The sequence below is a fragment of the Eutrigla gurnardus genome (genome assembly GCF_963514095.1).
Source record: "Eutrigla gurnardus genome assembly, chromosome: 13".
Lineage (NCBI taxonomy): Eukaryota > Metazoa > Chordata > Actinopteri > Perciformes > Triglidae > Eutrigla > Eutrigla gurnardus.
This window is the reverse complement of record NC_139936.1, coordinates 24,256,873-24,366,394: the sequence shown is the minus strand read 5'-3', so window position 1 is coordinate 24,366,394 and position 109,522 is coordinate 24,256,873. Positions and strand designations below refer to the sequence as shown.

The 109,522-nt window shown below is 44.0% G+C and overlaps 1 protein-coding gene and 1 long non-coding RNA gene across 3 annotated transcripts; both read right to left on the bottom strand.

Moving 5' to 3' along the window:
- Positions 1–13,960: 13,960 nt before the first annotated feature.
- LOC311022688 lies at positions 13,961–15,114 on the bottom strand. Of its 2 annotated transcripts, XR_014598136.1 has the most exons (4): positions 14,930–15,114; positions 14,773–14,850; positions 14,624–14,695; positions 13,961–14,163 (listed from the first exon to the last, which is right to left on the bottom strand). It is a non-coding gene; the product is annotated as an uncharacterized lncRNA (long non-coding RNA). The 2 variants fall into 2 exon arrangements; XR_014598135.1 differs by having other exon boundaries at positions 13,961–14,695.
- Positions 15,115–36,877: 21,763 nt separating this feature from the next.
- hk2 (hexokinase 2) lies at positions 36,878–109,143 on the bottom strand. The gene is made up of 18 exons (XM_084024131.1): positions 108,873–109,143; positions 96,989–97,151; positions 87,689–87,837; positions 86,534–86,653; positions 81,482–81,577; positions 79,011–79,110; positions 78,710–78,893; positions 76,848–77,009; positions 75,270–75,503; positions 65,814–66,118; positions 65,550–65,698; positions 65,110–65,229; positions 64,349–64,444; positions 45,313–45,412; positions 44,919–45,102; positions 41,026–41,181; positions 40,463–40,699; positions 36,878–37,497 (listed from the first exon to the last, which is right to left on the bottom strand). Exons 1-18 carry the CDS (start codon positions 108,933–108,935, stop codon positions 37,353–37,355), a joined length of 2,763 nt encoding a protein of 920 aa, XP_083880257.1. The 5' UTR covers positions 108,936–109,143; the 3' UTR covers positions 36,878–37,352.
- Positions 109,144–109,522: the final 379 nt, after the last annotated feature.

Here is a 109,522-nt window from a genome sequence, read left to right as displayed (position 1 = left end):
CAGAGATGTCCTCAACAAAAATATATCAGTGTTATTCTGGAATTATTGACAAAGGTGTTTTTATAGCACCCCAGACATTGATAAATCAACGTATTCTGTAAAAATGTAGGACATTTACTTTGTAATATACCTTAATTGGTACGGTAAAAATGCTTGATTTCCAGTATATGCAGTAGCTGTGCAAGCGCTTTAAATTTGTCCAAACATAGAATCTATTGGACTGTAAACACATGGATCAGCGCATGAAAAGAGGAGCGAGGGAGTTGGACACCCTAATAAAAATGTTTTCCTCTTTCTCTCTGACAGTATATACGGAGTCTGAGATGTCCTGAATACAAATCTATCAGGCATTTTCTGAAAAAAATGTAAATTATCTTTTCAGCAACACACATAATGAAGAATTTCCTCACAATGAAGTGCCAATTTCCTGTGAATTTATAAGAGACATAGACTTTGTAGTTAATGTTAATGTGACCCTAACCCTAACCCTTCTCTAAAATATTGGCAAAATGCTGTTTTTTCCCATGCATTTCCTTTTTGTTTTTGTTTTTTTTGTTTTGTCATAATCATGGATCATGTGTAAAATTAGGCTTTTTTTAATGTATGATTTGCGCATGAGGGTGATTGATCACTATTTTACTTTAATAAAGATACCGGCCTGCATGCAATTCTTGTCCTCACCATTGAAGCGTGGGGGCGCTATGTCTTAAACGTCGTAATGCGGACTTGATTCCTTGTAACCAGACTGGCATGTTTTGGTTTTGATGCGTGTGGAGGTTGGATGTGATATGTGCTTATGTGCTGGCATACAGGCTTGTAATAATGGATGTGGTTTGAGTAAGTCCTCACTCTGAGGCACGCGCAAAAGCGGTTTATTGACTGAAAGTTTCAGGCAACAGAGACAGAGAGGGTGCACATAACCATAGTAACTCACTGTCATAGATGCTGCAACGTTATCATTTATTAATATGTATTTGTCACTGTGACAGAAAATGTATTTGCATGATTTTTTCCACTTCAGATTATACATTGTATTTATTTGTAAGCAGAAGTTGTAACGGGTGCGGGAGAGGACCCACATACAGCACATGTAGGGAGGCAGACAGTCAGTAATTACTTATTACAAACTTGAGTACTGGACAGTTACACCGTAGACAGAACTCCAGTAAAAGTTGGCAAACCCCAGGAACTGTTGAAGCTGTTTATGGGAGTCCGGGATGGGCCAGGCAGTGACGGCGGAGACCTTGGTGGAGTCCATCTGCATGGTCCCCCCTCCCTAAGATGTACCCCAGGAAGGAGACAGATGGGGCGTGGAACTTGCACTTCTCCACCTTTAGGAAAAGGCAGTTCGGTAGGAGGCGCTGCAGGACCGCTTGGACCTGGTGGACGTGTTCTTCTCTGGACCGGGAGAAGATCAGGATGTCGCCATGGTAGACAAAGACAAATTTGTGCAGCATGGCATTTAGCACGTCATTAACCAGGGCTTGGAAGATAGCCGGGGCATTGGTGAGGCCGAAGGGCCAGATGCAAGAAGGGGTGTTAAACGCCGTCTTCCATTTTCCCCCTCGCGGATCCGGACCAGATGATAGAAGTTACGTAGGTCGAGCTTAGTGAAGATAGGAGCTCGAAGGCAGATACAATGAGAGGCAGAGGTCTTATCTTTCTTGGACACAAAGTAGAACCCAGCTCCTGCTGGGGACGATGAGGGGCAGATGATGCTCCCACCATATAATAATTAATATAATTGTCAATCGCCTCTCTTTCAGGGGCGGCCAGGGAATACAGGCGGCCTTGCTGAACACCTCCCTGAAGTCCAGGTATTCCACAGGGACCCCCAACACGTCGGATGTGGTCTGACTTGCCATTGTAGAAATGGTTGTTGCAAATAATGCAATAAAACTGTATGAAATTCAAACTAGAATTTTGGAGGGCCATGAGATATTTGACAATATCGATAGCAGCCTCACAACCATTACGCGAACATTGTCTTAACACAGAGTTCGGATGGAGCAGCTCTTCACTGTTCCCTTTGAGAGGAACAGTGAGAGAGTTAAGGCGACAATGTGGCTTTCCATCATTCGCAAGCAATAACATCATGGTTTGAAGTCCACCCCAGACTGGTACGTCTCTACCTTCCCTATTCACCTTTCCTCAACCCCATAGAGGAGGTGGCTGATTCAGAGCACAGACGGGTTCGTGCAGATAATTTTCATCTTATTTGTGAAGTCGGAAGTCGGAAGTCGGAAGAGTTGTCGGTGCGGACTACAGCTGTTGGTGCGTGTGCGGTTGGAGGACTCCCCGTCCCGTGTTTACTGCCTGGCTATCGGTTGCCCCCTCTACCTGCCCCCCCTTTTACAGCCTAGTCCAGCTGTGACTTCGTAGTTGCAGTTGGGCTAAACGGTATCTGGATGCTGGCTTGCCGAGGCGGTCTAACAGCCGTCTCGACACAGCCGGCGGCGTAAACGCCGGGGGAGATCCGCTCTGGCCAGGTAAGTGAGCAGGGGCGGGCGATGTCCTGCCGGCGGTACCACACTTGTTTTAGCTGTTTTTACTGTTTTATCCGGCTGTTTTAAAACTCTTGTTCTGTTTTAAAACTCTTCTACTCACCACTTTTACCGACGGACCCCTGTTGTTGTTTTTAAGTATGACGCCGCACAGCTCTCCGGCTGGTCCGGAGAGGGACAATCCTAAAGTTATGAAGTGCGATCTGTGCGACATGTTTTTAGTGGTTCCCGAGGAGGATTTTACCGACAGTGCTTTTATCTGCCCAAAATGCAGTAAAATCAACCACCTACAAGATCTCCTCATTGAATTAAAAGGACAAATTAAACTGTTAACAGAGCGAAATGCTATTTTAAAGGAACAATCCAAACTGCAGGATAATTTTAATAGTACGGTTTTAGTTGGTTCCCCTGGACTCGGACCTCTCCACTCTGGGCTTTTAGCAGCTACCCTCCCTCTCCAAGACCCTCCTGTGACCAACACCATGCATGGAGCTCCCCGGACCCCCCTGCTATCACACCTGCTCCCCCACATCTCTCCTGTTCACCGACCCGTCCCAGTCCCACCAACTCCACCCCCCGGCTTCCCTGGAAGCAGGTACCTCGACGCCAGGGAAGGAGATCAGGACAGTCTTCATCACTTCATGCCTCCCTCCAGCTGTCAAACCGCTTTCTTCCCTTGGCCCCAGATGAGGATTGTTCTCACCCCACCCACCCCCCCACTCTCACCCAGCCCCCCCCTCCCCACCACTCCTCCCTACCTCATCCCACTCGGCATCAGCCTGCTCAACCCCAAGCCCCCAGGCTCTCCAGATCACCTAAGCTCCTTCACCCATCACAGTCCTCTCCTCCTCCCAGACCCACCGACCCCCCCACTCCCCTCCCCTCCCCTGTGGACTCAAACACCTCCACCCTGGTCATCGGCAGCTCCATAGTACGTGACATTCGCCTCCACCCCTCATCCGGACCCTCCAAAACCCTCTGCTTCCCTGGTGCCCGCATCCTGGATATTAAGCATAGACTCCCCACCATCCTAACCAAATACTCTAACATCACCACCATCATCATCCACATTGGGACAAATGACATCAGAGCTGGACAATCAGAGTTATTAAAACAGGACTTTCAATCACTCCTCATCTCACTTCTGGACACTGGTAACAAGATCGTCATCTCAGGCCCCATCCCCACCCACAACAGAGGAATAGAAAGATGGTCCAGACTGTTTTCACTCCACTCCTGGCTGAAAGACTACTGTGCCGCCACTGGGATCCCCTTCATCAACAACTTCGACCTGTTCTGGGCGAGGCCCATCCTCCTGAGACGGGATGGCCTCCACCCAAATTGGAGGGGATCCCAGATGTTGTCAGAAAACATGGACTCCACTTTGAGAGATTGACATGGCGGCACGGTAGGATCTATTAATTCACTATCACCAAAAGCTATCGTTTCACCTCCCAGGACTGGTTTTATATCTACCATCATTTCCTACCGTAGACCCACAGCAGCGAGCTCAATATCACATCCATCTGCTGCCAACCAGAACAATCTAATTCATATCCCATTACTACCTCTGTTACCTGCTACTCCTGTCTGTAAACCTGTACATTTTGGTCTTTTAAATATCCGATCCCTCAACAACAAATCCTTTTTATGTCATGACTTTATTACTTTTAATGATCTGGACTTTTTTATTATCACAGAGACATGGTTAACCCAGGCAGACTGCAGCCCTCTCATTGAGGCAACCCCCCCCCCAATTTTACACACCTCCATCATCCCCGTCTGTCAGGTAGAGGCGGGGGGGTTGCCGTCATTTACAGAAATGATTTTAAATGTACCAATATTTCATTTAACAGTTTTACGTCTTTTGAATATCTTGCTTTTACAGTACACTCTGAGATCCCGGTACTAATTTTAATAATCTACAGACCTCCTAAACCAAACAGTGTTTTTATCCAAGAGTTTGCTGAAATCTTGTCCCATTTTGTGTCTAAATACGACAAGATCCTCATTTTAGGTGATTTTAACATACACGTCTGCTGCTCCACTCAACCGTTTGTTACAGATTTTATAGACACTTTCGAATCTTTTAGCCTCACTCAGGCAATACAAGGTCCAACGCATTCAAAAGGTCACACCCTAGACCTGGTTTTATACAGCGGTCTCAGCCCAGAACATTTTGAGACAAAGGATATCTGTGTGTCTGATCACATAGGAATTTTATTCAGTGTGGTTTTATCACAGCTAACTATTGAACACACTACAGCAGCCCGACGTCAAGTTTTTAATTCCAGGTCTGCTAGCAAGTTTTCTGAGCTTTTTAATTCTGCTTTTTTAACTGCTTTTAATCCAAATTTTAACACCGAAGAGCTCGTCTCTCTTTTTAACCACACCTCCCAGACTGTCCTTGACCCTGTTGCCCCTTACAAGAACAAGAAAGTGAAAAGCGCTCCACAGCGCACAGAGTTAAAGAGAGATTGTAGGAGGAAAGAGCGGAAATGGAAGAAAACAGGTCTGCAAGTATTTTATGAAATCTGGAAAGAATCTATGAAAGTCTATCAAAAAGCAGTTAAAAAAGCTAGAACTTCCTTCTTCTCAAGCCTTATTTTAGCCAATCACTCAAACCCCAAAATGTTATTCCAGGTAATAGATTCCATCATTACTCCCTCCACGAGCCATTTCAATGACGCCTCAGATGAGACATGTGAGATGTTTTTAAACTTCTTTATCAACAAGGTCAATGAGATAAAGCAGAACATAACCTCTCCAGACTCCAAGATGAATTCAACTAGGTGCAGTCTTGATATTGTTCCAACAAAGTTTCTAAAAGATGTTACTGACACAGTTGGGCCTAGTATTTTATTGATTATTAACAGCTCCTTGGAAAATGGCGTCTTCCCCTCCAGTTTTAAACATGCTGTGGTCCAACCTCTTTTAAAGAAACCAAACTTTGATCCGTCTGTGCTGAACAATTTTAGATCAATTTCCAAACTCCAGTTTTTATCCAAGGTTTTAGAAAAGGTTGTTTCCACTCAGCTTTTATCATTTTTGTGTCATAATAACATTTTTGAGAAGTTTCAGTCAGGTTTTAGAGCTCTACATAGCACAGAAACTGCCCTCTTAAAAGTAACAAATTACCTGCTTTTAACAGTCGACAGAGGGGAGAGTGCAATTTTAATTCTTTTAGACCTCAGTGCGGCGTTCGATACAATTGATCACGCCATTTTGATTGACCGCCTGGAATCCTGGGTTGGCGTCAAGGACACTGCACTTAGCTGGTTTTATTCTTACCTTTTAGAAAGAACCTTTGCGGTCACCATAGGTAATCATACCTCTTCCACAGCCCAAATTACCTGTGGTGTACCGCAAGGCTCAATTTTAGGCCCGATTTTATTTTCTATTTATATGCTCCCGCTGGGTCAGATCATCCAGCACAACGTCTCTTTTCCCTGCTACGCAGACGACACACAGTTGTACCTTCCGCTGAGACCGCACGACCCAAGAAGCCTAGCTGCTGTTTTAGACTGTCTGGATGATATTAACTGTTGGATGGCACAACATTTTCTACTGCTTAACAAATCAAAATCAGAAATAATCTTGTTCAGTCCCCCAAACACAGACACCACCCCCATTACTCATACCCTTGGACCACTTGCCACCAATATTAAGCTCTCTGCCAGAAACCTGGGTGTCATTTTTGACTCAAGCCTCACTTTTGACCAACATATTAAATCAGTAATCCAGTCCTGCTACTTCCAATTCAGAACTATTTCCAAAATCAAACCCATCCTTTCTCAATCTGATCTGGAAACAGTTATTCATGCATTAATTTTCTCTAGACTCGATTATTGTAACTCCCTCCTTTCTGGCACAAAACAAAAGTCCGTCTCCCGCCTCCAACTGGTCCAAAACGCAGCAGCTAGGCTTCTCACTGGTTTTAACAGACGAGATCACATGACCCCAGTCTTAGCTTCCCTTCATTGGCTCCCTGTCTGTTTTAGAATTGATTTTAAGATTTTACTGATCACTTTTAAAGCTCGTCTTGGTCTGGGCCCAGCCTATATAACAGAAATGCTGACACCATACGAGCCAGTCCGCAGCCTTAGATCCTCGGGTGGGGGCCTCCTGGCTGTTCCAAAGTCGAGACTAAAATCTAAGGGTGACCAGGCCTTTTCCATCAGAGCCCCTCGACTTTGGAACGACCTACCAGAGGAGATAAGGCTTGCGGACTCTGTGACTTCTTTTAAATCACTTCTTAAAACTCACTTTTACAGACTTGCCTTCTTGTGATGTCGTCTCCTCCCTTGTTTATTCTCCTCCTTTTTTATTTTCCTTTTTTTATCTGTACGTTCTAGTTTGCACATTATTTTATTTATCTATTTTACCGTATTTTATCTGTGTTTTCTTTTTATTTTTATGACTTCTTTTTATTGCTTTTATTTATCTTAATGAACTATTTCCATGTCTTTTTGTTGATTATCATCGTTTTTGATCGTCTCTGTCTGACATGACCTCAAATGCTAATCGTCTCTGCTGGTCTGTCTCTGTCTGACATGACCTTAAATGTTAATCGTCTCTGCTCTGCTTGTCAAAGCACTTTGTAAACCCTGTTTTTAAAGGTGCTATATAAATAAAGTTATTATTATTATTATTATTATTATTTTCTGCATGGAGGTGGAAGGTTTATGACCATCAGCCACATGACCAGATGTCCCTCCTTGGATCCGACATACCAAGCGGTTTTATCCCAGGTGCATCGCCTTGGATAATATCAGATGCTATGATGATGAAAACATGTGGCCTAACCCTGAAGATCGCAGAGAAGAGATACAGTAATTTTGTGCTTTTTTTAGTCCCCCCCCTTTTTATCTGGGCTTGTTCTGCCCTTCGGGCATTTCATTTAAATTGTGATGCTTTTCATCTGTAAATTTCAGTTCTTCCAGACTTTTATTTTGACATTTGTATTGTTTGAGCTGTACAGGAAATAGGCAGGAAAATGTCTAGATTTACGTTCTAATTTGCGTGTAAAAACGCTAGAAACAGCAGGCTCATTACAGTTTTTCTTGATTGCTTTGACCTGCTTAAAGAAACTGGGATCCACTTGGTTTTCATCATCACTGTCTCAGCAGAGCACAAGACACCTCTTGCAAATGTGTTAACCCTTTCTCATTGGATTGACACATTTTCCCCACCCTTTTGTTTTAGCTATGGTAACCAAACAGAAACCATCTGTTCTAGGAACTACTTACATCAGTATGAAATCACTGAAGCACCTGTGTGACACTCCTTCACACAAATCTTCCATTAGCAATCAGTCTGCAGGCCTTAAAAGGTGCAGCATCTGTGTTGTTCTTTGCCAACATGGATGGAAGAGGTCTAAGGCAGATGAGAGTGAGAGTAAGAGGTAGAGCAGTTGTGTTTGTCTGTGGACCCGGACTGAGAGACCTGAGGCTGAGCGGCAGGTTTAAAGTGTTTATTTACAACAGGTAATAGTGCGGCGAGCTGGTGCGGGTGACGTAGCCGTGCGGGCAGGTCGGCAGTAGACAGCCGAGGAGACGAGCAGGCAGGTAGGCAGGCAGGCAGGCAGGAGTCCAGAGGAGAGGTGCTTGGGATTTCCTGGAGAGCGAAGCCACAAGACAGGCGTTAGCAGAAACAGCTACGGTACACGGAAGTACGTTCAGGTTTACAAAAGAGAACGATACGGAGCACGTCAACATCACCGTAGGGACTGAATCATCTGGGCCCAGTATTTCAAAACTTGTAATCCGGATCAGAATAATCCGGATAATGAAATCCTCCTTTTCTCAGTCATGGATCAAGGTGATCCTGCTGACTTTATCTGAGTATTTAAAAACACTGGCCGGGTGGATCACCGTGATCCCGACCTGGCTGGATAGGATTGCCAAATCTCAAGTCTCCGCCTCTGAAACATGGCGGACTACTTCACGGCAGGAGCAGCTGGGAGCACGACTTTCACGTAAAAAATGTAAGTTTACCGTCGTCTAATGTTTAGCGGTTTAAGGACCATATAAACGCCAACCAACATATCGTGCTAGCTATATATATGAATTGTCACGTACTTAAAACCAGGCTGTAGCGATCTCTAATTGAGCCGCGGCCGTGCTAACGGTAGCTAACTCGGCTGCATTGACTTGCGTGGTAAGCAGCTAGCAGGCTAGCGGTCGCTGGCTTTGTTTACGAATTTTGCGGTCCATGGTTTGATTTACAAGGTAATTAATCTGACGTACATTATACCATAACTGTTTAAACTAACATCAACCTGTTAGGAGTTTATTAGCGTTACGTCATTGGCAACACAGCAGACTTAAAATAGGCTTCATGTGTACAGACCACACACACTGTATATGTGTGTTGTGTATGAACTATGCAGTTCATTCAGAAGTGTCAGAATGCTACAGTAATGCTGGGAAAATCATGCTGTTGGATGACAACAGCATGATGACTATTGCCATGTTAGTCATTCTGGCGTTATACTGCACCAGGCTCAACGCAAGCACAAGTTGAAACGGTTCTCATTGTGGTTTGAATTGCTGTAGCTTCAAAAGGAATAATGGGATACAATAGTGGAGAAGGCACATCTCCAAATCATGCTGTTATCATGCACACAATTTCTGTGACTATTGTGGATTCCCAATGAAGACAAAGATATTACTCATACTCCTTCCCTTTCTTCTATTTCAGAGCCCACTCAGCTATTAAGGACAGGGTCTGTATGAGTGCTGGAAATCCTTGGAAATGCTTCAATTGCAGTGATAAATTGTAGGATTTTGAATAAAGTGCTGGAAAGTGTTGAAATTGTAGTTGCATTATTTTCATGTATTATTGCTTGATCAGTGACACAATTAGATAAAAAATGTTCCATCCTAATTTGTCTCCCTTTATGTAGAAGGCTCTCACTAAACATAATTGTGGTCATTTAAAGCAAAATAGCATCTGATTTGGTTAAGTAAAATAATCAGTTTGTACACAAACAAAGCCAAACACTTGCTACACCTTAAATGTTCTTAATTTACTTCAATTTGTTTCAAGTAATGCACTGACAATTTAGATTAAGTGTAATGAACATCTTGAGTAACAATATCTAGGAGAAGCGGAGCTGAGACATTGTCAATCCAAGTCAAATCCACCTCTGAGGTGGGATCCAAATGATCCTGAAATTTTGGTATCAAGCTGATCCAGATCTCGGCCTTACGTTTTGAAATACCCAAATCCAGCCCTTTATCTGGATTTAAGGGAGGATTGGATTACCAAAGCTGACATGTACATCGATAGTCCGACGTTATAATACATTTGTCTCGGGTGTTCTGCGGAGCAGTTAAAGCTGGTATTAGTGACAGGCTGGATGTTACCGTTGACGTGCGCTAGCTCAACACCAGTTAGCAACGGTGACTTGTGCAAATATAAGGACTGGACCAATTGTGCTGAAAACGGTCTCCACCGACCTATATCACCTCGGGTAAGTTGGAAATGAGGACCTATGTCCAAAATTCCGAACTTTTCCTTTAAGGAAACCTAAGACTGGCTCATTTCAGTGGCACATAATTAGGAGTTTTCTTTGGCCAGAGCATGTAGTTCACAGAAGAGGCCACTAGATGCCACTGTAGTCAGGTTTCATATTCGTTTCAAGGCTTCAACACATACTGAAACATCGCTTCGAACTGTTTCGAAGCTTCCCTTTGCCCATCACTATGAAATACCCAGTTTTCAGATCAGATCACGATTTAATCCAATCCGACCAGGATAATCCAGTCTGATCACTTTTGAAATACTGGGCCCTGGCGATGAAGTGGTGGAGAGACCAGGGTTAAGTAGGCTGGAGCTGATGAGCTGAATGGGAACAGGTGAGCCTACTCTGTCTCGGCTGCCGGCACGCCCACCGGACACACCCCGAGGAGGGGCTGGTGAGGGAGAGGAAAGGAGGGGGAAGACAGACAGGGAAAAACACAAACAGGCACAAAACCCCAGACTGTCCTGGCAGAACCGTGACAAGAGGGCTCCGAGGAAGAGGAGTCCGAGGAAGAGGTGGAGGTATAGTTGGAAGGGCTCAGGTTTCAGATGAAATTCGGGCAAATTTCTTCACGGCTGGATTACTGTAATTCTCTGTATGTTGGTGTCGACCAGTCGTTGCTCCGTCGCCTGCAGCTTGTGCAAAATGCTGCCGCTCGTCTCCTGACTGAAAAAAGAACGCGCGACCACATTACACCAGTCTTGGCCTCGCTACACTGGCTCCCTGTCCGCTTCAGGATTGATTTTAAACTTTTATTTGTTTTTAAAGCTTTAAATGGACTGGCACCACTATACTTATCTGAACTTTTACACTGTCACACTCCAGCCAGAGAGCTGAGGTCAGCAGATCAACTGCTCCTGAAAGTCCCCAGGACCAGACTAAAAGCCAGAGGGGACCGAGCCTTTGCGGCGGCTGCCCCGAGGCTCTGGAATAGCTTGCCTTGGCATATTAGATCAGCCCAGACCCTAGAGGTTTTTAAGTCCCTATTGAAGACCCACCTGTTCTCCATGGCTTTTACAGTTTTTTTCAATCGCTAACAAGCGCTTACCCATACTTCAGATACTTTTTCTAATCTCTTAACACAGACTCACACCTACAAAACACAATTGGCCAAATGGATCATTTTCTTCTCAAAAACACATTTTGTTAAATATATACTTACTCTTCATTTCAAAATAGAACACATCTTTCTCTGCACACACTAACTTTACCAAAACACTGGAAATCTGACTCAAAATGAAATTATTCTGTCAAAGAATAACACTTGTTTTCACTTCACAAGATACATGCAGTCAGTACACCAGGTTTCAAAATACTGGCTATTGTTGACATTACAAAAACTGCATTGACTTTTATGTTTCAGTTTTACAGGTATTTGCATGCAAAACATGTAATCCATCGTTTTTACACTAAATTTCTTGGTTGGGAACTTTATGTCATGTAACGTTCACATTCAAAAGCATTCCAGTAAAAATCAAATCAGTTTTTTTCCCTTTACTGTTTACTACAGGAGGTACAGTATAAATACTGTTTACAGTATGATAGATCATACAGTATTGCTTATATTGAACAAAATATCCATGAAACAGACAAGAGCATTCTGAACAAAACAACAACAGCAAAAACCCCAGATAAAAAGTTTGTCTTTTTCTGTTTCTGTTTCCAAAAACATCACTCCTCAAAGTCCACCTTTTACTGTATAAGTGTCAATGTAATAGAAAAAATAACCCCTGCCACTGAGTCTAAGCCACACTGAATCAGCTGTGGTTGGCCCAATTTAGCCAACATAAATCAGCTGTGTGTCAATTATTCAATTGTTTATTATCAGCTGAGAAATATTGTTTTTGAACTGATATCATTGCAGAAGCATATGTTTTTATACTGTATTTAAGGTTTGGAATATTGTTTTTTCTATTGTGGGATGTTGTGTGTTTACATTTGTAAATAATCCAAAAACAATCCATAATTTTGTTGGGAGGTATAGCTTGTCTGTTTAGAAAATGTAAGCATTGTAGAAATGTGTTCACTGACTGCATATTGTGTGAAAACGACATGAAATGTGTGAATGGTATGGCCACAAAAGACCGATGGTGTGCTAATTGTGTTTAGAGTTTTGAAAATGTGACAACTGGTTGGTCAAACGCTTGTTAGCGACTGAAAAAAACTGTAATTCAGGCTGAGCATGACACCCGCCTACTGTATTTTATGTATATTTTTATTTATTTATTTATATTATTCTCATTGTATTGTATTGTATTGTTTTACTGAACTGTACAGCACTTTGGTCGACCATTGGTCGTGTAAAATGTGCTCTATAAATAAAGTTTGAGTTGAGTTGAGAACTGTTATTGATCACGTTATCAATCATGGCCTTTAAGAAGCAGCAGGCTCATTAAGAGTGCAGACCGCAGAAATCACTTCATGTTGTTTCCAAGCAGAGGCATCACTTGTATGTATCTCACCTTTCTAACTACACTCAACAAAAATATAAACACAACTTTTTTCATGAGATGGACTTAAAGATCTAAAATTCATTCCAGATACACAATATTACCATTTCTCTCAAACATTGTTCACAAATCTGTCTAAATGTGTGATAGTGAGCACTTCTGCTTTGCTGAGATAATCCATCCCACCTCACAGGTGTGCCACATCAAGATGCTGATCTGACATCATGATTAGTGCACAGGTGTACCTTATACTGCCCACAATAAAAGGCCACTCTGAAATGTGCAGTTTTGTCTCACAGCAAAATGCCACAGATGCCACAAGCATTGAGGGAGCGTGCAATTGGCATGCTGACAGCAGGAATGTCAACCAGATCTGTTGCTCGTGCATTGAATGTTCATTTCTCCACCATAAGCCGTCTCCAAAGGCGTTTCAGAGAATATGGCAGTACATCCAACCGGCCTCACAACCGCAGACCACGTGTAACCACACCAGCCCAGGACCTCTTCATCCAGCAGGTTCACCTCCAAGATCGTCTGAGACCAGCCACTCAGACAGCTGCTGAAACAATTGGTTTGCATAACCAAACAATTTCTGCACAAACTGTCAGAAACCGTCTCAGGGAAGCTCAACTGCGTGCTCGTCGTCCTCATCGGGGTCTTGACCTGACTCCAGCTCGTCGCCGTAACAGACTTGAGTGGGCAAATGCTCACATTCGATGGCGTCTGGCACGTTGGAGAGGTGTTCTCTTCACGGATGAATCTCGGTTTACATTGTTCAGGGCAGATGGCAGACAGTGTGTGTGGCGTCGTGTGGGTGAGCGCTTTGCTGATGTCAATGTTGTGGATCGAGTGGCCCATGGTGGTGGTGGGGTTATGGTATGGGCAGGCATCTGTTATGGACGAAGAACACAGGTGCATTTTATTGATGGCATTTTGAATGCACAGAGATACCGTGATGAGATCCTGAGGCCCATTGTTGTGCCATACATCCATGAACATCACCTCGTGTTTCAGCAAGATAATGCACGGCCCCATGTTGCAAGGATCTGTACACAATTCTTGGAAGCTGAAAATGTCCCAGTTCTTGCATGGCCAGCATACTCATCGGACATGTCACCCATTGAGCATGTTTGGGATGTGCTTGACCGGCGTATACGACAGCGTGTACCAGTTCCCACTAATATCCAGCAACTTCGCACAGCCATTGAAGAGGAGTGGACCAACATTCCACAGGCCACAATTGACAATCTGATAAACTCTATGCGAAGAAGATGTGTTGCACTGTGTGGCATGATGGTTAAGGAGTTAAAGTTGCAGGGGCAAGAGACGGTTTTCAAATTAAAAAAACACTTTATTTAACATATGTCAATCAGCAAAATAATCAAAACTTCACTCCCTCACCCACACACACACACACACACACACACACTACACACACGCACACACACACGCACACACACACGCACACACCACACACGCACGCACACACCAGTTGCATAACATTACACCCTACAATAACAGATCAAAAAGCAGGACGGTAGTCTACTGGCGGCAGGACCAAACCAAAAATATGGAGGTCTGTAAATTAAACACCTGTGCAACAACACTCACACACACACACTGGACACTCGTGAAGGGGGACCACCACCAGGGACGGAACTGCCGCCTTGGACCACAGCACCTAACCAAAACACACAAAACAAGTTAAAACATGCAACCGGGTGCAACACAAGGCTGGTGCGACAAAACAATGAAAACAAAAACACAGAAATACACCAACATGAACTCACAAAAATGGAAACTAATTACTAAAGCACAAATCAATGAACACAGTGGAGTGCCCCTTTAAATGTGGGCAGCTTTGTAGTGACCACGCCAAAAGCGCTCAACTGACCAGCTCGTTAGGACACATTCATGGGACAGCCACACAGCTGATTAACAAACGGAAAATCAGCAGTGAAAAAAAAGGAACGTCCGTCAATGTAATAGAGCCAAAACAGCAGCGTGGATCTTCAGGAGGGGTGGCTGGACACAGACCAACCATTCACCACGGCCTCTACAAGAAGGCACACCACTATAATTTAGCAAACACATTAAAACACATTAAAATCGACATCTCTAGAAAATGAATTTGTACATACCACGACGCGACGCTACAGTGACGCCCAGAGCGACGGAGGGACAACGGCTCGTGCTGCGGGTCAATCACTCAGCTACACCAGAACACAACGAATATTAAGCTGGGAACTGAGCGACAGAGCCGCTGGATGGCAGACAATTGCTAACTTACTGAGAGGAACAGGTGAGCGCATCCCGGGAGGGCCTCCGGCGGAGCGCCTCGTCTCCCACAGCCCCAGCGGCCGCTTGGCTGCAAAGAGCGGAGATCGCGTCATCACAATGCCCATTTACACACAAATGCACAACAGAGGACTGGCAAAGAGCATTACCTAGATGAGGAGGAATGTAAGCCCGCAACAGCCACGCCGAACCACAGCGAAGGACAGGCTGCAGCCACAGAAGGAAACGAGAGACAGGTGTGTCTGCACCTCTATATGTAGGGGTGTGTCGTACCGCCCCTCATTCAGGGTGCCCAACTAGTTGGCACAGTGCCATATAGTGGCAGGAAAGGAAACGACCTGTCACATCTACCCCCCTTTTTTTCGCATCGTCGGCCCGACGATGGACAGAGAACCTAAAGGAAACTAACTCCAAGGCCGGAAAATGGCAACCTGGGCGTTAGACACAAGGTCTGGGCCTCTGCCAGCAGTGTTTTGATGGCTAACCGGCTGAGGGAGATGATTGACATTAGAGTGCTGGCCAGCAGTAGAGCGAGCTGTTCTACGCAATGCCTGCTGACCAGTACTTGGCTGGTTAGTTGGGGACAACAATAAGGCCGGTGGTGCGGCCCGCTCAGGTGCTGAAGATGTTGTCGGAAGAAAACTGACCAGCCTAGGGGTCACAATGGGAAGGCCTGTAGGACAAGCGGCACCCGGGGCAGCTGCAGGTGGCGGGCAGGGTGATTTAGAAACCAAGAACCACAGTTCGCTGTCACTGGAAGACTCGCCATCCGTTGCTGCCAGGGCCGGTGGAGGGGATCTGTCTGGTGGGGGGTCGGCAACTTCAGGCTGAATTGCAGCCTTCAGCATTCCCCGATGCACATTCCGAACCTTATGCAGGTCATTTACCGGAGCAACAGTATAAACTGCTCCTTCACCAGCAGGGGCTTTCACAACCTGATGGATCACCGAGCTCCAGAGATCTTGTATTTTCTGGCGCCCCCTAACACTGTGGTCCTTCAAGTAGATTAGCTGGCCCACCACCAAAGGTGCCTCCCGGACCTGCTGATCATGGCGCTCTTTCCGTCGGCCAGCAGCAACCAACATCCTTTCACGGGCACCCTCAAAAGCAACGTGGAGTCTCGCTTGGTGCTCAGCCACCCAGTCCTGCACCTGGCCTGGTATTGGATCCTGGACGCGTCCCAGGAGAAAGTCAACTGGAAGACGAGGCTCCTGTCCGAATAGGAGGAAGAAAGGGGACTTGCCTGTGCCCTGATGAGGGGTCGTATTATAACAGTACAGCACCTGTGGCAAACAGGCGGCCCAATCCCGTTTCCGGGAGACTGGAAGGGTACGGAGGAGGTTATGCAAAGTGCGGTTAAACCGCTCGCATTGGCCATTACCCGCCGGGTGGTATGGGGTAGTACGGGATTTTGCAACACCGTACAAGAGACAGAGCTGGTGAATCAGTGAACTCTCGAAGCTCCTGCCTTGGTCCGAGTGCAGACGGCTCGGAACACCAAACTTGTAAAACCACTCCGAGATCAAGACCTGGGCCACAGTGGAGGCCCGTTGATCCCGAGTAGGAACTGCTACCGTAAATTTACTGAACACGTCTGTCATGACCAGGACATTCTCGTACCCATTCCGAGAAGGCTCCAACAGCGTGAAATCGATGGCCAAGATCTCATTAGGTCGGGAGGCAAGCAGGTGGCCCATGAAACTATGTGACCCCTGTCCAGAGTCCTTGGCGACTTGGCAACGCTGGCACCCCAGGACCCACTGCTTTATGTCCGAAGACATTCCTGGCCAATAGCAGCGTTGCCGAACCAATTCAGTGGTTCGCTCTATGCCCTGGTGGCCATGTTCGTGATGCAGCTGACTCAAAGTCTCCTGCTTAAGGGCAGCAGGCAAAATGAGCTGGAGAAACTCTTCCCCTCCATCTGAGCGGAAAACCTTGCGGAAAAGAACACCGTCTTGCTCCACTAGACGGCCCCATTGCCGAAAAAGTGCCAAGGCTGACTTGGGAAGCTGTTGCCTCTCCACAGAGGTAGGAGGACTCTGCCGTTGCCAAAACACAAGTACATGCTTCAGAAGGGGGTCAACCTCCTGCAAGGACCGAAGATCAGCAACAGAGTGGGAGGGAAGAACTGAGACCACGGACTGGATGGCTGATGTCAAAGGAGCTGGAGGTGGATCTTGATGGAGGCGGATGGGGACCGAGGTGCCCAGTAAGGACTCGGAAAGTTGGTGGGACCCAGGTGCATGCTGACGTGAAAGTGCATCCGCATTTATGTTGCTGCGGCCGGACCGGTACTTAATATCGAAATCAAAACTGGCAAGTTGGGCAGCCCACCGATGTTCAGTGGCTCCTAGTTTGGAAGACTGGAGATAGCTCAGAGGGTTATTGTCGGTGAAGACAATGCACTTATGCCCCAATAAATACTCCCTGAACTTCTCGGTCATGGCCCACTTGAGCCCAAGGAATTCCAGCTTCATAGAGCTGTAATTTGCCATATTGCGCTCAGTAGGCCGAAGACCTCGACTGGCGTAGGCCACAGGTCTAACACCGCTGTCCGTCTCCTGAGAGAGGACAGCCCCTAGGCCACTATAGCTGGCGTCGATCTCCAGAATAAATGGACGCGAAAAGTCAGCGTAAGCTAGCACTGGGGATGAGACCAACTTTGATTTCAAGGCCTGGAAGCTCTCCTCACACTGAGGTGTCCATGCAGCACCCAGAGCCTGACCTGACCCCTTCCTTGGCTTGGTGCCTGCCAGCTCAGCCACTAACCGATGCAGAGGACCTGCAAGTTTGGCAAAGCCACTTACAAAGCGCCGGTAGTAGCTGGCAAAGCCCAGAAAGGAACGCAACTCTGAAACCTGACTGGGGCGCCGCCAGTTAGCCACAGCCTCAATTTTCTTGGGGTCCGTGGAAACTCCCTGGCTTGAAATGACATGCCCCAAATAGCCGACCTCCTGTTGGAAAAATGCGCACTTCTCAAGTTTTGCCTTGAGGTTCTCCTTTTGGAGGCGGCCAAGCACCATTTCCAGCCGCTGGAGATGTTGCTCGACAGAGGAGGAGTAGATGACAATGTCGTCCAGATAGAGTAATAAGGACTGACCCTGCTGATCACCAAACATCCTCTGCATGAGCCGCTGGAAGGTGCTTGGGGCATTACACAAGCCAAAAGGCATGCGATTAAACTCAAAAAGGCCAAATGGTGTACAGAAGGCGGTTTTCGGCCGGTCCTTCTCCAACACCGGAACTTGATTGTAGCCACTGGCCAGATCGATCGTGGAGAACCAACGGGCCCCAGAAAGTGCATCCAAACTCTCCTCGATACGAGGCAGAGGAAAGGCGTCCTTCCTGGTCTTGCCATTTAGGGGGCGATAGTCCACGCACAGACGCAAACTCCCACCCTTTTTCCGCACCAAGACGATGGGAGATGCGTAGGGGCTGCTGCTCTCCCTAATGACCTGAGACTCAAGGAGCTGATTGATATGTGCCTTCACGGCCTCGTACTCTGACGGAGGGATACGTCGATACCTCTGCCTGACCGGGGCATCATCGAGCAGTGGTATGTCATGCGAGATGAGGTTAGTACAGCCCAGGTCACCATCGTGGGCTGAAAAGACTGACTGGTACTTGTACAGCAGCGACCTTACGCCTGGCTGCTCCTGATCAGGCAACGCGGACAAGTCAATGGATCCTATCCTATCCGATATTGAGGGGACAGCGGCTTGGGACGAGATGGTCACCAAAGTGGGCTCCACCTCAGTCACACCAGCAGGCAGGCTGACGATCTGGGCAACACCCAGGATGCCAAGGCTGGTCTGTGGGTAAAGAAGAACCTCTGTTGTCCCGACATTGACTACAGGGACATACACCGTACCCCGGATGACCTGTATCAGGCAAGGAGAGGCTAGCAGCCCAGCTGGTAGACCGGATTCAGGGGGCTCAAAAAGTACACTCCGATCGGAAAACTGCTGGGAGCAGGTGCTAGCAACCAGCTTCATCACCCCCCCGGGAATGCGTACCACCCGCTTTCCCCGGACCCTGACAGTGCCAGTGGGGCCCCCAGGAGCTTGGGCGAAAGACTGGTGGCACCTCTGTAGGGCTGTAACAACTGGGCCAGGGGCCTGTGACACAAAAGAGGAATCAACAAAAGAAGGACCGTATGCACCGAAAAGTTCACGGTAGCAGCGACGAATCACATTCATCCCCAGGATCCCAGGGACTGAAGACGCGATGCCAGGAGGGTCCTTAACCACATGGAATCCCACAGTGAGGCATCACCTTACCACAGAGTTCCACATCAAGCTCCAAATAGCCGATGTATGGAATCGCTAGGCCGTTAGCCGCTCGCAGCTGTAGCCAGTGACAAGATTGGAGGCGATCATGACCCCAAGGTGCAAACTGCTCCAGGAAGAAACTTTCTGTAATGGTGGACACCATGGAACCAGTGTCCACCAAGCATGACACAGAGACCCCTCCAATGGAGGCATCAATGTTTGGACAAGGAGCAATTAAGTCAGCTGCTGCACCTTCCTTTGAGCCTATAGACTCCCCAACTGAACTGTGGCTCGGCAGCGCAGTGGGCTTCAGTTTTCCGACGGGTGAGGAGAAGGAGTGAACCCTGCGGCGTTAGAGCTCAAGCCAGCCACCGAATTAACACGCCGTCTATGGGGAGCCCGTACGCCATCACACTCTCGGGCAAAATGGCCAGGCTGCTGACACCTTCTGCAGATTAAAGGGCCATTGTGAGAAATTTGACCTTGGGAACGAGGGGCCTGCAGGGAGGCAACGGTCTGGGTCAACTGGTCAAGCTGCTCCTGCTGGCGCTTCAAAAGATCCATCAGTTCACTGAACCCTGGTCCAGGAGGGGCGATGTTAGGGGGAGGCTGGGTGTGGCCCTGTACTCTGTACTGCAGGCCATAAGCTGCTGGCAAAGAAGCACTACGCCCCCTAGCGGCCCCGGGAAGACCCTCCCTCTCCCAGCGAATTGCCTCACTGCGTAGCTCCAACAGGGTGACAGTTGGCTGACGGCGAACAAGTTGTTTGAGCTCTCGCCGGAGAGAACAATCAAGCACATGCTCAATAAATTGGTCCCGAAGGAGAACATCAGCATTTGGTACCCCATCAGGAGCACACTGTTGGACCTGTGCCATTAAAGCCATAAGCCATAAACTCATGCAGCATCTCCCCCTCAAGTTGGTGCCGGGAAAAGAACGCCTGCTGCAAGGTTACATAAGGCTGGGCACAGCCATAAAGTTCCTTTAAAATGGTGAAAACCTTACCAGTGTCTCCTCGCTCTGCAGCAGAGCGAAACTTGATCTCTGCCTTGGCTTCTCCTTCAAGATGATCAAAAACGAAAAGAGCTTGGTCAGCAGCGCCCAGATGGCGGGCACGCACACATGCCTGTACCTCCTCTACCCACTCAGCTATCCCAATGCCAGTCCTACCATTGAACACTGGGCACTTACGATCCCTTGGCACGACAACCAACCGCTCTGTGACAGCAGCGGTCACCCCTGCAGGTGGGGCTCGACTCGGTGGAGCAGAGGAAGCAGCCCCACCAGAGCCCCCCAGAGAAGCGGCCTGCTCCTGACGAAGCTGCTCATTGTCCGCCTTAAGCTGCGACACGAGCTCCACGAGCCGCTGCACCTCGTCCTCCATACTAGCTAAGGGGAACTGCACCAAAGCCTTACGTCCCTAGAACGAACGGTGCTGTTTTGGCTCAACAATCTACACATACAACACAACAAGAAACCTATATTAATAAGCACAGAAAAAAACACGTCTCTGCACCCTTTTTTTCTCTTTTTTTTATTTTTTATGTGGTATCCTGTCAACAACGCAGAATGTGGCATGATGGTTAAGGAGTTAAAGTTGCAACAACGCCACCTGGGGTAATTTCACCCCCAGGAAATTCTAAGGTAACCTTTTATGAAGGAGGTCACACGGGTTCGATATACCACAGGGGCAAGAGACGGTTTTCAAATTAAAAAAACACTTTATTTAACATATGTCAATCAGCAAAATAATCAAAACTTCACTCACTCACCCACACACACACACACTACACACACACACACGCACACACACACGCACACACACGCACACTACACACACGCACGCACACACCAGTTGCATAACATTACACCCTACAATAACAGATCAAAAAGCAGGACGGTAGTCTACTGGCGGCAGGACCAAACCAAAAATATGGAGGTCTGTAAATTAAACACCTGTGCAACAACACTCACACACACACACTGGACACTCGTGAAGGGGGACCACCACCAGGGACGGAACTGCCGCCTTGGACCACAGCACCTAACCAAAACACACAAAACAAGTTAAAACATGCAACCGGGTGCAACACAAGGCTGGTGCGACAAAACAATGAAAACAAAAACACAGAAATACACCAACATGAACTCACAAAAATGGAAACTAATTACTAAAGCACAAATCAATGAACACAGTGGAGTGCCCCTTTAAATGTGGGCAGCTTTGTAGTGACCACGCCAAAAGCGCTCAACTGACCAGCTCGTTAGGACACATTCATGGGACAGCCACACAGCTGATTAACAAACGGAAAATCAGCAGTGAAAAAAAAGGAACGTCCGTCAATGTAATAGAGCCAAAACAGCAGCGTGGATCTTCAGGAGGGGTGGCTGGACACAGACCAACCATTCACCACGGCCTCTACAAGAAGGCACACCACTATAATTTAGCAAACACATTAAAACACATTAAAATCGACATCTCTAGAAAATGAATTTGTACATACCACGACGCGACGCTACAGTGACGCCCAGAGCGACGGAGGGACAACGGCTCGTGCTGCGGGTCAATCACTCAGCTACACCAGAACACAACGAATATTAAGCTGGGAACTGAGCGACAGAGCCGCTGGATGGCAGACAATTGCTAACTTACTGAGAGGAACAGGTGAGCGCATCCCGGGAGGGCCTCCGGCGGAGCGCCTCGTCTCCCACAGCCCCAGCGGCCGCTTGGCCGCAAAGAGCGGAGATCGCCTCATCACAATGCCCATTTACGCACAAATGCACAACAGAGGACTGGCAAAGAGCATTACCTAGATGAGGAGGAATGTAAGCCCGCAACAGCCACGCCGAACCACAGCGAAGGACAGGCTGCAGCCACAGAAGGAAACGAGAGACAGGTGTGTCTGCACCTCTATATGTAGGGGTGTGTCGTACCGCCCCTCATTCAGGGTTATGTAGGGGTGTGTCGTACCGCCCCTCATTCAGGGTGCCCAACTAGTTGGCACAGTGCCATATAGTGGCAGGAAAGGAAACGACCTGTCACAACTGCATGAGGCAAATGGTGGTCACACCAGATACTGACTGGTTCTGAGTCCCCAGACCCCAATAAAGCAAAAAAATGCACATTTCAGGGTGGCCTTTTATTGTGGACAGTCTAAAGCACACCTGTGCACTAATCATGATGTCAGATAAGCATCTTGATGTGGCACACCTGTGAGGTGGGATGGATTATCTCAGCAAAGCAGAAGTGCTCACTATCACACATTTAGACTGATTTGTGAACAATGTTTGAGAGAAATGGTAATATTGTGTATCTGGAATGAGTTTTAGATCTTTAAGTCCATCTCATGAAAAATGGGAGCAAAAACAAAAGTGTTGTGTTTATATTTTTGTTGAGTGTAAGTTAACTTATAAATAGTATTCAGTTTATGATGTAAAAACGAAGTTATAAAGCTAAAATCTAGGTGGCAATGTTAGAAACTATGGAAGCTAATTTGAACATGTGGATGGTAACATAGATTCAGGAGATAAGCTGAACATGTAATTCTAGGCTAAAAGTATTGTTCATGGAAATTAGCTGACTTAAATGCAATATTTTGCTGTTTTCTAGTTTCACTCTCTTCCTTTTTCATCTGTGAGTCAGTACAATGTGAAGATTGAAAATAAATCTACTGAAATGTTCATGATTGAAAGAGAGTTTACCTCACTGTCTAGTTGGAGTTAGGACACCTCAGCGAGGACAGTACAAGGGTTTATGTTGTTGTTTTTCTGTTCAGAATGTTCTTGTGTGTTTCATTAATATTTTGTTCACTGTAAGCAATACTGTAAAACTTTTTCTGTTCTATCATACTGTTAACAGTATTTCTACTCTACCTCCTGTACTAAACAGTAAAGGAAAAAAACTGATTTGCTTTTTACTGGAATGCTTTTGAATGTGAACATGACATGTGGACATACAGTTCCCAACCAAGAAATTTAGTGTAAAAACGGTGGATTGCATGTTTTGCATGCAAATACATGTAAAACTGAAACATAAACGTCTATGCAGTTTTTGTAATGTCAACAATAGCCAGTATTTTGAAACCTGGTGTACTTTGATTGACTGCATGTACCTTGTGAACAGTGTTGGGCAAGTTACTTCAAAAGCGTAATGTATTATTTATTACTTGTTACTGTCATTTCAAAGTAATTAGTTACATTACAATATTACTGTCTTTGAATTGTAAGGCATTACACTACTTTTACATTACTTTTGCATTACTTTTCGCCAAAATAAAAGGAAATATGGATTTTTTGTTCTCAATAGATCTTCTTGTGTTCAATGCAGCTCATTACACAGCAGGATGTGATGTTTTTCGCTTCAAAATAAAAGAACGAAAAACGGAAAATGACTCGTATCCCGTTATTCGTTTAAAAAACGGAAAACGACTCGTTAACTGATATTAGATATTGTGTTCATGAATGGGATTCGGGGATGAAATAACAGTGCCATTTTTCATTCCAGATTTGCCGTTCGTCTTTTTTAATGACCTTGATGCGCTGTATGCTGTGAAATTACCTGAAAGCTATGGGGTTATATTTGTGCCACATTCATGAAGGAGCAATGTGAGATTTTGAGCGCAGAAAAATATATTTTGCGAGCACAGAAATGATATTTTGAAGAGAAATGATAGGCGAGCAAAACATAATGTAATTTGAGCAGGCAAAAATATATTACTCTCACTCAATTTTACTCATGCCCTCTCTCAAACTCTTGCTCGCTGCGCTGCAGACCGCTGCACGCGCGCTCTCAATCTGTCCCTTCTGTGCGCGCTCAACTTTAGGCTCGTTCGACTTGATGTAGCCGCCTGCAGCGCGCCACCTAACGTGATGTATTGTGGGTTGAAAGCGATGCATGATGGCTAGAATTTGTGTCCGACTTAGCAGCCGACTGCATAGACGTCACAGGGTCGCGACCATATCACGTGACCCAAAACATCGCGAGAACAAGTTTTTAAGAGCCGCTTCTTGCGGCGCTTGGCAGCGCGGTGAACGGTGGCTGCAACTGGCTTGTCCACACCTCCGCTACAGCGGAATGGTTCTCATTGGTTAAAAGTTCAATGACATGTGTTCAGGTCCGTACTCGGCGGCCACCTTGTGGTGAAATGATACTTTTTATTTTGGTCGCATTGATCTCATGGCTTGATCTAAAGTTCCGTGCATTGTGTTGTGAGTCGGCCTATTATATGTGAGGTCTGGTTAATAGAAACATAGAATGATAATACAAATATACTGGAAAAAATAATGCCTTCCACATGTTGCCTTGCGTGTGTGTGTGTGTGTGTGTATGTATGTATTTATGTATATATGTATGTGTGTGTGTGTGTGTGTGTGTAATATATATGTTTTATATATATATAAAACATATCCTCTTTGGTTTGCTGCTGTGTTCTATCGCTTGAGCACCATAGTCACGTTGACTTTGTTGTCCGACTTGACGGCGTTTGCCTGCCGTCTCTTTTAGAGCCCGCCCCCTCAGACACCTGCAGCTCTCGTCGGCGTGATAAGTCAAGTCAAGTCAAGCCAAGACCATCCCGAACGAGCCTTTTGTCTTTACGCTCGCTCAACCTGGCACAGCGTTACAAATGTGCCACAGCAACCAATCAGAGACTTGGAGAAGCTCAATTCTGATTCGCTGTTAAGTATCCAATCACAACGCTTCCATAACACGCCGAACGAGTGGGATTTTATACTGTGTCCGAAATAATTCCCTACTCCCTAGGGGAGTTCTATGGAGGGCACTATATAATGGACTCAAAGGCAAAATGAAAAAACACTTTCGGACACTACTCGGGGGATTTCTTTCGGCGCCGTTGATGACGTTGTCCTGACGCATAATTAATACGTGTCAGATTCCGCCAACGGCTTTTAAGTCTCATGCAGAGAAATTACCAGGATAATTATTTTTTAATACATAGGCCTATTCGTTGCGAAAATTTACAAAACCAACGAGTCCTCCAGCAAGAGGGGGATTCCGTGGCCGTCTAATTTCTTGAGAAAAAAATAATTTTCAATAATGAGACGATCACTAGGCCTACCGGCGACAGGCAGCAGTGGCCGGCGACAGTTGGCTGGTGGCCGGCGGCGGTGGTGGCCGGCGATAGGCGGCGATGGGCGGCGACAGTTGGCGGTGGCCGTGGCGGCCGTCCGGCCGGCGATAAGTTGCAGTGGCCGGCGACAGGCGGCGGTGGCCGGCCGGCCGACGAGAGGCAGCGGTGGGGTCTTCGTCCGTCAAAAACCGTCACTCAAAGCAAAGCGCCGTATGACAGTCTGAAAACTATAAAGATGCGGAGATGAGGGACAGATTGTGGCGAGCGATCGCCGAGGAGTTTGGGATCGGGGACGGACTGTAGCCTGTTCAGGTCTGGTGGATCGCGGAGATGTGGGGTGCCGGTAGTGCTGCAACCTGGTCCTGAAGTCCACCTGGATCCGATCGGGATCGTTGAAAATAAAAATAGCAGTGAGGACGATGTAGTGATCGTCTCATTATTGAAAATTATTTTTTTCTCAAGAAATGAGTCGGCCACGGAATCCCCCTCTTGCTGGAGGACTCGTTGGTTTTGTAAATTTTCGCAACGAATATGTATTAAAAAATAATTATCCTGGTAATTTCTCTGCGTGAGATTTAAAAGCCGTTGGCGGAATCTGACACGTATTAATTATGCGTCAGGACAACGTCATCAACGGCGCCGAAAGAAATCCCCCGAGTAGTGTCCGAAAGTGTTTTTTAATTTTGCCTTTGAGTCCACTATATAGTGCCCTCCATAGAACTCCCCTATATAGGGAGTAGGGAGTAGGGAATTATTTTGGACACAGTATAAAATCCCACTCGTTCGGCGTGTTATGGAAGCGTTGTGATTGGATACTTAACAGCGAATCAGAATTGAGCTTCTCCAAGTCTCTGATTGGTTGCTGTGGCACATTTGTAACGCTGTGCCAGGTTGAGCGAGCGTAAAGACAAAAGGCTCGTTCGGGATGGTCTTGGCTTGACTTGACTTGACTTATCACGCCGACGAGAGCTGCAGGTGTCTGAGGGGGCGGGCTCTAAAAGAGACGGCAGGCAAGCGCCGTCAAGTCGGACAACAAAGTCAACGTGACTATGGTGCTCAAGCGATAGAACACAGCAGCAAACCAAAGAGGATATGTTTTATATATATATAAAACATATATATTACACACACACACACACACATACATATATATATACATAAATACATACATACACACACACACACACACACACGCAAGGCAACATGTGGAAGGCATTATTTTTTCCAGTTTATTTGTATTATCATTCTATGTTTCTATTAACCAGACCTCACATATAATAGGCCGACTCACAACACAATGCACGGAACTTTAGATCAAGCCATGAGATCAATGCGACCAAAATAAAAAGTATCATTTCACCACAAGGTGGCCGCCGAGTACGGACCTGAACACACGTCATTGAACTTTTAACCAATGAGAACCATTCCGCTGTAGCGGAGGTGTGGACAAGCCAGTTGCAGCCACCGTTCACCGCGCTGCCAAGCGCCGCAAGAAGCGGCTCTTAAAAACTTGTTCTCGTGATGTTTTGGGTCACGTGATATGGTCGCGACCCTGTGACGTCTATGCAGTCGGCTGCTAAGTCGGACACAAATTCTAGCCATCATGCATCGCTTTCAACCCACAATACATCACGTTAGGTGGCGCGCTGCAGGCGGCTACATCAAGTCGAACGAGCCTAAAGTTGAGCGCGCACAGAAGGGACAGATTGAGAGCGCGCGTGCAGCGGTCTGCAGCGCAGCGAGCAAGAGTTTGAGAGAGGGCATGAGTAAAACTGAGTGAGAGTAATATATTTTTGCCTGCTCAAATTACATTATGTTTTGCTCGCCTATCATTTCTCTTCAAAATATCATTTCTGTGCTCACAAAATATATTTTTCTGCGCTCAAAGTCTCACATTGCTCCTTCATGAATGTGACACAAATATAACGCCATAAAAGCCTACCTGAGACATTTAGGGGAGCTCTAAAACACTGTTCATTAACGCTCTGACAGCGTCTGACGATCGCGATTCACTGTTTTAAACTCGCACCAAAAGCGTTATGATGCGGACATAAAAGCGGTTCAAAACCGACAGGGAGAACCGGAGCCGCCGCCCCTCAGCTGTTGATCCTCGGTGTGCTGGGTCGGCTGCGCTCTGACCCGCTCCGTGAGTCGGTGTCCAGCTCATGGAGCCTGCTAACAACAGCGCTTAATTAACATAGTGTAGAGTTACACGGACCGGCTTTCACACTTTTCCCAAAGTGGAGCTATGCCCATCTCGCGATCGCGAATGTAGAGTCAATTGATTTCGGGTTTAAAATGCATTGTAACGCGCGTTACTGAGATTTGTACAGAGTAAAATATTACCAGTTTTTTTTTGTAATGCCTTACATTACCGCGTTACAGCAAAACGTAATGCATTACAGTAATGCATTACTTTTGTAACGCGTTACTCCCAACACTGCTTGTGAAGTGAAAACAATTTCATTTTGAGTCAGATTTCCAGTGTTTTGGTAAAGTTAGTGTATACAGAGAAAGATGTGTTCTATTTTGAAAAGAAGAGTTAGTATATATTTGACAAAATGTGTTTTTGAGAAGAAAATTGTCCTTTTGGCCAATTGTGTTTTGTAGGTGTGAGTCTGTGTTAAGAGTTTAGAAAAAGTATCTGAAGTATGGGTAAGCACTTGTTAGCGATTGAAAAAAACTGTAACCCGTCCACTGCTCACTTCTCAGCTGTTTTCAGTCAGAACTGTGCCATTCCTGATTTTGTGTGTGAGGATACAGAGGCTATTACCTCATGGTTTCTGGACACCTGTCCAACTGCCATAGACATTGCGGCTCCATTTAAGACCAGGCAGCATAAAACTAAACCAGAGTCTTGCTGAATGAAACAACCCACACTGCCAGACAGGAGTGTCGTAGAGCTGAGCGAAAGTGGAAAAGGAACAAACTGCAAGTGTCTTTTCAAATGTTGAGGGATTGCTGGCGTCATTAGCAATCCACTTTGAAAGAGGCTAAAAGAAAATATTTTTCTGATATTATTCTGTTTAACTCTCACAAGCCTCGTGTGGTGTTTAAAGTGATCAACTCTGCTCTGAACGCACCACAGACTGTCGGACTAGAGCCCTCCCTGCTGTGTGTGAAAGTTCTTCATCGATAAAGCTACTTCTACCAGAGCACTTATTTCACCTCCCGCTTTTGACCCTTCAGTGTCTGTCCACTGCTCTGCTGTTTTGGACACTGTTCCATCTCTCATGTGGGGTCCCACAGGGCTCTGTGCTTGGTCCTCTTATTTTCTCTCTATTTACTCCCACTGGGTTCCATTCTCAGGAAACATGGCATTTCTTTTCATTGCTATGTGGATGACAGTCAGATCTATTAAAAGGTCTGACTCCTACTCTGTTCAGCCACTGCTTAAAGGCTGAATTATGCTTCCGCGTCGACACAACGCAAGGGGGCTTGCGGACCCCTTACGTCCTTGCGGACCCCCTTACGTCCAACGCAAGGGCCTGACGTGTGCCTCCCAAAAATCCTAGACGCGCGTCGAGGCGACGCAACGCCAACGCAACACCAACGCAGCGGCTTTGGCTGTGATTGGTCCGCTAACGACATACGCTGGAGACCGCTATCCGGTTTCCACTCATAAACACCGCCATTTAAACTTTTAAAAGGCTACTTTTATTGTTTTCACCTTGTTTTATTGTTTGCACCTTCTCGCTTTTGCACAAAGAAATAAAACACCAAGTTCTGAAAAATTGTGGACGTTTAAAGCCGGAAAGTAAACAAATACGCTATAACGAAGCTTACGATGATATACGTCAAGAGTCTCGGTCGGTCGGTCAGTCTTTACAAAAACCATAGCGCCCTTTACCGGTGTGGCTTTGAATTGCATTTCGACACGTAAACCCAACGCAGAACCATCACGGTCTCCAAGCAACTGCGTGGCCGTTGCGTTGCCGTTGCGTTATCACTACGCGGAAGCATAATCAGGGCTTTAGTGTTTACATGACCTTAAAGCGTGAATGACAGAAGTCATGGTCTTTGGTGGCACATCTGTGACCCACCTAGTTGATCTGGGTTCTTTGGCACAGTATCACAAGCCAATTGTGAATAACCTGGGGTGAAGTCAAGCTCTGACCACTCGGCTGGATTACTGTAATGCACTTTATATGGGGGTTAGTGGGTCCTCCATTGCTCTCATCTTTGGCTTCTATCACCATGTAGGGTGTTGGTTTTATGATTTTACGTGTAGCATTACATTACGTAGCAGTGCATTTTATTTTATTACTTTTATGTACTTCATCTTTTTATTGTGCTTCATCTTGTTGTGCAGCACTTTGGCAACCTCGTGTTTGTTAAAATCGTGGATTGGATTGGATATGGTGGATACACCTTACCATGCAGCACTACGGTTCATTACCAACTGTAAGCCTCTGACTCATTGTGAGTTGTACTCCCGGATAGGATGTTCTTCTCTGGCAGCCCGTAGACTCATACATTGGTACACCTTTATATATAAGACAATTCTTGGACTGCTGCCACACTACCTATGTGTATTGTCTATGTATATGGACAATATGCATTGTGCTCCCAGGACTTTTTCATGCTCTCTGTCCCAAATGCTCGAACAGAAATTTGGAAAAGAGCTTTTGAACTTTCTGCTCACAGAACAGAACCTCTTTCCCAGGAGAATACAACCTTCCATAACTCTACTGATAGCATGTCTGCTACGAGCACAATAATCTGTAATTTGTGTCTGCGCAGACTTTAGCCAATCCTTCTTTGATAGTACGATTAACCCTTTCTACAAGTCCCTGAAATGCTGGATGGAATGAACTGGAAAACGTCTTAGTCCTGCCTTGAGTGAAACCTTTAGATTAAACTTGTAGTATTTGGGCATAGTTACGAGTCCACTAATTGATGACGTAAGCAAGGTGCCCCACAGTCATGTATACAAAAATAAAGGTTGGTGGCACACGCACGCCGGAGTGAGACCGAAGCACATTGTGTGTATTTATTATATCCGAGCTTTGAATACTACATGGTGTCAGAGTTAAGTGCTCATCGACCTGCCGATGGAAGATGGACAGCACAGGTATCCCCACGCCACGGATGGACTGGGATTCGTCTAACCTGCCTGATGCTTGGAGAAAGTTTCGCCAGCATGTAGAGCTAATGTTTTCGGGTTTGCTACGCTCTAAAGACGAAGAGGAGCGATGTAGCTACCTGCTACTTTGGGTCGGCGAGAAAGGCTGCGACGTATTTAACACATGGACTCTTACGGCGGATGAAAGAAAACTACTAAATACACTACGACAGGTTTGGAGCTTATGTAACGCCAAAAGCAAACCCCATTTTTGCCCGCTATAAGTTTCACGAGAAGAAACGGGGATAGTGAGAGTTTTGACCAGTTTGTGACTGAGCTAAAGCTACTCATAAAAGACTGCGACTACCCCAATAGCGATGAAATGGTCCGATACCGAATTGTTTTCGGCATAAGCTCGCCAAGAGTGCGCGAAAAGTTACTCTGCTAAGGCCCAAACCTCACGCTTGAAAATGCTATTGACATTGCACGTTCACATGAGCTGTCGCAGCAGCAGCTAAAGACGATGGTTTTTCCCGCTGCTAACCCAGCTAGCCAGTCCGTGCATGCAGTGAACAGAGCGACCAATAAAACGGAACACACGCACCATGGACGCAAAATGGCCAGCGGTGCAGATGGTGATGGTACTGCTAGGAGCAGAGAGTGTGGTGCATGCGGGCGAGGGCACAGCCGCACAGAGGACTGTCCAGCAAAAGGACGTCAATGCAAGAAATGTAACCATTTTGCTAAGGTTTGTAGGACAAATACACAGCAGAAACAGGCAACATTTAAGTCCAGGAAAGTACACACTGTTTCTGACTGCACAGAGCAGTCACCACCTGAGCTGTTTATTGACAGTATAGCAAAATTACATGCAAACACAGACAGGGAACAGGCATTTGCAGAGATAGAAATAGGCAAAGCGGAGCGCAAATTAAAGCTTAAAGTTGACACAGGCGCCCAGGCTAATGTGATACCAGCAGACACATTTCACAGAATATTTGGAGATGTGGTATTAAGCTCACCAGACAGTTACATATCAGGATACGGGGGGCAGAGGCTTAAAGTTAAAGGAGCATGCAGGCTGACATGCAGATACAAAGAGAAAACAGTCATGTTAGACTTTGATATTGTTGATGTTGAAAACGCTCCTGCTGTCTTGGGCATGAGAGCATGTCTAGATTTGGACATAATTAAGCTGGTACACATAATCCAAGCACAGCCAGAAACACACACAAGCATCACTGAAGAGTTTGCAGATGTGTTCAAGGGCATTGGGCTATTTCCTGGTGAATGCGTCCTCCACCTCAAACCTTCAGCCACACCAGTGGTGTACCAACCTCGCCGTATCCCATACGCTCTTCGTGGCAGGCTCAAAGGTGAACTGGATGAAATGGAAAAAATGGACATTATCCAAAAGGTGACAGAACCAACTGAGTGGGTAAATGCTTTAGTGGCAGTAGAAAAGCCAAAGACTGGAAAACTCAGGGTGTGCCTTGATCCTCGTCCCCTGAACAAAGCCATCCAGAGACCACACTATCCACTCCCAAATCTGGATGACATCACACTGAGATTAGCTGGAGCACAATATTTCAGTGTATTGGATGCCAGATCCGGCTACTGGACAATTAAACTAAGCCATGAATCATCCATGCTCACTAATGGCTTAGTTTAATTGGATGCCAGATCCGGCTACTGGACAATTAAACTAAGCCATGAATCATCCATGCTCACTACCTTCAACACTGTCTTCGGCAGATACAGGTTCAAAAGACTTCCATTCGGAATCATATCTGCACAGGATGAGTTTCAAAGAAGGGTGGATGAAGCCTATGAAGGGCTCCAGGGTGTCGCAGCCATCGTAGACGACATCCTGTTATATGGCCGCACCAAGGAGGAGCATGATGCAAACTTGTGCGCCATGTTGGAAAGAACGAGAGAGAGAGGAATAAAGCTGAATGAAGACAAAAGCATCATATGTGTGCCGGAGGTGAGCTATTTTGGTCACAGGCTGACACGAGAAGGCATCCGGCCTGACCCCAGCAAGGTCAAGGCCATCAGAGAAATGGCTCCCCCACACAACAAAGCAGAGCAGGAGACCATATTGGGCATGGTCACTTACCTCGAACGAGACTGAAGGAAACTATGTTCAGATAGAAAAAGAGCTTTATGCAGTGCTTTTTGGATGCAAACGGTTTCATCAGTACCTGTATGGTCGTCAAGTGGATGTTGAATCAGACCACAAACCGCTGGAGTCAATCATGCGGAAGCCTCTGGCAGCAGCTCCCCCACGACTCCAACGCATGATACTGCAACTACAGCGATACGACATCATCATCACACACAAGCCTGGAAAACAGATACCAGTTGCAGACACGCTTTCCAGGAAGCCGATTGAATGCAATGACAGTTCACTGAGTGAAGGTATGGACTTACAGATACACTCCGTGGTTAGTAATGCGCCAGTAAGCGACAACAAAATGGCAGAGATCAGAGCTGCCACAGCCCAAGATGTGCAACTCTCAACGTTGAGGCGGGTCATCACCTCAGGGTGGCCTGAGTCACACAAGAAATGTCCACCTGCTATTGCAGCATACTGGAACCACAGGGACGAGATCTCAGAGACAAGCGGTAGCCTGCTAAAAGGAGAGAAAATCATCGTGCCCCATTCACTCAGAGCAGAAATGCTTTCACGCATCCACATAGGACACTTAGGGATGGAAAAATGTAAGCAGCGAGCGAGAGATGTACTGTTCTGGCCCGGGATGGGTAAGGAGATAGAGGTGCTGGTAGAATCTTGCAGCATCTGCCAGGAGCGACGCAACTCCAACCAAAAGGAGCCGATGATTTCACATCCTATTCCGGAGCGACCATGGCAAGTGATCGCCACAGATTTTTTCACATGGAACAACAATGATTACATTGTTGTGGTCGACTATGTGGAAGAAAACTCTTCAGGTCCAATTCTGTGGCTGGTTCAAATGAGGTTTAATCACTGACAGTGGAGAAAAGACAATGTCCCGTTGCCACACAGTCCATTCTAAATTATGTGAGGTGAGGGACAACTTTATAGACAGAACCAAAGGGGCAGGTCTAAACAGTGGATTTACATAGATTCAATACGCATCTCTCCAAAGTCAGAAGAGACGTCCTGAGACAACATAAAGGTGTGACTTCCCTCGGAACAGCTGGGTTCTTTCTACATAGTGTCACAACAGGGGCCATTCATGAAGGCCTTGATCAAGTATGTGAGATGAAGGTGTTTCGGAGACGGTCCAGGAAGGGGGACAGATCAAAGGGTCTTTTCATCAAGACGGCAAGGGTTAACACAATGGAAAACAGCTCAGCAGGACATTTGATGTTTAGAGAGAAAGGAACATTATACCAAAACCAAATAAGAATTGTAAGGTAACACAATTTCTTCTACAACTACTACAGCAGATATTTTGAAGTTGAAATCACCAGCCTCACATCCAACACAGTTTGCTAGGTTTGGTATACCACAGACACTAATCAGTGACAATGGACCTTGTTATAGCTCAAGGGAGTTCAAAGACTTTGCTTGTGTGTGGGACTTTGAGCACATCACAAGCAGCCCACTGTACCCACAGAGCAATGGGTTGGCTGAAAAGACTGTCCAGACAGCCAAAACCCTAATGGACAAAGCGCATGCACAGCGGACAGACCCCTTACTTAGCCTATTAGAGTACAGGAACACTCCGGTCGATGGACTGAAATCGCCAGCGCAGCTGTTGATGAGCAGGCGTCTGCGCTCAATCCTCCCGTCCACAGAGAAACAACTTCAACCGGAGCTCGTCTGTAGCAGCACAGTTCACATTCAGAGAGAGGTTTGTCAGACAAGGCAAAAACTGTACTATGACAAGACTGCAAAAGCACAACCTGCCCTGCGTGCAGGAGCCGCAGTCCGTTTCCAACTGCCAAATGGAAGATGGGAGCCTGCAACAGCTCCAGCAGGCACCCAGAGATCATACAACAACCTCACAGAAGAAGGTCAGGTGCTGAGACGCAACAGGCGCCACCTCCTAAATACTGAGAACAGCACCAACAAAGAAACACCAGCTTGTGACCCTGATAATAATAATAATGCATAGTAAAGGTTGAGTAGCTGGATCAAATGTTCAACCGGGGTGCCAGATGAGGTCACAAACCTTTCCTTCTCCAGTGACACATGTCATGTATTATGTGCGCTTCTCTTGTCTCTAAGCCATTGTGTGTTTCTTCTACCACAGCATATGATGTTACTAATGCGCCAGTCGGTGAGTAATGACTATGTCCATCACAATAGAGATTCATTTGAGTGTCTTTGATTGGTTTTGTTGTAGTGTTGAGTGTAGTAGCATTTCTTTGTTGGTTTCTGCTACACAGTGTAGAAGAAAATGCGTTACCTTTTAGTTCTTGTTTTATCTCATACTAATATTCCTTTCTCTTGTACTCATCAAATGTCCTGCTGCTCCTATTTGATTGTGGTTAACTTGTTATTCTGATAAGAAGATCTATTTCCCCCTTCCTAGACTATATCCGAAATTTTTTTATCTCACATTGATTGATCAAGGCCTGATGAAGGCCCCTGTGACCTTGTGTAAAAGAAAACCCAGTGAAGTCGAGAAATGCGTTTACTCCATGAGTGGTATGTACAATGGTTTAGTTGCTCATTGAAATGTGGGAGGTTTTTGTATTGCTTTGGCTATAGCTGCTACATGTCTTACACACGTAGGATGTCCTATTTCTACATTGTCCCATTTTGAGCTGTAGTACATTAACACGTTTGTGTCTGTTGTACTCCTATTCCTCCCCTTTTGAAAAAGAACGGCTTTTACAATGCCGTCCTTTTCATCAACATCCAGATGAAATGGTTCACAGTAGTTGGGATTGTGTAGGCTGCATGCTCATGCTGTTTTAACCCCTATGATTGCTTTTTCCACTGTTCCTGTCCATTGCAGAGGAGAGTTGTTGTTTTCCTCATAGGAGGTGAGCTCTGGGTTGTGTGTGTTGTGTCACTCTACGCCACACACAGTTACTTATTCAACATGAAACATTTTGTAGTATCTCGCCTTCTCGCAACATCGTACAGAATCTAGCATCCTTGTTAAAAGTTTAGAAGACAACCCTCAGTGGTTATTCATTCATACCATGAATTTGACATCTTTTGTTTCCAGATTCAAATTACAAGAACACTCATCTTCTATCCCTCACGTGAGTCTATGTCTTTTATACTTTACATGTGACCATTCAGTTGAATAAACAAACAGTTATTTATGGATAGAAATGTAACATGCTTTTAATGATCAGAGGATACCATTAATCAGACAATTTAGTTTTAGTATGTCCAATGTGCAGAAATGTCAGACAGGAAAGAGTTTTTTTCTGCTCACCTTTGATTTTAGGTAATTAGAATAGGCAGAGTCAACCACAGCACCAAATTATTAACCCCCAGTTCTTTTGTTGGAAGCCCAAGGATAAACCCGGAGAACTCTTCAGTTCACAGATATAGTATTTATTCTGGTCACAGGTAAAGTATGGCAGGCCTGGGCTCGGAATGGCAGAGCTCCTACAGGATCTCAGTCTGAGCGAGCCCCGTTTCCAGGTGCTTGTTACATTTTATCTTCTTGGGCTGAGGCTGCCCCGTACAGAGGTTGGACTCTCACACAACCGAGTCTGACTGTTCAGTTATCTCTGACGTGAACTTACAGAAATATAGCATGAAACATGTATGGGTGTTGTCCTTCAGGCGTGTATAGCAAACCTAACTGTCAGATCAAAGTGGGCCTTGAAGATTCAACGGGTTCCTGCTTATCAGGTTAAATGTCACACTGTTCTAATAGCAACAACCAGTGATTTATATGAGTTCAGTGAAAAAGTACAAGTCTAAAGTGAACAAAGGAGAAGCCAATTCTAACAACAACAACACTGGAGAATGATCATGATGTTGCTTGTATCTAACAAAACAAACAATCTGTTGTTGAACTCGTTTTCTGTCATTGTCTTTAAGTAGCAAAAAGCAAAACCTTAGTTTAAATTATTTCATGTCAAGGTAATCAAAACAGTATCTAAGTGCAAAAAGGACATTGGATACAGCAATCACTAACAGCATGAACCTTTGTTACCTAAACAGAGACAGATTGTAGTGATGATAAAACATGACGTTGGTAGTCACACAACATGAATTCATGGAAAACAACTGACTGAACTGAAATCTCTCTACAGACACAGTTTGTCATGCGTTTCTTTCTTTGGACAATGTACCCTCCACATTTGATAGACTAGATAAATAAACAAAATAAAATAAGTGTGAGAAGAGTTTGCAGCAGTCATTACATCATACACTACGACTAGATAACATACTGTATGGATAAGTTTTGGTTTCATTTGTTTCACTCAGTTCACTCACTGTTGCTCGATGGGAGATACTCTACTCACAGAGCCGGGGGGTAGAACACATTTAAAATATTTTATACTTACAGTTTATGGAAACTACATATTCATTTGATATGTACAGTGGCTATGGGAAAAGAAAAAAGGCATTACAGAACATCCTTAAAGTATCCTTGAATCAAAAATCACACATTTGTTTCGTTTCATTGCTCGGGTCATTTGGGAGTTGGGTTGTGAGTAAGTTTCTTAACACAACTATCCAAAAATGGCTTTCCAGCTTCCTGTATTTCATGTCTTGATTTTTATTTCAATTGTGAGGCACATTGTGATCTTAAAGGTTTCCATATAAATAAACGTTTCCAGCATTTTCGTCTGTATAAGAGTCAACAAAGGTCATAGACTTTATCAGCTGGAAGGAAACCTGAAGCTTTGAAGTTGCTTTGAAAAAAGGACGGAGTGTAAAAAGAAAAGAACCCATGTCTCGTAACAGTCATATTTCACCGAAGGTGCATCTTCTCTCACACACAAGCCAAACTGTAATTCATTTTACACCATCCTATGTCAGCTCATAACTATGTACTTCTATTCTAAACAAAAAACAAAAGCTCACATGCACATGTGTATGTAAGTCCACACAAACACAATAAGTCACATTCAACATTTCCGCACTAAAGACCAGACCACAGGTGCATGTGCCTTTATTCTGGTGAGCTCAGCTAGAGCAGCTCTGGCTCTCCTGTCCCGCAGTCCTGAGGGTTCAGTGCTGCCCATCGGCCTTGATCCTACAGGCCACCGCTGTGATCAGTGCTGCTCCCTTCCCACTCCCATCCTCAGACTTGTGGAATGTCACCTGACACTGCGGTGCCAAATCCTGCAGCGTCTCAAGCATGATGCTGGAGAAACTTCAGGAGGAGCGACGGAGGGAGGAAAGACAACACAGAAAGATGAGTTACATGAAAATCTTCCCTGCAATATGATTTATTCAAACACCTTTGGGCGTAAAGTATGAAAAAACATTCAGTAGCTGTGGGAAGGAGGCATGGGAGGAAATGAAAATTTCAAATTTCAAATGTCACTATTATCCTGCCAAAATAACTGCTACTACTTCATGATATCCAAGATAAACTTAAACACCTTAAAATGGCACTAAACACACTGGTATCAATTTACATTTTGTTCAGAAACAAATATTTCTATTGCATTACACTTCTTTTTTCAGTGAACATCCTTTTAAGTGAAAACAGTCTTAAATAAAATCATAAGATCTCCTTGCTTAAATACATTTATGCAAGTCTGTTTTTTATTACTTGCAGTATTTTCAGGTTCTATTTTTCACAGCATTCTAGCGAACTTGACTGCTTTTCCAAGTCACTTATGAAGAAATGTACGATTACATTACATTATGAGAATGAATTTTATTCAGCAATTTTTTATTGTTTTTTTCATCGTCCCATCCCAAGATGTAACTCAAAATTTAAGAAAAAGGGATATTTGACTGTCCTCATGGTCCCAGCAAGGTGTCCAGGATTACCTTTGTTAAACTTTCCCCCATTTGGAGGATGAAATGTTTTCAGACAAAATACACACTTTACAGCATTTTGGCCATCGCCATCTTGGATTTTCGGAATCTCGGAACACACTTCTGGTTAGCTTCACGATTCAAGGTCAACTTTACAAGCTAAGTGTTGAAGTCATCTTGAGAGCTAACTGCATTGGTATGGTAGCCCCGCCCCTAAAGCATATGCTGCTTTATCGTCTATTTGACTGAATGGGCCCTAGTTTCGTAGACCAGGCGCAGTCAGCTTTCAGCGTACCTGCGCCGCGCCGACGGGGTGTGTCCGCCTGGACTTTGCAACTTTCGTGCACCGCGCAGGCTCGCGCAGGCACACCTCCCGTCCCGCCCACCGGCGCAAGTGGGAAAGAGGGAGGAGAAGAAGGCGTGAGTGGGAGACGAGGAGGAGACGAGGCGTGGACTGGGATTAATACAGCCGATTCAGATCTTCACCAATCAAATGAGCTCCTGTCCTCTCCTTTAATGCGTTAGGGGAGGTTCAGTGCAAGATCCGTCACTTGACACGTCACGAGAGGCTGAGTTTCCGTTACGCGTGCCATCCGCCTTTGATCTGACGTAAGATGTGACGGGACAATCTATATAGATATAAATTCACGTGTTGATTCAATTAGTTGCATTAAATAGTGTTTTTTGTGATTATGTATTGCATTTAAATGTGCCTGGAACTGTGGAAACCTGCCTGTGAGGTCTCGGTGACGTGTGCGCACTGCACGCCGTCAGCCAAACTTCCACTCCGCCAGCTGTGATTCGCCTTGAATGAATGGACTTTATTTACGCCTTGCGCCGAAAGTAGACCAGGTTGGAGCTGGCGAGGCTTTTTGCCACGAAACTTCCGCTACGCCAAGCTGAATGTGTGACGCCTCCCCATGCTGCGCCGCCACACCCATCTTGGCGCAGGCGATCCACCAAACTGCCAAACTGACGGTGCGCAAGGCTGCGCGGGTCGAAACTTGCATTGCGCCGGCTCCGCCACCCTGCGCCGCCCTGCGCTGCGCCACGAAACTAGGGCCCAATGGGTTTACAAAAATGGACATGATTTACTATATGGACATCATTTATTAGATGGACATCATGCTGTTTTAAAGAAGACTTAACTAGTAATCAAAACTCACGTTTATTGAGATAATACTGTATGTCAAGTGAGAAGGGTCATTTTCTTATAGACTTCTTTTTGCAAAAGGAGGAGTCGCCCCCTGATGGCTAGAGGGGGGACCAGATATGAGTGATACTGAAAATATATTGCAATTTAAAATACATTTCTGCAACACCTAAATCTTTGGAATAAAAAGCCGGCTGCATTAGTCTGCAATGAAAACCAAGTATGCATCAAGAACGGTTTATTGACAGAATGTTTCTGAGCGACAGAGACAGAGTGTGTGAGTAACCATAGCAACTCAGCATCACTGCTGTATGAGATGACCTTTCTCAGTGTGCAAGAAAATTAAGAATTATTGCGGCAAAATGTGATTGAGATTGGGGGGGGGGGGGGGGATCGTGACGAGCGATCGCCGAGCATGTTCTATTGTGGACCTTTTTGAAATGTTCTCTTAGTGCATATAAGAAATATGCCTTTTTCAAGCTGACAGTTAATTTTGATGGCCTTGATGGTTTCTTTGGAAATCTGTAGTTCACATGAGAGAATCTGTGCTTAAAGTTAAAAAAAAAAGCTGCTATTTAACAATAGTATTTGAATTTAAATACTTCCTTTGTGTTGATTCTACATAAATTCCACCATTTTACATTTAAATATCCATTATAACATACTTTATTCTTAAGAAGAAAGAAAGTGATTAATTGCGATTAATTACTATTAATTACGGCAAATTGTGTGATTAATTAGTTAATTTTTTTTAATCGATTGACAGCACTAATTAGAATATGTCTGCTTCTTCTCACTAATTATAAACAACTTAATTAAAATGGAAAGGAGCCGCAGCAGCCAAGGGCTGACAGACAGCCTTTTATATTTGTATATTTTGAATTGTCAATTCAAATTCAACACAGAGACGAGGGGAGCTGTCTGTTTGAGAGAGCAAGGGTAAGAGAAGGTGGCAGGTCATGTTTCTTTACGTTATTCATCAAAATAATTAAATTCTCAAAGTTATGAAGTATACTTAGAACTATTTGGCACCGTCTTACTTTGTCATATTTGCTTTTGACCGTCAGCTGAGCATTTTGTCCCGTTGGTCGTGGAACCGTCCTGACCTACTGTAAAAGTGAAGGCCGGCGTCCTGACAACCCAAAGTTCACGTATGCAGACTTGTTAGTACTTGGTGTTCAGGATTGCTACTTACTGAGGGTGCGTCTTATAAAGGGTGCCGTCCACTCCCACGGTGATGGACAGCTGATTCAGGTTGCGGTTCTCTCGTATCTTGTCGACCACCGCGGCTAAGCCAGCGCCACAGAGCTGCGCTGCACGCCGTGACACCACGCCACACACCTCCTTCACCAGCACGCTGTCGTCACACGTGGAGCCGGTGAGGCCCAGGTGCTGCAGAATTGAGCGGACCTGTCGCATGGCCAAGCGGTCACTTTGGGGTCAGAGAGAAGTTGGGTTATACACTTGGTAGCAGACATGCAGGTTGATGGATAGACTGTGGTTGTGGCATCCACCACACATGTGCTCTTCTACTAGAACAGGTTGCTGTGCCTCTCTAATAAGAGCCTGGTTGATTTATCGGTTGGCCAATTTAATCAGCCGAAATTAGCCTGCTACTTCTAGAAACATTTGGGAATGGTGTCATGTCTCAGGTCAGGTTACACAAATGCTATTCACAAGTAATCAGTTGCGATTTGATCGACCAAGACGCATTATAAAACCAAGTGTCAACGGGGTCACCGAGTCTGTAATACTCACCTTTCAATCTGCGACAGGAACTTTGTCTCGAAGATGCCCCGTGTCTTGAGCCGATCGGACAGTTTGCCTCTGAACAGCAAGCCCTTGGCGGTGAAATCCATCAGCACATTCCTCACTATCTCCCCCAGGTACATGCCACTGATCATTTTCTCATACCTCAGAGAAAAGAAAACACACGCTAAAAACCTTTCACAGCCTCAGAATGGTGACATTGACAAATATTCACCTGAATAATATGTTTTACTATTTCTATCATAGTATATTAACCTTGTATTCTTTTGTAAGGTCACAAACTCGTTAAACAAACTGGGGAGAAATCATATCAAACAAAAGAACATTATTTTCCTGAATGAAAGTTCAAAGATGTCCTGGCAGCCCAGTTGTTACAGAGTTGGTTAAATAGACCTTTTGACACGGCATATTAGGAACAAACACAGGTGTATTCAACAGTATTTCACACAGGGAGGCCCTGGCATTGTGAATATTGGCTCACTGGAATTCATCAGATTCTCACAATATCAAAGAATTGTAAGATCATGAATCATTAAAAAAAACATCAGGATTCAAGCAACCAGTTGTGTCCGGTAAGCCACAGCACAGACCAATCAGCATCCAGGGAGGAGTTACTGGTCGCTATGGGTTTGGCTTAAGCATGTGTGACGCAACACTGTAAGCAACTGTTCGCTTTCAATAATGATTGATCCAATCACCTGCCAAGTATTTTCCGATGGTGCTCACCCAGAAGGTTCTGCTGGCCGGTCAGGTTCCTCTCGAATCATTTACTGTGACACTTGATGGAACTGAGCCACCGTTAATGTAATTGTTTTTCTTACGATGACAAGTCAAATGTCGAAAAGTGTCCATTGAAATAAATCTTGATCAGGTTTGACAAGGTCTGCAATCATTATGATTGATAATAGCTCTCCTGTGTTTCTTGACATCTGTCAGAGAATATTTCAGTCGCGACAAGCTTCTTCCAAAAGAAACTTTCTCCCAGTGTTTTTTTTTTTTTTGTCTAAGTGACAACAGCTTTTGGAATTGTTCCAGTATTAAACTAGAACGCTGGGTCTGTCTGTATTACACTTACATCTCAATCTTGTTATTGATCAAAAAGTGTTTCGATTATTTTTCTGGTTAAGAGAGTAAAGTGCCTTGTTATTATGTGCAATCATCTCCCTTTAACGCACGGCCATGACAAAAGTGACAACTAGTGTAAGCCATCAAGAAGAAGTCCTTGTAGGATGCAACAAGTCCAGCGGTGTGTCTGGGCTGTGTACCAGTGAAAGGCAGAGTCCCAGTGAACTTGAACAATCAATTGTGATCTACAAGGACAACAAGCCAATCTGACATCTGCTGTGCATTGGATCTATACACATACAGACCCTTTCCGAAAAATTTGAATATCATGGAAAAGTTGTTTAATTTCCACAATTCCATTCAAAAAGTTAAACTTCCATAGACTATAGATTCAGGGCCCACAATTTAAACGATTTCAAGTATTTATTTGTTTATATGTACATAATTTGGGCTTCCAGCTCATAAAACCCACGAAAACAGGAATTCAAAAAATTAGAATACTGTGAAGAAATCACCATTTACTTCTCAGTTTTTGCAGAAAAAAAAGAAAGAAATTAGGATCACATCAAATCAATCAAAATATGGTACTTTCAAAACGATGTCAAACTTCAATACTTGGTTGGGAATCCCTTTGCCTTAATCACTGCCTCGATGCGACGTGGCATTGAGGCAGTCAGCCTGTGGCATTCAATGGGAGTTATGGAAGCCCAGATTTCCTTGATGCTTGCTGTCAGCTCTTCTTTGTTGTTGGGTCTGGTGCCCCTCATTTTCCTCTTGAGAATACCCCATAGATTCTCAATGGGGTTTAGGTCCGGCGAGTTGGCTGGCCAGTCAAGCACTGTGATGGCATGGGCATCAAACCAGGTTTTGGTGCTTCTGGCGGTACGGGCAGGGGCCAGATCCTGCTGGAAGATGAAATCTGCATCTCCATACAGATCCTCAGCAGAAGGAATCATGAAGTCCTCTAAAAACATTCTGGTAGACCTTGGATTTAAGAAAGCAGAGTTTACCAACACCTGCACCGGACATTGCACCCCAAATCATGACTGACTGTGGATATTTCACACTGGACCTCAAGCAGCTTGGGTTCTGTTCCTCACCCATCTTCCTCCAAACCCTTGGACCTTGATTCCCGAATGAAAGGCACACTTTACTATCGGAAAAGAGGACCTTGGACCACTAGCCAACAGTCCAGTCCTTCTTCTCCTTGGCCCAGTTGAGACGCTTCCTACGTTGCCTCAGGTTCAGAAGTGGCTTGACCCGAGGAACCCGACAGTTGTAGCCCATCTCCCGGATGCGTCTGAATGTGGTGGTTTTTGAAGCTGTGACTCCCGCCTCATTCCACTCTTTCTGGATCTCTGCCAGATTCTTGAATCTTCTCTGTTTGATAATCCGCTGAAGCCCACGGTCATCTCTTTTGCTGGTGCATCTTCTCCTGCCACATTTTGCCCTTCCACTAGACTTTCCATTGATATGCTTAGACACAGCACTCTGTGAACAGCCAGCCTCCTTAGCTATGAACTTTTGTGGCTTACCTATCCTATGGAGGGTATCAATGATGGTCTTCTGGCCAGATGTCATGTCTGCAGTCTTCCCCATATTGAACCGAACTGAGACAATTGAACCAAACTGAAGCAATTTAATGACACCTTGGGAAACCTGTGCAGGTGCTTTGAGTTTAGTAGATGATTAATGTGTGACACTCAGTTTAAAATTGCAAAATTTGGGCTGATTTCTTCACAGTATTCAAATTTTTTGAATTCCTGTTTTCGTGGGTTTTATGTAACCTGACTAGGCGGAACGAAATTCATCTGGCGAGAGTCAGGTTAGGTTTAATGAGCTGGAAACCCAAATTATGTAAAAATAAACAAATAAATACTTGAAATCGTTTAAATTGTGGGCCCTGAATCTATAAGCTATGAAAGTTTAACTTTTTGAATGGAATTATGGAAATTAAACAACCTTTCCATGATATTCTAATTTTTCGGAAAGGGTCTGTATATCGCAGCTCTATAATTACCGTTGAAATAGAACGGATGCAGCTCAAGCAATGATCTGTATCACCCCTTTAACTGCAACAACAGTGGAATCAAACAGCCAACTAACCTTGTAACTGCATTAGGATTGACGAGGCAATGAATCCTCTGCAATATTGCTATGTTTCTTTCTGTCCTCTATTTTCCACTCAATATCTTTTCTTTTCTTCTTCTCACTCCTCACTCCCAGTGGATAGAAAAGCCTGATCTTAAGGGCAGCACAGAGGCACTAACCACGGCAGCACAAGAAAAGGCACAATATCTGGTCAGGGTCTACCACACCAGACAGACATGCCCCTGACGTGCAAAGATGCCCCTGAGATAGTCCAGCACATAACAGCAGGGTGTCAGACACACAACGAAGTGGCCAAGTAGTTATGTGTGAGTGAGTTAGATCCTGGTGGGCAGGCCATCCACTTGTGGTACACCTGTGCTCCGTTATCTCCAGATCACCAGCCTGCCTACTCATCGGCCTTCTACACTCCAGCCTCGGACTCAGTCTTTGCCCTGCTGCCACCATCTTGGAATCCTGCACCCCGAACCCTCAGTGATCTCAGAACTTCTTCATAATAAACCACTTCCTGCTTATGGGTTCACCTTCTTTTTAAAATCATAACAGCTGTGGCTATATCAGGCTGTCTGTCCTTGACATTCTCTTGCTTTTTAAGTTTACACAATATTTTTGACTTTCTGATGTGTATTTGATGCGATCATTGCTTTTTCAATGTTTTTAATTGACATAGAGATTATTTAATATGTCATAAATTCTCCATCCAATACCTCTGTTTCCCAGGATAATTGGAACAATCATCAACAATGTGATCAAATTGGGTGCAGAAGTCATCAAGTTCTCCGTTGTCACCGAATGCTCCCCATTCCATGTTGACACACATGCGTCCATGATCGCCCTCCACCACTTCGATGTTCTGCATCTCCTCCATGAAGCAGGCATTGGTCCCTGTGCCTGAGGTAAGGAAATGAGGAAAGGTACGGTTAGTAGTGTCATAGAAGGAAAACATAAGCATGTTTTTGAGGAGCTTCATTCCAAAGTGAAAACAAAAAACAAAAGTCATAAATAAAAAAAAATCACTGTTTACTCACAATTCATTGATTACAATGTTCAAAAATGACACAAAGAGACAGACTCCAGAGAGGAAGGTGGCGACAGACTTACCTACGATAAGTCCCACCTCACATTTGGGGTCCTCATAGCTGCAGGTCATCATGGTTCCCACTGTGTCATTAACCACCGCCACAAAGTTCAAGTCAAATTCCTGAAAGCAGGGATAAAGTAATGGAAATCAATTATACTGGAAACACGCAGAAATAGCACACCAACATTTTGCAATTAAGAATATCAGATCTATATGGTTGAGTAGTTAGCTAATTATCATTAGCATATTAAAAATGGTAATTTAGATATAAGAACATTAAAGAAAAAGTTCGGAATTTTGGACATAGGACCTCATTTCCAACTTACCCGAGGTGATATAGGTCGGTGGAGACCGTTTTCAGCACAATTGGTCCAGTCCTTATAGTTGCACAAGTCACTGTTGCTAAACTGGTGTTGAGCTAGCGCACGTCAACGGTAACATCCAGCCTGTCTCTAAAAACAGCTTTAACTGCTCCGCAGAACACCCGAGACAAATGTATTATAACGTCGGACTATCGATGTACATGTCAGTGTTGGTAGAATAATTTTAGAAATTAAACCAACCTTGCATTTTCAATGATAAAACATTTTGAGGGACTAGTTTCTCAGCAGCAGCGGAATTTTACTTTGCGTGTTAGTAGTAGTGCGTAAAAACGAAACCTAAGCGCCCTACAGTCGTGACAGCTAGTACTCGTAGCAGCGTTAAAAACATTTTTTTAATTATTCTACCAACACTGACATGTACATCAATAGTCCGACGTCATAATACATTTGTCTCGGGTGTTCTGCGGAACAGTTAAAGCTGTTTTTAGAGACAGGCTGGATGTTACCGTTGACGTGCGCTAGCTCAACACCAGTTTAGCAACAGGGACTTGTGCAACTATAAGGACTGGACCAATTGTGCTGAAAACGGTCTCCACCGACCTATATCACCTCGGGTAAGTTGGAAATGAGGTCCTATGTCCAAAATTCCGAACTTTTCCTTTAACATGGCAAGCAAATATTTACTACATAAGGTGAATCTATCTTTATATACTGTATGTATTAGGGCCGGGACTCGATTAAAAAAATGTATCTAATTAATTAGAGGCTTTGTAATTAATGAATCGAAATTAATCGCATTTAAAAATTTGACCTGAGAACAGTGAGAAGTAATTTTTAATATACCATTGAATAATGACTGACTACATAAGCTTAAGCAACAAAATATTGTTTATTTTTGTTCAACCAAGTCCAACAGACCAGGGCCCGGTTTCCCGATAACGTCCACTCTTAGCGCGCTACGAAGACTCCTACGTTATGACTTACCAAAGTTGTTTACCTCTATAGTCGTGGTTCCCGAACGGTCTCTTAGGAGTCTTCTTAAAGGAGAAATCCGGTCATTTTTTACCCCATTTCCGTTGTCCTCAGGGTCATCCCGACTTATTAGAAGCAAAAAACCCGACAAAAATTGACGTTGCCTAATAATAATAATAATAATAATGAATTTTATTTGTAATGCACTTTATATTGAGCAAACAATCTAAAAGTGGACATAAGAGAAAAAAAAAAAGAAAAGTAAAAGTTAAAATTTGGAGAGAGAGCGTCTCTCCAAAGGAAACAACTAATGAAAGGCTTTTTTAAAAAGGTAGGTTTTTAGGCCTTTTTTAAAAGTGTCCAGGGTCAGTGGTGCTCTCAGGTGGTCAGGGAGAGCATTCCAAAGACAGGGAGCGGCGTGACAGAAAGCTCTGTCTCCCATGGTTCGGAGTTTGGTCCTTGGGATCTGCAGGAGGTTTGCCTGACTGGAGCGGAGGTGTCGTGAAGTGGGCTGAGGTAGTGCTGGGCGGTATACCGGTTCATACCGAATACCGGTGTTTTTTTTGTTTATGATATGCATTTTATCCATTTCTTTTCGACGGCAGACGGGAACTTGCGCGAGACTTTTGGCTCTCGGCTACTGTTTAGCTGTAAGCAGTCGTTGCTATGTTGTAACATAGTCATACATATGGACATAAAAGCTTCATGGATTTATTACGGACATGACGACTGCACTGCTCGATCGTTTCTTTATGGATACAAAATCTACGAGGAAAACGTTTTCGTTTCTGCGGTGAGTGGGACGGACGAGCGCCCGGCACGTTACTAGCTGAAGCTATCGTTGCTATGTTGTAACAGTCATACATATGGACATAACAGCTTCCTGGATTTATTACGGACATGACGACTGCACTGCTTGATCAATTCTTTATGGATACAAAATCAAAACTACGAGGAAAACGTTTTCGTTTCTGCTGTGAGTGGGACGGACGAGGAGCGCCCGGCACGTTACTAGCTGTAAGCTATCGTTGCTATGTTGTAACAGTCATACATATGGACATAACAGCTTCCTGGATTTATTACGGACAGGACGACTGCACTGCTCGGTCGTTTCTTTATGGATACAAAATCAAAACTACGAGGAAAACTTTTTCGTTTCTGCGGTGACTGGGAGGGACGACAGGCGCTCGGCTATCTACTGCTAATGTCTACGGGGTGATTTGAGGTGAGTAACTTCATGCTAAAACACACATATTTATGTCGTTTTGCAACACTATTTGAGCTAAACGAGCGCCGTGGTGTCTCGTACGGACCCAACCTGTGTTGCATAGGTCTTGGAATTGTTTTCTGAGGCCCAGGAAAGCAGATATAACGTGCCCCAATGGGTTAGCATTGGAGCGAGTCTGGAAGGCTGCCAGGCAGGTACAGATCTCGGGCTAGGTAACGTCAATTTTTGTCGGGTTTTTTGCTTCTAATAAGTCGGGATGACCCTGAGGACAACGGAAATGGGGTCAAAAATGACCGGATTTCTCCTTTAAGAAACGCTCCTTACGTCGTACGTACACGGCGCTGTCCATAAAGAAAGTGCTGAAATCGATTGCTCAGAGTTCGATTTTCCATTTCATGCGCAGGTGCATGACAGCAGTATATTATAAAATGTAGGCTATTGCAGTGTTTCCGAATAAAACATTGATAGAAATTCTTCTAGGACTAAACATTTATTTAACCATGGTCGAACATACTACCATATACTGATTTTAAAAAAGATATAGAAAATATAGAAACAGCGGAGGAGATTGAGCCAATTACATCCTAAATTACATGCGTATTTGTTGCCGTTGTAGTCGAAACTTATGCATTATAGCCGCGTCGGTCAATATATCTATGGGATTGAAGTTGATCCTTATAAATTATGTATTCCAACGGCTCCGAGGACGGCGACGTCTTTGGTTCAGCACGGGGATACGTTGTATCGCTGCCACAGTTTTGCCACCGTTCACAACCGTCACCGGTGTTGGGACCTCACTAGAAGGACTACACAATGCGGCCTACAGAAGCCTACACATGCGGCCAGGACAATGGGACAAAGGAGATAAAAAAAACTACAACCACCATTTTAGTGTCACCTCCACCTGGTCACGGGATCTGACGTCACACCGCTGGCGCGCCATTGGCTGCGAACTGCATGGGACTCCAGGGGGTCCCCCGGACCAGCCGTAAGCTATAAATCCCGCGGCCATCAGAAAAACTTTCTCTCTCCAAAGTAACTCGCGTTACACCAGGAGGTGAATATAACGTCTGCAGCGTTTTCCTTTGTCCTAGGCCGCAGTCTTTTCCCCAAACTCGCTGGACGAGCAACAGACTGTTTTACCCCTCTTTTTCTCTACTCGTTTTATTTTTCTTTTGTTTATCATTTTGGATCCCGAGGAGACCACCGCGACAGCGCGACTCTCCCGTTCCCCGCGGTAAGAAGAAACTTTCTTCGTCCCAGCTGCCAGCAGAACGGATAACTCGACCCGTCTTTGTCTGAAATCAGCTGACTAAATCGCCGAGCCCCGCGATTGTTCCTGCAGAAGGAAGAAATACTAACTGTTTTCTTCAACTAATTGGATCCGGCGCTGAACCAGCGCCCCACAACTACCGTCCGCTGCCGGCGTAAAGAAACGCCATCAACGCACGGACGGAAACCTCACATCGACGCATCTCACATCGACAAAAGTAAGAGGCTATTTGTCTGGGCAGAAGCAGAGATTCGATAGTGTAGGACATGCTTGTAATTCTTGTTAATGTGTTTTAAGTTCTGATCGCGGATCGCCGAGTCCGTTTGTTCATGTGCTGCTGTATGTGAATGTTGATTGGGTACCCACACAGCTGGGTTGATTTCTGTAACAGTGTTTTCGACTAACCTCCGCCATATTCGCGAGCTCAGAAAGCCTCTACTATCAGTTAAAAGACCGGTCCCGCGGAATAAATTCCAGTTCATTCACGCGAGCCCGTGTGATAGCAGCACGTTTTCTGTCCCTCCGAATATCGCTCGCGCATTTTCTCTCTGCGAACGCAGAACGCCCTGAACGCTGCGAGGAATAGCTCCACCTCTCTCTCTCTCTCTCGCTACTCCATCAGACCTCAGTGGCTCCGCCCCTGAACGCTGCGAGGAATAGCTCCATCTGGTGGCCGCCCATAACCACCTCTCTCTCTCTCTCGCGACACGCACGCACACACACGCACACGCACATGCACGCACACGCACGCACACGCATACGCACACACACACTCCACGTGTGTCTCTCCCTTTGTTTAAGCTTAGCTTTGTGTGTTAGGTAGTTAGGTAATAAGGCTTTGTTAATTGCAGTGTTATTGATTGTGATCATTATGACTGATTTTAATAAATCTTATTATATTATAACTAGCGGTCTCTTGTGCTTGTTGTGTATATGTCACTGGATAACAGCAGGTTGTGAAGGCTAGTGCTTGAATTTCACGCCTTTTTAATTGTTCGATTGGTTTTGTACTCCTATGCCAATGATCACGATGATTGGCATGTGAGTATAAAACCTCCATATTGAGACTGAATACAGTTTTAGGTTATCGTTTCCCTGATCCCAGGGTGGTGCCCCGTTTATTCATGATTATATCATGATGATATATTAAATATAATTATTAATACCGATAATCATATTGATATTGATAGTTAACTGTTGATAACCAAATCTGCCCCTGCTACAACCCCAACATAATTGGTGCCCCGTGTGAGGCCTTCTTAAACCTGCTTTATCCAGAGATTTATGCACAATAACCTGAGAGGTATATAATGATAATAATAGTAAATATTATTATTATTAATATGATTGTTTAGAAATTGATTTTCAAGGATCGATTTGTTTGTTCCCCATTACTATTTGCCAAGCAAGTACAGTTGAGGGTTGCATATGCATGTTGTGATTAGCCATTTATTGTTTAACAACAATACTAACAAACACAGGGTTAGGGATACTAAGACGCGTTATAACACTGTTATCACTCACCAGAGGTGCTAGAGACACCTCACTACCAGTCCACAGACTGTAGAAGTGTATTAACATTTTCATTGTAAGTCACAGGTCGACGCCGCTCACCTGTGCACCCACATCAGCATAACAACATACATTCTTTTCGCTGTTAAAACCAAACAAGTGAAGCCACCGGGTTCTGCCTTTTACTAGAGGTAAAATGAGCAACTACGGCCCGAAAGAACAAGGAGCTGAGGCTCCCCAGGTATCAGTCGACGCAGGCCTGCAGGATGCGATCGCTGGTCTCCTCCACCTGTCCCTTGAGGACAGGGAAAACCTGGAACACTACGATGTAGTGGCATGCAATGATCAACTGCAGCAGCTTGTTGATTATGTTAATCACCCGGCAGGGAAACCACAACGCACAATCGCTGACGTGGTGGGTCGAATCTTACTCCTGTCTCAGCGCAGAGCACAACTGCAGAAAGCTGAGGATGAGGAGTTAATCAATCGACTGGGTCATGCGACCACCTCCCTGCGACAGGAAGTGGCCGAACTGAAGGTGGAGAGGGAGGAAGCCCTCCGCAGGCCATGCAGGGAGGAGGAGAGAGAACTCCAGCGTGAGGAAACTCAGGCTGCCCAGGTAGGTACACCCCAAGACACGGATATGCCTGACCTGTCGGACCTTGAAACCGCGCCCCCCACGGACGCACACCGTCCCATGCGCAGGGAGAGACTGGTACAGTCGGAAGAGGCCGAACGTCGGCGCTACCAGGCGCCACCATCCACCCACCCACTGGAACGAGAAGCCCCACCTCACAAGTGGAGCTACTCCCAGCGGGACGAGTCCCCACGCCGAAGTCTGAGCCATTTCCCAGTGGCTCGAAGCTCGACGGGGGATTCCAGATTCCCACGTACCCACCACCGACACTCGGTAGGAGGGTCACGCATGCCTCGGACTCCATCCCCACCTCCAAGGGGGAGGGGTCACTCTGTCCGAGACAATTACCGTGGTGATAACGGGTCGTCAAGTGAATCAGATGGCCCATATCCAGCCGCAAACCATGGCCTGCGCACCCGACAGTTAGAATCCCTCGCCAGAGACATTGAACGGTTCGATCCGACTCACAAAGAGTCGGATATTGATGGCTATCTCAAAGAGATGGACCACTGTCTGCGTGACCTACCCCATGCCTCCTCACGCGAGAAGCTCAAGCTAATCTGGAAGACCAGTACCAGACAGGTCCACAGTTTCATAGAAACACTCGCACCCAGAAACCGGGACCGATACTCCAGACTTTGTGAAGCACTCAAGGAGGAGTATAGCCGGTACAGGGACCCCGCCTCCGCCACGCTCGGCGCCCTCGCTGCTCTACACAGGAAGCAGGAACCACCCAGGGAGTACTATAGGCGCTTCAGGGCCGCCTAGGCTCAGGGCCGTAACTCCCCAGGAGTGGAGGAAGAGCCTGCCTTCAAGGCCCTCTTCCTGCATAACCTACACGAAAGTGTGCGCTACGATGTCACCATGCACTGCAGGACATACCGACTCACCATGCAAGAGGTTCGTAATTTCACACAGATGTCATGGGAGACCCGGGTGCGACCCGCAAGGTCATCCGGGGAGGACGCCAGAGTCCTGGGGATCCAAACCGCGGAACACACAGGCCTAGGGCTGGAGGGAGATGAAGTGCCTCAGCCAAGGGTAAGTACTAGACCAGTACAACAGACACACCGGGAACCTAACCAGCAACAATGGCGACAGAACCAAGGGGGTGGGCCGAACGCACGCTCCTGGAATCACACAAAACCCAGGAACGAAAATAACCCCAGGAATAAGGTCCAGTTTGAACGCAAACAAGAGGGTAAGTATAATTCCGGCACGAAAAACCCCCGAATGCAAGAAAAGGATATGGACGACCTGGTCGACAAGCTGACAAAAGCGATAGGGTTGCGGCTCAACCCGGCCCAATGGTCAAAGCCGGCACCAAGCTCCCCACAAAAGCCCGGCAAGAACCCGGACACGAAGCCTCCGCCTACATGACTAGGCCAGGCCGTTCCCACTTCCACCGCCAAGGTTTGCTTGGTAGGATGGGCGGGGGAACCAAAATCAGACTCGGCAACCAAGGCCATCGACCCGTCGCAACCCCCTTTCTTGACTTTCCTAGGAGATCTTGTTCGCAAAGGCCACGCTAGACGCATTTATACCTCGGTGGTGGTAGGGGGGTGTGTCAGCATCCTCGCCCTACTCGACTCAGGCTCTGAGATCAGTCTAATGTGCCAAGGCACCTTTGCGGAGGTGACCCAAACCATGCTCTCCCTAGGTAAACCACTTCAAATTGAGCCCTGCCACGTTAGCATCACCAGCTACACGCAGGACAGGTCACCCATCACAGAACGTGCGTGGGTGGACCTCACGTTTCAGGGAGTCACTCTTGTGCACCCCATCCACATTTGTGCCACCGAACCACTTCTCATTGGTCAGGATCTCCTGGACCGGCTGGCACCGCTTATCGACTGCCATCAGGGGCGCATCTCTGCTCGAACCGCACCGCTTGCGAGCCCACAACTCCAAGCCGGCGACTTGAGCGCTTTCCGACACCACGGATCCTTCCTGTGTCCGCTGGAGAACCGAAACCCAGCACTGTACAGCCCTCATCTGGTTGGCGGTGTGCATCTCAATGACACCCATGTCCCAGAAGCAATCCTGGGGCTTTGGTCAGAGAAGACAGCCGTCAGTCAAGATCTGTACCACCATCTGTGCCAGCATCAACCTCTCCCAGTTTTCGGGCCTCTCAACCACCACCTCCTTTCCGCAGAATCACCGCAGATTCACCTTAAGGCGGTGGGAGTGTGTGCCCTCTCGATCCGTATTGGGAAGAAACAGGTTGACCATTTCATAAGCGTAGTGCCCAAACTACATCCACCATTCCTTTTAGGTGCTGATATTCTGGTCAGACTTGGCACCAAACTCGACACGGTCAATCAGATTCTTTGGTCCCAGGCTAACGCTAAGAGCGAGCCCCTGCCCATTGAACTTGAACACCTGACATCAGGCCAAACCATCCCAGAGGCATGTCAGGTTGCCAGCGAAGTTGACATGATGGTCCCTGCCAGGACCGCAGGCGTCCCCATCCGGCTCGCCATCCTTAAGGGACAGAAGATGCCTGGCTCCCAAGCATTCTTCCAGCCCTTACCCCATTTCTGGGAACTTAACCTTACAGTCTGTGGCATGCCCCTGCTTGAGTTGAACAATCGTTCAACCTACATCCTGGTCCAAAACTTGACGCATGCCCCAATCCAGTTGGGAGCACGAAAACAAATAGGGATGCTGGTCGACAACTCTTTCCATGACTTCGAACTGACCATACCAGTCATAGGAGAGTTACCTCCCTCCCTAGCCAGGAGTAAAACTTAGACAATGTCCTTTTCACGTTCCCAACCGCAATGATCACCATGGCCTGCCATGAAACCCTTCACGGGGAAGCCATTTGTGGCACAGCACTGGGAAAAGGGGGTGATCTGGTCGTCTACGCCTTAACGACTCAATCGACCGAAGCGACCTCAGGTGAGACACACCAACCACCTGAGGAACCCTATTCGGGCTTTGAGTCTGAGATAACCCAACAGCTTGCCAAAGCAGATGCCCTCACTACCGAGGACCAGAGAGACGCGCTACGGAAGTTGTTCCAGGACTTCCTGCCAATCTTCTCCCGAGACTCGCAGGACTGTGGGGAGACCCAACTTCACACGGTCCGCATCCCCACTGATCCGAATGTGCCACCGACCTTCGTACGCCAGTACAGGATCCCGTTAGCCGCATACGAGTCTATCCGAGACATCCTGGACAAATTGCTGGAGAAGCAAATCATCCGGGAATGCAACTCAACATATAATTCCCCAATCTGGCCAGTCTTGAAACCCACTGGGAAATGGCGTCTCACCATCGACTACCAGCCACTGAACAAACAGGTTCCTCTCTCCCGCTGGCCCATGATTCACCTGGATCAGGAGCTAGCTAAAGTCAAGGGAGCCCGCTTCTTCTCAACGGTAGACATCGCTAATGGTTTCTAGACAATGAAAGTTGACCCAACCGACCAATATAAGCTTGCCTTCTCCTTTGGGAACCGCCAGTATACCTGGAATCGCTGCCCTTTTGGGTATTCGAACTCCCCCGCCGAGTTCAACATTTTCCTCCACAAGGCGATGAGCGACGCGGCTGCACGCGGTAACCTCATCTATGTGGACGACATCCTCATGAGGAGTCGAACCTTCGAGGAGCACTTAGCTGAAAACCGTCACGTACTGGCACAACTTTCTGCTGCAGGAGCTAAACTGGCGCTTTCCAAAGGCCAGTGGTGCCGCACGAAAGTTGAGTACGTGGGCCTAACAGTGGGTGCTGAGGGCATTGAACCTCAAGCCGGGAGAGTGAGGGCCATTCAAGACATCAAAGCCCCAACCAGTGTATCAGAACTTAGGAGTTTCCTAGGCGTCTGCAACTACTCCCGACAATTCATCGAGGACTATGCAGAGATTGCCAAACCTCTCACAGACCTCCTGCGCAAAGAACAGCCTTTCACCTGGGAAGAGACCCAGGAACAGTCCTTCCGCCAATTCAAAGAAAAGCTCTGCTGCGCACCTTGCCTGGCTTACCCAGATAAAGACAGGGAGTTTCACCTTGAGGCTAGTTTCTCCTCCAAATGCCTCAGCACCGCCCTGGCACAGAGATACGACACAGACAAACGTGTCGTTGCTTACGCAAGCCGGCCCCTCAGCGGTGTGGAGATTAAGTTCTCCGACTGCGAGAAAGCCCTCCTCGCCACGGTCTGGGCAGTGGAACACTTTCGTAGCTACGTCGGGGGCCAGAAGGTGATAATCGAGACACATCACCAACCGGTCACTTTTCTAAACAGCCAGCGGCTGAGAGAAGGGCGGGTATCCAATAGCCGTATTGCGTCATGGATGATGGCACTGCAAGGCTACGACATTGAGGTAAAGTATGCCCAAAACCACAAGATGGCCTTGGGACATGGTCTAGCTCAATGCACGCACTGCGACTGCGAAGAGATGTCTGTAAGCCGGTCATGCCCTGTCACCACGCCATCACTGCCCACCTCTCATAGGTACTATGATGAGAATGTATGTAGAGACCTCCCCAAAGTCTATATCGATGGCTGCTCTTTCCACCATGCTAACCAGCTCCAAGCTGGGGTCGGAGTGGTGTGGACCAACCGTAGCGTTGATGAACCTAACCAGTACCAACTTGGCCCCAAGACAAGTCAGTACGCTGAAATTGCGGCAGTCCTCATAGCCCTCCAACAAGCCTCCAGGCAGGCCATGATGCAGGTCGTGGCCTGCTCGGACTCCAACTATGCCCGCCATAGCTTCATAAGCCACTTCCCCATGTGGAAAGAGAACGGCATGAAAAATGCCCGCAACAAGGAGGTCAAACACGCTGAGCTCTTCCTAGCCTGTGACCAACTGACGACAGGTCATGGACTGACTGTCTACTGGAAGAAGGTCAAAGGTCACTCCCAAACTCCCGGTCCTGACAAGGATGGCAACGATGAGGCTGACCGCCTCGCCAAACTGGGGGCAGAACAGGGCATAGTTTGGGAATTCAAGAACGAGTGGCTCCCAAATCTTCAAACTTATGCGGTGAGTGCCATCACTCGTCGGAGGGCAAGAGAGACACAGGAGGATGCCCAGATCCGCACCCAGGCCCTTCACCTAGGTCGCGAACTTGGAGACACCGACTTGGTGGCAATGCAGGAAAACGACCCGGTGCTCCAAACCATCCGTCAGCAAATGACGAACACCCTGCCACCCGTTAATGCACAACTCCCGCCAACGGAGACCAAAGAGTTGCAAACTCTCCAGTCCCAGCTCAAAAACCTGACACTGGAAAAGGGGTTGTTGGTTTATACCCACGGTGGTCACGGACCAGCCCGCTGGGTCGTCCCATCTGACCACCGGGGGGTCATGCTTGCTCACGCTCATGACTCACCTGTCGGAGGCCATAGGGGTGGTGAAGCCACACTCAAGACTCTCCAACAGGTTGCCTACTGGCCAGCAATGGACCACGATGCAAAATCTTATGTCCAAGGATGTCTGGTGTGCTGCCAATTCCAGCCAGCTCACCCACTGAGCCGAGCCCCACTCCAGCCGAGGGGGATCACATTCCCATGGTCCCACCTCCAAGTCGACTGGATTGGACCGGTTCCTAGGTCGTCCCGAGGTAACAAATACCTCTTAACGGTGACATGTGCCTTCACAAAATGGGTTGAATGTCTGCCAGCGCCCAATGACACAGCGATCACGACGGCAACCCTGTTGCTAAATCACGTGTTCAGCCGCTGGGGGCTACCCCTCTCAGTTGATTCGGATCGGGGCACCCATTTCACCTCAAGCGTCATGACTACCATGTACGACATGCTGGGAGTGGAGGTAAAATTCCATATTCCATATCATCCCCAATCGTCAGGTCAAGTCGAGCGGGCTAACCGCACCATTGTTAACATGTTGAAGAAATATGTCAGTAGGAATGGTAAAGATTGGGACACGAAATTGCCCCTGGTGTTGATGGCCATCAGGGCCACCCCACACCGCTCCACGGGGGTCACACCGTTTGAGATGATGACTGGGAGAGTGATGACTCTCCCACTGCATCTTTTCTACCATCCCGAGGACGTCAGCGTGGCAACCGCCTACACAGCCCACCAGTACGTGACCGACTTACGCAACCATCTCAGGGCCACATTCTCATGGGCCCAGGCAAACCTTGAGACTAGCTCTAAGGGGGCCAAGGCCTACTACGATAGGAAAACATCTCACACAGAATATGAAGTAGGCGACAGGGTATTCTATTTCAGATTCGCCAAGCCGGCCGGGATCTCTAAGAAGTTCCTCCCAAGCTGGTCAGGGCCCTTCGAGATCGTCAGTAAGCTATCACCAGTGGCTTACCGCATCAGGGTCTCACAACCAAGGCACCCAGCCGCGTACAAGTGGGTTCATGCGAATCAGATCAAGCCCTACAAACCTTTCACACCCCTTAGAGAGATCACAGTTGCCACACCCGAACGGGGAAGGCAGTCTCCCCCCCACAAGGGGGAAGACTCTTCATAGTCACAGTAGGATGTAACCGCATGCACTAACACCTAAACATCAACCTTTTCATGATACACAAACTCTGGTGTGTTGCAGGATGCATCTCCCTTGGATCGTTGGCATTCTCCTCGGCCTGCGAGTCACCCGGTCCACGGAGGTGGTCGAGCCAGGACCACCAACCGGCATCGTCCTGCAGGGGACACCCGGACTACTAATCACTAGGGCTGGGAATCGATCCGAATTTCCTCGATCGATCCGATTCCGATTCATAAGGTCACGATCCGATTCGATCCACGATTCGATCCGATTCGATTCGATATCGATCTATTTACAGACATAATGCAAATAAATACTGTCCCATAGACAAAACAGCTCCATGTGTTTGTGATTGTATCTGTGTACGTGTAAGAGGGACACAGAGAGAGAAGAGTCAAGAATCAAGTATTTATTTTAGACAAAAATCCAAGTATTATTTGAAATTTAAGTAACATATCCATGGCAGAATTAAAACAATGACCAGAACTAAACAACAATGACCAAATAAAATATAAATAAATTAAAATTAAGTGGCCCTCTATATTAGAAAACTACAAGAACCCCTGTACCCAGTCTTTGACAACCAGAGACTTGTGGAATGCCATACAGGTTGAGAGAGAGAGAGAGAGAGAGAGAGAGAGAGAGAGAGAGAGAGAGAGAGAACTTTCTCTTCGCTTGAATTCAAGTTTTGGTGGACGGTCCCTAGACCCAGACTGGCAGAGCGCAGCCGCTCAGTCCGGCTCCGCGCGTCAACACCGCCGCCGCATGAATGACGGCGCACTTGACCGACGCAGAGGAAACACTTCGCCGCTTCACGGGAGCGGAGTCAGCGGAGCCTTCATTCCAGAAGGTGATTTTAGTGGTGCCGCTTCAGCCATCTCGCTAGCTTAAGTTTCGGTTTCGTTTAGCCGGCACTCGCTTTTTATAGTGCGCCTTGCGCGTCAAAGAAAACAGTGCCTTTAGTCACCTGGAAAAGATCGATCCAGACATTTTTGGATCGATCTCGTGCTTTTTGAGCGTGAATCGATATCGGATCGCGGATCGATTTTTTGAACACAGCCCTACTAATCACCCATTGCGACCTCTTCACCCAGAGGGTTTACGTCAAACTAGACCCTTGGGATGTCTTCCGCAAGCACATCCGCCTTCCCCCACGCCTAACGGAGGGAAGGCTAAGCGGGACTCAAACTCACGACACCATGGAACATACTAGGCAGACAACCGTTCACATCCTTGAACAGCTGCAGAAGTTCTTGGTCACCGAGGAGGACCTCAGTGCCAAGGAAAGACCGAAACGGTTCCTAGGTGGACTACTCATGGCGGCATCAGCCGTCGGGTCTCTTTTCTCCATTGGCCTCTCCGCGGCCATCTCAGTAAGCTTAGGCACACTCCAAAGACACATGGGTGAACTCGATGAGGAGATGCCAGAAATTCAACAGAGAATCCTCCTTCAACAACAACAATTGCAGGACTTAGGAAAGACCCTGCAGGGGACCATAGTCACGGTCAACTTACACTCCATCCTGCTCAATAACACTGTGCATGCCGTAGAAACCTTATCAGAAATCGTCAGAGAAGACATAACATATGCACGCGTAGTCAGAGATCTTATGCAGGACCTCATCAGGAGCTCATCCGTTACTAGCCTGGGCGCTGGGAAAATCCCAGCCTATCTGGTCCCGTTAGACCTTGTCGAGAAGGTACTCCAATCCACTATGACCACAAGGGTGCAACCTTCACATGTACATTTGGCTTATAGTCTTGGCAGTGCAATCCCGATCTCTGTAGACCCTAAGAACCTGGGCATCGGATTCATCCTCAATCTGCCTATCATAGAGAAACAGAATATATATAAGCTAAAAGCTGTGTTAAATGTTGGGTTTTGGAGAGATGCTACACACATTCACCTCAAAACACCACCAACCGTTGCATACCACGACGACAACCCCTCGCTTTACCTTATTCCCAACCTTGACATGTGTACCAAAACCAAAGATATCCATTGGATATGTCCGAGCAATCCTTTCATCCGGGATGTGACTACCTACCTCTGCGGTCTGAGGACTGAATCACCAGAACAAAGGTGCCAGGGAAGCATGTCTGCCAAGGATGAAAGGGCAGAGACAAGAGTACAGCGAGCAGGAAATAAGTGGCTTGTCAACACACCAGCCACTGAAGTCCTACTGTCCCACGATCGCCATGATACCGCCACCAAGCTAGCCTTGCCAAATCAGACGATATTTGTAACAGTTCCCCAAGGAGCTACTATACACATTGATGACATAATACTCCATCATCTCAACCCGGACAGGTACAACGCGGAGATTGAGATCATGGATGCATTCATTGGCCACAATCTAACGATTGATAAAACCCTCCAACAATCACTTTTGGTTGAAGGAACAAAACTAGTGCTGTTCACCCTCAAACCGACGGGACTCACTACCACACCCTTTAATCACATAAGTAGACCGATACTCCACCAAGGAAACCCGGTCAGCGCAACCGCCCTCGGGCTCCTGCTTAGTGGCTGGATCATTACCGCCTACATAGCCTACATTATGTACAAACACCTGCAGAAGCTGCAAGCTACACTGGACTCCCTCCTGTTCGTATCACCACGCTTCACACACCTCCCACAGGCTAACTCCAACCTCCTCCCGGAGTAAGCCTAGCGACCACTAACCCCTTTTCTTTTTCCTCGCTTTCCTTCCGTCTTCGTTCTGTTTTTCATAATAGGAATGGGTCCTGTTTGAAATTTCCTGAATGAAATGATAATGCTGATGTTTGTATAAATTGTGCCTTAGTGATGTTTAATATAGGTTAGATAGTTAGAAGTCTCTGCCCAGACTTTGCCTCAATCTCTGCCCAGACTTTGCCTCAATCTCTGCCCAGACAATGCCTCCATCAAAGTCATGGACTTTAACCTGAGTGAACTGTTTAACCTCTTTTCCATGGAATATACAGACTGTTTGGACTCCCACGTGTTTCAAGGAATACATGGACGGTTCGGCCCTTATGTTGCTCCGAAGGTTGCGTCCCACACCTCAACCTTCAGACCAAAAGGGGGACTGTTGGGACCTCACTAGAAGGACTACACAATGCGGCCTACAGAAGCCTACACATGCGGCCAGGACAATGGGACAAAGGAGATAAAAAAAACTACAACCACCATTTTAGTGTCACCTCCACCTGGTCACGGGATCTGACGTCACACCGCTGGCGCGCCATTGGCTGCGAACTGCATGGGACTCCAGGGGGTCCCCCGGACCAGCCGTAAGCTATAAATCCCGCGGCCATCAGAAAAACTTTCTCTCTCCAAAGTAACTCGCGTTACACCAGGAGGTGAATATAACGTCTGCAGCGTTTTCCTTTGTCCTAGGCCGCAGTCTTTTCCCCAAACTCGCTGGACGAGCAACAGACTGTTTTACCCCTCTTTTTCTCTACTCGTTTTATTTTTCTTTTGTTTATCATTTTGGATCCCGAGGAGACCACCGCGACAGCGCGACTCTCCCGTTCCCGGCGGTAAGAAGAAACTTTCTTCGTCCCAGCTGCCAGCAGAACGGATAACTCGACCCGTCTTTGTCTGAAATCAGCTGACTAAATCGCCGAGCCCCGCGATTGTTCCTGCAGAAGGAAGAAATACTAACTGTTTTCTTCAACTAATTGGATCCGGCGCTGAACCAGCGCCCCACAACTACCGTCCGCTGCCGGCGTAAAGAAACGCCATCAACGCACGGACGGAAACCTCACATCGACGCATCTCACATCGACAAAAGTAAGAGGCTATTTGTCTGGGCAGAAGCAGAGATTCGATAGTGTAGGACATGCTTGTAATTCTTGTTAATGTGTTTTAAGTTCTGATCGCGGATCGCCGAGTCCGTTTGTTCATGTGCTGCTGTATGTGAATGTTGATTGGGTACCCACACAGCTGGGTTGATTTCTGTAACAGTGTTTTCGACTAACCTCCGCCATATTCGCGAGCTCAGAAAGCCTCTACTATCAGTTAAAAGACCGGTCTCGCGGAATAAATTCCAGTTCATTCACGCGAGCCCGTGTGATAGCAGCACGTTTTCTGTCCCTCCGAATATCGCTCGCGCATTTTCTCTCTCTTTGTGTGTGACCCGCTAACACACATACACGCCGCACACACGTGTCCTAAGCCAGCTGTTCCCGGCGGCCGCTAGGGACATAGCTACATCTGGTGGCTACATACGGCTATCTCTCTCTCTCTCTCTCTCGCTACTCCATCAGACCTCAGTGGCTCCGCCCCTGAACGCTGCGAGGAATAGCTCCACCTCTCTCTCTCTCTCTCGCTACTCCATCAGACCTCAGTGGCTCCGCCCCTGAACGCTGCGAGGAATAGCTCCATCTGGTGGCCGCCCATAACCACCTCTCTCTCTCTCTCTCTCTCTCTCTCTCTCTCGCGACACGCACGCACACACACGCACACGCACACGCACATGCACGCACACGCACGCACACGCACACACACACTCCACGTGTGTCTCTCCCTTTGTTTAAGCTTAGCTTTGTGTGTTAGGTAGTTAGGTAATAAGGCTTTGTTAATTGCAGTGTTATTGATTGTGATCATTATTACTGATTTTAATAAATCTTATTATATTATAACTAGCGGTCTCTTGTGCTTGTTGTGTATATGTCACTGGATAACAGCAGGTTGTGAAGGCTAGTGCTTGAATTTCACGCCTTTTTAATTGTTCGATTGGTTTTGTACTCCTATGCCAATGATCACGATGATTGGCATGTGAGTATAAAACCTCCATATTGAGACTGAATACAGTTTTAGGTTATCTTTTCCCTGATCCCAGGGTGGTGCCCCAGTTATTCATGATTATATCATGATGATATATTAAATATAATTATTAATACCGATAATCATATTGATATTGATAGTTAACTGTTGATAACCAAATCTGCCCCTGCTACAACCCCAACACCGGCGTCCATTTATGAAATTTTTTAATTGTTTGACGATGTGCCAATTTCCCAAATTGCTTGCAGGATTGTGCATGCCTTGACTTTGACACTGTAATATACCTAGGCTACTTTTGAGGTTGAGGTAAAGCTTAGCCTTGTGATGAAATGCATGCGTATTTTATTTTTATTTTCTTCATGAATGACTTAAAACCACTGAACACAACACTGGCAATGTGCAGTTCCATGCGCAGCGGGGATTTCTGGATTACTGTACAGTGGCGGCGACTAGCGTCAGGAGCTGAAACATCACTATGGTGGAGCTAAGAAGGCTCTAAGAGCGCTCCAGACCACTACGAAAGAGATTCGTAGCAAAGAACGTTTCGGGAAACGCGCGAAATGTTAAGTAGGAACTCTAAGTAGGGGTTACGAATGACGTCGCGTTAAGAAGGCTTCGGGAAACCGGGCCCAGTGCAATTTTTGCCATTAAGTATAGCAATAGGTGGCAAAAGTACTCATATTCTGTACTTAAGTAGAAGTACAGATACATGTGTAAAAAAATACTCTGGTAAAAGTAGAAGTGCTGATTCAACTCCTTAACTCAAGTAAAAGTAAGAAAGTACAGGCTCTGAAATGTACTTTCACAGTAAAAGTAAAAAGTAAAAAATTAATTTTTGCCGTTAATGAAACACAATACATCTTTTGATAATTTTGTTAGACGAAAAAAGTTCAGACAGAATAATCACGCCAGCAGCTCGTAGTTTTTCGGTTGACACAGGACACAGCGCATATGCCATGAGATTCTCTGAATCTTCTGAAGCGTCGCCGTCGGCAATACTCCCGGACCCCGCTTCGCTTCCTTCCTCCATGTCGCTGCTACAGTGCAAGTTCTCTACCGTCCCCTCACTCATTCTACTTCTTCCCGCGGTAACCTGTCCCCCCCCTCTTCTTCTCCCTCTTTCCCTCTTGTGTTTGTCACCTCTTTTACGTATGCTTTTACGTATTGTTGTCATCTGTGGAGGTTTTTTTTTTTTTAAGTAACGAGTTTGTTTTTACGATGTAAGGAGTAGAAAGTACATATTTGTGTGTATAAATGTAGGGAGTAAAAGTAAAAAGTCATCAGAAAAATAAATACTCAAGTAAAGTACAGATATCTGAAAAATCTACTAAAGTACAGTAACGAAGTATTTGTACTTCGTTACTTGTCACCTCTGGCAATAGCATATTTAGAAATATAGTACATTTCAGAAATTCAAGTAGCCTATAGACCTTCTGTAAACTAAGTGTAAAATAACACTTTGTTTTTTTAAGTAAAACACAATACTTTCAAGTACATTCAGAACATTGGAAACCCTGAATATTAGAAAACATCTCTCTGTTGGCGAGGGTTAACCCTCTGAAGCTAGCTACCACGCTAGCGTCCGCGCTAGCTGCTATATGTTTTGCATTGAGGTGAGAAACGTTCCGCGGTGCAAAAATGCGTCAGTTTTTTTAACGCGTTAATTAATTTATGTAATTAAGTCCCGGCCCTAGTATGTATACATTGTTTCACCTCATACAGATCCTGTAGTGCATTTTTAAAATTTGCATCAGAAGAAATGTAAATAGCGGCAACAAGAACATTGGTGAACTATCTGGGCAGATAGCATGACCAGCATGTTTACATGTTAGAGTTCTGTCGGTGTGTCTTTACTGACCCGTCTGCGGCGCACAGCATCTTTAAGTAATCTGATGACATCTTGTCCCTCACAGCCACTGGCTTTGAAACCCTTTGTCCACCTCAGAAGAATGCCCTGGAGAAATGACAGTCGAAGATGAATATGTAGAATTAATGATACACTATGAATGAAGATGAATTACAGAATTTAAATTTAAGTTTATTGAATTTAAAGTTGTTGTCTGCCCCGATGAAAAGTGCAGCCAAATGTTGCAACAGTCACCGTCTGTTTTTTGATGTCTTAGTAGACAACAATTTATAACAATTAAAAATGCAGCAGAATATTGGTTTCACTATAGCAACCATCACTGCTTACCAGGGAAACTTAAATGACAATACATTGGTTTACAATATGTTTCTATTACAATAAAATCCATCAGCATTGATCACGGACCACAGCCACCGTTGATTTGACACATTTTTACTGTGCGACAGCAGTGATTAACGCCACACAGAAACTGTGTCCCAAAGTGATATTTTTCATTTCAGAGATGAGCTCAATACATAGTCCTCCCTCTATCTAGTCCTCTATAGAGAACTCCCTGGATAGTGAACTGGGAGTAGTGATTGAGTGTATCATAGTATCATATTATCTAAACCCAAGGCTTTACTTTATATAATTTAAAATACAACTTCATATCATTCACACTTTAAGTTAAGGAAAATGTGCAAAAATAGTGGTAGATTAAGTTGGAATAGGCATGAGTGCTCGTCTTACACATACATTGAATGAAACATTACCTGGTCCAGCTTGCTTTGATGACAAGGGAAGGAGAATGTGAATCCCAGAGGTAAGGATGCATCTCTCATGCCCATGTATTCCAAAAAGTCGCCAATGCAGTCTGCAATGTGGCTGAAAAGCTGGCACGCAAGAGACAGAAAATATAAATCAAATACTGAGGTGACCTATTTTATAAGTTAAGTGCATAAAAAAATCACATATTAAACAAACTGGTGTTCAATACAATTAAGTGTGACACATCAGACAAACTCTTCACGTGTAGAAGAGTTCACAAAGTGTTGCTTGTAATCATGTCCTGAGGCGTAGAGGAGTTAATATCAGATTTGTATTCATGATGTTCTTTTTGTCAGAGGACCATTCAAACACTGAAAGCTCCATCCTTCCAGTTGCTGTAATCACTTATTACAGTGTATTATTTCAAGGCCAGTGATGTTTCTACCTCTTCCCCCGTGCCCTGCATCGTCTCCTGTGGAATACTGTAGATCTTGTGATGCATGTCCACATTGTGTCCCTTTCCACTTCGCACTCGCACCAGCAGAACCCGAAAGGTGGAGCCACCAAGGTCCAAGACCAAGAAGTCGCCATGCTCTAATGAAGACAAGAAAGACAAGAATCCTGAACACGTACACAACAGCATTATAGAAAAGAGAAACCTGAACCAAATCAAGTCAAATAAAATATTTGTTTTTCTCTTAAAAGCTACCTGTGCCGTCTGGTGTGTCTCTAACGTAGGTGGGAAGCATCTTAACGCTCGCCTGCTCATGGGTTTGTTTAGACAGGCCTTGCATCATCTCCGCACTCATTCGCTTCTTCACCTCCAGCAGCTGTTCACGGCTCAAACGCAAGGTGTCGAGGATGCGCTGACGCTCGGCGTGTTGAGCAGCGAGACGGTAGGCTACCGCCGTTACCATGGCTGCACCTTTACCACTGCCACACTGCGACTGCAGGAAACGTACATCGCAGTCCGGCACGATTCGCCGCACCATCTTGTGGAGCCTCCTGGAAAACCTAGGAAATAGAAAAAGAAGCTACGCTCTGTTCATTTCGGTTGTTTTGTCGTCGTGTTAGTTTTTCCATGCTGAACTCGATGAAAAGCAAATGTGCACACTCAACATGTGGATTCAATAAGGCCATTTTTTGTGTGCTATTCAACTCTATCCAGCTGACATTCATGTTATCCTGCTGCTCTACAGCTTATTGAATACTTAAATCACAAATTGTTCTTGAAGTAACTGAAACCTAAAGTCTGATTTTACTGCTGAGTAATAAATAATATTTACTGTAGCACAAATAAACAAAATATAACTTTTAAAGAGAGCATGTTGCATGTCAGCTTTATAGGAAATAAAAAATAGATGAATATTATATCAAAAAAGAAATAAAACTGGTTAACCACTAGGGATGGGACAATTTAATCGAGGATCGCAAAAAAAAAAAAAAGATCATGGTGAAGCGGGACACTCGTTAATATAGTTATGAGTGACTTGAAAAGGCTGTCGAGATTGTGATAAATACTGTTTTTAAAATACAGGATACAATTATTTTTTTATTTTTATGTCTCCTTTATTTATGCAAGACTCCACTCCAGTTAAAAGGGATGTTTATTAAAAAAGGTTGTGTCTTATCAGAGACCGTAATAAAAATGTTCTTTCTTGACAAAATGTAAATCGAAAATGACTAGAAAAGCGCTATAGAAATGTAAGTCCATTTACCATAACGTGAATCGCAATTATTGTGGCAGGATAATTGTGACATGAAATTCAATTTCTTTTGTTTTTTGAAGTGTACACCAATCAGCCAAAACATTATGACCACTGACGGTTGGGATAACACTTATTATCTCATTATCATGGCACCTGTCAGTGGGAGGGGTATGTATGAGGCAGCAAGAGAACATTTTGTCCTCAAAGCTGGAAGCAGGAAAAATGGGCAAGCATAAGAATTTGTGCGACTTTGACAAGGGCCATATTGTGATGGCTAGATGACTGGGTCAGAGCATCTCCAGCTCTTGTGGGATGTTCCTGGTCTGCAGTGGTCAGTACCTATCAAAAAAAGCCAAGGCTCATTGATGCACATGGGGAGTGAAGGCTGGCCCTTGTTGTCCGATGCAGACGAGCTACTGGAGCTCAAATTGAATTGGTTCATGCTGGAGCCGATAGAAAAGTGTCAGAAGACACAGTACAATGCATGTTTGTTGCATATGAGGTGTGTAGTACATCTGTGGGATGTGCTGGACAAACAAGTCGAATACATGGAGGCCTCACTTTGCAACGTACAGGACTTACAGGATCTCCTGCCTATGCCTTGGTGCCAGATAGCACAGCACACCTTCGGTGGTCTAGTGGAGTTTTGGCTAGGGGTGGGAATCGAGAACCGGCTCCAACTAACCAATTCCATCGGAATCCTACGCCTCCAATGTTATCGATTCTTCTTAACGATTCCGCACCACGTTTTCCGGTTTACTCGAAATTTTGCGTCGCGGTACATTGCGTCACTCTTTCTGCGACGACCCTGCGCGCGCCGACAACCTATAATCAACGAGGCAGCATCATGGAGAGGAGGAAGCGATTGAAAGTCTGGCTACATTTCACCAAACTCGATGAAAATGCTGCCGTGTGTAATCAGTGGAGGCATAGACCCATTGTAGCGTATACGCAACAAAAGATCATGTTGTCTTTAGAGCGTCATAACTCCGTAATGGTTTGCGCTAGAAACATGCGTTTTTTTCCTCTTAAACTAGAGAAAGGGGGCTAAACAACGGTACCCGGCTTGCCCATGTAAGCGATTAATTTCTGACAACAAAACGAATGCGTATAGTTGTAAAGATGTGACTAGATGTCTCCTCGTCTCCGTGGCGCATTTCCCCCTTTTGTTTATGTATATCGATCAACTTCTCATCTGCCATCTTGCTAGTGACATAGAGAGTTACGTTTATGCATCGGACATTCGTATTTGCTCCCGCAGCGGCTTTTGCAGCCAATCGGAAAGCCTGATTCACGCTTGGCCGTGTTTGCCCCAAACGGGAGACACACACACACACACACACACACACACACACACACACACAATCCAAACAAGTGTGTGCAACTTTCTATGTTGAGCTTTTCTTTCGTTATAATGGTTTGCGGTGCTTTTTTAATAAAATGTGTAAAAATTCAAGGTGCGTTTTTTATTTATTTTTAATTTATGGGCTAAAATCACCTATTATAGTGTATATAAGTATTTATTGAACTACTCAGGAATCGGTAAGAGAATTGATAAGGAATTGGATGGATAGGCAGCATCGACAATGGCATTGATATTGATAAAAACGTATCAATTCCCACCCCTAGTTTTGGCAGCAAAAGGGGGTCCTACACAATATTAGGAAGGTGGTCATAATGTTATGGCTGATCGGTATGTGTGTGTTTGGGAGATGCACCAGAGGGGTATTCCATCAAACTCGCTAAGCGCAAAGCCGGGCTAATTTCGATAAGCCTCGCTACCTTTAGCGAGAGTTTCGTTCCATCAACGTGACTTGAGGCACTCTCCGCTAAGTAACCATGGGTATTTATCCGACCAAACTAGCCTGCCCCGGGGCAGGCTAACCATCAGGCTTACTTTAGCGGGGGTTTCAGAGAAGTCCGTCTGTCGGAAACAACTGTACCAGCAGAAGGTTCCGCCAAGCCTAGTCCTCGTGATTTCGTCACGTGAAAGACCAAAAATTACCAAAATTACATATATGAAATATAAACAGACTATATTTTCATCAAGCGTCTAAAAATACATGCTTGCAATTAAAAAAATATGAATAAATCGTTTATTTTGTTTAAGACCGACTGGCCATATGATTATTTAAAGCCCCCAGTTGGGTGAGTGGTGATGCACCTGCTTGAATTTGGGCATCGCAGGTTCACATCCCGGTGAGGACATCTCATGTGTGGTTTCTTATTTTTTTTGCCTGTCTTTAGATCAGAGAATTAGACCAACATTTTACCTTAACTATAAACCTTACCTATAAATATATCATACAATTTCCCGAGAACCCAAATATAACTTGCAAAAACATGATAGGCATAAAGATGTTATTATTAATAGCATGTTATAGATCCCAATGACAAAGGCATCGCTGCATGCAATTTTCAGCCACATAAATTCCTTTCAGGTGAGTTCATTAATAGATTCATTGAATGTATTCATTAAATTGTTGAGATAAATGAGTTGGTCAATGTAGATGCATTTACTAGGCCTATCTAAAAAAAGACAGAAAGAGAGAGAGAGAGAGAGAGAGAGAGAGAGAGAGAGAGAGAGAGAGAGAGAGAGAGAGAGAGAGAGTTCCAGCCAAAGAAATAAGTTTCACAAAGTTCCATAGACGGGGGTTGAACCGTGGCCGGCCGCGTGCAAAGCCAGCGCGTTACCTCTACACTATCCTCACGTACAAGAACTCTTTGTCAGTGTTATATTAGAACATGTTACTCTTAACATGCTTCCGGCTTTGCTACAGTGCAGACGCTTTTCCTCTTTGCTCTCACCCCTGCCTGCGATTTTCTGCTATTTTTTGCTATCTGCTTCTCCTCAATAACAAACAAAGAGCAGCAGCTCCTGGATATTTACAAAACCAGTGGGATTATATTTTCTTTGAGATAAAACGGGCATTTTTCAATATTTTTACGACTTCCTCAATGCTACGCGAGGAGGCCTACACAAGATAAGCCTGAGCCTGCTAAAGGTAATTAGCAGAAGATGCCTCCCTTCTCTACGGAAGATTACCATAAACTCCTACAGAAGATTTTACTGCTGGAAACAAAAATTAATCGGTTAGAAGTAAATGTAGAAGTGAATGGACTTTGTGGGAACAACACCACTCTAGCACTGACTCAAAACAGTGCTAGAGTGGTGTTGTTCCCACAAAAATGAATCGGTTAGAAGTAAATGTAGAAGTGAATGGACTTTGTGGGAACAACACCACTCTAGCACTGACTCAAAACAGTGGACAGGAGCATGCTAGAACCCAGCTAAGTAGCAATAATGAAGCTATGAAGAAACGGGAGGATCCTGTACACGGTAATAAATCTACCAGCGATAATCCTCCCTGGAACACACTTGGTGCGAAGCCAAAGAGAAGACCATTTCCCTGTGACATGGGAGAACGGATAACTGGCAGGACCCAGCGCCCCGATATCTGTGATCTGACCGGCTGGCCTGCGTTACCATCTCCATCCAGGCACAGCGCCTCCTCAACCCCACTGCCTCGTAGGACACAGCAGCGGACAGCTGGGGAGAGGAGAGCTACCAAGAAACCTCCCCAGCAAACAACTGTTCAACTAAAGAACAGGTTTGCTCCACTGCTGCAGGACCATGGATCCCCCTCTGACTGCCTGGATAACCCCCCACCACCACGCAGCAGGGTAAGACCTGCTAACTTAAAGCCACAGAGAAAGCTAACGACAGGGCCTGAAAATCTGATTGTGGGTGACTTTTCTGTAAAAGATATGAAAAGCAGTAATAACATCAAAGTACTCTGCTTTCCGAAGGATACAGTGTCTGATTTGGAAAAAAGAATCCTGGAAATTGTGGCTGCACACCCAACTGTGAAAAATATCATTCTGCACATTGGATTTAATGACATTGAAAAACAACAATCAACAGAGTTGAGAGAGGACTTCAACAAACTCTTTGAAACAGTCAGCTCTGTGAATGCTGAGGTTTTCATCAGTGGCCCTCTGCCCCCGACCGGGAGAGGAGCTGAGACATTCAGTAGACTGTTCTGGCTCAACAAATGGCTCTCAACTGCATCTCTTGCTCGCCCAATGCATTTTATTGACAATTTCCGCTTTTTCTGGGACCGCAGGCATCTTTTTAAGACAAGCGGACTTTGCCTAAATAAGCTAGGGGCAAAGCTATTCATCACCAACATGTCTTACTGCCTGCGTCATCCATCTGTCGCCAAGGACAAGAGACGAGAGGAACCAACAAAGAGGGAAGACGAAACACAGATTATCAGAAACGTCGAAGGAGGACTGAATGTGGATCCCTCCCCCACCCCCCCCAAATCTCCATCCAGGTCTTCATCATTCTCCCTCCCTCCAATAAACCTTTCTCTCCCCTCCTCCCCCTTGGAGTTCCAAGAGCTACCCCCACCTACCCCCCGCCCTTCTCAGATTATCAACAACGTCGAAGGAGGACTGAATGTGGATCCCTCCCCCACCCCTCCCAAATCCCAATCCAGGTCTTCGTCATTCTCCCTCCCTCCAATAAACCTTTCTCTCCCCTCCTCCCCCTTGGAATTCCAGGAGCTACCCCCACCTACCCCCCGCCCTACTCAGACCCCCTCTCCCAAGGCTGCAACTAAGTCACCAAAACTCAAGACCCCCTCTTCCAAAGCTGCAACGAAGTCACCAAAATCCAAGATCCCCTCTTCCAAAGCTGCAACGAAGTCACCAAAATCCAAGACCCCCTCTCTCAAAGCTGGAACTAAGTCACTAAAATCCAAGACCTCCAAGACTCTTCCCTTATGGCCACCTCTTCCCTTTTGGCCACCTGATCCCCACCCTGACAGCAGCCCTGAATATTACTGAGACAGAAAAGGGTTCAGCAGTAGACCGCATTATCAGCTGGACCCAAGGTCGCCTACATCAAAACATGGCACCTTCTGCATTCCTGTTGTGACTACTAAGAGAGTAAACATTGGGAAACTTGAACACACTGCTAACCTAAACAATCTCATTCCTGTTCTCTCAAAATCAAAGTCAACCTCAAAGCCTGTCAATAACACCATCAGGATGGGTCTGCTAAATGTAAGGTCTCTTAATAACAAATCATTTTTAGTCAATGATTTTATTACCACTTCTAAACTTGATTTTATGTTTTTAACTGAAACATGGCTAGAACAAAATAACAGTGCAAGCATTCTGATCGAGACAGCACCCCCCAACTATAATTTTATTGATGTTTGTAGATCTGGGAAAAGAGGTGGAGGGGTTGCTGCTATATTTAAAAATACATTTCAGGGGAAACAGATGTCCCTTGGTGTTTTTCCATCATTCGAATATCTTTGTGCTGTGTTGAAATGCTCTCCCAGAGTTCTCCTGTTAATTATTTACAGGCCACCTAAATATTCGTCAAATTTTTTCGATGATTTTACTGAATTATTGTCTAGCATCTTCACTGATTTTGACTGCCTAGTTATAACTGGTGACTTTAATTTTCATATTGATGATTTGAATGACAAGGGTGCAAAATAACTTTTTAATATTCTAGACACATTTGACCTTTCTCAACATGTGAAAGAGGCTACTGATTGTAAGGGACACACCCTGGACCTGATTATCACAAAAGGTCTCAATGTTTCTGATGTTTTTGTGACTGATCCTTCATTGTCTGATCACTTCTGTGTTTTCTTTAATATTTCTTTCATTCCTGACACACAAACAGAATCAAATAAGGTCAAAAAGCGGTACATCAATGAACATGCCAATGTACTCTTTAAAAATGCCATTTCCTCGTTACCACCTCTAAACCCATGTCATGCTGATGATCTTGTAAACATCTTTAATTCCAAAATTCTGAATGTCATAGATGTCATTGCACCTGCTACGGTTAAAACAGTTTCTGGTAAGCAAAAGGCACCCTGGAGAAAAGCTGCTGTTGTGACAGCCCAGAGAAGAGAGTGCAGGAAGGCTGAACGAATCTGGCGGAGTACTAAACTTCATATTCACCATGACATCTATAAAGAGAGCCTCCGGGCCTACAATTTAGTCTTAAAAAGTGCGAGAGAAACATACTTCTCCAATATCATAAACAACAACACTAATAAGGCGAAAACCCTATTTGCAACTGTTGACAGACTGACCAACCCCCCAACACAAATACCAGCTAAACTCCATTCCACGCAGAAATGCAATGAGTTTGCATTCTTTTATACTAATAAAATTGAAGGCATCAGACGCGCCATCAATATCTCAAACAAAAAAGTTGGATCACCACCCTGTTCAGGCAAAAGTAACACAGCAATGATGGCAAGCTTTAATGCCATAGACTCTAAAACTCTAGTGGAAACGGTGACAAATCTAAAATCATCCACCTGCTGCCTTGATGCTTTACCTACCAACTTTTTTAAGAATGTTTTTGACTGCCTATCAATAGACGTATTGCAAATAGTTAATAACTCCATTCAATCAGGCAATTTCCCAAAGGCCTTCAAAACTGCAGTCATTAAACCTCTTCTAAAAAAGCGGAGCCTAGATGCCTCTATTATCAACAACTACAGACCAATTTCAAATCTACCCTTCATAAGTAAAATAATTGAGAAAGTTGTCCTCCAACAACTAAATCACTTCCTGGCTTCAACTGGCTGCCACAACAACTTCCAGTCAGGATTTCGACCTTTTCATAGCACCGAGACGGCCCTTATTAAAGTTGTAAATGACATCCGTCTTAACACAGACTCTGGCAAAACTTCAATATTAATGCTATTAGACCTCAGTGCTGCATTTGACACTGTCGACCACTCAATACTCTTGGACAGGTTGGAAAACTGGTTGGGGCTCTCAGGCACAGTCTTAAACTGGTTCAAGTCATATCTACAAGATAGGAACTATTTTGTTTCCATTGGCGACTTTGTATCAGAACCTACCAATGTAACGCGTGGAGTCCCCCAAGGTTCAATCTTGGGGCCAACTTTATTCAACATCTACATGCTCCCACTAGGACAAATCATGCAAAATAATAACATTGACCACCATTGCTATGCCGATGACACCCAAATCTATGTAGCACTATCACCAAACGACTATCGCCCCATAGATCTTCTGTGCCAGTGCATTGAGCAAGTCAAAGACTGGATGTGCCAAAACTTCCTACAACTAAATGAGGACAAAACTGAGATAATTGTTTTTGGTGCTAAAACAGAAAGGTTTAAAGTAATTCAACACCTTCACTCTCTGTCCCTGAAAACCTCAAACAAAGCCAGAAATCTTGGGGTTATTATGGATTCTGATTTACATTTCGACAGTCACGTTAAATCAGTAACAAAATCAGCCTACTATCACCTAAAAAATGTAGCAAGACTTAGAGGGCTCATGTCAGCTCAAGACTTAGAAAAACTTGTACATGCCTTTATTACTAGTAGGCTAGACTACTGTAATGGTCTCCTTGCAGGTCTTCCGAAAAAAACTGTCAGGCAGCTACAGCTTGTTCAGAACGCTGCTGCTAGAGTTCTTACAAAGACCAAAAAATGTGAGCACATTACACCAATTCTTAAATCCTTACATTGGCTCCCTGTATGTCAGAGGATTGATTTCAAAATCCTCCTGCTCACATATAAATCACTACATGGTCTAGGACCGAAGTATATCACTGATATGCTCCCACTACATAAGCCTTCTAGACCACTAAGATCTTCTGAGACCAATCTGTTAGTGATTCCCAGAGTAAACAACAATCACGGGAGAGCATCATTTAGTCACTATGCAACAAATGGCTGGAATAAACTTCCTGAAGATGTAAGACTTGCCCCAACTCTGACCACTTTTAAAACTAGACTGAAAACTTTTATGTTCACCATAGCTTTCTGCTAAATCTTTTAATGTCTGCACTGTTTTTAATTATTGCAAATATGTTTTTATTCTATTTTCTTTCTGTAATGCATTTTTCAAATTTTTATTATTTTCTTTTAATTCTTCTATTTTTCTTTTCTTTTTTCTTCTCACTTTGTTGTATGATGTGAAGCACTTTGAGTCTGCCTTGTGTATGAAATGTGCTATACAAATAAAGTTGCCTTGCCTTGCCTTGCCTTAACGGTACTTCCGTTTTTAATCGCTCGGCAATTCTTGCCCAAGCAGCCTCGCGATTTTTATTTATCACTACAGTATTCCCTTTATTGGTTATGATGAGTTTGTACTCCTCGTACAGTTCCATCAATAATTTTTCTCGATGATTTGACATTCACGGTTCTGGTCTGGCTTCATATCCCGTGAACGTGCGTAACACGCGACAACGTTAACCTGGCTTGAATTAGCCTCAACAAGGCGCGGCTGAAATGCGTTAATGGAATGGGTTTAGCCGCAAGTGGAAGTTGGCGTTAGTTGTAACCAGGCTTAACCAGGTAAGCGCCGCTTTAATTAGCGAGTTTGGTGGAATACCCCTCAAGACAGACGTGATTGTATTCAGGAACACTTACACTGGATGATTCTTGTAAACAGATCCATCCACTCCAATGGTCGTCCGCAGCTTCTCAGCTGCTTTATTATCCCGGATCTGCCGCAGTACCGCCACTAGAGCGGCAGCACACAAGTGTGCGGCCCGTGTCGACACGATCTGACACACCCTCTGAGTAACGATGCAGTCCTCAAGCAACGGGTTCAGACCCAGGCCGAGGAGTACCTTCTCCGCACTCGCCAGACCTTCCTCATCTCTGCAGGTAAAGCAGAATACACACATTCATAACTTAAACTACACTTATTTAGAACTTATAACTATAACTTTGACTGCTTAGTGTGATCTGAACAAAGGTCGATATTGAAGAAAATGAAAGCATGGAAGGACATGTGCCTGCTGTGGCTCAGGGTTAAAGTGATGGTCCGGAGTGAAATGGACCCTAGGTAATTTCCACCAAGACCTCCAGCCAAACACCCCCTCGGAAGCATTTTTAGCGATGGTCAGCAGTGGTCGAGATAGGGCGATCATCCCCACTAATAATGCATGGAATGTTACCAAACTTCTGCAGTAGTACACATAGGGTCTGTACTCACAAAACGAGGCATTGTAAAGTTTGTAAGTACATTTGCCTGATAGCTTCTACTGCTAAAGCTACGCTGTTTGCGTAGACGGCACAGTGTTTACACAGCTTCTTCTTCGTTGGTGTTTAATGGCAGTCGGCGTATACCCGGCTGTTTCCGTGACGCGAGTTTCACGCCAGCGTATGAAAAAGTTTAGACGATTTTTTTATAAATGCTTGTATTATCATGTCAACACTTGTCGACCTGATAATATAAGCATTTATGAAAAAAAAAATTAAGCAAAACCTTTTCATACTCTCGCATGAAACTCGCGTCACGGAAACAGCCGGGTATACGCCGACTGCCATTAAACACCAACGAAGAAGAAGCTGTGTAAACACGGTGCCGTCTACGCAAACAGCGTAGCTTTAGCAGTAGAAGCTATCAGGCAAGTGTTCTTTTTAAATAAACTCCTGATGTACTTACAACGTTACGTTTTGTGAGTACAGACCCTATGTGTACTACTGCAGAAGTTTGGTAACATTCCATGCATTATTAGTGGGGAAATTTACGAGATATACTGTAAGTACCATAGCGCTATTACGAAGCCGTTCGGCTGATCGCCCTATCTTGACCACTGCTGACCATCTCTAAAAATGCTTCCGAGGGGGTGTTTGGCTGGAGGTCTTGGTGGAAATTACCTAGGGTCCATTTTACTCCGGACCATCACTTTAATCCGGGGGTTAGTGGCTCCTTTTGCCTACATGTACACCTTGAGCACAAGGCCACCTTGCATGGCCACAATGGCTTGCTGCCACTAGTGTGTGTGAATGGAAGAATGAAAAGCACTGTACAAATGGAGCCATCAAGGACACAGTTTTTGGTTTTGACTGGTGAAGCAGATCCGAGTCTCACAGAACTGTGCTCATTCAATTAATTATTCATGGTGTTTAGTTAAAGTGGACACCGTTCGTCTGCTTCTTTCAATACCACTACATGCCATGAGTGCATCAGACTTTCTCAAACACACACAGACTAACTTGTCATTCTCGATGGCAAAGATGTAGCTGGTGTTGAAGCTTCCAGTGGTGAGGAGCTCTGCTGTAGTCTTGCCCTGGAACAGAAGCTTCTCTTTGGCCATTCTCACTAGGATGAGACGCACCAGTTCCCCCATGTACAGGCCACTGATCATCTTCTCAAACCTGTATGCCAACACACGAAAAGAGGGTCAAAATACTGTCACATCCATAAGAGTTTCATCCATACCTTTAAGAGGCCTACCAAAATACTGTTTCTAGACACGCACATACACATGCCATATGTCTGTCTAGTAGGGCTGTCAACAAATATTCTAAATTCTAATATATATTCCAATAGTTAAAAACAGAATTCCGAATGTGAAAATTAATATTCGAATCATATGTTAAAAAAAACCCACAACAGCCGCAGCAGCGGCGCGACTGTCTGCTTTGTAAGTGGGCGTGCGCCTGAGGTGAATGAAGCAGTATAGCGAGGAAAAGGACGCAACAAAGTGAATTATCTGGATCCACGCTTTCATCGCCTCATTCAGTTAAAAGAGGAACAGGGATGGCAGGGCTATACTGGAGGAGATGAAACAAGTGAATGTGGCAGGCAGTGAGGCCACAGCTCGCTCGGAACGTTCAATGTCGTTCTATACTGTAAAACTTCAATTAATGTTAATAATATGTGTTTCAATCACTGAATGAAGCAAATGGTAAAAATGGTTAATGGCCTCATTTATATAGTACTTTTCTCCAAAGCGCTTTACAGTTATGACACAGTTATTCACACACACATTCACACACTGACCACGCAGGGCGACAGCCAGCTCGTCAGGAGCATTTAGGGTGAGGTGCCTTGCTCAGGGACACCAGGCACTCAGCTAGGAGGAGCCGGGGATCGAACCGGCAATCTTGCGGTTGCCAAACGCTCTACCTCCTGAGCTAAACACCCCTGACATAGCCTGACATATTTGGGACAAGAGTCGCGACCTTAAATTGCTTGCACAAAACTCTTGATCAGCACTCAGCATTTGTTTATTATTGTCGTTCATGTCGTTCAGGAGGTAAGCTTAAGGTGCAACAAAGCCAGCTTCAGCAGAAGCCTAATCCCCCAGCCATCCCAATACTTAACAAAACTTAGTCCCACTGATAATGTATTTAACAATTTTGCCATGTACCCCAGTGATGTATGATGTGTGTGTGACAAGTGACCAGGGCCCTAGCACTATGCATGCTTCTCAACACACCTCCTGTCCCGTTGTCTTTCATGGGGTCAAGAGCTTTTAGGCGTACAGCCCTCTGTCTTTTTATTTCTCTCCCACAAGCCATCAGTGACATTGACTTTCTCCCCACTTTTAAATCCCGCCTAAAAACCTACATCTTCAGACTGGCTTAATCTGTATAACTTTTTAGTATTTACTTGTTCTTCAATTAGTCTGCTGTTGTTTATTGCTTTGTATTTATGTATGGTCTGTTTTTACCATTTTTATTCTTATTATTTGTACATGTAAGGTGTCCTTGAGAGTCCTGATGGCTGGCAATAAAAACAATTTATTATTATTGTTATTATTATTTTTTTATTATAAACATACATATAAGGAGTCACCCCTCCATAGAGTGTTCAAATGAAAAGATCAGGGAGACTGGATACACCCAGGTTTTTTTTTGCAAAACTGAAAGATTAGTTTTGGTGGTGTAGTCAAGTGTTCACATGTTAGCTATGACGAGCCTTATAACCGTCGAGCTGCTGGAAGGCTTATAATGTGAAACATCAGTGCAGGACGTGTTCAGTTCCATTGACAGTAGCTTAACAAAGCGAGAAAAAACATTGAACAGAATAGATTCTGTCCGTTACCAGGAGAAAAGTCAAAGACACTCACAGCTGCTTGCCAGGGTTTAAAGAGCCTGCATCTATTTCCCGGTCTATGTCGGTGCGCAGGTCCTCCAGAGCACCATCATCTCCAAAAGCGCCCCACTCTGTATTAACACACATCCGCCCCTCATCACCGTCCAGCAGCTCAAGGTTCCTCATCTGCTCCATGTAGCAGGCGTTGGTGCCCGTTCCTTGAGGGAAAGAATGTTCACATGTCATGTTTTTCTAGCATCAGGATCTAAATACAAACGGGAACACTGACCTTCACCTAACCTTATTTGATTTGCATTCAGTTAGACTGGACTCACCCACAATGAGGCCAATCTCACAGTGCTGATCATCGTAGCCACAGGTCATCATGGTTCCCACTGTGTCATTGATGACAGCCACAATGTCAATGTCAAAGTCCTGCAATGAGATTCAATTTAATTGTCCACATAAATACCAGCACATGTGGCAAAATATTACGTTAATGTAAAATATCTTCCCAAAATGTATTTGTTTTTTAAGTAGAGATAGGACGTTAAAAGATTTTGTCTCAGATTGCGATAAAGAAACACTCATGATAAATTAATCTCATCTCATCGTCTACCGCTTATCCGGTGTTGGGTCTGCGGGGCAGCAGCTTTAACAGTGGACCCAAACTTCCCTTTCCCGGGGCCACATCAGCCAACTCTGACTGGGGGATCCTGAGGAATTCCCAGGCCAGTGTGGAGATACAATCACCCCACCTAGTCCTGGGTCTTCCCCGTGGCCTCCTCCCAGCTGGTCGCGCCTGAAACACCTCCCTAGGGGAGGCGCACAGGGGGTATCCTTACCAGATGCCTGAACCACCTCAGCTGTCTCCTTTCAATGCAAAGGAGCAGCGGCTCTACTCCGAGTCCCTCACGGATGACTGAGCTTCTCACCCTATCTTTAAGGGAGACGCCAACCACCCTCCTGAAGAAACTAATTTCGGCCGGTTGTACTTGCGATCTGGTTCTTTCGGTCATGACCCATCCCTCATGACCAAAGGTGAGGGTAGGAACGAAGATTGACCGGTAGATCAAGAGCTTTGCCTTCCGGCTCAGCTCTCTTTTCATCACAACGGAGTGGTACAGCGAATGCAATACCACCCCCGCTGCTCCGATTATCCTGCCAATCTCATGTTCCATTGTCCCTTCACTCACAAACAAGACCCCGAGGTATTTGAACTCCTTCACTTGGGGTAAGGACTCATTCCCTACCTGGAGCAGGAAATCCACCGGATTCCTGCTGAGCACCATGACCTCAGATTTAGAGGTGCTGATCCTCATCCCGACCACTTCACATTCGGCTGTGAATCAATCCTGTCAGTACCTTGCAACCGCCTCCGGAGTCTTCTGAGATAACATATCCCGGAATAACTCCTTCAGTCAGACAGCTTCCCTGACCACCGGTGTCCACCACAATGTTTGAGGGTTACCGCCCCTTGAGGCACCTAAGACCTTTAGCCCACCAGAAGTCCAATAACAAACGACCAATTGGATTTAGATCAAGGAGGCCGTTCCTCCCAATCACGCTGCTCCAGGTATCTCTATCATTGCCCGTGTGCGCGGTGAAGTCTCCAAGCAGAACTATGGAGTCCCCTACTGGAGCCCCATGCAAGACTCCATGCAGGGTCTCCAAGAAGGCCGAATACCCCGAACAGCTGTTTGGTGCATATGCACAAACAACGGTCAGAGTTTACCCCCCATAACCCGCAGGCGTAGGGAGGCGACCCTCTCGTCCACCGGGGTAAACTCCAACACAGCGGCACTCAGCCGGGGATTTGTGAGTATTGTTCTTGAGTTTGTTTTGTAAATTTTCTTCAAGCTACAATCAGAGAGGAGCAGCATTACCCTCACACTGAGCCTGTCCTTTGTGCTCAAGAATTTTTATTCTCTAAGGTCTACTCCAACATATAGCGGACCATCACAGTGAGATAACTGTCTGTTGCCCGAGAGGTCCAACTATCCGGGTCAGTGCTAGGCTCTCTCTATTTCTCTTAGGAAGGTTCCTAACTGAAGAAGTGACCCGGAAGTAAAGAAGTGGCCGCCATGATCAGAGCCGTTTGAATTCTATAAATGCAAAGGAAAGGAGCTCCAGTGCTTCCTTTCAGATCTCCTTTAGCATCGGATGCAACGGATCTTCCTTTATGAAAGGAAAGGAGATCACGCCGACCCACAATTCTTTGCGAGAGCAACATTTAAAGTGCCGCACACCTTGGCCGTTCTTGAAAACAAACGATACGCGCATTTGCACATTTAAAGTGTAAGACCGGCGAAAATGGACCCCATAGTCTTTTTCGCCATTAAAAAACATCAAATAAGCCATCCAGACATTTTTTTTCAGTGATCACCCATGTATCGAGAAAGCCTCGAAAGACGCTAACACTGATTAGATTGGGGCGATGCACCTAACGCATCCACAACAGCATATTTTAACCACTAATATTGCTCAAAATAGCACCAAACCTCTTCAGTAGCATGATAAGGGTCCTTACACATAAAACCAACACCAACAACGTAGTTAGCGAACCCGGAGTTTATGATGTTTATGATGACCCTGATGACAAGTGCAAATACAACTTCTTTGTCATGTATATATTTGCTCTTTGTCATAATTCAGTTTGCAGTGTTCGCAGTTATGGGTTCCTTTGGTTTCTGTTGTCACAATTCTTTTGATTAACCTTAACTTAAAAATAAATAAATATGTTGTCTCAGTCCTTGTAAGTTTGCACACATTTCATGTACCGTGAAGCTAGAATTTGTACACTTACTCCTCGTTTTTTGATAGATTTCCTCAGAAGGCCAACCACATCCTTTCCCTCTACTCCGTTTGACTTGAAGCTTTTGGTCCAAGCCACCAAAACACTCTGCAAATAAGAAAATAAAGACAAAGAGCACAACCTGGTCATATGCATCATTATAATCAATGAATACACTTTTCAGAGTAATTATGCAAACCTCACCATGTAACAATCTAATTTAATGACATTCTTTTGCTTGAAGAATTTATACAAAATGGCGAATCATTATGGAAACCAACCAACCCACCCCCCCGCAAGTTTAATAAAAAGCAAGAAATACTTTTATACTCATTATGGTATATATATTGGTTTATTCACAATACAATAACATATTGAACTAGAGAATGCAATTTTGGAAGAAAGTGTGAATGCTGGATTTGGCTGGTGTTACACTGCATTGTCAGCTTTAAAAGGATTAATAATGTATGTAATCCAATAATGTATGTAATCTTTCATGGTTTGTAAAAAAGTGGACACTGAACCCGGTTGCTTAAATCTGTATGAAGATGTTGGAAATGTGGGAAATGGGTGGGTCAAATTAGGGTATCTTAATCCACTGTGTTGAATATTTTAAAAACGTATGAATGGAATTTGAAAGTTGTATAAAAGCCTGAATGTGGTAACAATGTTTAACATTTGAGATCTTGAAATGCATGCTTGAAATGTTTCAGTTCTCAACATTTGTTCCATTCATTTGAATGAAGAAATTTGGATGTTAAGATTCACTTTTACACGGCGACCATTCTTTTTAAACCTGTTTTCCCTGCTGAGTTAGTATGACTTCCTGGATACTGTGCCTTGCAAAAGTATTCACCCTCCCTTGACATTTTTTGTGTCTTGTTGCCTCACAACCTGGAATTAAAATGGATTGTTTGAGGGTCTGCATTAGGGGTGGGAATCTCTTGGCACCTCATGATTCGATTTGATTAAGATTCAGAGGTCAACGATTTGATTATAAACCGATTATTACGGTGGCCCTTAAGGGCAAATGGCAACAACAAAACACAACGACATTAACAAAAACAGAACAAAAGAAAAACGCAACAACATTAAGTTCTACCGGAAAGGGTACTTGCTATGACACATCATTGCTGATTGGAACAACGGTCAGTTTAAGAGATTTTCAAGAGCTTGCAGGAGGCGGCGCCGTCTCCTGACACTCGCCGCGCTGAGACGGCGTTGCGCGGCTTCTTACATAGACAATGAATGGGAACATTTCCTCCGCTTATGAACTCAGGCAGGACGCCGTTTGGTTTCCCGGTGTGTCCGGGACTTCCACAACATGTACAAAGCAGTAATAGTGTTTATTATGGCCATGAATGATTACACATCATCGGTGTAAATGCAGCGGGTGCCGTGTCTCTGTTATGTGCAACTTCATAGACTGTCTGGGCACTGCATTTCCGAGTTCCACCTTTTGCGTTCCGTAAACAATACGAAATAAAATGAATCTTTTTTTGAAATTTGTGAATCGATTCAAAATCGCCAACGTCTGCATCGCGATGCATCTAAGAATACATTTTTTCCCCACCCCTAGTTTACATCATTTAATTTACAGAACATGCATACAACTTTGAAAATTACACCTTTTGCGGCAATTACAGCTGCAAGTTGCTTTGGATAAATCTCTATGAGCTTGCCACATCTTTCCACTGGGATTTTTTCCCAATCCTAAAGGCAAAACTGCACCAGCTCCTTCAAGTTGGATGGTTTCCACAGGTGAACAGCAATCTTCAATTCTGACCACGGATTCTCAATTGGATTGAGGTCTGGGCTTTGACTAGGCCATTCCAACATATTTTAATGTTTCCCCTTAAACCACTCAAGTGTTGCTTTAGCAGTATGCTTAGGGTCATTGTCCTGCTTGAAGGTGAACCTCAGTGAGAGACAGACGTGCGCACGCTGCTTCATATGTACGCAGCTTCTTGTTACGCGTGACAGAGTCTGCGCACGTCGTTTCCGCGTACATGTGAGCGCCTGACAAAAATGTTCAATTATCTTCATGCGAGCGTTAATGCGTGCGTTCGCTAAAAAATGCATGAATGTTACGCGTAGTTACTCCGCGTAATGTGATCACAGGCGTGCAGCAGCCATCACGCGTGAACGTGCGCGTGAACGCGTGACCATTATAAGTCAATGAGGAAACTACATTACACGTCAGGCGCTGTGTGCTGCACAGGCATCAAAGCACGCGGGTGTGACACGTTCAGTTGATAGTTGCGCAAGTAATATGAAACGATTCTGACGCCATAGCGTGCGTGCGTGCGTGCGTGCGTGCGTGCGTGCGTGCGTACATGGCATGAGCTCTAACCACTCGGCCACCTGCGCACCAGTTTTATTTATTTATTTTTTATATATATTTTTTAAATATATCCATCCATCCATCCATCCATGCATTGTCTACCGCTTATCCTGTATTCAGGGTCGCGGGGGGGCTGGAGCCAATCCCAGTTGTCATTGGGCGAAGGCGGGGTACACCCTGGACAGGTCGCCAGTCTATCACAGGGCCGACATGTAGAGACAGACAACCATTCGCACTCACATTCACACCTACGGGCAATTTAGAGTAATCAATTAACCTATCCCCATCCTGCATGTCTTTGGACTGTGGGAGGAAGCCGGAGAACCCAGAGAGAACCCACGCTTACACGGGGAGAACATGCAAACTCCACACAGAAGGAACCCGGGCCGACCCGGGAATCGAACCTGGGATCCTCTCGCAGTGAGGCGACCGTGCTACCCACTACACCACCGTGCAGCCCCTTTAAATCTAGATTTTTCTCAATTCATTTCACCAACTTAGGCTTTGTGCAGATTTTAAAAAAAAACATTACAAACAAATTACAGGTTGTAATGTAACAAAATGGGTAAAAAGCCAAAGGGGGTGAATACTTTTGCAAGACACTGTATCATGCACATGTATATTGTAGACCTTTCTCTCTGAAATGTCTTAAAAGTCTTTTCACAAACACATTCAGTATAGTGGGCTGCAGCCGCTGCTGTCTCAGTCCATTCATCTCCACAATTACTAACATGTTTCGATGAAATCTCCCGCTTCTATATTTATTAGGGATGTAACGGTTCTCAATATAATATTGAACCGTAGGGTAGGCCATGCACGGTTCAATACGCACTTGTGAATTGAGGTAACACCGTCAGTTAAAAACAGTTGTCTCTTGCTGATGCCTTCCAACAAGCCGGTTCTACCGGTGCAGAAAACACAAGAACAGAACAAGTGCAGTGGGCGTTTATTGCTAAAGCCGATGTTTATTGCTAAAGCCCTATTCCGTAGTAACAGTCACTGCAACAGACAATTATCTCACTGTGACGGTCCGCTATATGTCGGAGTGGAGGATGAAGAGCAGTACGTCCTATGTATGAAAGTCATATATAGGCTACTGAAGTACAGCTATTTAAAATGGTGACTTTATGTTTACAGATATATTTATTTAAAACAGTGACTTTATGTAAACGTACATATTTCAAATATGTACATTTACTTTTGTTTACCCCCTTTTATCCTATACCAGTCGTCAAGGCTGAGAAGCACTTTTGTATTTGAAAGTGTTCCATTGTTTTTTACATATTTATTTATTTTATTATACAATACTTTTGAATGTGTCTGAATGAAAAAACAAAATCTTAGCAAAATATAAGCAAAATAAAGAAATAATTTATAAATAGCATTTTTTTTTCTCCTTGCGCACAAAATGTGTACCGAAACAGAACCAAACCGTAACCCAAGAATTGAGGTACATATTGAACCGTGGGCCAACTGTATTGTTGCATCCCTAATATTTATTGGCCTTTAACCTTTTCAAAAACAACAACCTCACTGTGGTTATAAACCGTTTGCTTGCACTTGCGATGGCACACACAAAGGGAGCCCTCAGCTGCATAACAGATGTGGGAAGCTTCAAAAACATTGAAAGAGGCCAAGCCACACTGTTTGACAAAGAGTCTTTTGGATTTAAATATACCTATATGACAGGTTAATAGATTATAATGGAAGTTTTATACAACATTGCCCGTCAACATGGTGACAATGAGAAAGTCTAATGCAACCACTGATTTAGAGCTTTGCCATCTTGAATGTAAAGTGTTTAAGAAATAGTTTTTATTAATTCTATTTCCTTCGATTGTAGGTCAACACCCTATTGTTTAATCAGTTAATTTGTATCGATCTGTGGAGCATGCAGCTCACCATGACTGACCACTGCTGCTTTGCTAGCCAAATATGTTGGTGTTATAAGGGTTTGTTCACAAACATCAGTTACTACCTATCTAAGTTATCATAGGTATTCACTTTTTTATGCAATGTTTTTCTACTTTAACTTCCATGACCTTGTGCCATTCACCATAATAATAACAACACATAACTCCGAACAATAAAGAGAGACGAGTGATTTCCAAGCTTGTGTTCAACAAAGGCAGCTGAGCTCTGTTTTCCCACTTCCACAGATTCAGACTCAAACAGTTTGTTCATTTATTTATTATAGTGGCTCTAGGCTGCTTAATAATGGACAGGAAAAAAGAGAGAGTTCAAAACCATCACGGAGAAAGAATATGATTTAAAAAACAAACAAGAAATGTTATTAAAACCAATACATAAAAGTAATAAAATGACAGGAGCAGGTAGGAGTGTAACGGTACATGTATTTGTACTGGAAATGTGCAGTACAGGACATTAAGCTCGATAATGTGACATTCAACGTTATTTAATTATTTTAATTTAATTTAATTTATTGACAATATGCCAGCATTTGAGTGTCTTGACTGGCCAATGAGAAACTGTTGAATGTTCATACTTTTCTAAATAAATGAACAGGGCAAGTTATTTTCTGCATTTCTTTGTTTTCTCTACTGTAGTGAAGTGTAGTCTATTGCATACCGTTTCATCCCTAGAAGCAGGAAACTGGCTTTGCCAATCTGATCTCCTCAATTGTTCTAGGGGCATTGATAAAGTCATTTAACAGGGTTAAAGTATTACTAGAAGTAGATAAAAGAACTTAAATAACTCACCTCATCCAGCTTGGTCTGCTGACAGGGAAATGAGAAGGTGAAACCCAGAGGAAGCTTTTTATTCTTAATGTCCAACTTCTCCATGAAATTAGCCAGACAATCAGCTATGTGATCAAATAACTGCAGGAGAGAGAAAAGGTCTTATGAAGCTAAGATCTGAAAAATGTAATTTCATTTTCATTATTGTGTGTGTGTGTGTGTGTGTGTGTGTGTGTGTGTGTGTGTGTGTGTGTGTGTGTGTGTGTGTGTGTATTAATAGTAGTAGTTGTATTTGTATTAGTAACATAACATTAGTAGCACTATTGTGGTTGTTTTATTGCCACTAGTACATGTTCATGGAGCTGACACATGCACAGAAATAAAACAGGTCAATGAGAACTTCCTGCATTGGCTGTCATTTATCCTAATCATCTGCAATGCAGCTCCCTCAGTACAGTTTTACCATCCAACTACAGATTTTTGACTGAAACGGTTCAATAGAAAAATCAAGAGAGGTGGCAACAATAATATAATAGTAGGTATAATAAGAGTTTGAAGATGGACAGTTCTTGAAGTCACTGAAACCTAATATTTATATATATTATATTTACTGCAGCACAGCAAAACAAAATCAAATTTTAACAGGGACTTTTTGCCTGTAATCACTAATTATGCTACAGTTTACTGCAAATCCAATAAAACCTCCTGAAAAATCCCTGTTGTGATGTTTTCTTTCAGGAATTTATTTCTGAATATTTAATAGGGACGTGACAAAAGACTTTATCGTGAATCATGATAAATAATTTATGATAAGTTGATCACGGTTAATTTTCATTATCAGAAAAATATCATCGCGAGTGACTTGAAAAAGTTGAACAATGAATAGCAGGTTCTAGTGATGACAATAAGCAAATGGCTTCGACTACACAAACCTCCAAAACATAACAAAAAAAAAAAACATCTGTAACATCACTCTGCAACCGCAAACCTAACTGTGTTCTTGTTGGTTAACGGCGTGACACAGAAATTATTATGAATGATTATCTATTATTAATTATCTATCTGTTCGTAGCACTTGAAATGCAGGAGATTCTATGAATATTAAATAAATGTTAATTTGATCTCCGACAGCACAGGTGACTGGCCGTGTTTTGTTGTGTACAGTACATTTCTTACCTCTGACCCACTGCCTCTCATGAGATGCTCAGGAATGGCATAAATCTGATCTTCCATCACCACCTCTTGCTTGCCATCGGCCTTAACTTTGACCAGGAGCACCCGGAAGTTGGATCCGCCAAGATCGAGTGCCAGGAATTCACCTTGCTCTTTAAACAAAATAGAAAATCAATCAATCAATCAATCAATCACTCTCTCTCCATAATCCCCCTTCCACCAAACTTTACATATGGCGGGTGATTAATTTTCTGTTGGTCATCATTGTATTCTAGCTCTATTCAGAAGCGTGCTTGTGTATATTCAATTGGGGCCAGAAGTATTCAAGAAATCTTTTTTCCCTCACCACTGTCACTGTAACTCTTGCTGCTGGTGATGTTGGGACTTTGAAAATGTATTAACTCCTGTAAATCATAAGGGTATTCTAGTCCTGCTCAATGTGTTAAGTGTCCTGAGATACCTTCTGTTGTGATATGACACTATAAATGAATTGAATTTAATGTAATTGACTGGAATGTAGACCTGACATTGGTATTAACTCAATAAAAAACTACACAGATAAAGACATCATAATATTCCAATTCATAAATGTGCAATAGCATGGCACTCTAACTGAAATGAATGTAATACTTGGGGGAGAAAACCTCTTGTGCAGAGAAGAAACTCAAGTGTTCTGTTAAGCTGTTAAAACAGTTAAAAGCAGGGTTTCCCGCAGCGCTTTCCTGTTAAGGCGGCCGCCTTAACAACAAAGGGCTGCCGCCTAAACTAACGTCTTAAAAAAAAAAAGAAAAAAAAAATCCATATACTAGCATTATTCGCCGCAGTGTTTCCCCTACCATTGTACAGGCCGGGCAGGGCCTCCAGGCATAGGCGTAATTTATGGGGGGGATGGGTGGGTTGCAACCCACCCAATAATCCAAACCAGCCACCACAACCCACCCAATTTGATATCATAATTATTGATATTGAATGTTAAGCATTATAATCACAACAGTGTGGTAGATTTTCTCAATTTACCAGTAAAAAATAGTGACGTTTGTCTGTGCCCCCTCCCGCTCTGAGATTTGGTTTCGCCCACCTTGCCGGACCTGCGCTTCTCTACTGTCTCTCCGGTCTCTCCCCGCATCAGCGGTGGTATGAAGAAAGCACGCGAAAAAAAGCAAAAGAATAAAAGTATCTTCCCAACAGGAGGTAGCTACTGCTAGGGCTCCAGTGCCACCACTCACGAGTCAAATCATGTTACTGAACAAAAGTTAGTTTGTCCCCCCCCCCCCCCCCCCCCAGCCGGCGAGTTCGACAGTGCGTGCGCGTATAGCCCCGTTCACATACGCCACTACTCGCCACTCGCTTTCTCGCTGAATTCTACTCGCTGGCAAAAAAAAATTCACTGCCGCCGGCGACTTCAAACGGCAACTATCTGTGGAACTCTCTGTTGACGTCAACTGTCGATCATCTCTATTCTACATTGTGATTGGTACTCGCTTCACTCACATCGCAGAAAGTTAAAATAATTTGATCTCCGATCGACCACATCGCATCGCCTGTCCTGACCACATTCCACTAGAACACATTCACATTAATTGACAGCTGTCTCTCAGAGATGGGCGAGTGGCGACGTATGTGAACGAGGCTTTAGTCAAAACCAAAACACCAAGGAAGGCTGAGGAATAGTCACCCACTTATATTATTATTATTATTATTATTATTATTATTATTATTATTATTATTATAATAATAATAATAAACAAATTGTGTTTTAGTCATTTTTGTTTTCATCTTTTCTTGAATGCTTAAACTCATCAACCCCATTTAGTATGTCAACATTTGTATCAGTACCAGCAGTTTGTAAGAAATTGGTCAGTAATTGATATGTCATATTTTGTTTCTCAGAATTCACCAAATTGATGCATTAAAATTAAATTATTTAAAATTTTCTCCCGGGGGGGCATGCCCCCGGACCCCCCTACAGGATCGCAATCCCCCCACCATAGTGTCCAAAGATATATATATATACACCTGCTTCACAGGCGGAAATCTCAACCCCCCCAATGTTCAACTCAAAGTTACGCCCTTGCCTCCAGGCCAAAAAGAAATTAATATATGCCAAAAATAAGCCACCTATCAATTCATTCATAAATCAATAATCATTTACATGGGGGGGAGACACCCCCTGTGGGGGGAGGATTGTTTTTGATAAGCTGTGGAACTCTGAGTTAACCTATTTCTACCTGAATTTCTATGAACTATTAAGCTGTTGAGTAAACCCATAACTTATATTTTACTTCATAAAATAAGACATGCACTCATATGTCGTTGTAGTGTTTTACAGTATCTGTAGCTATTAATGTGATGCTCATCATCCCCCCCCCCCCTGACAGACACCACCTTAACTAACACATTTTCTGGGGGAAACACTGTAAAAGCAATATAAAACAATAAAAAAGCTCCTTCACTTGATGTCTGAGTAGGTGGTTTTTCAAACCTGCGGTCCAACCCATTCAGGTTGTGGCTCCCCCACTGCATGGGAGGAGTGTTTCCTTCAGCTATGTCCTGTAGGCCTGTCCACACTGACACAGGTTTGTTGGGTGAAAACCTGTTTTTTTTTTTTATGAGGGTAGCTCCTCTTTGCTACTTTATCTCCTTTGCCAATGTATTTCTGGCCTGCTAATACAGGACTTTTGTAGACCTCCTCCTTGGCCTGCTGAAGCTGCCATAGTTTAGTACCAGGGTTTGTTGTTGTATGTGCAGAAAGTTAGAGTTAGTACACAAATGTGCTCATAAAGGCTGATGTAAGATATCACACTATGAATTCAGCCAGGTCTGTAGCCTCACCCATTTTCACAAAGCTGTATTCACTGTATCTAGCAAAACACACATACTTGGTTGGTTTACAGCTGGATGAAACCAGAATCAACAATATTGCTGCGATTTAATCGCAATAAACAGATGAAAATGATGCTGAAATAACTATATAATGATGGTGATTTGTGAAAAGTCTGAAAGATGACAAGCAAGCAACTTTTGCAAGCAAGCAATGCTTGTTCTGAATGCAGTTAGGTTCAATGAGTGCTAGGCTATGCTAACAATGTAGCTGTTTAGTGTCAGGAATGTGATGAGCTGATGCTTCAGTGTTTTGGGGAAATGACAGAGGTATTTGCTATTCCAGGGCCCAGTATTTCAAAACTTGTAATCCGGATCAGAATAATCCGGATAATGAAATCCTCCTTTTCTCAGTCATGGATCAAGGTGATCCTGCTGACTTCATTTGAGTATTTCAAAACACTGGCCGGGCGGATCACCGTGATCCCGACCTGGCTGGATACGGATTACCAAGTCTCAAGTCTCCGCCTCCGGATCTGAAACATGGCGGTCTACTTCACGGAAGTAGCAGCTGGGAGCGCGACTTTCACGTCAAAAATGTAAGTTTACCGTTGTCTAATGTTTAGCGGTTTAAGGACCATATGAACGCCAACAAACATATCGTGCTAGCTATATATATGAATTGTCACGTACTGAAAACCAGGCTGTAGCGATCTCGGCCGTGCTAACGGTAGCTAACTCTGCTCCATTGACTTCCGTGTACAGCTAGCGGGCTAGCGGTGGCTGGCTTTGTTTACAAATTTTGCGGTCCATGGTTTGATTTACAAGGTAACTAATCTGACGTACATTATACCATAACTGTTTAAGCTAACATCAACCTGTTCAGAGTTTATTAGCGTTACGTCATTGCCAACACAGCAGACTGAAAATAGGCTACATGTGTACAGACCACACATGGTGTATGTGTGTTGTGTATGAACTATGCATTCAGAAGTGTCAGAATGCTACAGTAATGCTGGGAAAATCATGCTGTTGTCATCATGCACACGATTTCTGTGACTATTGTGGATTCCAAATGAAGACAAAGATATTACTCATACTCCTTCCCTTTCTTCTACTTTCAGAGCCCACTCAGCTATTAAAGGAAAAATCCGGTCATTTTTGACCCCATTTTCATTGTCCCCAGGGTCATGCCGACTTATTCGAAGCAAAAAACCCCACAAAAATAGACGTTGCCTAGCCCGAGATCTGTACCTGCCTGGCAGCCTTCCAGACTCGCTCCAATGCTAACCTATTGGGGCACGTTTTATCTAATTTCCTGGGCCTCAGAAAACAATTCCAAGACCTATGCAACACAGGTTGGGTCCGTACGAGACACCACGGCGCTCGTTTAGCTCAAATAGTGTGGAAAAACGACATAAATATGTGTGTTTTAGCATGAAGTTACTCACCTTAAATCACCCCGTAGACATTAGCAGTAGATAGCTGAGCGCCTGTCGTCCCTCCCAGTCACGCAGAAACGAAAACGTTTTCCTTGTAGTTTTGATTTTGTATCCATAAAGAAACGACTGAGGTGTGCAGTCGTCATGTCCGTAATAAATCCATGAAGCTGTTATGTCCATATGTATGACTGTTACAACATAGCAACGATAGCTTCAGCTAGTAACGTGCCGGGCGCTCGTCCGTCCCACTCACCGCAGAAACAAAAACGTTTTCCTCGTAGATTTTGTATCCATAAAGAAACGACCGAGCAGTGCAGTCGTCCTGTCCGTAATAAATCCATGAAGCCGTTATGTCCATATGTGCGACTATGTTACAACATAGCAACGACTGCTTACAGCTAAACAGTAGCCGGGAGCCAAAACAATGCAAGTCTCGCGCAAGTTCCCGTCTGCCGTCCTCACTCTGGAGCTGTTTTCAAGCCAGTACAGTGAAAAATCTTGGACAGTCGCGCGAGGGTCACTTTGATCTCACTCTGTTGATGAGAGACTGCAGTCTGCACACGCGACACGTGACTCCCACTCGTGCTGTCAACACAACTAGCCTACTGAGACTGCGCGAGATTTGTTGTGGCTGTAGCAGCTTCAACTGTCACACAGGCTAAGCAATCTTACTATGTAGGCTAGCGCTAGTTACACTGTCATATGGACATGACGGCACTGCTCGATGGAAAGAAGTTTGTCACTGTATTGGCTTGAAAACAGCTCCAGAGTGAGGACGTCGGGAGATGGAAACTTGCGCGAGACTTGCATTGTTTTGGCTCTCGGCTACTGTTTAGCTGTAAGCAGTCGTTGCTATGTTGTAACATAGTCATACATTTATTTACGGACATGACGACTGCACTGCTCGAACATTTCTTTATGGATACAAAATCAAAACTACGAGGAAAACGTTTTCGTTTCTGTGGTGACTGGGATGGACGAGCGCCCGGCACGTTACTAGCTGAAGCTATCGTTGCTATGTTTATACATATGGACATAACAGCTTCATGATTTTATTACGGACATGACGACTGCACAGCTCGGTCGTTTCTTTATGGATACAAAATCAAAACTACGTGGAAAACTTTTTCGTTTCTGCGTGACTGGGAGGGACGACAGGCTCTCGGCTATCTACTGCTAATGTCTACGGGGTGATTTGAGGTGAGTAACTCCATGCAAAAACACACATTTATGTCGTTTTGCAACACTATTTGAGCTAAACGAGCGCCGTGGTGTCTCGTACGGACCCAACCTGTGTTGCATAGGTCTTGAAATTGTTTTCGGAGGCCCAGGAAAGCAGATAAAACGTGCCCCAATAGGTTAGCATTGGAGCGAGTCTGGAAGGCTGCCAGGCAGGTACAGATCTCGGGCTAGGCAACGTCAATTTTTGTGGGGTTTTTTGCTTCGAATAAGTCGGGATGACCCTGGGGACAATGAAAATAGGGTAAAAAATGACCGGATTTCTCCTTTAAGGCCAGGGTCTGGATGAGTGCTGGAAATCCTTGGAAATGCTTCAATTCAATTGCAGTGATAAGTTGTTGGATTTTAAAGTGTAAAGTGTTTGAAAATAAAGTGTTTGAAATTGTAGTTGCATTATTTTCATATATTATTGCTTAATCAGTGACACAATTAGATACATTTTTTCCATCCTAATTTGTCTCCCTTTATGTAGAAGGCTCTCACTAAACATAATTGTGGTAATTTAAAGCAAAATAGCATCTGATTTGGTTAAGTAAAATAATCAGTTTGTACACAAACATATAGCCAAACACTTAAATGTTCTTAAATTACTCCAATTTGTTTCAAGTAATGCACTGACAATTTAGATTAAGGGTCATTCCGTGCCAACTCAGCCACCCATGTACATGACACCTCTCAGATTTTGCTGAAAAGCGGTGAAAATATGCCTTATGTTACCAAACAAAGGAATCTGAAGTTTCAGGTCAATATCTCAAACGGTTTGCCCGTGGCGTCCATTTGAATTTCAAGTGCCACACCCCTTTTTGACACATTGGAATTTCGCATTTCATTTGTTGGCATTTTTGGAGGCCCATAACTTCTGTTCTAATAGTGATAGAAGGCTGAACATTGCTCTGTTAGTTCATTGTAATGTGTACTTCACAATTCTACAGGCAGAATCAACATGCCTTACTGTTTGGGTGAGAGGTGGGTCACCAAAGTCCAATTTTTTTTTGACGGCCAAAATTATTTTTCACTTTTTGGGTGCTCCTAGCACCACGATGAATCATCACATTTATTCCAAACAGGATTATTTGTTATATGTGGGACCTTTGCTCTTGCCAAAATGAATTTGAAGGGTATGGTACCACTGGTGGGGGTTTTATGGGGGTCTAAAAACCCTCCCGGGCAGAGGTGACTCTTTTGGAACCCCATATTTGGACCCCCATATGACCACGTGGGCGCTTGATGATCCTAATGGGATTTATACCAGATAAAGATACATATTTGTTCTTTCTTTTAATGAAATAAAACCTTTGACTATGAAGCTCCTTAATGTGAATTTTATTCGTCAAAATGCACCATTTTGGACTTTTTTTTCCAGAAGTCTGGAATGCAGATCAGGGAGAATTTAGTGATGATAAAGCATGAAAATAGTGGAAATAACTTAGTATTATGCTCAGTGATGGCAAACAATTAAATATTTAGACTGCTGGCCATTCATTTCCTGAAAATCACAAATTAACCCCTTATCCCCGATGAAAGAGACCCGCCTGTGACAAGCGACTTGCAGCACGTGCAAGTCTGCAGGCCACTGATGCAAACCACATTCTGACACCAATGGAGATGTTTCAATGGAAAAAGAAAACATTAAGAACATTACATTCTTCTTTGTTAGTGCAGAAAATATTAAAAAACACGAGGAAACATACAAATTAGAGAAGTTACGCCTCAGCCAAAACGATCAGTGGAACCCGATTGCTTCATTGCTTTATACCAATTTCCAAAGATAAGATACGGATGAAAAGAATATCACAGGATACAATATTCACAGATGTCGATGCAGGACAACAATCAGATTCAGAACACTTGGATACAGAACCAGGAGGGAGAACACTCGCAGTCAGATCAGCCACAAAACTACATTTTCCAGCCAGGAAAATACATTGCCTGTATCTATGATGATGACTGGTTCATTGGAAACATTGTTGAACGTTCAGATGAACATGGTGACGTTTTTGTGAACTCATCTCAGATGACCAATCAAACCGTATGTTTAGTTACCTGACAGGTGCTGTCTATGATTGTGAATGCTGCCAAACATATACAGTATATATATAAAGGTTGACCAGGACCAGTACCATTTCTGAACATGGAGGCACCTGGCCAAGCAAATGAACAAGGGCAACTGCCTGCTCCATGAAGAAGAAGAGGAAGAGGAGTAAGGGTGCGTGGTGGTGGAATAGGGAGAAGAGGCCGAGTAGCACGACGACACCATGTTGTCCCGGATGAAATTCGGGCCACAATTATAGACCATGTTGTCAACCACCGTCTCACAATGGTGGAGGTAGGTCGCAGAGTGCAGCCTAATGTGCCTCGCTCTACAGTCTCCTCCATCATCCAAACCTTTCACAGGGAAAACAGGTATGTACTCATAACAGTCAATAATTTAATTATATGTTGTATACTGTAGGACTGGACACTGTGCATAAAGCAAGAAATGTGCATTTACCTATTCATTTAGTGTGCGTGTGTGTGTGTGTGTGTGTGTGTGTGTGTGTGTGTGTGTGTGTGTGTGTGTTATAGCCCTGCAGTAATGTACCTCAATGGGATACATTAGTATTCCAGTCACTGTTCAGTGATGCATTAGTATAGTGGTAAAAAGTAAAGCAACAATACAATTTCATTGGTAACTCATTCTGTAAGAAATACATAAGACATACATTACGAATGGAGTGTTGTCCTTTGAATTCTATGTTTAACGACAACCTGGCACGGGTGGCTACTCTTACCGTAAAATCCTATTTTTTTTTTCAGTTTTACACACAATTGTATTCTGTTAGCTAGATAAAAAAAAACGAGTACAGTAACCATTGTCAATGAAGGACTGGGCTAAGACTTAGTGGTGGACATGAGGGATATTTCAATTGTCCTCTGCCATAGTGACAAAACATCTAAACATTTTGAATTGCAGTGCTTACACAATGCCAAAGGGACAATGCATTTTGGGGGCACTGACTATTTATATGAGAAAGGAATTTAGATTTGACACATGAGCGAACTGTTTTGGGAGAAATATGAGCTTTTGCAGGTGAACCATGGTGTTGTGCTGAAACATCCAGGTTATTTTGGCAAATGCACCAAGAGTGTTGAGAACGTCCGGTCTGTTTCGAGAAATGAGCCAAAGCAATTGAGAAGGATCTTTTGTCTTTTGGGGGCACTGACTATTTATATGGGAAAGGAATTCAGTTTTGAAGCATGAGTGAACAGTTTTGGGAGAGATATGAGCTTTTACAAGTGAACTATGGTGTTGTGCTGAACTGTAAGACTGTTTTGCCAAATGATCTTAGAGTTTTGAGAATGTAATTTCTGTTTCAAGAAATGAGCCAAACCAATGGAGAAAAACTGTAATCCAATCCGACCAGGATAATCCAGTGGATCACTTTTGAAATACTGGGCCCAAGAGATCTGATGCCATGCAATTAAACACATTCTTTCGAAAGCTTGTGGGAAGAATATCATAGCAGCAGGAGGAAGAACGTTAATGTAATACTATCTCTTCCAGGGTTTCATTATGGCTGAAGGGGTCAAACTGTGTCATGAAGATTAAAGTGGGTTTAAGAGGAAGCGTGGATGACATTTGCCTGATACAGAGGTACAGATATCTTGTCAGCTTTATGTACTTTTCATAAGGAAGCAAAAGTGTTGCATGACTTAGAAGAGAGGCATACAGGGGCTACATATATTCAGACCAGCAGTTTAATATGAATTATGGGTCCATTATTATTGTTCTAACATGTGTTGAGTGGAAAAGGGGAATTACCTGTTCCATCAGGAGTGGAGCGCACAAACGTGGGCAGCATCTTGACAGCAGCTGTGGGGTTGGTGTCTCTGCACAGGCCTTTGTCCATCTCCCGTCTAAATCGTATAGACAACTCCATCAACGTCTTATCTGACAGCTGGAAATGGTGCAGGTATTTGTCCACCTAAGCCATTGTAGAGAGGAGAAACCATTAGAGACATAGAAGGCATTTAGTAGAGCAGTGAGTAAATTAATACAATTGTGAATGGAATATTTTATTATTAACAAATATATGCAATGAGAAAAGCTCAAAAACTCTTTAGAAGGGTTCCTTTATTTTGCTACCAAGTTCTGTATAGTGTCTGTGAAGACGGGTTGTCAGGAGTGTATTGAAGTGCACCTGTAATAGATGCTGACAAGTAACTGTGGATATCGTTAGCCTAATAGCATAATTGCCTAAGTCATTTTTTGGCCAAATTGAGATATCTGCCTAACCTTCCTCTCCTACCACTGCTGCATCACCTTGCCTTATTGGCTATGTCCTCAACCTATCAGAACACTTTTTAGAGTCCAAAATCACTATCTGCCCAAGTCATCTTTTTGACTTAGGCATGTTTGCCGGTATAAACAAACATGGCTGATCGCATAAGAAAGTTTAACAGAAGTGAAGCATTAGATCTTCTCTTCAATTCATTTGGTAAGCTGGTTTATTCCTTCAACTTTCTAGACAGTAAATGTACTCTCAGTCAATCAAGGAGATTAGGAACTGTGTGTTTAAACTTTTAATCACAATTCTGCAACAAGATATGATGTAGTGTAAGAGCTAGCTTATGCTAGCAAAGCTTAATTTGAAGTGTTGATTTTAAGTGTTTTGACAAGAAATACAAGAAGTATTCTTGGTAATATGGTCTTTTTCAAGTCTAAGTCTTTTTCACTTTAAGAATGTGGCTGCATTATTTGATTTAATCATCAATCATCATATTTGCATTTTCATTCTCATGATCTGCAAAATAGTGCACATAATTCAAAATGCCTTGTAAAAAAAACCTAGTTGAGGTTAAAACAACTTAGTTAAGGTTAAAACAACTTAGTTAAGGTGAAAACAACTTAGGTAAGGTTAAAACAACTTAGGCAAGGTTAAACTTTAAAACAACTTTGTTAAGATTATACTTTAAAACACCTTAGATAAGGTTAAACTTGGTTATGTTATCATTATATACATATACTGTAAGAGAAAAAAATGCCTAAGTCATGACATATTCTGCCTAAGTCACTTTTATTTGTTATGGAGTTGATGTTGTGTCTTTTTTTTTTTTTCAAACTTGTTCACAGGTCTGGTTGAACTTGCTGTTACATTATCAATAAAAAATACCAATCTGCTTGCTAGAAATTGTGTTTTTTCTCTTTTTCCGAAAACGTTCAAATATGACTTAGGCAATTATGCTATTAGGCTAACGATATGTATGTAAGTATGTTAATTCAAAGTGTATGCAGAGTTTTATTGAGTGATGTTCTATGGTCCATTTGCTGAAAATGCAAATTAGTCTCAGCTGCACAGTTTTCTTTGCAGTGCCGTCAAAGCTGGATTCCGAATTCCACTCTTAATGCAAACTTTAAGCTGCCTATTAATATTTAAGTCTCTTCTGCAAAAGACTGAAAGTAGATACATCAAGGTGCTATACAAATGTACTTCAAGATCTGAATATGTATGTAGGTGCAAACGAGGAAACATACGTGTACGGCAAGAGATATTCCGATTTATTAAACCTCACGTAGGCATGCGCAAGTTCCTTTTATAAATCCCAAAGTTAAAAAAAATGTGCACACACGCGTCAACCTCTGCGCGCCCACATTAAACCTTAAAAGGTCCCCCATTATACTGATTGTCATCAATTCCACACAGCTGTCAGAGGTCCAACAACACTGGGTTCGATATGCATTGCCCCAAACCCATCCGTGGTCCTGAATTTCAGCTTTCTAAAAGTTGCTCAAATGAGCTCTACTCAGATAAGGCTGTTTCTGTGTCTGCACCTTTAAATGCTAATGAGCTCCGTCTGTTATCGCCCTCTTTGGAGAGAGATGGAGATGATGCCGCTTACGCTAGCGGTAGCATGCACCAATGTTTACGTGTTGATGTATGATTTATGGCTATGGCTCGTCTATGTGGCTCAGGTGAAGTTGCTGGGTCCCGTATGGTTGGGACAGATACTTTTACGAGGGTCAGTGTCGAGGCAAAGCCAGCTTTGTACTACTGACCCTCGTTACTGAATCAGTCCGATGTTAAGTGGGTAGCACACACATACAAGCTAACACGGACCGTAGCTGGCACATTGTCATTAAAAATCAAACGCAACCACTGTCTCTTCTGTTCTTCTGTAGCTGGGACTGAATTTAAGCACTTAGGTTGATGTGTACAACCAACAATAGAGCAATCTGTGAGTCTAGCTCTGAGCGACGACATTGTGAAACACTGCTATCTCACTGCTATCTCACTGCAGGACACACCGAACTTCACTTCGGTGATGGGTCATTCCATGTCATTTCATCAAATGCCTCCCACCTGACCATCTCAGAATGTCCTGAAAAAATTAAAATACAAAGACACACTTGTTATTATATTAGGGTCTCTACTGTCAACAGTTTTCTCATGAAACATCATTGAAAGAAGGGTAGTTTAGACGGTTTTTGGCATCATGCTCTGAAAAGCAATATATTTGTAAACAGCAATATCTGGAAAACTATCTCACCTGTGGCCTTCAAAATGTTTACAGTGTATATCTAATAACTAATTGCCTCCAGACATGGAATATCAGGAGTGTACATTTGAAGAGTGGCTGAGCCCCCATTTTTGCAGATAAAAGACTTCTATCACTTCTGCCTCTATCTCTGGAGTTAGCTTAAACATTCTACAAAATATGGTCTCTCTCAGATGATTAGTTTCACAGATATTAAGGCTCAAAAATGGAAGTAAACACATCTTTGCCTAGATGTAAACAAGAATATGATCTTTCAAAAAAAGTAAGTTTGGACCTGATACTTGTTGTCAGTTTTTTGGAATATGGCTCTGAAGTTGGGCAAAGATGTGTTCACTTCCATTTTTGAGCCTTAACATCTGTGAAACTAATCATCTAAGAGAGACCATATTTTGTAGAATGTTTAAGCTTACACCAGAGATAGAGGCAGAAGTGATAGAAGTCTTTCATCTGCAAAAATGGGAGCTCAGCCACTCTTCAAATGTACTACTTTATTTCAACAAGCCACATTTTAAGTACCTACCATACTAGGTTATCATTGAGCTACACCCCTGATATTCCATGTCTGGAGGCTATTAGTAACAGATATACACTGTAGAAATGTTGAAGGCCACAGGTGAGATAGTTTTCCAGATATTGCTGTTTAAAAATGGCTTTTCAGAGTATGATGCCAAAAACCGTCTAAACTCCCCTTCATTCAATGATGTTTCATGAGAAAACTGTTGACAGTAGAGACCTAATATGTTAGATTTGTCCTATTAACAAGTGTGTCTTTGTACTTTTGTTTTTTCAGGACATTCTGATATGGTCAGGTGGGAAGATTTTCAGAAATTTGATGAAATGACACGGAATGACCCTGATGAACACCCCCTCTCGGATATCTCCTATCATCAGAGGAGTTCGGCCTATCAGGACACACTAACTTCACCTCGGTGATGAACGCCCCCTCTCGGATATCTCCTATCATCAGAGGAGTTCGGCCTATGCAAATGACTCCCTTCGTTACGTAACGACGGGAGCTTAATCTGAACAGCCTGTTAGGAGCGTTGTTGTAGCAGTGGGGGGGGGGGGGGGGGGGGGGGGGGCTGCAGAGACCATGCAGGAGTCACTTGTTTTCCTCATTCTGGGAGTCGGCAGGCTCAGGGTGGACCAGTTTATAGGCGTAGAGCAGGGTTGGAATTTTGTCATTTTAGAGGCAAGGCCATTTGGTCTTCACTTTCATTTTTTTTTAGGGGCACTAAGGCCTCATGACAGGGCACAAAGGCCATTGAGTAAAATGAGATGGTTTTACCTTTCAGATTAATAGCATAACATCCTAATTCATAACAAAACATGAATTATGTATTAAAATATTTTTAATACCAATATCAATGTTTTTTTAAAAAACATCTTACAAAGGAATTACTACTTGAGCGCAATAAAACATTCTGTATGAAATCTTTATATATATAAAAGATTCATGAGCACATACACGGGTAGGCAGTCCCTCTCATTATCGCTCAGTGTTCAACCCCGCTACGAGCTGTTTTATGACTGAAGATACTGTTGATGACTGTGTAGGACACAGCGGGTTTCTGGGTCGGGCTTGGGCTTCAGACTCGTGGTGTGAGCGGAACCGGATCGGCACTTTTACAATAACAATGGCCTCTGCCTGCTCGTGGCCACTTATTCGCTCAGCTCCGCTCGTGTTGACAAGAAATATGTGCAGATGCCGGAGCTGGACCTAGATGAGAACCGGACCGGTACTTTTATGATACACTTCCACTTCTTTCACTTTCACTTCTCGCTCACTCAGCTCAAATCGGGTGGCTGTAATCACAGCAGAACTGTCGCTCTGATCCACAGACACGGGACTAGCCTACTGTGCGCACTAGGGTGGCTGTAAGTCCATAAAAGCCCACCATGCGTCACTAGCATTGTTTACACTGGAACTTTGACAGGGGCTCAAAAGCCACCGTGGCCGTAAATTGAGCATTTTTTCACAGGGCACCAAGGCCATGACGGCCAGAGAAAACGTGTTTTTCATAATATGGGACCTTTAAAGAGTCAATGCAAAGCACCTCATGAATGATGATGCATAGAAATGAGCCTGCAGATCAATGGATCGTAGACCTTAGACTTACCAAGAGAAAGAGCTTTTCTGACAGAGAAATTGAGTTTCTTGTGGGTCAGGTGATCCCTGAACACATGGTCCTCACAGTGCCAGTGCATCCATCATGCAGCATTATGCAATATGAGTGTTACTGGAATATGTATATCCACAGCAATCATGATTTCTTCCAAAATGATCGTGACAGGACAGTGATGTAGTGGTTAGCACTGTCATTTGGCATGTTCTCCTCGTGTTAGTGTGTGTGCTCTCCAGGTTCTCCGGCTTCCTCACAGTCCAAAGACATGCAAGTTAGTTTAATTGACGACACTAAATGTAATACACTAAACTGGGCATTTTAGGAAATTATGCAATTTTCTTATAAATTAAATGTGTTCTCTTTCGATACTTCAGTGTTTCCCATACATAGACCAATGTGTGGCGCAGCGCCACAGAATCAACACCAACCACCAACGCAATTTTGAAATGTTAATATCGTTCCGTTCATTCATCTCCACATAGCACTCTTTCTCCCGGTCATTCTCGTACACACGTACACACACACACACACACACACGTACGTACACACACACACACACACACGTACACACACACGTACACGTACACACACACGTACACGTACACACACACACACACACACACATGATCTCTCTCTCTCTGACTTGTCTGAACAGCCCCTCCTGTCCATGCACACTCAATGTTCATGCGCAGGAAGGATTGTTTTCCCCACTGAGAAGACGGCTGGCTGAATTCCCAAATCAAATCAACACTGTAACAAATTGCTATAAGAAAACAGCCAAATTGTGACAGTAACATACTGTTTCCCATTAAAAAGGTATTATACTGTAGAAAAAATGCATTCTGGGCAATATTTGTAGGTAGCTTGCCATTTCCCATAAAATACTGTAATAATAAAGTACCATAAATAGCATTGCATTCGTGGAGTGATGTTAGAATCAACAACAGAGAGGCCGCGCAAATACGGAACACTACTGTATTTCTAGAGGAGACACGCTACAACACCTGGGAACACGTTGGAGTCATTAAGCCAACTCTGGTCTTTCCTTTCTTGGAACATCCATTTTAATCCTGCATTTCATGAGCAAATCACAGGGTAAGTTAAACTATATTTTATTTGTTTGATGATGTTTGCTTGCTATCGTACTATTATTTTATTTTAGTGAAACTGTGATTAATCAGTATATGGTCATCTTAACTTGCCATGCAGTGACTGGACAGCCTTTCTCAGACTCATGGACACTGAACATATAAAAAAAGTTAAATTACAAAGATAAAAAGGTCAGTAAAAATAAAACCAGAAGTTGAAAAAATGTGAAAAAACTCCATTACAGTAGTTCTTACGAAACTGTTCTTACGAAACTGTTCTCACTACGATTATATTGTCTGCCACAGTTGATGACAAGAGGAGGCTGCCTGCACTCTTGAGTTCATTCAAAAGGTAAGGCTTGTGTTACCTAACAGACCTTTTTCAAAGCAGTCATTCTGACATGAAATTGTGAGTGAACACTCTTTTAGGGTTGTCTTTGGTCAAAGGTATTTTGATTTGATTATGTCCATATCACCCAGTCCTCTTTATATAGTAGCAGATATTATTGTTATCCCCATAATCTCAGACTACTGTGTTTTCAGGCACTTCATCGGGATCAACCCGGAGAGAGGGTCCAAGGCCAGCCGGGGAAAGATTATCTCCAAGAAAACAGGAAAAGTTGTCCAGAAGAAGTCGGTCACAGTCAATCCCCATGTGTCCACACTTCTGAAGAATCTAATTGACTTTCAGTGGAATTTTGTATAGGATGGTGAGTGAGTCACTGTTTTGGCCCATTTTTTGTTTACAGTTATGTATGTGTTCTCGTTCCATTGACTAAATATGTTATATTGCACTTAAAAAACTTGGATATTTATATTGTTGAACGCTGCAGAAAAACGTGTGCAGCTACAGTAAACTAGCAGGGATGATACTGTATGTTCACTTGTCCCAGGACATGCTGTCGTATAATATACAGTACATGTTCTGTTTTGCCTTTTGATGCCATTGTCTATAGAACAGTCAGCAAAATCTTGGTTCTTCTTTGAGATCTTGGATCTCATTTATTCTTTGAGGATTCAGAGCCTTCTGTTTGTTTTTTTATTATTTCTTTTTATTCTATATTTTATTATTATGTTTAGTTTTAGCACAACTCAGAGTTTCAATGCAAGCACTTTAAATAACTTAACTGAAAATCAGTGTTCCATTGCAGATAGTTTTGTATGTATTATGTATTTAGGACCTTGAGAGCCACAAGCCGATTCAGCTCCATTGTACATAGGTACAGTGGGGCAAAAAAGTATTTAGTCAGCCGCCGATTGTGCAAGTTGTCCCACTTAAATTGATGACAGTGGTCTGTAATTTTCATCATAGGTACACTTCAACTAGAAATGGCTCAGCAGCACTGTGTGGACTGACGATGAGGCAGCAGTGTCGTACATACTGTACCTTGACTGGTTCGTTGCATTATGTTCTACATTCAGATGGTGTTAAACGCATTCAGTGCATGTGTATCTGCTGCATTTAAATCTGGATAGCTGTATCTGTGAACACTTTAGTCAGGACATTTTACAGAATACAAGTTGAAATGAGTAGGAAATGCATAGGCTACATGTAAATAATAGAGCCTGACTGATATGGGATTTTCAGGGCTGATTCTGATATTATTGAGTAAAAATAAACCGATATCACTATATTTCTTCTTATTTCAATCTTGCCCGTGGGTCATTCCGTGTCATTTCATCAAATGCCTCCCACCTGACCATCTCAGAATGTCCTGAAAAAATGCAAATACAAAGACACACTTGTTACTAGGACAAATCCAAAATATTAGGTCTCTACTGTCAATAGTTTTCTCATGAAACATCATTGAATGAAGGGTAGTTTAGACAGTTTTTGGCATCATGCTCTGAAAAGCCATTTTTAAACAGCAATATCTGGAAAACTATCTCACCTGTGGCCTTCAAAATCTCTACAGTGTATATCTGTTAATAATAGCCTCCAGACATGAAATATCAGGGGTGTAGCTCAATGATAACCTAGTATGGTAGGTACTTAAAATGTGGCTTGTTGAAATAAAGAAGTACATTTGAAGAGTGGCTGAGCTCCCATTTTTGCAGATAAAAGACTTCTATCACTACTGCCTCTATCTCTGGTGTTAGCTTAAACATTCTACAAAATATGGTTTCTCTTAGATTATTAGTTTCACAGATATTAAGGCTCAAAAATGGAAGTAAACACATCTTTGCCCAACTTCAGAGTCATATTCCAAAAAACTTACAACACGTATCAGGTCCAAACGTACTTTTTTTGAAAGATCATATTCTTGTTAAAATCATATTAAAAAATCAGGAGGTTTTTGTCTTTGAAGACACGTGCAATGTCCCACTGCAGCATAGAATTGCAAGGATTGACGTTCCCTCTACAGAAACTGGGTGCATGTATGCCATCAAAAAATATGAGCACAACAGAGCAGAGATGTACATTAGACAATTTGTAAAGTGACTGCCAAATTAATGAATGTGACGAAGGAATTGGATCTAAAAGATGAAAAATGTGTGATCCCTCATAGTGAGCATAGAGACAAACTGTTATTCAATATCAAACTTTGGAGACTTTTGTACTGTAATGTAAAATCTTTATGCTCAAATTAAGAATATTATTTGATTTGGTTGTGTAATGTATGTACTTAAAGTATGACAAAATGTACAGTCTTCAATATTATGCTATGTTTGTTCATGGTTCAAGACATTAAAAGCTGCTTTCAGCATGTTTAACTCACATTCAAGGACTTATTGCCTCTGTAACTACAACTGTGCTACATTTTAATGTTTTCGTAAGGCTAAATATATCAGTAGCATTTAGTCACATGTAAGTCTTTGGTAAATGGTAAAAAACACAATTGAATTGCCCTGCTGTGATGTTTACAAGTAGGCTGTTAGGACATGCAGTACCAAAACCGGCCACAAAAACCCCACCAATATCAGGATTTTAAAAAATCACTGCGACAAAATGAGGCAAAACACCCTCCTGAAGAATATGATCTTTCAAAAAAAGTACGTTTGGACCTAATACTTGTTGTCAGTTTTTTGGAATATGACTCTGAAGTTGGGCAAAGATGCGTTTACTTCCATTTTTGAGCCTTAATATCTGTGAAACTAATAATCTAAGAGAAACCATATTTTGTAGAATGTTTAAGCTAACACCAGAGATAGAGGCAGTAGTGATAGAAGTCTTTTATCTGCAAAAACGGGAGCTCAGCCACTCTTCAAATGTACTACTTTATTTCAACAAGCCACATTTTAAGTACCTACCATACTAGGTTATCATTGAGCTACACCCCTGATATTTCATGTCTGGAGGCTTTTAGTAACAGATATACACTGTAGAAATTTTGAAGGCCACAGGTGAGTTTTCCAGATATTGCGGTTTAAAAATGGCTTTTCAGAGCATGATGCCAAAAACTGTCTAAATTACCCTTCATTCAATGATGTTTCATGAGAAAACTATTGACAGTAGAGACCTAATATTTTGGATTTGTCCTATTAACAAGTGTGTCTTTGTACTTGAATTTTTTCAGGACATTCTGAGATGGTCAGGTGGGAAGATTTTCAGAAATTTGATGAAATGACACGGAATGACCCCCGTGTTTTTATCATTCGTAATGATATTTTATTTTCTCACTGGCCAAACTATAAAATGACACCATTTATGAATCATTCTAGTAGCAATAAACATGATGGATTCCAAAAATGAGTGTTTTATATCTGGGCATATGGGTCAGTGTACCCGACGGTACTGATATATCTGCAATAGCCTGATATCAGACGATTAAATTGACTAACTGATAAATCAGTCAGCCTCTAATCAAAGTAGTTAATTATGATTGCTGATAGCAGTCTTGTGATCTAAAACGTACCATCTTTACAGCCTTTCCTATTGGATCTTTTGGAATAATGGTTGAATGGTAGTCATTGACCCGTTTGTCCTGCTCTTTGCTACTAGTGCACTGCTATTTCAGCTAATTTCAATTTTTAAAAAATATTTAGAATTCTTCCACCCTCTCCTTACCTCTAGCTTTACTTGCTGTGTCACAAAACATGCCAGATAGAAGACTGGACCTTTTTTTTTTTATTTCATAACATCAGATCAAAATAAGTTTCAGATTGTAGTAAAGTACAGTGTTTCCCACAGAATCAGAATCTATTTGTGGTGGAAGCCTCCCCGGAGTGGGGGGCACCCACACTTTCTTAAATCAATTATTAAATAATACCACTGTATATAAGGTGCTCCACTGTATATTTTAATTGGCAAGTACTTTGTGACAAATAACCAAACAATATATAGTGCTCCGTTGCCAACACTTTATACTACCTAGCACTAGTATAGTGTGAATTCATACAGCACTATACTGTTTTAGTCTACTGTAAAAATCAAGGAAATAAAGGATTATTCAGTACGTGGTTTTTTATCACAGTAACATACTGTGAAGTAGATAACAGTAAGGGAACTGTACATTTAACAGTAGAATGCTGCTGAATCCTGCTGCCAGTATTTTACAATCGTTTACAGTGAACTTTGCTACAAGTAGGCTGTGGAACAGTCACTGAAAGTGTAGCAATGGAGCACTCACTGTATATATTTTTTCAGTTATTTGACATAAAGTGTCGGCAACGGAGCACTATATATTGTTTGGTTATTTGTCACAAAGTACTTGCCAATTAAAATATACAGTGGAGCACCTTATATACAGTGGTATTATTTAATAATTGATTTAAGAAAGTGTGGGCGCCCCCCACTCCGGGGAGGCTACCACCACAAATAGAATCTGATTCTGTGGGAAACACTATACTTTACTACAATCTGAAACTTATTTTGATCTGATGTTGTGAAATAAAAAAAAAGGTCCAGTCTTCTATCTGGCATGTTTTGTGACACAGCAAGTAAAGCTAATGGTAAGGAGAGGGTGGAAGAATTCTAAATATGGGCCTGGCATTAACTGGAGGAACAGGGGTGAATGCAATGTTTTGTTTAAATAAGCTGCAGAAATATTTTTTAAAAATAGAAATTTGCTGAAATAGCAGTGCACTAGTAGCAAAGAGCAGGACAAACGGGTCAATGACTACCATTCAACCATTATTCCAAAAGATCCAATAGGAAAGGCTGTAAAGATGGTACGTTTTGGATCACAAGACTGCTATCAGCAATCATAATTAACTACTTTGATTAGAGGCTGACTGATTTATCAGTTAGTCAATTTAATCGTCTGATATCAGGCTATTGCAGATATATCAGTACTGTCGGATACACTGGCCCATATGCCCAGATATAAAACACTCATTTTTGGAATCCAACATGTTTATTGCTACTAGAATGATTCATAAATGGTGTCATTTTATAGTTTGGCCAGTGAGAAAATAAAATATCATTACGAATGATAAAAACATGGGCAAGATTGAAATAAGAAGAAATATAGTGATATCGGTTTATTTTTACTCAATAATATCAGAATCAGCCCCAAAAATCCCATATCAGTCGGGCTCTATTATTTACATGTAGCCTATGCATTTCCTACTCTGACATTTCAACTTGTATTCTGTAAAATGTCCTGACTAAAGTGCAGATACAGCTATCCAGATTCAAATGCAGCAGATACACATGCACTGAATGCGTTTAACAGTACAGTATGTACGACACTGCTGCCTCATCGTCAGTCCACACAGTGCTGCGCCATTTCTAGTTGAATGTACGTCGTTGCGTCGCACATCATGTCTGAGCCAACAGGTGATGCGAACTATGGTCGCTTTGTGCGGGTATTAACCGGTAGATAGGAAAGAAGCGACGGGGAGACATAACAGCCTTCATACTGGGAGTGGAAGTCGGACTACCAGCTGGACCCGTTTCTACTTTCACTCAGCAGCCGTTCAAATGTCACCTCGTGATAGAGCAAACGTCCCCGAAGCAAACCAAGAAGAGTGTTTTAGCAACAGTACTCACTTTAAGCGCTTGGTCATCGTGGAGCTCGGTACAGTAGTTAGCCAGCAGACCGGAGGCTAACATCTTATAGATATGTGTGGCGACTTCAAGTCGTTATCTTCCTCCTGCTTTAGACTGGCTTAAAGTTGATCTACCGAGACAGCTTCTTTCAATAATACATACAAAGACGATATTCAGTTAATCGTCGCTCCGTTTCCTGTTTAAAACTCGGGACTTAAACTGTAAAGACAGTTAAAACGCGCAGTCGTTGGAAACTTCCAGCTTCCTGAAGTTAGTAGTACTTCATTGACGTCATCCCGAATTGATGGCACTGATTGGCTGCAGAGAAGGTGCGACGTGATCTCTTTCTTTCCTGCTAAAATACTGTCTACTGTCTGTCCATGGATGTACAATATAAGAGAACTACCTTACCTCTTTGAAGCCTTTAATAATGTTGGGTTTTCTTCATAATTTATCATTAAAGTGTTTATTTAACATACAGTCATGTGTGAGTGTGAGTGTGTGTGTGTGTGTGTGTGTGTGTGTGTGTGTGTGTGTGTGTGTGTGTGTGTGTGTGTGTGTGTGTGTGTGTGTGTGTGTCTCATACCCTCTTATTTAAGGAAATGCCAATCCCCATAAAGAGGGATCAAGCCCACAATGGGTCAGCCCCC

What these genes read in the sequence shown, in the direction of transcription:
- hk2 (XM_084024131.1), bottom strand. Translation starts at nt 108,935, where the DNA reads ATGTTAGCCTCCGGTCTGCTGGCTAACTACTGTACCGAGCTCCACGAT. An exon ending in CTCCACTCCTGATGGAACAG is followed by an intron (nt 87,838 to 96,988) that starts GTAATTCCCCTT and finishes TTTTGTTTAAAG; the next exon opens with AGCAAGGTGAATTCCTGGCA. An exon ending in TGCAGGGCACGGGGGAAGAG is followed by an intron (nt 65,230 to 65,549) that starts GTAGAAACATCA and finishes CTTGCGTGCCAG; the next exon opens with CTTTTCAGCCACATTGCAGA.